The sequence below is a fragment of the Aethalodelphis obliquidens genome, unplaced genomic scaffold, assembly GCF_003676395.1.
Source record: "Aethalodelphis obliquidens isolate GAN/ISIS:26980383/991018 unplaced genomic scaffold, ASM367639v1 scaffold27, whole genome shotgun sequence".
In the NCBI taxonomy this organism is placed as follows: Eukaryota; Metazoa; Chordata; class Mammalia; order Artiodactyla; family Delphinidae; genus Aethalodelphis; species Aethalodelphis obliquidens.
In genome coordinates, this window is record NW_020837971.1 from 23,268,223 (window position 1) to 23,412,401 (window position 144,179).

A 144,179-nucleotide genomic window follows, 5' to 3' on the forward strand; every position below is an offset into this window, starting at 1 on the left:
CCTTCACGTGAAGTGAATCCTTCCCACCGCAGAAACGCAGAGTATTCTAACACGTTCTGGCTATAAACACCCACGTAGGCAGACAGGTGGTTTTATGCATCTTTCTGAACTCAGGTATTAAAAGACCATCTTTCGGGCTGAGTGGTCCATTCCATCTAAGGCTGTTGCCTCGTTCTTCCCGCCCAGCCTCTTCCTGGGGCTCAAGGCCCACTTCCATTCCCAGTGGCTGGACCTTGCATCCATCGCCCAGTTGCGTCCCATAAATCCGTAGGTAGTCAGCAGCCGACGTCGGGACAGAGAGGCAGCCCTCTCGGGCTGGACCAGCCCTCACTCCCGTGACCCTCGCCCTGTGGTCCAGAGTCGGCCTCAACACTCAGACTCGGCCAGCCCGTCCCTCTGCGCGCGACTCTTCTGCGGCTCCACAACTTTCCACAGGTCGCCTATGCTTTCCGGGTTGCCTGCGCGACGGCGGGGTCCTGACAGCGGGCGACTTCTGCCCCCCGGGCCTCCACTACCCGTCCAGCCCCGCCCCCGCCCTGCCGGAAGTGGTGGCCCTTTTTCCGGCCCCCCTTCCGGTCCGCTGGCTGGCGGGTGGGCGCGAGCTGCCTAACGACCTTCCACGCTGAGTGTCGGCCGGCGGCGGCAGCGGCGGCGGCGGAGGCGGCGGGTGGATGGAGGCCTCGGCCCCCTGCCGAGCGCGGCGGGGCTGGCGGCGGTCCCGGGCCGCGGGCTTCCCGCTCTCCCGGGCCGCGGTGGTCCTGGTGTTCTCCGCGCTGGTGCTGCGGGCGCCCCCGTCAGGTGAGGCGGCGGAGGGCGGCTCCGGACCGCGGCTCCCGGAGGTTTCTGTGTGTCACGTGCGTCCGCTGATGGGAAAGCCTGTATCACTGGTCCCGCTCTTGAATTTAATAGGAGAACTGGGCACATTGATGTCGTATAGACGGGCGAGGTCATTCAAACACCCACAGCTCAAGGCTTGAGATTAAATTGGCTGTTAACAAGCCCCTTATCAGCCCCCGGGTCCTTTGCCAGCTTTCCACGACGTACGGGTCTCAGGATTTCAGTGTATTTTGAAATGAGTAGACATCCCGCCGCTTTCTCATTTCCCGTGGTCCTGGAGCTCCATCTATTGGTTTTAGCTATAAAGTACAGGAAAGACTGGAAACTTAACAGTTTTGATATTCTGCTGCCGCCGTTTTTTTCCTCCTTTTGATTCAGAGATCCGAAATACTTTCTCATGTTTTAAAAATAGAGTTAAGATACCGAAGGGAGTGCTTAATTCAACGGTCATCATTTAACTAGAAAGGTTTTGGCTGCGTTATTTTGCGTTCAAGTTTTAGACTTTTTAGAAATAAAGTTATTTTGCGTTCAAGTTTTAGACTTTTTAGAAATAAAGTATCTCCCAGAATTGAATCATACAAAGCTCAAAAGAGGCTTGTTTAAAATACAATTTGTGCAGAAAAGGGGCAATGAAAAAAGAAGCCCTCCAAGAATATGAATGAGGAAGGGCTGCGGAGGTAGACAGGGGATAGGAGGAGAATGGAAAGAAATGGAGTGAAGAGACATTACAAAATATGCCAAAGTCCAAAGGTCATTCTAGTTGAAGTAGAGACTAGCTGATAGTTGTTAATTACCCCGTAGGAGAAGGATGCTTCTTGACCATGGCCCATGATCTTATGCTAGGTACGACTCTGTGTGTGTGTGTGTGTGTGTGTGTGTGTGTGTGTGTGTGTGTGTGTGTTGTCTTTTGATCCAAGAACAAGATCAGGCCTAAGGATATAAGAAGTAGACTAAGAACGCAGTATCTTAATATGTAAGGTATGAATAGTGAAGCAACATTTATGTAGCGTTTTATAGTTTATACGATAGTCCATTCAGTTCCTACAAAAACTCTAAATCTGGAATTTAGTCTCTTTTTGCAGATGAGAAAACTGAAGCTCCTGGAGTTTTAATTGACTTTCTTAAGACTCGTTAGTGGAAGTTGGGATTTAAATCCAGGTCATCTGACTTTGAATAGCATACTCTTCTTGGTTCTGTACCTCCTCTCTGTTAACAACAAAGAAGATTTGGGTCTGAGCTTTATTGCATTTTTTGTGCTGCTCCTGCCACTTGTCTGTGCACACTCATGTGTCCATCAACATTCACTTGTTCAACGAGGACTGAACAACATCAGAATATATCATATTTAACAATTATTATTTAATATTTGCTAGGTGCAAGGTATAGTGCTTGACAGATTATTTTTTTCTTGATTAAATCTTTTTTTTGCTTGCTGGTTTTTGCAGAGTCAAAGGATGGCTTACAAAGAGCTCCCCAGTCTGGCCCTAACTTCCTCTTCTGCTTCCCATCCCTGTGTCCTCCAGGTTTAAGGAACATACCTTTTTCTTCCAGTTTTATTGAAGTATAAGTGACATACAGCACTGTATAGTTATAAGGTGTACAACATAAGGATTTGATGTACATACATCATGAAGTGATTATCACAATAAGTTGAGGGAATGTCCATCATCTTATATGGGTAGAAAATTAAAGAAATAGAAAAAAAATTTTTTCCTGTGTTGAGAGCTCTTAGGATTAACTCTTAACAATTCATATGTAACATACAGCAGTGTTAATTATATTAATCATATGTTTATCATAATAATTTATATTATCATATAGTTTATTACATGCCAAGTATGTACTTATCTTAATACTAGAAATTTGTACGTTTTGACTGCCACCTACTGAATGGGAGAAGATATTTGCAAAGAATATATCCTATAAGGGTTAATATCCAAAATATACAAACAACTCAACATCAAAAAACAACAGTCTAGTTAAAAAATGGGCAGAGGATCTGAATAGACCTTTTTCCAAGGGAAGACATACATATGGCCAATAGGCACGTGAAAAAGATGCTCAACATCACTAATCATCAGGGAAATGCAAGTCTGAACCACAATGAGATACCATTCTCACACCTGTTAGAATAGCTATTATCAAAAAGGCAACAAATAACAAGTGCTGCATAGGCTGTGGGGAAAAGGGAAGCCTCCTGCACTGTTGGTGGGAATGTAAATTGATGCAGCCACCATGGAGAACAGTATGGAGGGTCCTCAAAAAATTAAAAATAGAGCTACCATATGATCCAACAATATCACTCCTAGGATTTATCTGAAGAAAACAAAAACACTAATTAGAAAAGATATTTGCATCCCTGTGTTCATTGTAGCACTATTTACAGTAGCCAAGATATGGGAGCAACCTAAGTGCCCATCAATAGATGAATGGATAATGAAGATAATAGGTACATACAGTGGACTCCTACTCAGCCATAAAAAAACGATGAAATCTTGTCATTTGTGACAACATGGATGGACCTAGAGGGTACTATGATAAGTGAAATAAGAGAAGGACAAGTGCCGCATGATTTCACTTATATGTAGAATCTAAAAAAACAAATGAACGAACATATCAAAACATAAACAGAGTTATAGATAGAGAACAAGCAGGTGTTTGCCAAAGGGGACAGAAGAAGTAGGTGAGGGAGATTAAGCGGTACAAACTTCCAGGTGCAAAATAAATGAGTCACAAGTTTGAAATGTACAGTGTGGGGAATATAGTCAATAGCAATGTAATGTCTTTGTATGATGACTTATCATAACTAGACTAACCGTGGTGATCATTTCAAAATGTATAGAAACATCAAAGCACTATGTTGTATAACAGGAACTAACAAAGTGTTGTGGGACAATTATATTTCAAAAACAAACTCATGGCAAAAGAGATCAGATTTGTGGTTACCAGAGGTGGGATTGAGGGGAATTGGATGAAGGCAGTCAAAAGATATCGATTCTCGATAAGTTGACATAAACACTGATCCTACTATTGAGCTTATAGTCAAATAAGGAAAATTATGTCTGTGCATGAAGAACTGTAATACAATGTAGAGTGAGTGTTGCTGATGATGTACTAAAGAGGTAAGAAATGAGGACAAACAGAAGGTTTGAGGGAGGAGGGACTTGTGATTTGGGTCTTGAAGGGTGGGGATTTGGACTTATTGAGAGTATTCTAAGTGGATGTAGAAAAAGCTGAAGGTGAGACATAATAGGGAAAGCGGTGGGTATGTTAATTTCATTGGAGCATATGAAGGGAATAGAGCTGGAACAGAGATACCAGATATCAGAGGATATTGATTTATGGCTCCCCTTCAACAAACATCAAATACACTGCGGTAGTATCCTATTTGAATGTCTTGAAATTTGTAATGAGCCAGATTGTTGATTAATTCTGTTCTTTTTGTTTTTGATAGTGGGATATTTGGCTCAATTACCAAGAGGTATTCACTTGACCCAAGATTCAATGAAAATAGTGGGATCACCAAATTTTCCAGGTATTAATAAATAGATTTTCAGCAATTGTAAGAAAGTAATTGGCAGTTGTTTAAATTTTATCAATCTTTTGCAAAAGGCTAGTGTTCCCCAGTTATCCTAGTTTCCTATCGCCCTTTTCCTCTATGGAAATGGATTAAAGTTGTTTCCACAGAGTTAGATTCATATAGTTTAATTCTGTTTGCTGTAACTTCTTAAGTATGCAAAAAATAATTATTTCTAAAAGCTATCTAATTAAAGTTGTCTACAGTGTTTTTGCTTGTTATTGTATAATAATTAAACATAATATTAAATGTATGCAGTTCTTTTTTTTTAAAGCACTTTTTAAAAACATTAATTAATTAATTTTTGGCTCCATTGCTGCACGTCTTCGTTGCTGCACGTGGGCTTTCTCTAGTTGGGGTGAGAAGGGGCTACTCTTTGTTGTGGTGCATGGGCTTCTCATTATGATGGCTTCCCTTGTGGAGCACGGGCTCTAGGCACACGGGCTTCAGTAGTTGTGGCACGCGGGCTCAGTAGTTGTGGCTTGTGGGCTCTAGAGCGCAGGCTCAGTAGTTGTGGTGCACAGACATAGTTGCTCCGTGGCATGTGGGATCTTCCTGGACCAGGGATCGAACCCGTGTCCCCTGCATTGGCAGGCGGACTCCCAACCACTACGCCACCAGGGAAGTCCCCATATGCAGTTCTTATGCTAAAACATTTTTTAAATGGGATCTGTATATCATAAAGATTTTGGGTTAATAAGATTTTGCAGTAGTAACATGAGGCATAGCATCTACAACTTTTTATATATATATATATATTTTTAATTGCGGTAAATTCACATGCTTTAAAATTCCTCCTGTAAAGTATACATTCGAGTAGTTTTTAGTATATTGACCAGGTTCTGAAACCATCAGCGCTGTGTAATTCCATAACATTTTCATCACTCTAAAAGGAAACACCGTACCCATTAAGCAGTCACACTCCAGCCCCTGGAAACCACTAATCTACTTTCTGTCTCCATAAATTTGTCCGTTCCGGACATTTCATATAAGTGGAATCATACACTATGTGGTGTTTTGTGTGTGGCTTCTTTCACTTTGTATGATGTTTTCAAGGTTCATTTATGTTACAGAATGTATCATTCATTTTTATGGCTGAATAATACTCCATTGAATGGATATACTACAATTGTGTATCCATTAATTGATGGATATTTAGGAAGTTTCCACTTTTTAGCTATTTTGAAAAGTGCTGTTATGAACATTTCTGGACAAGCTTCTGTGTGAACATATGTTTTCAGTATACCTAGGAGTAAAATTGCTGGGATATATGGTAACTCTATGTTTAACATTTTGAGGAACTGCCAAACAATTTTTCAAAGAACCTGAACTATTGTACTTTGACACCAGAAATTTATGAGGATTCAAATTTCCCAACATCCATATTAACATTTATTATTGTCCATCTTTTAAAATTTTAGCCATCCTAGTGTATGTGAAGTGGATTCTCATTGTGCTTTTTATTTGCATTTCCCTAATGACTAGTGATGTGGAACCTCTTTTCATATGTTTATTGACCATTTGGATGTCTTCTTTACAGAAATGCCTGTTCAAGTCCTTTACCCAATTTTTAATTTGGCTGTCTTTTATATTACTGAGATGGAAGAGTTTTTTTTTTTTTAATATGTTCTGGATACTAGACCCTTATCAGATGTTGGATTTGCAAATATTTTCATCTATTCTGTGGATTGTGTTTTCATTTCTTGATAGTGTTCTTTAAAGCACACATTTTAAACTTTGATATGGTCTGATTTCTGTTTTTTCTTTTGTACTGGTGCTTTAGGATTCATATATCAGAAGTGATTGCTTAATCAGCAGCCACAAAGTGTTACTCCTACATTTTCTTGAAAGAATTTCATAGTTTTAGTGCTTATATTTAGATCTTTGATCCATTTTGAATTAATTTTTGCATATGGTATACAGTAGGGATCAAAATTCATTCTTTTGCATGTGGATATCCCCTTGTTCCAGCATCATTTGTTTAAGAAACTTTTCCTTCTCTATTGAATGTCTTGGTGCTCTTGTTGAAGAGCAGTTTGCCATAGATGAATGAGTTTTTTTTATGGACTCTAAATTCTATTCCTTTGATATATATGTCTTTCCTTACGCTAGTACCACACTGTCTTGATTGCTGTTGCTTTATAATAAGTTTTGAAATTATCAAGTGTGAGTACTTCAAGTTTGCTCTTTTTCAAGATTGTTTTGGCTATGCTAGGTCCTTTGAAATTTTGTTTTATTCTAGAATCAGCTTTGGCAATTTTTGGAATAAAAGCCCATTGGGATTTTTATAGGGATTGCATTGAATCTGTTGATCAATCTTGGAAGTATTACCACCTTAACACTCTACAGTCTTGCAGTTCATAAACATGGAGTGTCTTTTCATTTATTTAGGTGTTCTTTATTTTCCTTCAATGATGCTTTACAGTTTTCAGTGTATGAGTCTTCTTGTACTACTTTTGTTAAATGTATCCCTAAATATTTTATTCTTTTTGATGCTACTGTAAATAGAATGTTTTTATCAATTTAATGTTTGGATTGCTCATTGCTACTGTATAGAAATACAACTGAGATTTGCAAATGGGTATTGTATCCTGTCATCTTGCCGAATCATTTATAGCTCTAATTTTTTTTTTTTTTTTTTTTTTTTTTTTTTTGTGGTACGCGGGCCTCTCACCACTGTGGCCTCTCCCGCTGTGAGCTCTAATTTTTTAAATGGGGGATAGGGGGAATTATTCCTTAAAATTTCCTGTATATAGTATCATGTCATCTGCAAATGGAGGTAGTTTTATTTCTTCTTTTACAATCTGCCTATTTTTCCTTGCTAGTTGCTCCAGGTAGAACCTCCAGTTCAATATTGATGTTAACAGATATCTTTGTTTTGTTCCTGACCTTGGGGGCCTGGGAAAGATTTCAGTTTTTGCTATTAAGTATGTTAGCTGTGAATTTTTGTAGATGCCCTTTATAAGATTAAGAGAGTTCCTTCTGTTCCAAGTTTGTTGAGTGCTTTTATTGTGAAAGGGTATTGGATTTTGTCAAATGATTTTTCTGCATATATTGAGAGGATCAGTGGGTTTTGTCCATTATTCTATTGATATGATAAGATATTACATTGATTGATTTTTGTATTTTGAACTAGCCTTGCATTTCTGGAATGAATCTGAGTTGATTATGATGTGTAATCCTTTTTCATGTTGCTGGATTTGGTTGCTAGTATTTTGAAGATTATCATGTACATATTCATAAGGAAAAGTGGTCTGTAGATTTCTCGTGTTGTCTTTGATTTTGGTTTTAGGGCAATAGTGGCTTCATAAAATGAGTTGGAGTGTGTTCCCTCCTTTTCTGTTTTTTTGGAAGTTTGTGAAGTATTGTTAATTCTACTTGTTTGGTAGTATTCACAAGTGAATTCAACTGGTGCTGGGCTTTTCCTTGTGGGAAGTTTTTTTTATTATTCAATCACTTTACTTGTTTTAGGTCTATTCAAACTTTCTATTTCATTATGGTTTCTGATGAGAAGTAAGCTAATTTTATTGAGGACCATATTATGTAATGAGTTGCTTCTGTCTTGCTGCTTTCAAGATTCTTTGTTTCTGGGTTTTCACAGTTGATTATGATGTGGCTAAGGTGTGGATCTCTTTGAATGTATCCTAGTTTGAGTTCATTGGGCTTGTTTGATGTGTGGATTTATGTTTTTCATCAACTTTGGGAAGTTTTTGCTATTATTTCTTCAAATATTCTTTCTGGCTCTTTCTCTCCACTCTTCCATGGGAGTTTTATGCATATACTGGCATGCCTGATGGTTTCCCAAAGGTCTCTGAGTACTGTTGATTTATCTTCACATATCTTTCTATTTTTCTTTTTCTCAGATTGGATAAATCCCCCATTGATGTAACGTAAAGTTTGCTGATTCTTTCTTCTGTCTGTTGAGATCTGCTATTGATTCTTAACTGTGAATTTTCATTTGTTATTGTACTTTTTAATCTGGAATTTCTCTTTGGATCTTTTTTTATAATTTCTATCCCTTTATTGATAGTTTCTATTTGGAGAGACATCGTTTTCATACTTTTTTAGTCCTTTAGGCATGATGTTCTTTGATCATATTTAAAATAACTGATTTGAAGTCTTTGTCCAGTAACTCCAAAATTTGACTTTCCTCAGGGACAGTTTCTATTGGTTGCTTTTTTTGCTGCCTATGACTATACTTTCTTGGGTTTTTGCATGACTCATATTTTTGGTTGAAAACTGGACTTTGTAGGGAATTATGTAGTACTCTGGAAATCAGATTCTTCCCCCTTTCTAGGTATTTATGTAGTTGCTTTTTGTTGTACAGGCATACTCAGAGATATTGCAGGTTCAGTTACAGGCCATCACAATAAAGTGAGTATCACAATAAAGTAAGGCACATGAATTTTTTTGGTTTCCCAGCGCCTATAAAAGTTATGTTTACATTGTACTGCAGTCTATTAAGTGTGCAATAGCATTTGGTTAAAAACCAATATATGTACCTCAATTAAAAAATACTTTATTGCTAAAAATGCTAACCATCATCTGAAACTCAGGATTGCTACAAACCATTGATGGTAAAAATTGCAAAATCTGTGAGGTACAGTAAAGCAAAGTACAGTAGAATGAGGTATTCCTGTAGCATTTGTTTAGTGACTTTTCTGAACTAATTCTCTTTAAATTCTGTATTCCTTGTCATGTGTGGCCACTGAAGTCTTTGCTTAGTTAGCTTAGGTAGGCTAATGGTTCAACAGAGATTTCATTAAACACCTGAATCAGTTAGTCTCCTAATATTTTCTGAGAATCCTTGTGAGCTTGTCGTGGCTTACCTTAAACATTTAGCCAGACGGTTGACAGCTCCACCATATCCTTCACTTTCTGCTGTACAGAGGCTCAATTTCAGCCAGAGGTGAGAACTTTAAGGCCTCTCATTCTTTACTGAGCATGCCCAGTCTTGGCCACGTGGCCTACTCTGTGCATGCACATGCCCTTCTGTTTTCCTAGGAACGTGTCTGAAGTTTTCAAAGCTCCCATTGACATGTCATTACCCAGCTTTTCCTCTTAAGCTTTTGGTTAAGCTGATGTTTACTCCCACTGCTTCAGGCATTTACAAAGTTAAGTGGCAAGCTCTAGTTGTTTTTGACAAAGACTCTTGGGGAAAAGGCTTTTTACAGTGGGTGTGCTCCAAGCTAGGTCATGTAAAGATAGCTTTGTGCATGGTGTCTTCCAGAACACTGCCAGAAAGGTGAAATAATGACAATTCTCTGGGAAGGAGGCACTGAAGTCCACCTAACCCCATCTGCCCCTCTAGTGGCTACCAGGCTGCTGGTTCTAATGGGAATACAGCAACTTAAAGTGCTACAGGCTCACTGTTTTTACCAGGTGTATTTGCTAGGGGTACGATAAAAAATTACCACAGACCTGGCAGCTTAAACAACAGAAATGTGTTGTCTCACAGTTTTGGAGGATAGAAGTCCAATCATGGAGGCTTGGGTGCGTCCTTCTGAGGGCAGTAGGGCAAGGACCTGTTCCAGTTCTCCTTCCTCGGCTTGGAGATGGCCATCTTCTCCCTATATCTCTTCACATTGTTTTCCTCTGTGTTTGTCTGTGTGTCCAAATTTCCCCTTTTTATAAGGACACCAGTCATATTGGATTTAGGCCTACCCTGATGCCCTCATTTTAACTTGGTTACTTCTATAAAAACTCTATCTCCAAATAAGTTCACTTTCTGGGGAACTGGGAATTAGGACTTAAACATATGACTTTAGGGAGAAACATAATTCAGGCCATGACACCGAGATTCAGTTGTTTTTCCTGAGTACATTTTTCCTGGGTGCTGTAAGTCTTTGATTAATTAATTTCCAGAGTTCTTAAAATGTTGATTCAAATAATATGCCATTTTCTTATTACCTTTATGAAGGGGATGATTTTTGGAGTTCTTTACTCTGCCATTTACACTGATATCACAACTTTTATCACAGCTTTTGTTTTAAAACTACAGCTTTTAAACCTAAATTATAAAACAGTCATATACAACTAACTTCCCTTTTTATTGGATGTGCTTAAATTTATCCTTAAAATGAATTAACATTTCAGTTAAAGAAAACAACTGAATCTCAGTGTGATGGACTGAATCATCCTTCTCGCTAAAATCATATGTTTGAGTCCTAATCCTCAATTCCCCAGAAAGTGAACTTATTTGGAGACAGCATCTTTATAGAAGTAATCAAGCAGTAAGTCGTGCTGAGGAATGGCATGTTAATACAATAAGCATTCATTAAAAGTAGAAAAAAGAAGAAACGTTTAAATTGAGGTGAGTAGGAAATAAAATAAGAGGAGAAATTAATGAAAGAGACCAGAGAAGAATAATAGATTGAATGGAACCAAAAGCTGTCTTTGGAGCAATTAGTAGACAGAGTTTTGGTAATTGTTTCACAAGAGAATAATGAAAGTACAAAAATATTATGAATAAATTAAGATATGGTGAGATTTAAAAATCAGAATTTAGTATTCTGAATAATTTTATATAATAAACTTACAGTGAATAACTCTACTAAAATATAAGTTTCTAAAACAGACTTGATTAAATTACTTAGTAAACTAATAATTAAATTCTCCAGATTGTTAATCAGAAATTTGTTTTGCTACTTCCTCCCTTGCCAAAAAATAAGTACCAGGCTATATAGTTTCCAAGGACAAAAACACTTTACACATTCTTTCAGAGAAAATTTATAGAAGGAAATCTGCCTAATTCATTTTATGTGGCTATTATAATCTTAGATGCCTAACTTAATAGTGCTAAACACTAAATAACAAATTTGTACTGAAATTGGAAAAAGATAATGTAAGAAAATTATATACAGTTACATTTATGAATATAAGTGCAAGTGTCCCGTGAAAACAAATTACCAAGAATTGAGGGGAAGTTTCTTAACCTAAGTAAGGGTAGCTATCTAAAAGCTACATTCAGTAAACATGATGTTGTATGGTTAAAGTTTAGAGACAGTTTCTTTAAAGTTAAGGAGAATTTTGATTCTCATAGAAACAATTTTTATTTTACTGGAACACAAAAATCTTAGTATATGGTTGATTAGTGAAGTGTTGCCATGGGATTACTGAGGAGTTTCTAGAAGCTTTTCTAAAAGCTTTCTTGTGAGTAAATGCAAAACAATTGAATCTTTACTGTGATCCTTTTGTATCTCGTAGAGAATACTATTTTTGCTTGTTTAATGAGCAGTGCTCTAAATTTTAAAGCAAAGTGGGAAAAATGCTTAATAATTAAAATCAATCAAAGCACATATTTGTGAATTTTTTAATCACATTACAATTTTAAAATTCAGTACACTGTGTTACATCATTGTGAGTAATGTATTGTTCCATAATCTAAACAAATTTATCTTGTCAGTTTCTTTCAGGTTTGGTGTCTTTGCAAAACAGATGAAGTATAGATATAGAATTATCTTAATACTTTGTAATTAAAATAATTTTATGACAACAGAGTAAGTTGGTATATAAACTCTGAATAAAAAGACTAATGCATAATGCTGAGATTAAGATACACTCGCACACGCAAATAAATTAAGTGTATGTTTTTGAAAGTTAGTTATATGGAATGCAATGAAATTTAGTTCTTACCAAGCAATAGCAATAATCCAAAGAAAACTTCTGAAAACATGTAACCCACACTACAAAAATGTAAGCCATTATAGATCGTGAACGAACATAAAATATTATTGGAACATTTTAATATTTATTTTCAGTGAAAGTATATGTTATGCTCCATCAAAAGAGTCCACACATGTTATGTGTAACCCAACAACTGCGGAATTCTGAACTCATAGACCCATCATTCCAGTGGCATGGGCCGAAAGGAAGAATCATTTCAGGTGGGCTTCTGTTTCAGTTGTTATAATTAAAAATATGTATGAAATGTACTCAGAGCAAAAAGAATATTTGTATCTCATATACGTTCATGTATTAGCTCACTTCTTTTTCTTGCAATTTCTTTTTGGAGTTAGAATCTAACAATGTAGATGGCATGACTGTTTTTTCCAGATCTTAATTTGAGATAGAGACACACTGGATGATTAAACTGGAGAATTCTCTAAGCATACATATTTCAAAAAATTTTCCTTTTTTATTGTAAAATTCATAAAATCATTTTGGTTACCTCAGTTAGACTTTTATTAGCAAAGTATGTATGAAGAAGCAAATATGATTCTGGCTTTTGTTAAAAATACAAATGAGCACTTTGAGCTCTAGGTTTAAAATTCTGGTTTTGTTCGTTTTATACAGCCCCACATAGGGACAACTTGAGACTTTATTAGTAGTTACGATTTTATATTTTTTATCTTATATTTCACTCTGATTAAAATCCTGACCAGACAGTATGGATTATATTTGAATTTAACCTAAATATTAATACCGATTTTGAAAAACTGACTAAATTTAACATTCAGTATTTTAGTATGAAAAACATGCTCTTAAATATACTGCATGGTTTGGTGGTAGCTGTGTAATAATATGTTACTGATGCTGTGCTTACAAAAGAGGAAGTTTAGTACTCGGGTACTCATCCAGAGGAGACAATGGACTTGAGATACATCTGAATAGTAGCCTTACAGTTTTCAGATTTTTGAGAAAACAAGGTCTTATTCTCATGAAGGTACATTTTACCACATAGAGATTACTATTGGTATGATTGATTTGGTCAACATTTTCTCCATTCAACTTCTTATTTTGTTATTTTGAAATGCCCATCTTACTTGTATTCTGATATCTCATTTGCTAAAAGCTGATTTGTTTTTGCAGTGTAGTTTAAAAAATATCAATTAGCTTAGCTGTTTTTGTTTTCAGCCTTGCTGAAAATTCAGATAATGAATTTTCATCCTAAATATCTGTTCAAGGAAGTACCTTTTGCATACCTTCTGTGGAAGTTTTTCTTTATTGCTCTATTCACCATGTTTTCTTTCTCTCTCTTTTCCTTCCCTCCCTCCCTTCCTCCCTCCTTCCCTCCGTTCCTTCCTTCCTTCTTCTCCTTTTTTTCCCTTATTGGTGTTTTGAGACAGTGCTTGTGGGTGAAAGCCTACAGGTTTATTTTGTAGACCTGGATGGAGGAAAGCAGTATATTCATACAAAGACTTGCTGAAGAAACATTCATAAGAAATATTTATTTTTTAATATGTTTTAATTCATATTTTATATAGTTGAACAATCTAGGTTGTACATTGCCATAATATTTATGTTGATTCTGAAATAGCTCAAGGTTTAAAGAGTTACTTCACTCTTTAGGTTAGGTGGTGTGTCTCCAAAGTGAATTACTCGGCTCTAGGTGAGTGACTACCTGGTGGCTGCCATTGTGCCCAGCTTTGCAGGAGGTACGCAGAGCAGCGTGACCTCTGCCTGGCTGCAGTACTAGAGTGTAGGAGGGGGTCAGCAGAGGTCAGGGACAGAGGTCCTGAGAGGCTAGGCAGTTAATATAAATCAGCGAAGGGGGCCAGGAGTAAAGGTATCCAATATTGAAAATAAAATCAATCTTTATTTTTGTTGCTTTCTAATAGCAAATAATATAACACAAGCATGTATATTAAATATATTTTACATTTGTTATTAAAACTCTGTGAGTTCAAAAATAGAAGCATTTAAGTATTGATTTGTTGTGTTGTAATTTGTTACTCCTTTGATTTGAAAATTGAGATGTGAAACATGCTCTTCTCTGAGATGCCAGGCCAGGTCTTGCAGCTTGTATTGCAAAGTATACTATGTAAGTGAATTTTGAATCCTTTAACTAGAAGTGACATTTTATATTACTCACTTTCATAATGGAAAACAGATGTTCAAAAACGTAGCTGTTTCCAGGTAAGGATAAAATCATATAGATGCAATGGCTTTGCATTTATAAAGACTATTCTCAGAAAATCCTGGTATTCTGACATCATGATTACAGTTGTGTTTTCAGTGCAGTGTCACGTCATAGTTCGCTGTCTGCCAGCTTTAAAGCTCAGTACTATCACTGTAATTGCAGAGAGACGTGGAAAGTGTCTAATTTTATTAAAGCTTGTAAAACAGAGAAGCTTTTTGGACTCTAGGTTAAACTACACTGTACTTTTTTAATCTTTTTATGGATATTCCAAAGATAGTTCCGCTACAGTTGAACCAAAGAAACATGTAGTTATGTACTTGCGCCTCCCTTTGGAGAGAAGCATCCAGGTTGTTTAGATGGTAGTACAGTGTAGAGGCCAAGTCTTAGACTTGCTAGGCTCTCTTCCTCTCACCCCCACTGCCACCCTCTTCTGTCTCTCTTCCAACATTTTTGGTTTACAAAGGTAAAGCATTTATTGCAGCAAGCCCTGTATCTCTTACTTCAACCCTAATACCATTCTGATGAATTAGCTCTTTTTGGTGTGTGGACTTTCCCATTTTTTTAAATGTTCACACAAACCTGTATAACTGCACACACACACACACACACACACACACACACACACACATACACACACACACACACACGTTTAGCTTTACCCTGTAACTGCATCCTTACTATGTTTTTTAAAAAATGAGATCATAGATTATATCTTACTCTACCTTAATATTTTTATTATGAAGCATCTGATAAATACAAATCCGTATAACAGATATGTAAGTTATGAAGCGTAATAAAACAGACATCCTTGAGCTTGCTATAGAAGCCAAGATATACCATTATCATGACTGTTGAACCTTCTAATGTTGAAAAATCCCATTCTTCTGTCCCCAACCCCCCCTTAGGTAAACATTATCCTGAACTTTTACAATATTATTCCTTAGCTTTTCTTTATGCATTTACTACGTGTATGAATACACATGCACAAATACATACATATATCTATGTATGTGTGTATTCATACACGTAGTAAATGCACATATTTAAATATATATAAATATAGATATACATGTGTGGATATATTCTGCAAGCATATTTTTACTTTAGTGTTTTTATTCCGAATTTTATAAAAATAATCAACACGTATACTTTTATCATGTAGCAGATTCTGTTCTAAGCAATTTACATATACTAATCATTTAAGTTTCACAATAGCTCTTTGCAGTAAGTACAGTCATTTTCTCCCTTTTATATGTGGACAGAGGCATTGAGAGAACAAGGTACTTACCTGAAGTCAAGTGCCTTTGAAGTCTGGCTTCAGAGTTCACAGATTATAATCTAAATGAGGTAGGACTAGGATTTTCCCTTCTCACCATTTTATGACTTTTTGTAGTTTATGTCTTTTAAGGAATTTGTCCAACTTAGATTTTTTTCAACTTGTCAAATTTATGTGCATAGTTTATGATATTTTCTTGTTATCTTTTTGATATATGCAGGATCTCTATGATATGCCCTCATTCACTCCTGGTATTGGATGTGTCTTTTCTCTTTCATTTAACAATTTTATCAGTCATTTCAAGGGACCAGCTTTTGAGTTATTTTTCTCTGGTATTTTTCTGTTTTCAGTTTCATTGATTTCTGACTTTATTATTTCCTTTCTGTTTGCTTTGGGTAAAGTTTGCTTATCTATTTCTTTTGCTGGTTGTAGAATTCTGGATTGGCAATTTTTTTCTTTCAACATTCCAAAGATGGCATTCTGTATTCTTTTTGCTTGCATAGTTTCTTGTGAGAAGGCTGCTATAAAATAGTCCTTATCCCTCTGTAGGCAGTGTGCCATATTTTTCTGATTAATTTCAAGATTTTTTCTTTCCGTTTCACTTTCAGTGATTTGAATACTAAATGCATTTTTTTTCTTGGTTATTTGTATTATTCTGCTTGGTGTTCTATAAGCTTCTTGGATCTGTAGTTTTGGTTTGTCATTAAGTTTTGAAAATTGTCGGCCATTATATCATCCAGTATTTCTTCTGCTTCATCCTATCTCTCTGCTCCTTCTGAGATTTCTGTCACCCTTATGTAACTGTTTGAAATTGTTCCATAGCTCTTGGATTCATTCTTCTTGGTGTTGTTTTGCTTTTGTTGTTGTTGTTGCTTTTTCTCTTTGGGTAAATTTCTTTTGATCTGTCTTCAAGTCATTGGTTCTTTTCTTAGCTGTGTCAAGCCTCTTTATGAGCTCATTGAAGGAAGACTTCATCTGTGTTACTGTGTTCTTTTTTTATTTTTTGGTTTGGTTTTAGTTCTAACATTTCCATTTGATTATTTCTTATGGTTTCAGACTCTGCTGAAATCACCTATCTGATCTTGCATGCTTTCTACATTTTCCATTAAATTATTTAATACATTATTCATAGTTATTTTAAACTAACTGTCTGATACTTCTGACATCTGTGTCATTGCCTGGTATTTTGGAAATGTGCCATTTCTTACCCTTCTGTATGCTTCTTAATTTTTTAAGAACATCTTGAATAAGATAGTAAATATTGAGATAATTATTTTTATATTTGAGATGAACACTTTTTAAAATATTATTAAGCCTTTAATATTGGGAGTTTGTGTTAAACTAGTCAGGAATTGTCTGGCTTTGATATTGGTTATTGCTGTGTTACTGAAAACTTATTTTTCTCCATTGTCTCATCTTTGGCTTTGGTTTCTCCTTTTTTGCTTTCTCTAGAGAGAATCTTTCTTGTAGCTCTCCTAGCTTGATTTCACTGCATTTTTGCTAGACTCTTATTAGTGATGGGCAGTTGGGAGAGAGGGGCAGTCTCTAGTGTTCTGATTCAGCAGGTGTGGTGTCACTGGATCTTGTGGGTGTGGCCTTTAGAAGTGCTTCAGCCTGTCTGCCGGCTTTAGTGTTGGCCTAGTACTTCTTGCTGACTTCCTCAAGAGTGAGGTTTTTTTTCTTCCTGTTTCCTTCCCTAGTGGTAACATGTTTCCACAGTGCCCTCAGTGACCATTTTTGTTTCTTCTCCCTTGTAGGTTAAAGCATTGCTCCTCACCAGGAGGTAGGGGAAATGGGCAAGGGTGGAGTTTTGGCAGGGCTGCCGACCCCCTCCTCTAGCCAGTACCCTGCACCGGCCCCCTCCTCTAGCCAGTGCCCTGTGGGAATCTTGCTCAGGGTTCCCCTGATCTTCCTTTGAACACCCAAAGATTTTCATGAAGGTGAGAAGCCTGTAAGAGGGTGCAACTGCCTCTGCACTCCCCCTGCCCCCATCTGTGGTCCTCAGAGGCTTCACATGCTCACACTGGACAGCACTTGGCTTTTAGCAATTTATTGAAAACTTTTAGCCAGATGTTCTTAGACCATTGAAGCAAATGCTTAGGTCTAGGTTCTACCTGCAGGCCCTGTTCATTCCTGGTTTTCAGGGTTACTGATTGCCCTACCTGCCTCATTTGTTTGATGGGTTCAAGAAAATTTGTTAGTTGATAGTTTGTCTTTTTCCTTATTGTTGTATGATGTTGTTGCTCTTATAGTCACTCTCCATATCTGAGCAGAAACCAAAAGTATAAACCTGTTTTTAAAAATTAGTTGTAATGAAATGGTGCTTAAATTTTGCCATATAATTTTAGAGCTCTGAGGCATGTGCTTCTAGAAATCTAATCCAACTCTGAATTTTTAGATGATCAAGCTGAATTCTAGAGGAAGAAGTCCTGACTTCAGTTTAATTATTTATTGACTGTCTGCTGTTGTATGAGTTCTTATATAGTATATAGTGATATGCCTTGGCATCCTGAAATTCCCATTTAAACTTAGTTTTGTAAAAGTCTGTTTGTTAAGTGGTATTTGTTAAGTGGGTTCTTCTCTTGGCTATGCAATCATCTGGGTATCTTTTCAAAGTGTGCTACTTTTAAATTTTTTAAAATAAGAAGGTAGCCAGAGAGTGTTTTCTTACAAATTGTATGATACTAGATTTTCTGGCTGTCATAATATTTAACATTGTAGTAGGCATTCAAATATATATTAATACACTTATTAATGCTTCTGGTTTGGGAAATTTTATTTCAAATTTTTGCCAGGGAATGCATGGCTTCATTGCTGACATGATATTCTAAAATTTCTTTACAATTTGTGGGCACCTTTTATCATATTACTATGATGTATCTGTTTGTGTCTGCTGAAATATATGTATAGCAAACACTTGAAAACCTCTTAATCTGTTCTAAAAGAGAGACAACATGTTATGATAAATATGTACTCTTTCATCAAAAGATATTCATGAAGATATAGGCAGTACAATAGAAATGTATTCTAAATTTATATCACATTTTTTAGCTTCATCCAAGATATAGAAATGGGAGTTCTCAAGGCATAATGCTCTATGTAATCCCTTGAGGGTGGGTATATCCATCTATTCATTTCTCCTTCAGTATCCGAAACAGGGCTTTGCATGTGCTAGAAACTCAACACATTTTTAGTGAAAAAATGAATAATGAAAATTTCTTCACTAAGAACATTCATCTTTTGTCTTATTTTGAAGCAATAAATTTCTTCAAAATAAATTTCAACTTGACAGTTATAGGCAATAAATTATTTTCTTAAAATAGAAAAAGATGAGTATTTATTAAGGTAATATTTTCAATTCTAATGAATAGTTTATTAAATTATTGAGTGAGTTTTAATATCTAATAATTTTTTCTAGTGCAAACCCGTGATTATGAACTTTGAGAGTAACCATTTTTAATTGCTTAATGACTTATAGCTTTTTCAAGTACTTTAACATTCCTTGTATTTGTTATTCAAAAATGATTCTATGAGATATATTATCATATATTATGATTCTTTGTTGTGCAAATGAAGGAGCTAGACTTCAGAAAGATTAAGTGATTATCCCCAGTTACACAGTTTATGAGAAAGAAAGGCACACCTAAAAGCCAAGTCCTAACCCTCTAAATCAGACTTCTTTCCCATTACACAACATGGCTGTCTCCCAGTGTGGTACTTAAGTGATGCTGAAGTGACAAGGGAACTTACGTCCACGTTCTGACTCCCAGCACTGCAGTTCTGATTGTGCGACTTCAGGTGTCAAGTGATCCAGTCTCCTGTTTTCTTTCTTCTGCAACCCTCACGGTTGTAATCCAAATTTTGCCAAGTACCTTGTGTAATGACAGCAAATCCCTAGGTGTTCGTGATTATATTGAGTTAGCCTTTGTTCTGGACACACTGTTTTTATCCCTTTCATATACATTTTTTATGCTTAATGAGAGCATAACTCATCAATAAAGTATTTATATGCATATATACAAATATAATTACTTGATAGTATGTATAAGTATATGCTATATTATATGTATATGAGTACTGATCATGCCATCTCAGTGCGACAAGCAGATGAGGAGCACATCATGTACGTGTGATTGTTAGTCTCTTACCACTTAGGCAGCCACTCACTTGATGAACTCTGGTTAGTGAAATTCTGACACTAAGTTCATCCTGGCACCCACTGTCAAGAACCACCAGACACAATGACTTTGTCCCCGACTCCTTGAGTGATTCTGTAGGTAAATTTGGATGGTTTTTCTCTGTTAAGAAACTATTTCGTTATTTTATCTCAATCTCATGTAATTTAAGCTACTGATCACTGTATCTTATTCCTCTATTAGGAAACAGCACTGCACAAGTGACCTCCACAGGAAGCCTTGTATTCCAGAACTTCAAGGAGAGCATGAGTGGGGTTTACACGTGTTTTCTGGAGTATAAACCTACTGTGGAAGAAGTCGTTAAAAATCTCCAACTGAAATATGTTGTATATGGTAAGAAGGGATTTTGGTTGTATTTTAACATTTCTTAATGTTTACAAATATTTACATACTTTAACAGGTTTGTTTTAAAGGGATTTTGTTGTGTTTAGTCTCTCTTAATTAAAGAAAAATGTCTGCCTGCCTATATTTTGTGAAGTGCTTTGTAAGGGGTTCGTGGTAAGGGAAGATCATTTTTCTTCAGGGGAATATTGACATGTACAGATCAGTTTAAGACAGTGCATAAAAACAGGGTGGTATGGAAATCGTGTTTTCAGAGAATGAGCATGATATTGTACTCCGTACTGCCTTTAAATTCCGAGTATCCTCTTGATGGTGCACTGCCATCCCCGTGAACAGGAACATGAATTGCCACTGTATTAAAACCCCTGTCCAAAGGTAGCTTGATCTGTTGAGGTCTGAGACTGGAGAGGTGAGTTGGTCATGGAGTGGCCAGGAGAACAGCCTGAGTGAAAGTTCCGTCTCACGGCTGGGACCCACGCATGGAGACAGAGTCAGGGTCCTCCAGGCTGTCCGTGTCTCACCTCCAGAGCTTCTGAATATGTTACCCTACAGTAGCAGGTTTTGCAGGTGTAATTAAGATCTTGAGAAGGGTAGACTCTCCTGAATTACTAGCGTGGGCCCAGTGCAGTCACAGGGGTCCTAAAGAGGAAGGCAGGACAGCCCCAAAGGCAGAAAAAGGAGATGTGGCAGTGAAAGGAGAGGGTGGGGTAGGTGCCACAAGCCAAGGAGGTGGCAGGTCTCTGGAGCCTGGTACTTCCAGAGCGAATGTACCTTGATTCCAGCCTTGCAAGACTCACTTTGGACGTCTGATCTCCACAACTGTGAGATAATACATTTGTGTTATTTTAAGCCACGAGGTTTGTGGCTTAAGAAGTTAATATACCATTGGAAGCAATAGGAAGCTCATGCAGCATTGTTTTCACAGCTGGGATGTAGAACAAATGGCAGAATTATTAATGATTCCCTGATCATTTTTATACACTAAAAAACGATGTTCCATCTATCCAAAGAAAGACATAATTTTCATGAGAAATTATATTAACTTTGTTAGGCAAATAATTTGTTTAAACTTTGTAATCAGTCACGCTTCATTTTTGTTACATAGTTTTTCTTGTAAAATATGATATGTGTTATTTAGTATAGTTTATATAGTTTATAACAAATATACTTTGAAATCTCTCATAAGGGTATATTCACATAAGCTAACAAGTGTAACAGTGCCTAAAATGAATGCTGGTTTATAGTAATGAAAATGATAGCTAATATTTACCAAGCATTTATGCTGTGTTTTTACGTGTAATTATAATAATAACAGCAAAACACATATATTGCTTATTTTCACAAGGCTTTTTTTTTTTTTTTTTTTTTTTGGCGGTACGCGGGCCTCTCACCGTTGTGGCCCCTCCTGCTGCGGAGCACAGGCTCTGGACACGCAGGCTCAGCGGCCATGGCTTACGGGCCCAGCCGCTCCACGGCATGTGGGATCCTCCCAGACCGGGACATGAACCTGCATCCCCTGTACGGGCAGGCGGACTCCCAACCGCTGCACCACCAGGGAAGCCCTGCAAGGCTTTTGTTTTGAAGTGCTTTATTTATATTCAACTTATTTAATTCTCACAACAAACCCGTACAGTAGGTACTGCAATTTTCGTTAGACTGTGGGACTCAGATTTCAATCTAGGGATTCTCGTTCTAGAGTTTGTATTTTTATCTCTCTTGATATCCTACGGTGCCCCACTGTTATACCAGTGGCAGCAGGATGACACATCATTTAATAAACTGATTTTGGAGACCTGCTATTTTTGTGCTTAAAAAAATCATTTAAGTCATTCTGTTTCACTCTAAGGATCCACTTTAGTCTTTCCAATGCCACATGGTATTCCAGATTTTGCTTGCACATTCCTCAGTTGATGATCGTTTCGTGTGTTTCAGATTTTCCCTGCCTCAAACAGCAGTGCATGGAACCTTGAAATAAGTCCTTCAGTCTCTTCCTCCCTGAGTCCCTCTGTGCGTCTCTGTGTATGAGTCCGTCACTTATCGATCTGTGTGTAAACACACACACTAGTATTCTTGTATTATAGATGTTAAATTGTTAGTATTTTGCTGAGGTGATTCTGTAAGGTAATATCTTCTACAGGGTTTTCACAGTGTTACTTTGATAATTCTGCTAGTTGCCCTGCAAAGAGTGTACAGTTTGTATCCCCGCCACAGTACACGAGAATCTCATTACCTAAAATGCCCTTAGTATACTGTATCTTGAATTGTTGCCCATGTAATAGTCTAATAATGGTATTTCATGGCTTTAATGTTTATTTTTTGGTCATTGATGAGGTTTTTTGAGTTTTGCTATTTGCATGGGCTGTGAACAAAAGTTTTGCTTTTGTTGCTTTTACTTTTGGTGTTGGATTAAAAAAATTATCTCTAAGACAGTAAGTCAAAGAGCTTACTGCCTGTGTTTTCTGCTAGAAGTTTTATGGTTTCGGGTCTTACATTCAAGTCTTTAATCAATTTTGAGTTGATTTTTGTGCATGGTGTAAGACAGTGGTTACATTCTTTTGAATGTGACTGGCCAGTTTTCCCAACACCATTTACTGAAAAGACTGTCTATTCCCCATTGTATATTTTTGGCTCCTTTGTTGTAAATTAATTGACCATTTCTGTATGGGTTTATTTCTGGGCTCTCTGTCTGTTACATTGATCTGTGTGTCTGGTTGTATGCCAATACCACATTGTGTTAATTACTGTAGCTTTGTAATATAGCTTGAAATCGGGGAGCATGATGCCTCCAGCTTTGTTCTTTTTTCTCAAGATTGCTTTGGCTATTTGTGGTCTTTTGTGGTTCCATACAAATTTCTGAGAGTTTTATTTCTGTGAAAAATGCCATTGGAATTTTGATAGTGATTGCGTTGGAGCTGTAGATTGCTTTGTTTAGTATTTAATATTTTAACCATATTAATTCTTCCAATCCATGAGCACAGAATATCTTTCCACTTATTTCTTTCTTCTTCAATTTCTTTTCTTGATGTCTTATAGTTTTCAGTATTTTTACAGAGCCAGAGTTTTCAATTCAATGAAGTCTGATTTATCAAATTTGCTAATTAGTCATGCTTTTGTTGTCAAGTCTAAGAATTCTTTGCCTAGCCATAGGCAAAGGTTTTCTCCTTTTTTGTGATAGTTTTGCTTAACATGATGCAGTTTCAGTTAATTTTTGTGTAAGGTGTGAGGTTTAATAATTTTCATTAGGATATCCAATTGCTCCAGCATGATTTCTTGAAGTGTTTTTGTACCTTTGTCAACAGTAAGTTGAGAATATTTGTGTGGGTCTGTTTCTGGGTTTTCTAATTTCTTCCATTGATCTATGGGGTTTGTTCCTCTGCCAGTGCCACTGTGTGGATCACTGTAACTATAGAAACCCTCAGTACCAGGTAGTGTGATTCCTTCCACTATTCTTTATCAAAATGTTTTTCTTTTTTAGGGCCCACCCCTTTCCTTATATATTTTAGAATAATCCTATACGTATCTACAGTGTATCTGCTGGAATTTTGATGGGAATTGCATTCAATCTGTAGATAAATTTGGGGGATGTTTGCGATCTCTCTGTTTTTTTCTTTTTGACCATGCCGTGAGGCATGTGAGATCTTAGTTCCCTGACCAGGGATCGAACCTGTGCCCCCTGCAGTGGAAGTGCTAACCACTGGACTGCCAGGGAATTCCCTCTTTCGTCTCTATATACATGCTTTCTTAAGTGTATACCTAAGTATGTTATTTTGGGCTTTTTTGGCACAATTGTAAATGATGTTAGATTTCAAATTTTGGATTCCACAGGTTTATTGCTAATATATAGAAAAACGATCTATAAAAAATAAGAAAAAAACCACTTTCTTTGCTCATCCATAAGAAGCAACTCCCCATTTATTCAAGTTTTATCATGAGATTGCAGCAATTCAGTACGAAATATGATACAAAGACACAAAGTGAGCAAATGCTGCAGAAAAAATGGCACTGATAGACTTGCTTAACACAGGGTTGCCACAAACCTTCAATTTGTAAAAAATGCAATATCTGCTAAGCACAATAATGTGGAGCACAACAAAACGAGACATACTGTAAACAAAAAGTGGTTTATTATTTGTGTCTTGATCTAGAATTTTAAAAAAATGTTTGTAGATTCTTTGTGAGACTGTCATGTCATATGCACATAGGGACAGTTTTGTTTCTTTCTTTTCAATCGTATGCCTCTTATTTTTCTTTTTTTATTGGGGACACTAGGGCTTCTGGTACTCTGTTGAATAAGAATGGTGAGAGCAGATATCCTTGCCTTCTTTGTAATATTAGGGGGACTCATCAAGTCTTTTACTATTAAATGTGGTGTTAGATTGGATTTTACATAGATGCCTTTTATTAGGTTGAGGAAGTTTCCTTCCATTCCAAGTTTGTTGATTTTTAATTTTTTATTGTGAAAGGATGTTGGATTTTGTCAGGTGTTTCTCCTGCATTAATTGAGATAATTATGTATTTTTTATTTTCTGTTTTATTGTTATGGTATATTGCATTCATTGATTTTCAAGTGTTGAACCAAGCTTGGTTCCTGGGATAAAATCCCACTTGGTCATGATGTATAATGCTTTCAATATACTGACAGATTCATTTTGCTGGAATGTTGTTGAGAATTTTTGTATCTATATTCATATGAGATATTGGTCTGTAGTTCTGTTTTCTTGTGATATCATTTTTACCTGGGTTTGCTTTCATGATAATACTGAGTATGACTTGGGAATTTTTTCTTTCTCTTCTGACTTTGGAAGAGTTCATTAAGAATTGTTAATATTTCTTTAAATGTTTGGTAGAATTCATGAGTGAAAACATCTGAGCTTGGGTTTTTCTTCCTGGGTAGTTGTTTTTTTCTGATTACTAATTTAATCTCTTTGCTTGGTATAGCTCTATTCATATAGTTTATTTTTTCTTGAGTCAGTTTCAGTAGTGTATGTCTTTTAGAGATTTTTCTATTTCATCTAAGTTATCTAATTTATTGGCATACAGGTTTTTATAGTATCCCTTTGTAATTCTTTTTATTTCTGTAAGGTCAATAATACTGCCTCCTTTTTTATTGATGATTTGTTAATTTGAGTCCTCTCTTTTTTTCTTGGTCACTCTAGCTAAAGATTTATAAATTTTGTTGATATCTTCAAATAACTATGTTTTTGTGTCATTGATTCTATTGTTTTTCTATTTTCTATGTCATTTATCTCTGCTTTAATTTTTATTATTTCTTTCCCTCTGCTTGATTTAAGGTTAGTTTTCTCTTTCTTCCCTAGTGTCATAAGGTAAAAGTTTCAATTATTGATTAGAGATCATATTATATTTTATATATATATAATTTTGTATATATAATTTCCCACAATGTACTGCTTTAGCTGCATTCCATAGGTTATGGTTTTTTTTTCAATTTATATGAAGTTTTTCTTCTAACTTCTCTTTTGATTCTTCTTTGACACATTGGTTACTTAGAATTATGTTGTTTAATTTCCACACATTTGTGAGTTTTTCAAATTTTTCTGTTACTCTAATTTTATTACATTGTGATCAGAGAAAATACTTTGTATTATTTCAGTCCTTTAAAATTTATTGTGATTTGTGGCTTAAAATAATCTCCATCCTTGAGAATGTGCCAGAGCACTTGAGAATGTATATTCTGCTGCTGCCAGGTGGAGAGGTATGTAGATGTCTTTTAGGTATATTTGGTTTCAGCATTATTCAAGTATTCTGTTTCCTTGTTGATCTTCTGCCTAGTTGTTTCATTCATTATTGGAAGTCTCCAAGCAATATTTTGAATTGTTTTTATCATTATTTAATGATATAATCATCATATAATCAAAATAGTTATTTCTTTTATCATTTCTGTCAGTTTTTACTTCATTTTGGTGCTTTGTTCTTAGGTGTGTGTATGTTTATAATTGTTCTCTCTTCCTGATAGGTTGTCTTTTTTTATTATAAAAAAATGTTACCCTTTAGCTATAGTAGCATTTTTTGTTTGTTTTAAAGTTTACTTTGCCTGATAATTGAATAGCCATTCCTATTTTCTTGTGATTGCTGTATACAGGATGTATTATTTTGCACCCCATCGCTTTCAGTCTATTTGTATCTTTGCATGTAAAATGTGTCTCATGTAGACACTAAATAGTTCATTGCTTTTTAAATCCAGTTTCATAGTCTCTGCCTTTTGATTAGATAATTTAATCCATTCACATTTAATATTATTATTTATATAAGTGGATATACGCTATCATTTTATTTTATGTTTCCCTGTCTCGTGTGTTCTTCTATTTCTCATTGTCTTGTGAATTAAGTGAATATTTTCTAATGTAGCATTTTAATTACTTTAATGATTTTTTACTATATATTTTTGGGTCATTTCCTTATTGATTGCTCTAGAAGTTACCACATATATCTTTTTTTTTTTTTTTTTTTGCGGTACGCAAGCCTCTCACTGTTGTGGCCTCTCCCGTTGCAGAGCACAGGCTCCGGGCGCGCAGGCTCAGTGGCCATGGCTCACGGGCCCAGCCGCTCCGCGGCATGTGGGATCTTCCCGGACCGGGGCATGAACCCGTGTCCCCCGCATCGGCAAGCGGACTCTCAACCACTGCGCCACCAGGGAAGCCCAACCACATATATCTTAACCTATCAGAATCAGCTTGACATCTTTACAAACTTAATTCTGGTGAGATAGAGAAACCTTAGTCTTATGTAGATCTATTCCTTTTCCATGCTTTTTGTGGTATTAATATTATACATATTACACCTGTAAATGTTACAAAACTAACAATACATTTTATAATTATTATTTTGTGTAACTTTATGTATTTTAGAGAAGCTGAAATTAGGAGAGCAAGTGTATATTTATAGATTTTGTTACATTAGCCTTCTTGTTTATCATTTTTTATTTTCTTTAATTGTTTGCTTTTTTTCAAGTTTCCATCTGTAGTTATTTCCTTAGTCTAGTACAGCTTTGCTCCCACCCACCTCCATTGTGCTCCTATTGGAAAATATATATTTATGTTTGGTCCCAGTGATACATCATATACAAATTCTTTTATACAATTGCTTTTTAAATCAGTAAAGAGGAAAGAAAGTCGAAGAAATATGCACTTATTCTGTCTATATAATTACATGATTTACTGGAGAGCTTTGTTTTTTGTGTGTGGATTCAGATTATTGACCGAGGTTATGTTCTTTCAGTCTTGTTAAAAAACAAAATTCAAGAAAATTTGAAGATCTAATTAGCTTTATTAGGTAATTCATGAATCGGGGAGCATCCCATCTAGCAACTAGAAGGTGGCTCTGAGGGGTTGTATGCTATTAGCAAAAGAAAAGAAAGGATTATTTTTAGACTAGGCCCTCTTTTCTTGAGGGTGTGGGGAAGGGAGTGGCAGGGGTTTTGGTTTTATCATGCAGGTTGCTTCTTCTTCCTCTGGGGACTGGAGGAGGCCTGTGTGATAGATTACTTTACTGTTAGACTAGAAAATTCCAGACTGGTTGATTAGGATTGCATTTGTGGGAGAGGTTGAAACTGCCATTAGATTAGATATTAAGTGTAGTTTTAGTATCTTGGGGTTTAGCACATGTGACACAATTTTGGGCCTGTGGTTTTCTTTTTAACAGTCTGAAAAACTTTTAGCTGATTCTTTATTCTGTCAGGTCAGATCTACTGTTGAGCTTCTTATTGTGTTTTTCCTTTCAGTGTTTTTCCTTTTTACCTACAGAATTTCCACTTGATTCTTTTTTTTATAATTTTTTATAGATAGTTTCTATTTGATGTGACATTATTAAAATACCTCCCTTCATTAATCATGATTTTCTTTTGTTATTTTAACACATTTATATGAATGCTTTGAAGTCTTTAGTTTTTAATATTTATCTTTAAAAGTGACCACATCTGGTCACTCTTAAACAGGCAATTTCTGCTTCCTAGTTTTTTCCAGTGTATAGGTCATACTTTCCTGTTTCGTTGCATGTCTCATTAATTTGTTTGGAAACTGGACTTTTTAGATAATGTATTGTAGCAACTCTGGGTCCTGGTCCATTTCCTTCCCCCACCCTCCAGATTTGTCATAATTTTATCCTGTTGATTTGTTTAGCAGCTGGCTAGATTATTTCAGTGAGGTTCACTCCCGCTGCCACCATAGTGTGAGGCCTCCAAGGTCTGTCCTAGGAAGGTGCACTTTGGGTGTACCCATAGAGGTTTCGTGTATCTGTTGTTTTCAACCATGCCCTGAGGCATAAATTCCTCTAAAACCGATCCAGTTCAGTTTGGGTTCCCCAGGTCTGTTTGAGATTTGTTCTGACCTCAGGATAGCTCCTTCCAGCTGACACCTCCTGTGTTGCTGTCTGACAAACTAGGCTGCCTACAGTTTCGCCTTCTCCCAGTTGTCTTTCCCCATATTGCCAGTGTTTTTGAAAGTGCCCTGAGGTTTGAGCTTCCCCACAGTTTATCACAAGGACGTCAGTTCCTTTGAGAAGAGATTCTGAGCTCTCTGTTCTACAGCCTGCTGCTCATCCCCGGCAGATTCTCTGAGCCACTGCTCTGGAGCTGGGGCTGGGGACGGTGGTGTGCTTCTCTGTGCGTGACACACTGCTTTAGGAACTTAGCATCTGTTGGAGGGGGTAGCAGCAGCAGCCCCGGGTCTCCACAGCATGTTTCTCCTGTGTGGACACTTCACATGACGAGCTGGACAAGGCTGATGGGCTCCCATTGTTTTCAGAATTGCTGCTGCCAGGTTAGAGCCTCCATCTCACAAAGTGGGGAGGTGGAAGGAGGGAGCCTTCACCTCTCAGCTGTACTCACCCACAACTTCCCTTTAGCACCAGGTAGCTCTGGTCTGCATGAGAAAGGCTGACCTCCTGTCCCTTCTTGGGGAGAGGGAGCCTTGTGCCCTTGTCTGCCCCAGTCTGGAATGGAGTTGCCATCTAGCTTGGATTTCGTTGACTCCTTTATGATCTCTAAAAACCTTTCCTCTTAACTATTTATTTCTGGAATATCAATTAAACATATTTGTTAGGGCTCCTTAATTTATCATCCATATCTTTTCACTTGTCTTTCATATATACAGATCTTTAAATGTGTTTAAGGTACCATTGTCCAATTTATCAAACCTGTCTTCAGCAGTGTGAAGTCTGCAAGTTTAGCTAGTCTATTCACTTTCTGTTTTAACTTTGGTGCCATTTTTCTATTTCAATGACTATACTTTCCATCCCCAGTATTTCCAATTGGATCTTTCTCTTTAAAATCTCCACTTGTTCTTTAGTCATATGTACCGGTTTTTGTTCTATAATTTCCTATTCTTAATTTATTACTTTCTTTAATATTTTGAGATATATATTTCTTACTTTTATTTTTTAATTTTCATAATGTGTATGAAAACTTGTTCGTACCCATATCCCTCACAAAAATAGGTGTTATTGCTCTTTTATTTGTATAGGGGTATAAAATGTTATGCCACCGTTGTGATTGCATTTTCCTTAGTACTAGCATCTCTGAGCATCTTTTTCTGTGCTTATTATTCCTTTTGAGATTTTCTATTCATATTTTTTACCTGTTTTACTAAGTTATTGTGTTCTTGCCAACTTCTAGTAAGTTCAAATACTCTAACTCTGAGTATAGATCAGTAGTTTTCAAATAGTAATCTATGGACTCCTTGGAGTCCCTGAGTCCCTTTCAAGGGGTCAGCAAGGTGAAAACTGTTTTTGTAATTATACAATGATATTATTTACTGTTTTAACTGTGTTGAGATTTACAGTTGAAGTGGGTAAGCTACTGTGGAACAGTCATCCACAATTACGCAAAAAAGCTGTTAAAATGTTTCTTTCTAACCAACTACATATCTCTATGAGGCAATAAACCAACACACCATATGTCATTGAATGAACAAGTAAGTATAAGACTCCAGCTGACTTCTATTAAGCAGACCTTAAAGAGCTTTTCAAAATATAAAACAATACTACTGTTCTCACTGATTCTCTTTGAAAAGTGTTATTGTACCTAAAAGTGTTTTTTTTATGTTACTGCCTGATGAGTTTCTGTCATTTTAAAATGAATTATTAAACATTTAAAAAGGTTTTCAGTTTGAATTTTTTGTATCATAAATATTGGTAGATATATCCTACATAAAAGTTCTTTGGTGGTCCTTAGTGATTTTTAAGAATGTAAAGAGATCCGGAGACCAAAACTTTTGAGAACTCCTGTAGATGTTTATGTCATTTTTTTTATCATTCCCATTTTTCTAGAGCCGTATATGTCTTTTTTCTTTTAAAGCTTCTGATTTTCATATGAGGATTTTATTTTTTAAACTGTTGCAGGGATTCCCTGCAAGGACTTGCTGGACTCAGCAGAGTTGTACTCAAGGCTAAGATGAGGGACACACAGTAGGAATGGCAGGGGGAAAGTCACGGCCAGAGCCAGGTGAAATCCACGTACAGGACTGCTGTGCTATCCTTCCTGTGTGAGGTTGCATTGAGCCCCCTCCTTTCCTTAGTGGTAAAAATCCAGTAAGCCCTGTGCCGACTCAGCACCCAGGCGCTGATTGGGAGCTAGTCATGAAGGCTCCCTCTGCCTGACAACGACAGAAGTCCCAAACTCCCAGAGGTGCAGGGTTCAGTTCCTCAGGTGGGGAAACAGTTTTATCACATGGGGAGCAATGCCTGTCCGTTTAGGGAAATACTTACCAGCCAAGGGCCAATCCTGTAGGCAGCCTCCAGCCTGCTGTGTTCTCTTTTATACAACTTGTTAATAACTCATTTACAAGCGGATCCTGAGTTGCTGTGTGTGTAAATGTGTACTTCTCCCAGAGATAAGAAGCTGTCTTCAGAAAAGGACACTTTTGATAGAGTTTTTGAGGGCATTTTGAAGATATTGTGGCTTATATTGAGATTTCTTTCTATCAAATGTAATAGCATGATACATGCCGGATTTCTGGAAGGAAAAAGGAGTTCTTTTTTAGCCCATGAACCAGAGGAGTGCTTGCTCTGTCTGCAGTCCTTGCTGGGAGCCTTGCTGCAGCTTCCAGGGTCCATCTGATAAGGTTCACTCTTCTACATGGTTCTTGTATGTATCACATCACACAGCTTTGATGTGATAAATCATGATATAATCAATATAAATCAGTCATTTATCATATGGGAATATATGTATCAGTAAATGCATGATATTGATAGGTTTTTAAGATTTATGTCTCAATGTGACATTGTTTTTCAGTTTTCTTATTCACAGTTTCATGGACCTTTTTGGTGTGGTGACACAAACCTTTCTTCAGCTTACAGAGTGTTTTCCCTGTTTGTCCCCTGATTAACTTCTCCTTTGTCTGCTCTGTTCTCTCCTGGAACTCCTTCACTTTGACATAGGATATCTGGGATCTCTCTTCCTTTTCTCTTCTTTTGCTCTTGTCATTTTGTTTCTAATTTTGATCTATGCTATGTGAGAATTTCATTACTTCATCTCCAAACATATTTTTAACCTTGTTTTCATTTATTACTTCAATTAATTTTTAAATTTTCAGTATTTGTATTTAAAAATTTTTTCCAGGATGCTTTTCGTATTTAGCATCACTTCTCTTCTACAGTAGCTTTATAATAGTTTTATGGATATATTTTCTATCCTTACTAGTTAGAATTTTAAAAACTTATTTCTGAATGCTTCCTACATTAATTTTCTTTTATGTTATTTTCCCTTGCTTTTTCATTTTCATGCTTTTCTTTTTTTTATTATTTATTTATTTTTTGGCTGTGTTGGGTCTTCGTTTCTGTGCGAGGGCTTTCTCTAGTTGCGGCAAGCGGGGGCCACTCTTCATCACGGTGTGCGGGCCTTTCACTGTCACGGGCTCTCTTGTTGTGGGGCACAGGATCCAGATGCGCAGGCTCAGTAGTTGTGGCTCACGGGCCTAGTTGCTCTGCGGCATGTGGGATCTTCCCAGACCAGAACTCGAACCCGTGTCCCTTGCACTGGCAGGCAGATTCTCAACCACTGTGCCACCAGGGAAGCCCCTTCATGCTTTTCTTTAGTGATTTTGGAACTCCCCAGATTTGGTTAGGAGAATCTGTGGTTTTCATTCATGTTTGTAAATGAATTAGAAGCTGTCTGGTCTCAACCTAGAATACAAAGGCTTATAGTAGCTTGGTCTGTGCACTCAATTTTGGCTTAAATGAGCAGGTAGGAAAGTGAACAGTGGTGGCTATCACTTTAGTGAGAGTGGAGAGTGTCTCCTCAGCAGGCCCCTTGATTAACAAAAGTAGCAACAGAGCTCCCTGTCTCAGAAGGTAAACTTTTCTGATTTCTAGTACCGTGGATTTATCATTTTTATATTTCTTGTATCATTTCAGTGAGATTTTGAAACGGATAGAAAAAAAAACCCCTATTCTCAGTTTTAGGTGTTGCAATTGAACTCAATAAAGCTTATAGATAAGTTAGAAACATACTTTTTTTTTTTGCCTATTGTTGGCAATTATATGACACCCTTTTCTTCTAAGATGAATATTTATTTATTTATTTATTTATTTATTTATTTACATCTTTATTGGAGTATAATTGCTTTACAATGTGGTGTGTTAGTTTCTGCTTTATAACAAAGCGAATCAGTTATACATATACATATGTTCCCATATCTCTTCCCTCTTGTGTCTCCCTCCCTCCCACCCTCCCTATCCCACCCCTCCAGGTGGTCACAAAGCACGGAGCTGATCTCCCTGTGCCATGCGGCTGCTTCCCACTAGCTATCTACCTTATGTTTGGTAGTGTATATATGTCCATGCCGCTCTCTCGCTTTGTCAAAGCTTACCCTTCCCCCTCCCCATATCCTCAAGTCCATTCTCTAGTAGGTCTGTGTCTTTATTCCTGTCTTACCCCTAGGTTCTTCATGACATTTTTTTTTAATTCCATATATATGTGTTAGCATACGGTATTTGTCTTTCTCTTTCTGACTTACTTCACTCTGTATGATATACTCTGGGTCTATCCACCTCATTACAAATAGCTCAATTTTGTTTCTTTTTATGGCTGAGTAATATTCCATTGTATATATGTGCCACATCTTCTTTATCCGTGCATCCGATGATGGACACTTAGGTTGTTTCCATCTCCGGGCTATTGTAAATAGAGCTGCAATGAACATTTTGGTACATGACTCTTTTTGAATTATGGTTTTCTCAGAGTATATGCCCAGTAGTGGGATTTCAGGGTCCTATGGTAGTTCTGTTTGTAGTTTTTTAAGGAACCTCCATACTGTTCTCCATAGTGGCTGTACCAATTCACATTCCCACCAGCAGTGCAAGAGTGTTCCCTTTTCTCCACACCTTCTCCAGCATTTATTGTTTCTAGATTTTTTGATGATGGCCATTCTGACTGGTGTGAGATGACATCTCATTGTAGTTTTGATTTGAATTTCTCTAATGATTAATGATGTTGAGCATTCTTTCATGTGTTTGTTGGCAATCTGTATATCTTCTTTGGAGAAATGTCTGTTTAGGTCTTCGGCCCATTTTTGGATTGCGTTGTTTGTTTTTTTGTTATTGAGCTGCAAGAGCTGCTTATAAATTTTGGAGATTAATCCTTTGTCAGTTGCTTCATTTGAAAATATTTTCTCCCTTTCTGAGGGTTGTCTTTTGGTCTTATTTATGGTTTCCTTTGCTGTGCAAAAGCTTTGAAGTTTCATTAGGTCCCATTTGTTTATTTTTGTTTTTATTTCCATTTCTCTAGGAGGTGGGTCAAAAAGGATCTTGCTGTTATTTATGTCGTAGAGTGTTCTGCCTATGTTTTCCTCTAAGAGTTTGATAGTTTCTGGTCTTACATTTAGGTCTGTAATCCATTTTGAGCTTATTTTTATGTATGGTGTTAGGGAGTGATCTAATCTCATACTTTTACATGTACCTGTCCAGTTTTCCCAGCACCACTTATTGAAGAGGCTGTCCTTTCTCCACTGTACGTTCCTGCCTCCTTTATCAAACGTAAGGTGACCATATGTGCATGGGTTTATCTCTGGGCTTTCTGTCCTGTTCCATTGATCTATCTTTCTGTTTTTGTGCCAGTACTATACTGTCTTGATTACTGTAGCTTTGTAGTATAGTCTGAAGTCAGGGAGCCTGATTCCTCCAGCTCCGTTTTTTGTTCTCAAGATTGCTTTGGATATTCTGGGTCTTTTGTGTTTCCATACAAATTGTGAAATTTTTTGTTCTAGTTCCGTGAAAAATGCCAGTGGTAGTTTGATAGGGATTGCATTGAATCTGTAGATTGCTTTGGGTAGTATAGTCATTTTCACAATGTTGATTATTCCAATCCAAGAACATGGTATATCTCTCTATCTATTTGTATCATCTTTAATTTCTTTCATCAGTGTCTTATAGTTTTCTGCATACAGGTCTTTTGTCTCCTTAAGTAGGTTTATTCCTAGATATTTTATTGTTTTTGTTGCAGTGGTAAATGGGAGTGTTTTCTTGATTTCACGTTCAGATTTTTCATCATCATTGTATAGGAATGCCAGATATTTCTGTGCATTAATTTTGTATCCTGCTACTTTACCAGATACATTGATTAGCTCTAGTAGTTTTCTGGTAGCATCTTTAGGATTCTCTATGTATAGTACCATGCCTTCTGCAAACAGTGACAGCTTTACTTCTTCTTTTCTGATTTGGATTCCTTTTATTTCCTTTCTTCTCTGATTGCTGTGGCTAAAACTTCCAAAACTATGTTGAATAATAGTGGTGAGAGTGGGCAACCTTGTGTTGTTCCCGATCTTAGTGGAAATGCTTTCAGTTTTTCACCATGAGGACGATGGTGGCTGTGGGTTTGTCATATATGGCCTTTATTATGTTGAGGAAAGTTCCCTCTGTGCCTACTTTCTGCAGGGTTTTTGTCATAAATGGGTGTTGAATTTTGTCGAAAGCTTTCTCTGCATCTATTGAGATGATCATATGGCTTTTCTTCTTCAATTTGTTAATATGGTGTATAACATTGATTAATTTGTGTATATTGAAGAATCCTTGCATTTCTGGAATAAAACCCACTTGATCATGGTGTATGATCCTTTTAGTGTGCTGTTGGATTCTGTTTGCTAGTATTTTGTTGAAGATTTTTGCATCTATGTTCATCAGTGATATTAGCCTGTAGTTTTCTTTCTTTGTGACATCCTTGTCTGGTTTTGGTATCAAAGTGATGGTGGCCTCGTAGAATGAGTTTGGGAGTATTCCTCCCTCTGCTATATTTGGGAAGAGTTTGAGAAGGATAGGTGTTAGCTCTTCTGTAAATGTTTGATAGAATTCGCCTGTGAAGCCATCTTGTCCTGGGCTTCTGTTTGTTGGAAGATTTTTAATCACAGTCTCAATTTCAGTGCTTGTGATTGGTCTGTTCATATTTTCTATTTCTTCCTGATTCAGTCTTGGCAGGTTGTGCATTTCTAAGAATTTGTCCATTTCTTCCAGGTTGTCCATTTTATTGGCATAGAGTTGCTTGTAGTAATCTCTGATGATCTTTTGTATCTCTGCAGTGTCAGTTGTTACTTCTCCTTTTTCATTTCTAATTCTATTGGTTTGAGTCTTCTCCCTTTTTTTCTTGATGAGTCTGGCTAATGGTTTATCAATTCTGTTTATCTTCTCAAAGAACCAGCTTTTAGTTTTATTGATCTTTGCTATCGTTTCCTTCATTTCCTTTTCATTTATTTCTGATCTGATTTTTATGATTTCTTTCCTTCTGCTAACGTTGGATATTTTTTGTTCTTCTTTCTCTAATTGCTTTAGGTGCAAGGTTAGGTTGTTTATTCGAGTTGTGTCCTGTTTCTTAAGGTAGGATTGTAGTGCTCTAAACTTCCCTCTTAGAACTGCTTTTGCTGCATCCCATAGGTTTTGGCTCGTCGTGTCTCCATTGTCATTTGTTTGTACGTATTTTTTGATTTCCTCTTTGATTTCTTCAGTGATCACTTCGTTATTAAGTAGTGTATTGTTTAGCCTCTATGTGTTTGTATTTTTTACAGACCTTTTCCTGTAATTGATATATAGTCTCATAGCATTGTGGTCGGAAAAGATACTTGATACAATTTCATTTTTCTGAAATTTACCAAGGCTTGATTTGTGACCCGAGATATTATCTATCCTGGAGAATGTTCCACGAACACTTGAGAAAAATGTGTATTCTGTTGTTTTTGGATGGAATGTCCTATAAATATCACTTAAGTCCATCCTGTTTAATGTATTATTTAAAGCTTGTGTTTCCTTATTTATTTTCATTTTGGATGATCTGTCCATTGGTGAAAGTAGGGTGTAAAAGTCCCCTACTATGAATGTGTTACTGTCAATTACCCCTTTTATGGCTGTTATTATTTGCCTTATGTATTGAGGTGCTCCTATGTTGGGCGCCTAAATATTTACAATTGTTACATCTTCTTGGATTGATCCCTTGAACATTATGTAGTGTCCTTTGTCTCTTCTAATAGTCTTTATTTTAAAGTCTATTTTGTCTGATATGAGAATTGCTACTCCAGCTTTCTTTTGGTTTCCATTTGCATGGAATATCTTTTTCCATCCCCTTACTTTCAGTCTGTATGTGTTTCTAAGTCTGAAGTAGGTCTCTTGTAGACAGCATATATATGGGTCTTGTTTATGTATCCATTCAGCCAATTTGTGTCTTTTGGTGGGAGCATTTTGTCCATTTACATTTTAGGTAATTATCGAGATGTATGTTCCTATTCCTGTTTTCTTAATTGTTTTGGGTTCGTCATTGTAGGTCGTTTCCTTCTCTTGTGTTTCTTGCCTAGAGAAGTTCCTTTAGCATTTGTTGTAAAGCTGGTTTGGTGGTGCTGCACTCTCTTAGCTTTTGCTTGTCTGTAAAGGTTGTAATTTCTCCATCAGTCTGAATGAGATCCTAGCTGGGTAGAGTCATCTTGTTTGCAGGTTTTTCTCCTTCACTTTAAATATGTCCTGCCAGTCCCTTCTGGCTTGCAGAGTTTCTGCTGAAAGATCAGCTGTTAAACTTATGGGGATTCCCTTGTGTGTTATTTGTTGTTTTTCCTTTGCTTCTATTAATATGTTTTCTTTGTATTTAATTTTTGACAGTTTGATTAATATGTGTCCTGGCGTATTTCTCCTTGGATTTATCTTGTATGGGTCTCTCTGTGCTTCCTGGACTTGATTAACTATTTCCTTTCCCATATTAGGGAAGTTTTCAGCTGTAGTCTCTTCAAATATTTTCTCAGTCCCTTTCTTTTTCTCTTCTTCTTCTGGAACCCCTATAATTCGAATGTTGGTGCATTTAATGTTGTCCCAGAAGTCTCTGAGACTGTCCTCAGTTCTTTTCATTCTTTTTTCTTTATTCTGCTCTGCAGTAGTTATTTCCACTATTTTATCTTCCAGGTCACTTACCCGTTCTTCTGCCTCAGTTATTCTGCTATTGATCCCATCTACAGTATTTTTCATTTCATTTATTGTGTTACTCATCGTTGTTTGTTTCATCTTTAGTTCTTCTAGGTCTTTGTTAAATGTTTCTTGCATTTTGTCTATTCTATTTCCAAGATTTTGGATCATCTTTACTATCATTATTCTGAATTCTTCTTCAGGTAGACTGCCTATTTCCTCTTCATTTGTTAGGTCTGGTGGGTTTTTATCTTGCTCCTTCATCTGCTGTGTGTTTTTTTGTCTCTCATTTTGCTTATCTTACTGTGTTTGGGTTCTCCTTTTTGCAGGCTGCAGGTTCGTAGTTCCCGTTGTTTTTGGTGTCTTTCCCCAGTGGCTAAGGTTGGTTCAGTGGGTTATATAGGCTTCCTGGTGGAGGGGAGTAGTGCCTGTGTTCTGGTGGATGAGGCTGGATCTTGTCTTTCTGCTTGGCAGGTCCACGTCTGGTGGTGTGTTTTGGGGTGTCTGTGGACTTATTATGATTTTAGGCAGCCTCTCTGCTAATGGATGGCGTTGTTTTCCTGTCTTGCCAGTTGTTTTGCATAGGGTGTCCAGCACTGTAGCTTGCTGGTCGTTGAGTGAAGCTGGGTGCTGTGTTGAGATGGAGATCTCTGGGAGATTTTTGCCATTTTATATTATGTGGAGCTGGGAGGTCTCTTGTGGACCAGTGTCCTGAAGTTGGCTCTCCCACCTCAGAGGCACAGCACTGACTCCGCAACACCAAGCGCCTTTCATCCACATAGCTCAGAATAAAAGGGAGAAAAAGTAGAAAGAAAGAATTAGTAGAAGTCGTAAGAAAGAAAGAAAGAAAGAAAGAAAGGAGGGAGGGAGGAAGGAAGGAAAGAGGGAAGGGAGGAAAGAAAGAAAGAAGATAGAGTAAAATAAAATAAAGTAAGATAAAATATAATAAAGTTATTAAAACAAAAAATAATTATTAAGAAAAAAAAAAAAAACGGGCAGATAGAACCCTAGGACAAATGGTGGAAGCAAAGCTATACAGACAAAATCTCACACAGAAGCATACACATACAGTCACAAAAAGAGGAAAACGGGAAAAAATCATAAATGTTGCTCTCACAGTGCACCTCCTCAATTTGGGATGATTCGTTGTCTATTCAGGTATTGCACAGATGCAGGTACATCCAGTTGATTGTGGAGCTTTAATCCACTGCTTCTGAGGCTGCTGGGAGAGATTTCCCTTTCTCTTCTTTGTTTGCACAGCTCCTGGGGTTCAGCTTTGGATTTGGCCCCGCCTCTGTGTGTAGGTCGCTGGAGGGCATCTATTCTTCACTCAGACAGGATGGGGTTAAAGGAGCCGCTGATTCGGGGGCTCAGGCTCACTCAGGCCGGGGGGGAGGGAGGGGCACGGAGTGTGGGACGAGCCTGTGGCGTCAGAGGCCGGCGTGACGTTGCACCAGCCTGAAGCATGCTGTACATTCTCCCCGGGAAGTTGTCCCTGGATTCCGGGACCCTGGTAGTGGCGGGGTGCACAGTCTCCCTGGAAGGGAGGTGTGGCTAGTGACCTGTGCTCACACACAGGCTTCTTGGTGGCAGCAGCAGCAGCCTTACTGTCTCACGCCCGTCTCTGTGGTCCGCGCTTTTAGCCGCGGCTCGCGCGCGTCTCTAGAACTCCTTTAAGCAGCGCTCTTAATCCTCTCTCCTTGCGCACCAGGAAACAAAGAGGGAAGAAAAGTCTCTTGCCTCTTCGGCAGGTCCAGACTTTCCCCCGGATTCCCTCCCGGCCAGCCGTGGCGCACTAACCCCCTGCAGGCTGTGTTCACGCCACCAACCCCAGTCCTCTCCCTGCGCTCAGACTGAAGCCCCAGCCTCTGCTCCCAGCCCCGCCCGCCCCGGCGGTGAGCAGAGAAGCCTCTCGGGCTGGTGAGTGCCAGTCAGCACCGATCCTCTGTGCTGGAATCTCTCCACTTTGCCCTCCACACCCCTGTGGCTGCGCTCTCCCCCGCGGCTGCGAAGCTTTCCCCCTCCGCCACCCGCAGTCTCCACCCACGAAGGGGCTTCCTAGTGTGTGGAAACCTTTCCTCCTTCACAGCTCCCTCCCACTGGTGCGGGTTCCATCCCTATTCTTTTGTCTCTGTTTTTTCTTTTTTCTTTTGCCCTACCCAGGTACGCAGGGAGTTTCTTGCCTTTTGGGAGGTCTGAGGCCTTCTGCCAGCGTTCAGTAGGTGTTCTGCAGGAGTTGTTCCACGTGTAGGTGTATTTCTGGTGTATCTGTGGGGAGAAAGGTGATCTCTGCATCTTACTCTTCTGCCATCTTCCCCTCGTCCCCTAAGATGAATATTTAAACTTAGGGAAGTCTCATACCTGAGTTTGAGGCAGCATGACATGGTGGTTAAGGGCACAGACTCTGGGCTAGGCTCCTCAGCTAGAGTCTCAGTTTTGACAGCACAGGCATTAGGCATGTGACATAGTATCCCTCAATACATGCTGGATGTGAAGATTATACCAATCTTTAATAATCTTAGGAGATTTAAATGAGTTTCTATTTTTAAAGTGCCTATAACAGCATTTGTCACTTAGTAGCTGCTAGATAAGTGCTTGTTAAATTAAAAAAATATTTATATATGGCTGTATATAGAAACATATACAGTTCACCTTTGAACAACATGGGTTTGAACTGTGTGGGTCCATTATACATGGATGTTTTCAGTAGCAAATACTGCAGTACCACATGATCCACATCCACACATTGCAGAACCCTGGATTCAGAGGAATATGGGTGAGGAGGGCTGACTATAAATTATACATGTATTTTCAACTGGGAGTGTGGTTGGTGTTCCTAACCCTAACCCCGCGTTGTTCAAGGGTCAAATGTATTCCAAATAATGATTTCTCTTGAATAGCTGAAATATATTTGAATTGCTTAAATAACCATTGCTATATTGTTCTCTGTTTAATTTTTTGCAGCTTATCGTGAGCCACATTATTATTACCAGTTCACAGCTCGATATCATGCAGCTCCCTGCAATACTATCTATAATGTTTCTTTTGAGAAGAAACTTCTTGAGATTTTAAGCAAATTGGTTCTTGACCTTTCATGTCAAGTTTTCTTACTGAAGTCTGAATGCCATCATGTTAAAATGCAAAGAGCTGGTTTGCAAAATGAATTGTTTTTTACATTTTCAGGTAAGTATATGCAATTCTTTAAAGAAAACAAAGTTAGACTGCAAAACTAATCTTAGAGACCTGAGTTACTAGTGGCATTTTTAGAATGTAAATGCTATAGATCTGAATGTTTCATATTCTTTACTTTCACTTCTTAGATCTTATAGCCCCCAAATACATTTCTGCTGATTCATGTACTTAATGAAAAGTTTGGGTTCCCAAATAACTTAAACATTGCTATGATAATTTACTATAGAATGGAATTTAGTATGAGGAATATCTATCATGATATTTAGCTACAAAGATTTAATTTGTAAAAGCATGTAATTATATAATAAGCTAGGTTAACAGTTTAGACCAGAGGGACTGTTCTAACAGCTTAGGTTGCTTTTCCTAACAATGCAGAGCAAAAGCCCAGTATATTCTGGAAAACCAAGAATTGGACTTAATATCTGAAGACTTTAGATTTATAAAGGGCCCGTTTATGAATGAGCATTTAGGAATACCCATGCATGTGTTCTTAATGGGTCCCAGTAGCAAGAGGACCCCCTCCACTTTTCATCTCAAATGGTATGTTGCTGTTTCCTTTCTTTCTCCTTTACCCTCTGTCCTTGATTCCTCTACTGTCAGTGTTTGTTTACACTTACCTATTTCTCTGATATTCCCTCTCTCTTTCTTGGCCATCTAGGATTGAATGTTTAGATACAAGTGAGAGGTGCGAAGCTTTCAGAGAAAAGAATAAGAGGTGTTCAACCCCATTTTCACTATCTTTTATCTTCCTTACTTCTTTTCTCCAGAAAAAATTTTGAGAGTTGTTCTCCAGCCCCTGAGGCAAATTATGAAAGATAGTCTGAGTCTTTATTTAGCTCATCAAAGACCCACTGTTAGCATTCATGAGAGTTATGGGGTCTTTGTACCTGGTGTATTGAATAGGTGCTATTAATAGGCATTTAATAGTCTTGAGAAAAGCTGAAAGTGTACTTGAACCCATAAGAGGAAAGAGATGATTTTCAATAGAAATTAGTTCACTGTGGGCTTAATTTGCATTTCTCTAATGACTCATGATGTTGAGCATCTTTTCATGTGCTTATTGACCATTCATATATTTTATTGGAGAAAAGTCCATTCAAGTCCTTTGCCCAATTTTGATTTTTTTCCCTAGCTTTATTGATATATAATTGACATATAACAATATGTTAGTTCAAAGTGTACAACATAAGGATTTGATGTATCTATATATTGCAAAATGTTTACCATAATAAGGTTAAACACATAGATCTTCTCACATAGTTACAATTTATTTATTTCTGCAGTAAGAACTTTTAAAATCTACTCTTCTAGCAACTTTCAGATATATACAATACAGTATTATTAACTATATTAACCAAGCTCTGCGTTACATCCTGAATTTATTTGTACCCTTTGTCTTCCTTCATTCATTTCCCTCACCCCCAGTCCGTGCCCCTGGCAATCATCAATCTGTTCTCTTTTTCTGAGTTCAGTTTTTGTAGATTCCACATATAAGTAAGGTCATACAGTATTTGTCTTTCTCTGACTTGTTTCACTTAACAAAATGCCCTCAAGTTTTATCTGTGTTGTTACACATGGCAGAATCTCCTTCATTTTTATGGCTGAATAATATTCCTGTGTGTGTGTGTGTGTGTGTGTGTGTAGCATATTTTCTTTATCTGTTCATCTGTTGATGGATACTTAGGTTGTTTCTATGTCTTAGCTATGGTAAATGGTGCCGCATTGAATACGTGGGTACAGATATCTCTAAGAGATAGTGATTTCATTTCCTTCAGATGTATATCCAGAAGTGGAATTGCTGGATCATATGGTAGTTCTATTGTTTGTTTGTTTGTTTGTTTTTACCTTTTGAGGAACCTCCCTACTATTTTCCATAGTAGCTATACCAATTCATATTCCCACTAAAGGTGCATAAAGGTTACCTCTTTTCCACATCCTTGCTATCACTCATCTCTTGTCTTTTGGATAATCATCATTCTAACAGATGTGGGTGATATCTCATGGTTTTGATTTTCATTTTGTGATGATTTGTGACGTTGAGCACCTTTTCATTTACCTGTTGGCCATTTGAATACTTTCTAAGAAAAAAAAGTCTATTCAGGTCCTTTTCAATTTTTAATTGGGCTATTTGTTTTTTGTTTTTGAATTGTATGAGTTCCTTATATATTTAGGATATTATTGTCTTATCAAATTTATGTGGTTATCAAATATTTTATACCATTCTCTAGGTTGTCTTTTCAGTTTGTTGATTGTTTCTTTTGCTGTGAAGAAGCTTTTTTAGTTGTATGTAGTCCCATTTGTTTACTTTTGTTTTCATTGCTTGTGCTTTGGTGTCATAGTCATAAAGTCATTGCCAGCACCAGCTTTTCCCTGTGTTTTCTCCTAGGATTTTTATGGTTTAAGTTTTACATTTAAGTCTTTAATCCATTTTGAGTTAATTTTTGTGTGTGGCATGAGATAGGAGTCTAGTTTCATTCTTTTGCATGTGAATGTCCAGTTTTCCCAGTATCATTTATTGGAGAGACTGTCTGTTCTCAACTGAGTATTCTTGGCTTTCTTGTCAAATATAGTTGACCTTACATGCATAGGTTTATTTCCTGGATTTTCAGTTCTATTCCATAGGACTATGTGTTTGTTTTTATGCCAGTACCATATTGTTTTGACTACTATACCTTTGTAATATAATTTGAAATTAGAAGTGTGATACTTCCAGCTTCGTTTTTTCTTAGAACTGCATTGATAACTTATTCAGGGTCTTTTGTGATTCCATACAAATTTTAGGATTTTTTTTTTCTATTTCTGTAAAAAATACATTGGAATCTTAGTAAAGATTACGTTGAATCTGTAGGTTACTTTGGGTTTTATGGATATTTTAGCAATATTAATTTCATTCAATTCATGAACATGAGGCATCTCCATTTATTTGTGTCTTCTTCAGTTTCTTTCATCACTGTCTTGTAATTTTCAGTGTATAGACCTTTTACCTCCTTGTTTAAATTTACTCTTATGTATTTTTTTGGTTTTGATAGTACTGTAAATAAGATTGTTTCTTTATTTCTTTTCAGATAATTTGTTATTATATAGAAATTATACCAATTTTTGCATGTTGCTTTGTATCCTGAAACTTAACTAAATTCATTTATTAAGTCTAACAGTTTTTTGCTGAAATCCTTAGGATTTTCTCTATGTAAAATTACGTCATATGCAGACAGAGATAGTTTCACTTCTCCTTGTTTGATTCAGGTGTCCTTTATTTCTTTGTTTTGCCGGACTGCTCTGGCTAGGACTTCCAGTACTATGTTATATAGGTGTGGTGAGAGTGGGCATCCTTTCCTTGTTCCTGATCTTAGAGGAAAATCTTTCAGCCTTTCATATTGAGTATGATGTTAGCTGTGGACTTGTCATACATGGCCATTATTATATTAAGGTAGATTCATTCTGTACCTAATTTGTTGAGAGTTTTATTTTGAATGGAAGTTGAATTTTGTCAGATACATTTTTGCATACATTGAGATGACCATGTGGTTTTTATTTTTCATTCTATTAATGTGATAAATCACATTTGTTGATTTGCATATGTTGAACCGTCCTTGCATCTCAGAGATGAATCCCACTTACTCATGTTGTTTGTTAGTTTTAATGTGCTGTTCATTTTGGTTTGCCAGTATTTTGTTGAGGATTTTTCCATCTATATTCATCAGGAATATTGGCGTATAGTTTTCTTTTTGATTAGTGTCCTTATCTGGCTTTAGTATCAGGCCTTGTAAAATGGTTTGAGCATGTTACCTCCTCTTCAGTTTTTTTGAAGTTTGAAAAAGATTCACATTAGTTCTTTAAATATTTGGTAGAATTCATCAGTGAAGCCATCTGGTTCTGGGCTTTTTTGTGGGGCTGGGGGGAAATTTTTGGTTAATGATTCTATCTCCTTAGTCACTATTGATCTGTTCAAATTTTCTACTTCTTTATGATTCCAGTCTTGGTAGGTTGCATGTTTCTAGGAATTTATCAGTTTCTTCTCAGTTGTCCAATTTTTGGTGTATAGTTATTCATAGTAGTCTCTTTGGCTCCTTTGTATTTCTGGGTATCAGAGCAATGTCTCTTCTTTAATTTATAATTTCATGTATTTGGATCCTCTTTTTTTCTTATTATAGCTAAAGGTTGTCAGTTTTATCTTTTCAAAAAACCAAGTTTTGGTTTTGTTAACCATTTCTATTTTTTCCTATTTCATTTATTTCTGCTCTAATGTATTATTTCCTTTCTTCTGCTAATGTTGGGATTAGCATGATTTTCTTTTTCTTATTCCTTGAGGTATAATGTTACATTTTTTATTTGAGATCTCTTTGCTTGATGTGTACTCATTTTGCTTTTTTCTAAGAATTTTTAAGTTTACCACCTACATTTAGATCTCAGATTCATTTTGAGTTAATTTTTGTATATGCTGTGAAATATGGATCCAACCTCATACTTTTGAATGTGGATGTACGATTATCCCAACACCAATTTTGAAGAGACTGTTCTTTTCTCTTTGAATTGTCATGGTACTCTTGTTGAAACTTACTTAGCCACAGATATGTGAATTTATTTCTGGGCTGTTAATTCTATTTCATTGCTCTGTATGCCTATTCTTATGGTAGTCCACAACGTTTTGATCATAAGGTTTTGATAGTAGCTTTGTTTGTAGTAATATTTGAAATTGGGAAGTGGGAGTCCTTAAATTTTGTTCTCCCCTTTTCAACATTGTTTCGGCTATTTGAAGTCAGTTGCAATCCCATATGTTTTTTGCACCTGCTTTTTCATTCCTGTTGAACAAGGCCATTGGGGTTTGCATTGAATCTGTAATGTCTCTAATGTTACCTCCTGAACAATATTGTCTTCCAGCCCATGAACACAGGATAGCTCTCCCTTTATTTAGGACTTTGTCTTAGTCTGTTGGGCTGCTGTAACTAATACCATAGACTGGGTAGCTTATAAACAATGGAAATTTATTTCTCACATTTCTGGAAGCTGTAATTCTGAGGTCACAGTGCCACCATGTTTGGTGAGGGCCCTCTTAAGGGTTACAGACTTTTCATTATGTCCTCACATAGCAGAAGCAGCTAGGGGTTTCTCTGGAGCCTCTTTTGTAAGAGCACCAATCTCATTCATAAAGGCTCTATTCTCACGACCTAAGCACTTCCTAAAGACCCCACCTCCTAATACTACCACATTGGGCATTAGCATTTCAACATAAGAACTGGAGGGGGGGCATAAAATATTTAGAACACAGCAGACTTCTCTATCAGCAGTGCTTTATACTTTTCAGTGTGTAAGTCTTACACCTCTTGATAAAGTAATTACTACATATGTTATTGTTTTTGATGCTATTGTAAGTACAATAATTTTCTTTTTCACATTGTTCACCGCTAGTATGTAGAAATTCATTGATTTTTTTGTGTATCTTACATCTTGGTTTAATTAATTAAGAGTTATTTTATGGTGCTTGGAATTTTTAGTATTTTCTATATGGAAGATTATGTCACCTAAGGATAACAATAGTTTTACTTATTTCTTTCCAATTTGGATAACTTTTATCTCTTCTCTATCTATTTTGTGCCAAATTGCTCTTGCTAGAATGTCAATATATTGTTTAGTAGAAATGGCAAAAGTGGACATCCTTGAATTGTTCTTGATCCTAAGGGAAAAGTTTAAGTGTTTCACTATTGAATTTGATATTGGCTGTGTGGGTTTTTCATAAAAGCTCTTTATCAGGGTGAAGCAGTTACTTTCAATTCCTAGTTTATTGAGTGTGGTTTTTTTTTAATCATGAAAGGGTGTTAGCTTTTGTCAAATGTTTCTTTTGTATCAAATGAGATGATCATGTTTTTTTTTTTCCCTTCTATGAATGTTGTGCATTGTAATTTTTGATTTCCACATGGTGAACCATGCTTGCACCCCTGCAATATATCCCACTTGGTCAGGGTATATATATATATATATTTAGTATGCTGCTGGAATAATTTTGTACTTCTGTTATTGAGAGTATTTGCATTCAAATTGATATTAGCCCAGAGTTTTCTTTTCTTGTGATGTTATTGTCTGCCCTTGGTATCAGCATACTACTGGCTTCATGAAATGAGTTTTAAGAAGTGTCCCTTCCTCTTCTATTCTTTTGAAAGTGATGGAGAAAGATTTCTTTTAATAGTTAATGTTTGGTAGAGTTCACCACTGAAGCCATTGGGTCCAGGGTTTTCTTTACTGGAAAATCATTGATTACTGATTTGATCTCTTTGTTACATTACTGTTCATATTTTATGTTTCTTCTTGGGTCAGTTTAGATAATTTATATTTTCATCAATTTCATGTAAGTTATCTAATTTTTAGCATACTATTGTATATAATATTCTTATAATCCTTTTTATTTATGAAAGATAGATAGTAATGTCCTCTACTTTAATTTCTCTTTTATTCTTTGTCTAGATGTTTGTCTTTTGTCTAAAGTTAATATTGCTTTTCCAGCTTTCTTTTGATTTACATTAGTATGGTGTGATTTTCTCCACCCCTTTACTTTTAGTCTATCAGTATCTTTATGTTTAAAGTGGGTCTCTTGTAGATGAGATATAATTAGATCTTTAAAAAATTCATTCAGACAGTCTCTGTTTTTTAATTGGTGAATTTAAACCATTGACTTTAAAAATGATTATTGGTGGAGTTGGATTAACATTTACCATATTTGTTACTGTTCTGTTGCCCCTTTTCTTTGTTTCTTTTTCCTCTTCCACTTTTTTGCCTTCTCTGGTTTTAATCAAGCATTTATATGACTCAATTTGTTTCTATTAACATATCAATTATAATTTGTTTTTTACTTTAAGCGTTTGCCCTGTAGTTTGCAGTACACTTTTATGACTAATCCAAGTCTACTTTCAAATAATGCTGTACCATTTCATGGGTAGTACAAGTACTTTACAATAGAATTCCCAAATTTGCCCTCTCTTCCCTTATAAAACTGCAGTAATTTATTTTACTCATCCATAAGCTTTTGAACAAGCTATTGTCAGATCAGTTAAGAATAAGAAAAACAGATTTACTATTACCTTCTTTTATTCCTTCTCTAGTGCCCTTCCTTTATTTAGATCCAAGTTGTGGACACGTATTGTTTTCCTTCTTTATGAAGAACTTCTTTTAATGTTTCTTGTAAGTCTGGGTTTCTGGTGACAGATTCTCTCAATTTTTGTTTTTCTGAGAAAGTCTTTGTTTTTATTTCAGTTTTGAAGAATAATTTCACGGAATTCAGTATTTTAGTTTGGTGACTTTTTTTTTTTTCAACACTGTGTTTAAAATCATTCACACTGTTCTCTTGCTTGCATGGCTTCTGAGGAGAAGTCTGATTTAATTCATTTATTTTTAATTTTTTTCCATTTTCTTACTGTGGTAAAATACACATACATAAAATTAATCTTAACCATTTCAAGTATACAGTTACATGGCATTAAATACATTCATGTCTAACTGTTATCATCATTTACCTCCAAAACACTTTCATTGTGGGAAGCTGATATTCTGTTTCTACTAAACAATAAGTTGCTCTTTTCCCTACAGCTCCTAGCATCTACCCTTCTACTTTCTATCTCTGTGATTTTATCTAAATATCTCATATAAGGGGAATCATACAGTAGTTTTCTGTTTGTTTCTGGCTTATTTCACTTAGCAAAATGTCCTCAAGGTTAGTCCATGTTGTAACATATGGCAGGATTTTCTTCCTTTTTAAGAACTAATAATACTTCATTCTGTGTATATACAACATTTTGCTTCTCCGTGAATGCATTGATGGCCACTTGTGTTGTTTTCAGTACACTATTGTGAATAATGCTGCTTATAGGTGCATTCAGTTCTTTTGGGTATATACTCAAAGGTGGATTTGCTAGATCATAATAGTAATTCTGTTTTTATTTTTATTTTTTTTTGAGGAACTGCTACTATTTTTCCACAGTGGCTACAACATTTTACATTCCCACCAACAGTGTACAAGAGTTCCAATTCACCACATTCTCACCAGCACTAGTTATTTTCTTTTGTTTTCATAGTAACCATCCTAATGGGTGTTTGGTAGTGTCTCATTATAGTTTTGATTTGCATTTCCCTAAAAATTAGTTATGTTGAACATCGTTTCCTGAGCTTATTGGCCATTTCTACATCTTCTTTGGAGAAATTCCTTGTCAAATTCATTACCCATTTTTTAAAAAAATTTATTTATTTATTTGGCTGTGCTGGGTCTTAGTTGCAGCATGCTGGTTCTTAGTTGCAGCATGTGCAATCTAGTTCCCTGACCAGGGATCGAACCCAGGCCCCCTGCACTGGGAGCATGGAGTCTTAACCACTGGACCACCAGGGAAGTCCCTCATTGACCACTTTTGTTTTTTTGTTCATTTTTTAATCTGGTTGTTTGCTTTTTTTGGTATTGAGTTTTAGGAGTTCTCTACATATTCTGTATATCTATCCCTTATCAGATATGTGACTTGCAGATATTTTCTCACATTCTGTAGGTTGCGTTTTAACTCTATTGCTATTGTGTTTTGATGCACACTTTAAAAAATTTTTTTGATAAAGTCCACTTGTCTGTTTTTTTCTTTTGTTTCTTGTACCTTTGGTGACATATCCAAGAAATCATTGCCAAATCCAATGAAGCTTTTGCCATAAGTTTTCCTCTAAGAATTTTGTAGTTTTATTTTTTACATTTAGGTTTTTGATCCATCTTGAGCTAATTTGCATGTATGGTGTTAGGTAAGAATCGAAATTCATCCTTTTGCATGTGGATATCCAGTTTTCCCAGCACCATTTATTGAAAAGGCAGTGCTTTCCCCATCGAATAGTGTTGACACCATTGTCAAAAATCATTTGGCCATATATGTGAGGGCTTATTTCTGGGCTGTCTGTTATATTGATCAATATTTCTGTCTTTATGCCAGTAACACACTGTTTTGGTTACTGCAGCTTTGTAGTAAATTTTGAAATCAAGGATTGTGATTTTTAGCGTTATTCTTTTTTAAGACTTTATATAAAGTCCCTTGTGATTCCGCATAGATTTTAGTGTGGATTTTTCTGTTTTGCAGAAAATGTAGTTGGGATTTTAATGTTGATTGCATTGAGACTATAGATTGTTTTGTGTAGTGTTGACATTTTAATGATGTTACCTTTTCCAGTCTATGAACATTGCATGCATTTCTGTATGTCTTCTTTAATTTCTTTCAACAATGGTTAAGTTATAATTGTAAGTTAATTCCTGAGTATTGGTTAAGTTAATGGTTAATTAATTGGTTAATTCCTCAGTATTTTATTCTTTTTGATGCCTTTGTAAATGGAATTGTTCCCATAATTTTCTTTTCAGGCTTTTCATTGTAGTGTATAGAAATGTAGCTGATTTGTGCATTGACTTTGTATTGTGCAACTTTGCTGAGTTTATTTATTAGTTCTTAACAGTTTTATTTGTGGAATCTTACTGTCTGCATATGAGATCATAGCATCTCTGAACAGAAGTAATTTTCCTGCTTCTTTTCCAATTTGGACGCCTCTTATTTCGCTTTCCTGCCACAACGCACTGGCTACAACTTGCGTTACTGAGATGAAATGGCATAGTTGTATGTTGGCCCATCCCTGAATTCTGGCAATAAACCCCACTTGTGCATGGTGTATGGTCCTGTTAGTAAGCCCCTGAGTTTGGTTAGTATTTTGTTGAGTTTTTCATCAGTGTTGATTAGGGATATGGGACTGTAGTGTCTTATGGTGTCTTTGTCTGGCTTTTGTGTCTGGGTAACGCTGGCCTCAGAGGATGAGTTTAGAAGTGTTACCTCCTCTTCACCTTTTTGGAAGTGTTTGAAAGGATTGGTATTAATTCTTCTAACTGTTGTTAGAACTCACCACTGAAGTCATCCAGTCCTGGGTTATGACTGTTTTGTTTAAGACCTCTATTTCCTTACTTATCTTCTATCTGACTCTTCTATCCACTGTTGTGAGATATTGAAGTCTCCAAATGTTATTGTAGAAATGTATATTTCTCTTTTGAATGCTGTTAGTTTTTACTTCAAAAATTTTCATGGTCTGATATTAGGTATGTAAATGTTTATATTTGCATTACATATTCTTGCTGTGTTAAACCTTTTATTAGTATATATTGTCCTTATTTGTCTCTTATACCCTTTCTTGATTTTAAGTCTATTTTATCTCTTATGAGTATAACAGCTCTTGTTCTGTTTTGGTTACTATTTGCATGGAATATCTTTTTCCATCCTTTCATTTGCAATCTATTTTTGTTTTTGTATCTAAAGGGAGTCTCCTATAGACAGTACATAGTATGATTATGTTTTTTTTATTCATTCTCAAATCTCTCTCTTTTGACTTGAGAATTTAATCCACTTATTTATTTGTTTATTTTTGGCTGTGTTGGGACTTCATTGCTGCATGTGGGCTTTCTCTAGTTGTGGTGAGTGGGGGCTACTACTCATTGGGGTGTGTGGGCTTCTCACTGTGGTGGGCTCTCTTGCTGTGGAGCATGGGCTCTAGGCTTGCAGGCTTCAGTAGTTGGAGCATGCGGGCTCAGTAGTTGTGGCGCGTGGGCTCTAGGGAGCATGGGCTTCAGTAGTTGTGGCTCATGGGGTCTAGAGTGCAGGCTCAGTAGTTGTGGCACACGGGCTTAGTTGCTCTGTGGAATGTGGAATATTCCTGGTCCAGGGCTTGAACCCACGTCCCCTACTTTGGCAGGCGGATTCTTAACCACTGCGCCACCAGGGAAGTCCCCAATCCAATTACTTTTAAAATGATTATTGATAATGCAGAATTTACCTGTGTCATTTTGCTATTTGTTTTCTTTATGCTTTATAGCAGTTTTGTTCCTCATTTCCTTCATTATAGTCTTTTTTGTGTAGTTGACTTTTTTGTAGTTAAATGTTGAAATCTTTTTCATTTCCTTTTGTGTATATTCTATAGTTATTTTCTTTGTTGTTACCACAGGAATTGCATTTCACATTCCTAAGTTTATAACACTCTAATCTGAATTTATACCAACCTAACTTCTACACCATTTGAAACTCTCCTTTAACAGCTGTATCCCCACCTCTTTCAGTTGCTGATGACATAAACTTGCTACTTTATAAATTGTCTGCCCCAAAATATAAACTAATAATTATTTAAAATGAATTAGTCTCTTAATTTATATAGAAAACAAAGTGTGGAGTTACAAACCAAAGTTACAGTAATACTAGCCTTTAGACCAATTGTTTTTTTGTAAGTATATTAGGCTCTTAAGTCATATATAGAAAAATTGCTGTTACAATCCGATCTGACAGTAACAGCAGCTTCTGTCGTCCGTGTGCTTACCTTTGTTAAGGTCTTTATTTCTCTTCATGCAGCTTCACATTACCTCCTAGTATTCTTTCACTTTACCTGCAGAACTCCCTGAGCAGTTCTTGCTGGGCAGGTCAGGTGGTCACAAACTCCCTCAGCTCTTGTTTAGTTAGGAAAGTCTTCATTTCTCTCTCACTTTTGAAGGGCAATTTTGCAGGTTATAGGATTCTTTCCTTGCTCTTTGTTTTCTAGTACTTATCACCTTATCACAAAATATGTTTCTGTAATGATGACTGTTTATTGTTTTTATGTATTGTTGTTTATTCTCATTTGCTGCCTTAGAATATAATTTCCAGAGAGTCAGGGAGTTTGTAGATTTTGATCACTTATGTGTCTCAGACTCTTAGAATAACTCTTAGTATGTAATAGACTCTCGATAATTACTTATTGAATAAATAGGTACATCAATGCATGCATATATGACTATGTTCATCATTTTAGTTACCATGGCCACTACTGTAGTCCAACCTCATTCTCTTTTCAGTATTGTTATAATCATTTATCTCTTTGTAGAGATTAAGAATTGAGTTAGTCAAATGACTGACACTATGTTATATGGGTAGAGTTAAGTAGAATATTGAAAGAGTAAACACATTTATACATACATATACATATATATGGTATAAAAGGCAAAATAATTCCATTGTTAAAAATTGTATGATGTCAGTTGCCACATACTCTTAAGTTCACTGCAATAGGTTTTCCTGATTTATATAAGATAAATTTTTATGTTAGGTTTTTGGCTGAAAAGAGTGATTTAACATTTGGAAAATTGCTTAATTTTTTAGTGGAATAGAAATATTAGATACATGATCTATTTTATATTTCAAAAGCCAATTTAAATATTGTGATATAGTAGTTTAGACCCATGATAAAGTATAAAATATTTTCTCAGTTTCATCTCTAGACACTGAAAAAGGACGCAAACCATGTGCAGACCATAGTTGTGAATCTTCCAAAAGACTATCTAAGGTACGTTATGTGAGGTGAGAAAAAAGAGGAAGTGGTGAACATGCCCAGGGTGTGAGTAAGCATCTTAGCTATTTATAGAACACACCACCCCCACCCCCAACATACACACTTAGGGAATTCAACAATAAAAATAAAACTTCATCAAATAATAAATGACAAGGATTTAGTGGAGTTAATATTTTTATGAAATGCTTTGAAATTTAGCATTTTGTAACTGATTGTATTAGGAAATAGGATTTTCCCATTTATAGGGCCTTGTTTGCTATTGCAAATTAATTTATAACTAATAATCCTGAAGAATTCTCTCCATGTTACTGTTATTAATCCTAAGTAATAAATTTGATCTATACTGTTTATTAACTGTTTTCACATTGCTTTATACTCAGCATCTTGTATCTATGCTTAGGGTGAAAATTATGCTGTAACTTCCAGCAGCAATTTAATTTAGTTTTCTCTTTTACATTATGCTTAACATATTATTCATAATCAGTAAATTTATGGCAGATTTCCCTACTTCAGATTACTCTTCAGTGACCCTGAACATTTTGTTAAAAATAATATTTTAAAATATTTGGAATAAAATGTAATTTACATTTGATGGTTATGAAAATTTTCTGTTAAAATCATAAGTAATGCATATTTATAGGTCAGTGTCCATTACTTTTGCCTAGTGAAATTGACAGGGGGATGATTTCTTAATTTGTACTCACTAAGCCTCCTGAAATGTAGCTTAAATCATCTATTTATATATAACCAGATATTTCCATATAAAAAACTTCCATAGGGGTTACCTCTCATCCCAGGGATATATTTTTTCCTTTACTTTTGAAATAGGAGTTAAATTTTACGGCATTGAGAACAGAAGGCAATCTTATTTTCTAATTCTCTTTCTTAATCCCTGAGTACTATTTTAATTATTATTTAGTATACCCCACAAATTTTGTTAATATTTTGTTGAAATTTAAAATTTTCAAAACACTTTTTTTAATTTGTCTTGAGATATCTTCTTTGACCCATGTGTTAGAAGTGTGTTGTTTAATCTCCATTGATTTCTGTTTAATTACATTATGATCTGAGAGGAGACATTGTATAATTTCTGTTCTTGTTAATTTGTTAAAGTGTGTGCTGTGGTGGAGTATATTGTCTGTCACAGTGAATGTTACATTTGAACTTGAGGAGAGTGTGTATTCTCTTGATAGACGACAGTTATAACAGGTAATTCATGGTGGTGTTGAGTTCAACTATGTCCTTAGAATTCCTTCTTTTTTGTGGCTGTGTAAAATTCCACTATATGTATAGGCCACAGTTTTTTATATATCCTTTCAACCACAGATGGACTTTTAGGTTGCTTCTTTGTCTTGGCTACTGTGAATAGTGAACATGGGAGTGTAGATATCTCTTTGAGATCCTGATTTCAGTTACTTTGGATATATACCTAGAAATGGAATTGCTAGATCATATGGTAATTCTTTTTTTAATTTTTTGTGGACCTTCCATACTGTTTTCCATAGTGGCTGCATCAATTTACATTTATTCCAATAAAGTATAAGGATTCCCTTTTCTATATATCCTTACCAACACTTTATGTCTTTTGTTTTTCTGATAATTGTCATTCTGACATGTGTGATGTGATAGTGCATTGCAGTTTTTATTGCATCTCCCTGATGGTTAGTTCTGTTAAGAATCTTCTCATATACCTGCTGATTGTTTGTATGTCTTCTTTGGAGAAATGTCTCTTCAGTTCCTTTGCCTATTTTAAAATTCAGATCATATGATTATTATTATTATTATTTTGCTATTGAGTTTTATGTCTTCCTTATATATTTTGGAAATTAACCCTTTATCTGATACAAAGTTTACAAATACACTCCCATTTCATAGGTTGCCTTGTTATTTTCTTGTTCATTTCCTTTTCTGTTCAGAAACTTTTTAGTTTGAGGTAATCCCATTTGTCTGTTTTTGCCTTGTTGCCTGTGTGTTTTGGTATCATATCCAAGTTTTCATTGCTAAGGCCAGTGTCAAACTTTTTTTCTCTATATTTTCTTCCAGATATTTTACAGTTTCATGCCTTACATTTAAATATTTAATATATTTTGAATTGAGTTTTGTGTAAGTTAGAAGGGTCTGATTTCATTCTTTTCATCTGGAAAAATTGTTTGCCCAACACCATTTATTGAAGAGACTGTCCTTTCCCCATTGTGTATTCTTGGCTCTCTTGTGTAAGACCAGTTGACAGTATGTGTGTGGGTTTATTTCTGGATACTCCATTCTGTTTCGCTGGACAATATATCTGTTTTTATGCCAATACCGTATGGTTTTGATCAATATAGCTTTGTAATGTAATTTGAAATTAGGACATGTGATGACTCCAGCTTTGTTCATCTTGCTCAAAATTGCTTTGACTGGGATATTTTGTAGTTCCAGATGAATTCTAGGGGTTTTTTTCTTTATTTTCTGTTTCTGGAAAAAATGCCATTGGATTTGGAAGCAAATGTCAATCAATGTCTAAATCCCTCTAGGTATTCTGGACACTTTCACAATAGTCTTCCATCTTAATGTAGGGTATCTTTACATTTATTTATTTTAAAAAAATTTCTCTCATCAATGTTTTTTAGTTTTTAATGTACACATCTCTCATCTTCCTACTTAATTTTACTTTTAAGTATTTTATTCTTCTTGTACTCATGTAAATGAGATTATTTTCTTGATATCCTTTTTAGATAGTTTCTCGCTAGTGTGTAGAAATACAATGGTGTTTTTAATGTTGATTTTGTATCATGCAGCTTTACTGAATTTGCTTATTCTAAGAGTTTTTGTGGAATCTTTAGTGTTTTCTGCATATATGAATATTTCATCTGAAAACAGATGATTTTACTTATTTGTTTCAGATTTGGATGATTTTTATTTGTTTTTCTTTTCTAATCACTCTCTTTAGGACTTTCAGTACTATATTGAATAGAAGCAGCAAGACTGGGCATCCTTTCTTTGCCCAGGTCTTAGAGAAAAGGTTTTCAGTTTTTCACTTTTGAATGTGCTGCTAGCTGTGGAATTTTTCTATATGGACTTAATTATTATATTTTGGCAAGTTCCTAACATTCTGACTTTATTGAGAAGTTTCATTATGAATGGATGTGAAATCATACTTTTCTGCATCTATTGTGATAATCATATGATTTTTATTTTTCATTCTGTTAATGATTGATTTGTGTATGTTGAAACATCCTTGCATCCCAAAGATGCATCCCACTTGGTCATGGTGTATAATTCTTTTAATACGTTGTTGAATTTGGTTTGCTAGTGTTTAGTTGAGGATTCTTGTATGTATGTTAATCAGGTATATTATCTTATAAATTTTTTTTCTTTTGGTGTCTTTGTCTGGTTTTGGTATCAGAGTGGTACTGGCCTCACAAAATGAGTTTGGAAGTGTTCCCTATACTGTTGTTTTTGAATGAAGTTTAAGAAGTTCTGTTATTAATTCTTCTTTAAATATATGGTAGAATTCATCTATGTTGACATCTGGTCCTGGAGCTTTCCTTGCTAGAAGGTTTTTGATAACTGATTCAGTCTTCTTGTTTATTATTGGTCTGTTCATGTTTTCTGTCTTTTTCTTATTTCTGAATTCAGCCTCTATATTTTGTATGTTTATAGGAATTTGCCATATATTCTAACTTATTCAATTTGTTGGCATATAGTTTTTCATAATAGTTCTCTATTATGATTTATGAAAGAAAATAATCATCTTTTCTCTTTCTGTGGCATCAGTTGTAATTTCTCCTCTTTCATTTCTTATTTTATGTTTTCTGATTTTATTTAAGTCTTCTCTCTTTTTTTCTTTGTTAGTCTTGCTCATTGTTTGTCTTCTTAGTTTATCTTTAAAAAAAACAGCTCTTAGTTTCATCATTGTTCTCTTTTTGTGTTTTCTACTTCATTTATTTCTGCTGTAGTGTTTATTCCTTCTTCACCTAACTTTGGGTTTAATTTGTCTTTCTTTTTCTAGTTTCTTGAGGTGTAAAGTTGGGTGTTTATTTGATATTTTTCTTTTTTTCTAACGTAGGCTTTTATTGCTATAAATTTACCTCATAGTACTGCTTTTTTTGCATCTCATAAATTTTAGTATTTTGTGTCTTTGTTTACGTTTGTCTCATGATATTTTCTTGTCTTCTTTGACTCAGTAATCCCAGGATGTGTTGTTTAAATTCCACATATTTGTGAATTGTTTTATTTTCCTTCTGTTATTGATTTCTAGTTCCACTTCATTGTGGTTGGAGGATATACTTGGTGTGAGCTTAATATTTTTATATTCATAAAGACATGTTTTGTGACCCATCCTAGAGAATGTTTGTATACACTTGAGAAGAATCCATTTTCTTCTGCTGTTGCATGGAACATTCTGTGGATCTGTTAAGTTCATTTGGTCTGTTGTGTTGTTCAAGTCTGGTAGTTCCTTATTGATTTGCTGTCTGAATATTCTATCCATTATTCAAATTGGAGTATTGAAATCTCCTACTATTATTGTATTGATGTCTGTTCTTCCTTTCAGCTCTGTCAGTGTTTGCTTTATATACTTATATACCCTGATGTTGGGTGTATATATATGTTCTATCTTCCTGTTGAATTGATTCCTTAATCATATAATGACCTTTTTTGTTTCTTATTACAGTTTTGTATTATTTCAAGGTGATTTTTTTGGGTATATGTACATCCATCCTTGCTCTGTTTGGTTGTCATCTGCATGGGATCTTTTTCCATGTTTCACTTTCAGCTTATAAGTGTCCTTAAATCTACAGCTAATATCTTGTAGACAGCATATACTTGGATGATCTTGTTTTGTCCATTAAGCCATGTCATGTTTTTTACAGGGGAGTTTAATCTATTTACATTTAAAGTTATTATTGATAGGTAAGGGCCTACTATTGTCATTTTGTTAATTATTTTCTGTATGTTTGTAGTATCTTTGTAGTCCTTTCTTCCAATGTTGCTGTCATCCTTTGTTATTTGACTTTTTTGTGCATTGATACACTTTGATTCCTTTCTCTTCTTTAAAGATATTTTCTTTTTGGTTATCATGAAGCTTACATATAAATCTTATAACAGTCTACTTTAAGCTGATAACTTAGTTCATATGCAAGTCTGTATTGCATATGAATTGCGTATGAAAGTCTATACTTATACTCTCCTCTGCACAGTATGTTATTGATGTCGCAAGTTACATTTTTCATATTGTACATCTAATTACAGATTTTTATACTTATATTTTTGATACTTTTGTCTGTAACTTTTATACTGGTTTAAAATGTCATTTATGTATCACCCTTACAGTATTACATTAGTCTGTATTTGCTGTGAGATTTATACTTTTTAATGTTGCTGTTAAGTGTTCTTTCATTTCATTTCATTTGATGAACTCTCTAGCAATTCTTCTAAGGCAGTTCACTCACTTGGGCAGAGCACTGAGATACTGGGACTTCTAATGGTGTTGAACTCTTTCAGTTTTTTTTTTCTGGGAAACTCTTCATCTTTCCTTCATTTTCAAAGGACAGTTTGACAGATATAGTATTCCTGGTTCATAGTTTTGTTTGTTTGTTTCTTCACTTTGGATGTATCATTATGTACTCTCCTAGCCGGAAAGGTTTGTGCCAAGACATCCACTGATTTCTAATCACTGATAGTATTATTTGTGTGGGGGGGTACCCTTTATTTAGTATTATTTGTGTGTGGGGGTACCCTTTATTTGATGATGCTTTTCTCTAGCCACTTTCGTAGTTCTGTCTTTGTGAATATTGTCAAATTAATAACAATGTTTCTTGGTGTAGTTCCCTTTAGTACAACATATTTGGTATTCTTTAAGGTTTATGAATCTGTATGCCCATTCCCTCTGAAGATTGAGAAAGTTCTTTGGTATTATTTCTTTAAATAAGCTTTCTAGTCCTTTCTCTTTCTCTTCTTAAGGGATCTCCATAGTGCATGTATTGATTTAGGTAATGATATCAAATAAGCCTCATAGGATTTCTTCACTCTTTTTTTCTTTCTGTTTCTCTGACTGGACAATTTCAAATGATCTGTCTTTTAATTCATTGATTCTTTTCTATGCTTGATTGAGTCAACCTTTGAAGCTCTATTGAATTTTTAAGTCCAATCACTGTATTTTTCAAAATAGAATTTCTGTTTGGTTCTTTTTTATGGTTTGTATCTCTTTGTTGTACTTCTTGGATTTTGTGTGTATGTGTGTGTGTGTGTGTGTGTGTGTGTGTGTGTGCACACGCACGCACATGTGCACATTGTTTTCTTGATTTTGTCTGTGTTTTCTTGTAGTTTACTGAGTTTCTTTAAGATTATATTGAATTATTTTTAGGTGATTCATAGATCTTCCTAACTTTGGCCTTTGTAGCTGGTTATTGGAGCTTTTTTTGTTGTTGTTCTTTTATGGTGTCATGTTTTATTGATTCTTTGTGATATGCTGGAATTGGTGCCTGTGCTTTTAAAGAAAAGTTTCCTCTTGCAATCTTTATGGTCTGGCTTCAGGAGAGAATGACCTTTACCAGACTAGAGTTTCTAGGAGTCTCTCATACCTTTCTTATGGCTGCACCTCCTCAAGTCTTGCTTTTTCCTGGGGTGGATGTCTTAGAATTATTTCTTCTCTCAATCCTACAGAGCCATGTCAGGTTATGAGAGTCACATCAAGTGCTAAGAGCAAACCACTCCTTTTTCCTGAGGGCAGAGCCTGAAATGCCAAGGCTTTTTATGCATCTTCCATTTCTCTCCCTCCCTCCTAAAGGGGATGTCTTGGAGTTTGCTCCCTCTCTGTAGTCTGCAGAGTCATGCCAAATGCCCCAAGAGTCACCTTTCCCTTTTCCCCAGGGTAGTGCCCTTGATTCTGAGCCATGGGTTGCAAGCTCCATCTCTCTTCCTCTCTCCTGAAGGAACAGTCTCAGGGTTGTGCACCTTCACCAAAGTTTGCAGAGTTTAACTTGCTGCAGGCTTCTGTACCGCCTGCTTAGATCTGTGTGCCAGCTGTCAGGGCACACGTGCCAGGTGCCATGAGTTTCCACCCCTTTTCTTTGTTCTCAGCTTTCTCTAAATGATTCGGCCATGCTAATTTCCTCAGAGTTCTAGGTGCAGTAAGAGAAAAGTAGACCTCCAGAAGGAGTCCACATGGGAAGTGACCCCAAGCTTGGGAAAGCCAAACCTTCACGTTGCATTTTCCTTCCCCTGAGGGAGAAGTTGTGGTCTAGGGGGATCTCTCTGGGTGCTCAGTATTGGTGACCTGGGAAAGTGGTGATGCAGTCAAAGTGAAAGAGTTTCTCTTAGCATTTTCAGTGTGCTTGATCTTGGGTTTTGTGGCCCATGGGGGTGCTGGAACATTTCTACTATGTTCAGGAGTTCTTGAAAGTATTTTCATCCCTGAATCATTGTCAAATCAGTGTTTTTGTGCAGTGAAGACTGGAATCTCCTATTCTGCCGTGTGGCTGACAGCATTCCTTTTGGATATAGTTAACAATCCAGCTAACAAATCAAGTTAATAATCCCTGCCTCTTAATTAGAAAATTTAGGCCAATTACATTTAATTTAATTATCAAAGATTTGGATTTAAATCCACCATTTTTTTCTATTTGTCCCATCTCTTGTAACTTTTTCCTTTTATTCTTTCTTTTGGATGATTGTGCCTTTTAAAGAATGATACTGTTTTATAGTCTTGTTCATTGCTTTATTATTTTCAAATCATACTTCTACTTTATGTGGATGGGTTTTTATCATTCTATTATATATCATTTAACCTGGTTTTCTATTCTTCTGGTTTTGCTCCTTCCCTATCTTCTTTGGATTGATTAAACTTTTTTTAACTGACTTTTTTCTTGTTATATTTTTTTTCACTCTTCTTCTGGATTTGTTTCAAATTTTAACATATTCTTCATAGCAGAACCAAAACTTACTTAGTTTATAGTACCTTCCAAAAAAGTACAAAAGCCTTAAAGACCCTTAACTCTTATGACCTGTTTTTATCTTTCAAGGTTTTGTTTTCTAGTATTCTAGTATTTTTTTAAATTTTTCACTTATTATTAAGATTGTTTCAGAATGTCAGTGTCTGTTTAGATTTACCCACAGTTTTATCCATTTCTTTGCTTACAATTTCTTCTTGCCTCTTAGTCTTTCCTTATGTATTTTTCCGTCTTCCTATATTTATTGTTCCACTGAAATCTGAGGATTCATTACTTTGATCAGTTCTGGAAATTTTTTCTGCCAGAACACCTTTGAAAAGTACCTGTTGCCCCATTTGCTTCTCTTGAACTCCCATTTAGTATGTTTCAGGTTATCTCATGTATTTCTCCACCTCTCTCTTACTTTTTTTTCTTTTTTTAAATATGTTCTTCATTCTGAGTAATTTTTTTTTTTTTTTTTTTTTTGCGGTACACGGGCCTCTCACTGTTGTGGCCTCTCCCGCTGCAGAGCACAGGCTCTGGACGCACAAGCTCAGCAGCCATGGCTCACAGGTCTAGCCGATCAGTGGCATGTGGGATCTTCCCAGACCGGGGCATGAACCCACGTCCCCTGCGTCGGCAGGCGGACTCTCAACCACTGTGCCACCAGGGAAGCCCATTCTGAGTAATTTCTTCAATTATTTATTGCATTTAATTGTTCTGGCTCCAGCAGGGCCTAATCTGATGTTCAGTCTGTCCACTGAGTTTTTAATTTCACTACATTTTTTACTGCCTTCATTAATTGTAATTTAAGTAGGTAATTTTTCAAATATACTTTCTCTTTTATTGTGATATAAATTTCCTTTCCTGTGTTTTCATACCACTTTTATGTCTTCATGTGTCCTAAGGATACTTCATATCATTTTTTGCTATTTTAGGTCACTGGAGCTCCATTATCTGAATTTCTTGATGGTCTAATTTGGCAGTTTGTTGACCCCACCGTTGTTTCTTAGTTCATCCTCTGCTTCATAATTCTGGCTGATAAGACATGTTTGTCAGTCCTGTATCAGTAGATGTAGCCCCTTTGGCTTAGGTTGTGTGTGTTTTTCTGTAAAGTTACTATGTTTGCTTTTGCCTAATGTTCCATGGTTGTTCTCAATCAAAGCCAAATTTTTATGTTAATTTCTGACTTGGGGATCTTGTACCACACAGAAAATACAACAAAACCCCACACCCACTTTGAAAGCAAACCATCATGTAGGAATTCACTGAGGAGTTTTGCTTTCCCCCATCCCTCCACTCCATCACCCCCTCCTGCTGCCCCTCCCTACCCTATTGAGAGTCTTTCTTGTTATTTCCCTTTTGTAATTGAATTTCTTTTCCTGTTCCACTGTTTTACTTAGAGTCTTTCTTGGTTGTTTATTTTGTTTGTTTTTAACAGCTTTAAGCCTTTTTTCCTTAGCTCTTTTGTTTGTTAAATTATAACACTCTGGAATACTCAGATTGACATGAAATGAAATAGGGACTCAGCTAATATTAGGTTTTTAATTTTCGTTTTTAGCAACTTTTTCTCTTTCTTTCTGTCTTTCCCTGTCTTCCTTTTTTCCTTTCTACTTTTTTCTTCCTCTCTTATTGTTGAAATATAGGTACACAATATCTGCTGCGTTATGTTCAGTTAGGTGATTTTTAGCAGGGTGATTTTTCAGACTATCTAGTGCACCAAATGTTTGGAAATGTGAAATCTTTTTCTGTATTTTTAAATGTCATTTCTCTCCTCTCACTCCTATCTTATCTGCTTGCTTTTTTCAATTAGAAATATACTACTTTAAAGAAGTTTAATGTGACAGTTTAAATCTCTAATAATTTCAAAAGCTAAATTATAATTTATCTTTACTCTTTCTTCTAAAAATTCTGGTTTTCTAATACAGGTTTCATTTCTTGTGGAGCAACTACCATTTCAGTGACAATGCTGAGTGAAGAATCGATTCTTTTGTCTTTTGCTTCAGGACTGAAGTAGACTACATTGCAAAGTTAAATTTTTCTTTATTCTAAAGTTCTGGGATTCATTATTCTTCTTAGCAGTGGATTCCAACTTTCATAGAATTCAAACTATTATATAACTCTTTACTTTCTTCCTCTTCCCTTTGGCGCTGCTTTGAAATTGAGCTTTATCTCATAGTGCTCTGCCTGTTTTACTGATATGAGTGAGTGTACATCATCCATGCTGATGTTCCTACCACGAGAAGGACAACTTTGTGTTTTTGTTTTAAACTTTTTTGACAGTTCTTCATTGGGACATTTTCCTGTAAGATCTGGACACCCTACCTCTCATTTGCTCACTGAGCACTGAGATCACCAGTCTTTTCTATGCAAATTCACAATTCTTTCCATTTCATCCAAGATACTGTAAGCCTCTCCTTTTTTGTTTTTTGGGGTTTTGTTTTTTGCTTTTTAATTCCAGCCCCATTTGATGACTATAGTCATTTTCCAAAGAGATTCCCCAAATATAGCTGTTAACCAAAGTTTTCCAACAGACTCCATCTTAAAAGTGTATTGTCCATAACACCTGGTACATAATGAATTCTCCCCTCATGGATACTGGAGCTCCAATTCATCTCTGGTTGTGTATAATGTATGCCATTTTTTTGCCTATCCTAGGACTCTCATTGCTTACTGGACTAATGTAGAGCACATATTAAGCCTTTCTAGTTGCCTTTTTCAGTACCTAATGTGGCATGATCTGTTGAGCAGGTTATGGTATTTAAAGTAAGCTGTTCAGCTTCTCCACGCAGAAGTTTATATAGTTTACAAACTGCTTATTGTTGAAGTGGTAATGATTTCTTGTTCTAGTCTTGTAATCAATAACCAATAATTATAGAACATATTCCTTTCATATATGCTTAATAAGTCTATAAAATTTGGGGATGGGTGGGTGAAGGAAGGAGTAGCTTGGGCCAGGCAATCTGATGTTTATTCAGTTGTATTAATTCTTTGTGATTAAGGTGATTCAGGTGATTAATCTATGAAGAATTTCTATAATTATGATTTGTTCTTATGTCATCCAAATTTGTCCAAAAATTTTTACTTTAAAATCTTTAATCTTTACCCAATTCAGAGAATTCTTCAGTTTCACACTTTCTTTGGTACAAATAATTAACCCCATGTCAACCATCAACATACTCATTATTTAAAAAAAAAATTTAGTCAATGATTCAAATAATTTCTTGCCTTCTTTCCATTTTTATCAAATAAGAGATTTATCCTCATTCTCCTTCTTAGAAAGAAAACAAGAAAGAAGAATCTGATTTACATGATAATTTTTGTTCTTGTCAGGTTTTGCGAGGTATAGTTTCATTGTTTTGTTTTGTTTTTTTTCTTTTTCCTGCATAGGGTGTCAGGAAGCCAAGTGATTATGATCATGTCTCCTGATACTTTTATTTGTAGTCTTGCATTTAAATATAGTTAATTGGATACCAGATTTGTAGCTAATTAATTCATAAGCACTTCCTTAACCAAAATTGTAAATAGCAGCAAATTTGACAGAATTTATTAGAAGTACAAGAAAACCATTTAGACTGTAAAAATATAGTAATTCAGTAATAGAATGAGTTGAATGCAGTATATTGAAAAACACTTTTACAATTATTTATAGAAATTTTCATCAGAGGGATGTAATTTGTAAGGTACCTGGAGAAGTCAGTAGATTGAGATGCACCATTCGTGGTTATAGATGAGCACGATTTCATTTACCCCTGCTTCTGACTACATGAGAGGTGCAGGTGAGCATAGGAGAACGGAGCAGAACTAACTAGCTTGTAGAGGGTGTGAACTCATGACCATACCTCATGCTTTACCAGGTAAGGCTTACCAGCCACTGAAAAGTATAAGCCTCTTGTTACTTTTCGGAGTCAAGCCAGAATAATTACTACAAGTAAAAAGGTAATTAATTATAGGTCAGAATTATGCCTTAATTATTTTGTAAATTTGATTTTTGAAACAGAGCTATAAGTTCTAACATGTGCTGCATGCTATCTTTAAACCTAATTTTTCTTTATGTAAAGAGTGGAGCAGATGTCTCAGGATATGCTTCTTAAAGATTCTTAAAGTACATTTCTTTAAGAACATTTAATTGTTAGAGTACCCTTCTGAAAGTACATTTAATTTCAGAGAGCTGTCTTGTTTTGCTCTTATGCCCATCCATATATTATTAAAAACCAAAGGGACCAAAAAGTTTGGTTATATATTGAAATATTTTCTTTGTGTTGTATATGGAAGTACTTTTAGAAATATTTGAGGTTTATAGGTGATATCTTTTCAGTTTTACAGGTGTTATTTATATCCTATGAATTCAAGAAAAAATAAGGACCTTGAGAATTTGTTTCCCCTGCTTCTAAATACATAAGCATGCTTATTTGTTCTAAAATTACATTTATGTGATAATTTTTTCATACTTTATTTCTATTTTAGGCTAAAATTCTCATAGAGAGATTTTTTAATCAACAAGTGGAAGTTCTGGGCAGACGTGCAGAGCCGTTGCCTGAGATATACTACATTGAGGGTACTCTCCAAATGGTTTGGATTAATCGCTGCTTCCCAGGGTATGGAGTGAATACCCTGAAACACCCAAAATGTCCTGAGTGCTGTGGTATGTAATGAACTATGATTTTATGGTTTATATGTATGAAAATTCACTTGTCTTCATTATGCCTAAGTGAATGTCTATCACTTATTTTTACTATCATTTAGGTTTGAAATAGTGTGTTTGAAAAGACTATGTCAATCTGAAGATTTAAAAGAAAAAGGCCAACTTAATTCTGGCCTTGTTTTACTACTAGAGTAAAGAGGGGTTGGGGTGTTAGGCAGTTGTCTGGGAGGAAGCACAAATACTAGTTATGAGACACCTAGAGTTACTTAACAGCCAAAATATATTTCTTTTAGAATCAATTTTTGAAGAGTTTACATTTGTATAGTCTGGATTAGGTAACTTTTTCACTTTTTTTAAAAGTAAGTATATGAGTTGCTTTATTACCAGTTGTTCCTTCTGACCGTTGATCCTAGCACTAAAGGATCTGAGCATCTATCTGGCTTCCCCATCTTTGTGCTCATTATAGGACCGTCTATAGCGGCTGTTTAGGATGAGGACGTGGATTCACAGTCTCAGAATTTCCATCTGCAGCTGTGGAGTGAGCCAATTAACCTTCAGTCTTGAAAGACTTCCCAACATAAATATCACTACATTAGTGCCATTGTTTGAGTCTTCTCTGTTCTTCCCTCTTTTCTACTATCTTATGTTAGATTAAAAACCTTTTCATATGGTAGAACACTAAATATTATTTTTGCTTTGATTTAACTTGGTTAGATTTTGCTTTACTTTTTCATAATATTGGTTTTGTTTAAGGATATGAAATTTGACAAAATGTACTGAAAATTTATCTCAGGAAATACAATACAAATTTAACAAATAAATCACTTACAAATGCCAACCTTGTGACTGTTTTGATAATCTGTGATTACGCATATCACGCTAGAGCACAGAAAATGATGAAGAAAAGCCTGGTGATGCCAAACAGTGAAACCAAAACTTAGTAGTTTAGCTGTCTATTAAATGCATTTATATTGCCTGTCAATAAAGCCTTAAGACAAACTTAAAAATTTAAATAGTTGCATCTTATTAATTCTAAGAATTTTGAAATAAACATAGCTCTTTCAGTTGAAATGATAGGTTTCATCATAATGAAATTATTATGAATAATAATTTCATCATTGGAGTTTTTTTGCATGTATAAAAGTTCAGATAAACCCAATTTTCAGGTACTCTAATTTTACCATGTAATTATAACATTCAGCATTATTATATGCTGTACTATTTGATCAAGTTCATTAAGCAACTCTTTTACTCCTGACAACAAACACCATGGGAAGTATATAATGAAACTGTTGTATAAATCTCCAAAATATTTTCTGCCCCTGAAATACTGCTTTGCTCTCCCAAATATATGTCTTGGCCCACAGAGCTTAGAGATACAGGAGATGCATCCAGGAAACAATTAGAGAACAAGAGATCACCAAACTACAGGGAAGAGAACGGAAAGGAGATTATATAAAGCAAACTAAGTTAGAGATAGGATGAATCTCTATATAGGATTAATATAATTGAAAAAAAGGCTTTCTGAGTGATTTGAGACTTGAGATAAGACTTTGAAGATACAGGCTTAGCAAGTACCACCCAAGCAAGGGCATGACTGAGTGTCAGATTTCTGGGGGAATTTTGCTTGACTGGGACTAGAGGATTAGTATCAGAAGAGCTGTGGGGAATGACAGGCTTTGAAGGCAAAGTGGGAGAGTTCAAATTTAATGTGGCAATAAGAGTCATATCTTTGCGTAGAGGAGAGAAATAACATTTATTTTTTGAATTTTATGGGATCATTATCATTGCTCAGTACACTTATCAAGTAATGATTTGCTGTATCTCATTTTGTGTTGTTCTATGGTAAATAAATATTTTAATTTAGAATTACCTTTATGCTATTATCATCTCTGTTCGATTACTTAAGCGAGACTGAGCTCCTTTTTTGCACAGAACTCATTAAATATAATGTGACCTTCAGGTCCCCATCATATACAGTCATTTTTACAGAATTTTTACAGTGATTAATACAGTCTATATTACAGAAGGCTATTACTTTAAAAATTTTAAAGAGCACATACTACCCAAAAAACATTTATATCATTCTCCAAATTGGTAGGCACTATAAAATATAACAATAGTTATAAGACAAAATTAACATATTAAATGAACTTACCCATTCAAGTGTGAAATGGAATACTAGATAGAAGCACATAAAACATATGAGATACTTTGTAAAGTGACTTAACTTCCAAAATGAAAACACACCAAGTTTATGTTCAGCAAAGATTGAATAAGCATGTCTATTATGTGAGGGAAGTTTATTTACTTTCTCAGCAGTTGGTAAAGTAAACGGTGATGTTTTCTTGTTTTTTGGATATCTTTACTCATTTAATCTTTATGTCTAGATCACAGATAAAGATCGTTTGCTTATAAACCTAGAGACTTAACATTTCTACCTGTATTATTTTTCTCATTTCTAGTTAATTTAGCATTTTAAATTGATTTTCACTGAAAGTACTTCTTTACACATTATCATTCTTACTATATGCATCATTTTGTCAATCATTTTGATACTGAATAATGAAAAAGTTCTAATTTGTGAATTATAGATGCCTCATAATTTCATAAATTATATCATAAAGATACTACAACCAAAGACCAGCTAGAATATTATATTGTTTCTGATAGAATTTTTTAAAACACAGATTCTAAAATATGTTTTACTGTGTAATTTCTGTAGTTTCTATTATTTCTGTAAGACTATGTATTTTGCTTTCCTTTTTATTTTATTCCTATTTAAGCTCATCAAATGACATTCTTTTTTTGACATAATATCCCACTCCTCCTTCTTCTTCCTCTTTAAACTATGGCACTGTCTCAAAGTTACCTGAAGACCTTCTCAAAAATATATCCAAGGTGTGGGAGCCACACATTTACGTTTATAAGCATCCTAGGTGATTTGATGGACATGAAAGTTTGAGTCTCTTGAGTATTGGTGTTGATAAAGTGATACCTAGATAGGACGCCTTTCCTCCTAATGAGGCAGCAGACTGTTTTTCATTGACTGTTATGGATGAATGTATAGCTCACTAATAGTTTATGCAGCACTGTTGTTTTCTGTTGCTTTCTTTATAAGTAAGGTTTTCTGTTGCACATCCAAAGCTTTGGGGAGTCCCAGGAAACTTAAGCAAGGAGCTCTTTCATGATGATATAGTGTCTGTGTTAGTAGTTAGAAATAATTAGGTTATAGGTTAAACATCTTGAGATAATTTTATTAATAAAGTGTACTTTTGTAATTTAATTTTACAGTGAAAGTGAATTGTTCAGTAGATACAGTTGTTTTTAATAAGGTATTTTAGACTCTAAAAATTTATCCTGCTCAGACATGCAACCATGAACTCTTGTTTTAGTTTTACATCTAAGGACCAAAAAAATGTGCTGTCAACAAAGCAGACTTTAAGGCAAGAAGTCTTACTAGTTATACAGAGAGGCATTAAGTAATGATGAAAGGGTAAGTCTAACAAGAAAAGGTGAAAATAAAATATTTCTAAATCTGTGAGGATTTAACATAGGTCTGAAATACATAAAACAAAAATTGTCAGGTAACACTGGCATATAAAGCCATATAGAAAAAATTAAGATTGGACCCCGCTAAAAATTCACTTCCAGATGTATTACAGACATATATACATAAAGAACTGTAAATGTTTTAGAATATAACAAGAAAATATCGTGTCTTCAGTATCAGAAAAAGATTTCCAGAAAAACACACAAAAATCACTAACTTTAATAAAAAACATTTTTGTCTACATAAAACTTGAGTGCTTATGTTTATCAAAAGACACTGCAAAGAGAGAAAAGATAATCTACAGAATGGGAAAATTATTTATAATGGATATAACCAACAAAAGACTAGGATATATAAAGAACCCATAGAAAACATTTTTTAAAAAGACAAAACAATTTTGAAAAATGGGAAAAGATTTTAACAAGTAATTCACAAAAGAGTAATTCCAAATGGTCAATGGATCCATGAAAATATGTTCAACCTTTTTGTAATCAGGGAAATGTAAATTAAAAACAAAATGAGCTCCTACTATGCAACTATCAGGTGGGCAAAAAATAAATAGTCTCAATACACTAGGTGTTCAAAAAAATGTGGAGTCTCGGAGCAGCATACACTGCCTGAGTGAGTATAAATCTTGCCCCTTGGGCAGCAGTTTGGTATTATTGTAAACATGACGATGCACATACTCTATGATCTAGCATTTGACTCTCAGGGAAATTTCCTCTCAGCATATTTTCTCATAGTTCCAAACTAGAGACAACCTAAATGTCTATTCATAGTAAAATGTACAAATAAACAGTGATGTATTCATACAATGGAACGGCTATAATTGGTGAATGGGAATTACAACCACATGAATATATTTTATAAATATAACTTGTGGAAAAGAAGCTAAGGACAATGGAATCCATGTAATTTAGGCATAGCTAAACTCTGTTTTATAGAGATTTATTTGTGAATGCTAAAAGCTAAAACTATAGTGCAATCCAAGGAAATTATCACCATGACACAGAAGAAGACTAGTGCTGATTTGTGGATGGGAAGGAGTGTGAGTGGCTGGGACATAGGCAGAGTGTTAAAGGGTGGCAGATTTCTACGTTATGGCCTCAATTGTTTCTAGACAGGTTTTCTATGCAAACATTCATTATATTGTACATGGTGGCAGATTTCTACGGTATGGCCTCAATTGTTTCTAGACAGATTTTCTGTGCAAACATTCATTATATTGTACATTTATGTCTTATTTTTTCCATGTGTTAGATTTCATAATAAAAAGGTAAAAAATTAAAATTTTCCCTTAAAGCTTGAACACCATTGTTAACAACACTAAAGGCACGCTAAGGAAAAATAAGAAGTGCTTTCTTTCTCTAATACTTCAAATTTATAATTTGTGTATAGTATCACCTGATTTTTGTCTTCATAAATTTATAATTTTAACAGAGCTATCAATAAATGGTTCAGTGGGAATAATGAAATTATAATTTTTTTTCTGTTAACCATTAAGTTGTAAATATCATTCCATATTACTCTACTGTCTTCTTATTACTTTTGTTTGTTAAAAATGGCCAACTAATTGTAGGAATTATGTTTAAACATTTTGTTTATGTTGGAATTTAGATTATTTCCTATTTTTATTATTATAGTAAATGTTATTTACAAGAATACTTAACCAGCTTTTATTTTTGGAGTATTTCCTTGTATAAATTTACAGAAATGTGAGTACTAATCTTAAATAATGGGCATTTTGAATTTTCACATTTTTGGTGTGTTATTTTAACAGTTCAAAACGTTCATAGTATCTTAACCTCTCTCACAATGTATGTGTAACTACAGACTTTTTTTTTTTTTTTTGCGGTACGCGGGCCTCTCACTGTTGTGGCCTCTCCCGTTGTGGAGCACAGGCTCCGGAGGTGCAGGCTCAGCGGCCATGGCTCACGGGCTCAGCCGCTCCGCGGCATGTGGGATCCTCCCCGACCGGGGCACGAACCCGTGTCCCCTGCATCGGCAGGCGGACTCTCAACCACTGCGCCACCAGGGAAGCCCTACAGACATTTTTGAATGTCCTCTAATTGATTCTGAGCATGACTTCTCAAAAATTAAAAAGCAAAATTTTATAGCCGTGTAAAGACTGTATCTCTCACCCTGCTGTGTTCTGCTTAGACTGACATCTTTATCTGGGAGATTTCACAGGTCTGCCTGCCACACAGAGCTTGTTAACTGGACAGCCATCCATAGCACTTTATAACTGCTCATTCCCTTCTCTCTCCCCCACTGCCTTCCTACAGTTAAATTCTTGTTTAGATCTTTCACCCAAATTCATCTGCTTGTCTTCATCCCCACTGTAGTCATCTTAATTTGGATTCCATTTTCTTGTGCCTGGAATGATTAGTCTTTTCCTAACTGGTATCCCTTTACTTTTTCTCCTTTTCAGTCCATAGCTCACACTGTTTCCGATTATACTTGTAAATTCCAAGTGTAATCACCTCATTATTTTAAAACCTACAATAATAAAACCCTGGCTTCATAGGATAACTTATTATACGCTTTGTAAGCCAAATCTTCCTTATCTTGAGCAACTAACCCTTTATTGTAACACTGATGTCATTTTTTATATTTTATTCCTCCAGGAAATGTGTTAGAATTCAGCAACACATAGCATGGTTACTAAGTGTCTGGCACTGGGGATACATTGATGAGAGACATGAACAAGTTGCTTCTCTGGTGTTTATATTTTGTCTGGGCAAGCAGCTTATAAACAAACAGGTGAATAAAGTCATTGCATATGATGATAGGCACAATAACAAGCATTAAACAAGGTGATATGATGCACCCTAGTGTACCTGGCAGGATTTAAACAGTAAACAGGAGGTCTGCTCACTAGTATTTTGAATAGGATTGAATGAAAGTGCCACTGTCAGAGGCCTGGGTAGGGATAAGGGATGTTGAGGCCCTGGGACTACAGCATCTTGAAGCAGCTACCATCCATAGGCTTGAAGAATGATGAGGGAAGAATGAGACAGTGGCCTGTGAGAGCTGGGGAAGCAGGGCTGCCTGACACCAGCTGAGCTGTAGGCGCACAGTGAGGCAGCCACTCCATAAAACTGGCAGGAGGCAAGAGGAAGATAAATGTCCTGTCCTGCTGTCCTCTCATGGAGCCTTCCTGTGGCCAGACCCAAAGGAAGGGAACCTGGGTGATGGAGTCCATAGAGGTTAGCTCCAAGAGAGGGAGCAGGGCAGAGAAGGGTGGGTGATGGACCAGGTTTGGGGTTCAATTGGAGACTACCATGGAGAGTGTCTAGGGTGAAACTAGGGGATCCATCAGTTGGATTGTCAAGGATGACTTCACTCAGAAAGTGACTCCTGGGACTTCCCTGGTGGTCCAGTGGCTAAGGCCCCATGCTCCCAATGCAGGGGCCTGGGTTCGATCCCTGGCCAGGGAACTAGATCCCTCATGCCACGACTAGGATTTCACATGCTGCATCTACAGATCCTGCATGCCACAACCAAAAGATCCCTCATGCCGCAACTATAGATCCTGCATGCTGCAACTAAAAGATCCCACATGCCGCAATTAGGACCCGGCTCAGCCAAATATAAATGAATAAATAAATAAATAAATTTGTTTTAAAAAGTGACTCTTGAGTTGAGCCCTGCATGATAAATGGGAGAAGATTATACAGAGATTTGTGTACCGAGTTTTCCTAGCAGAGAGAAAACACATACAAAGGCATGACTAAGGATGACATGCTTCAGAGCTGATTACTGGCTGCAGCAGTAGAAAGTAGATTTAGTATATTTAAGACACAATCAAGAAAAAGTGTTTATGGAATGTAAAAGCAGGAGGAAAGGGAAGAATAGAGTGGTTCTTATGTTTAAACATGAGTAGGTGGTATATACTGAAATCCCAGTTGAATTGTTTTATATTATGTGAAGTTGTAGTCTGATTTTATTTCATGTAGAACGCCCAGTTTCTCAGTGTGATTTATTGAGAAGTTCATCCTTTATCCAGTGCTACACTTAAGTATCTCTAAAGGCAGATATGTTTCTGAATACTCTTGTTCCACTGATATGTTCGTCTATCCCCAGCAATCGCGCTACTGGGCATATACCTTGAGAAAATCATAATTCAAAACGTCACATGCACCCCAATGTTCATCGCAGCACTATTTACAATAGCCAGGTCATGGAAGCAACCTGAATGCCCATCAACAGATGAATGGATAAAGATGATGTGGTACATATATACAATGGAATATTACTCAGACATAACAGGAAATTAAATTGGGTCATTTGTAGAGATGTGGATGGACCTAGACTCTGTCATACAGAGTGAAGTAAGTCAGAAAGAGAAAAACAAATATCGTATATTAACGCATATATGTGGAATCTAGAAAAATGGTACAGATGAACCTATTTGCAGGGCAGGAATAGAAACACAGGTGTAGAGAACAGACGTGTGGACATGGGGGAAAGGAGAGGGTGGGATGAATTGGGAGATTAGGTTTGACATAAATACGCTACCATGTATAAAATACATGGCTAGTGGGAACCAGCTGTATAGTACAGGGAGTGCAGCTCAGTGCTCTGTGATGACCTAGGTGGGTGGGATGGAGGGTGGTGGGAGGGACGTCCAAGAGGGAGGGGATACATGTATACATATAGCTGATTCACTTCATTGTACTAACAATGAAGTAGAACAATGTACTATTACATTAGTTAGTACTACAAGTACTAACAATGTTAGTAGAAACTAACACAACAGTGTAAAACAGTTATACTCCAATTAAAAAAAAACAGTTATAACTTTTAATGAGTCTCAGTCTCTGATAAGGCATGTCCTTTTGTATTGGGTTGGCCAGAAAGTTCATTCGGGCTTGTCTGTAACATCTTACAGAAGAACCCAAGCGAACTTTTTTGGCAAACCCAATGTTATGAGATCCATTGCCTCTCCATTCAAACTTTTGGATCAGCTTGTCAAGTTCTATAAAAATGGCTGTTGGATTATGATCGCCACTTCACTGAATCTACAATGCTATTTGGGAGAATTGTCATCCTACCAGTACTGAGTCTTTCAATTCATGAACATGATGTGTGTGTGTGCGTGCGTGCGTGCGCGTGCACGCACATGTGCTTCTTCATTAAAATATATCCCATTAAGTCTTCATTTAAATGTATCCCAATTGTAATTGTTCTTATAGAGGTCTTACAAATATTTTACTTAGATTTATATCTAGGTAATTGATTGTTTTAAACGTCTTATTTTGATATAATGTTGGACTTCAGAAAAATAGTACAAAGTATTCCTCTTTAACTTTCACCAAACTTATTGCTATAGGCTGAATATTTGTACCCCCCGTAAATTCATATGCCAAAACCTAATCCCCAGTGTGGTGGTATTTGGTGGTGGGGACGTTGTGAGTTGATTTTTGTATATAATGTATGATAAGGCTCCAACTTTATTCATTTGCATGTGGATATTCAGTTTTCTAGCACCATTTGTTGAGATGACTATCCTTTACCCATGGAATAGTCTTAGCCTCCATGTTGGACATCAGTTGACCGTGTACATGAGGGTTTGTTTCTGGGACCTCTCTTCTGTTCCATTGGTCTGTATGTCTGTGTTTATGCTAATATCACACGGTTTTGATTACTGTAGCTTTGTAATCAGTTTTGAAATCAAAAAATGTGATTGCTCCAAATCTTTCTTTTTCAAGATTTTTCTGGTTATTCGTGGATCCTGGAGTTCCATGTGGATTTTAGGATGAGGTTTTCTATTTCTGAAAAGAAAAAAATACATTTGGGATCTTGATAGGGATTGCATTGAATTTGTAGATTGCTTTCGGTAGTATTTTTATCTTAATATTAAGTCTTCCATGAACACAGGATGTCTTTCCAAATTTACATTTCCTTTAATTTCTGTCAGCAATGTTTTGTAGTTTTCAGTGAATAGATCTTCTGCCTCCTTGGTTAAAGTTATTGCTAAACATTTTATTTGTTATGCTATAGCAAATGAATTGTTTTATTCTTTTCCATGTTGGATTATTCATTGCTAATTTATAGATATACAACTATTTTAGCATATTGGTTTCACATGGTGTGATTTTGCAGAATTTGTTTATTAGATTTAGTAGGGTTTTTAGAATGTTGAGGATTTTATGCATATAAGATCATGACATCTTTGAACAGAAATAATTTTATTCTTTTTCAATTGTATTCATTTATTTTTCTTACCAAATTACGCTGTCAAGAACTTCTGATAATGTTGAATATAAGTGGCAAATGTGCACATTCGTATTGTTCTTATCTTAAGGGGGAAACTTTCAGTCTTTCATCGTTGAATATGATGTTAGCTGTGAGTTCTTTGTATATGGCCTTTAACATGTTTAGAGAGTTTTCTTCCATACGTAGTTGATTATTGTTATTATAAAAGGGTATTGACATTGAAAAAATGTTTTTTCTATGTAAATTGAGATGAGCATATGTTTTTTCCCTCACATTTCATTCTGTTAATGTGGTATATTTTATTGATCAAGGTTTTGTATGTTGAATCATCCTTGCATTCTGGGAGTAAAACCCACTCGGTCACAGTTTACAATCCTCTAAATATGTTGCTAAATTTGATGTTCTTATATTTTGTTGAGGATTTTTGTATTAGTATTCATAAGGGATATTGGCCTAATTTTCTTGTAGTGTCTCATCTGGCTGGCTTTATAGGATGAGTTAGGAAGTGTCTACTCCTCTGACTTTCTGGATGAGTTTGAAAAAATAATTTGTTACTTTAAATTTTAGTAGAATTCACAAGTGAAGCCATCTGGTTCTGGGTTTTCTCTATGAGGAGGTTTTTGATTACTGATTTAATGTCTTACTAGTTTCACATTTATTCAGATTTTCTATTTCTTTATGTGTCATTTTGGTAGATTATGTGTTTCTAGAAATGTGTCCAGCAACTATACTCCCCCCAAAAAAAGAAAATCAAAGGAAAAATAAAAATCCTAACCCCCCCCCCAAAAAGAAATGTGTCCATTTCATTTAGGTTATACAACTTACTGGTGTACAGTTATTCATAGTATAGTTTTATATTGCTGTTTGTGTAAAATCAGTAGTAATGTCTCCGCTTTCACTAATATTGGTATTTTAGTATTTTAAGTCTTTTCTCTTTTATTCATTGCCAATGTAGCTAAAGTGGTTAATTTTCTTGATGTTTTCAACAAACCAGCTTTTGGTTTTGTTGATATTCTCTATTACTTTCCTATATACATATATATATATATATATATATTTTTTTTTTTTTTAACCTCAATTTTAATCTTTATTATTTCCATCATTCTGTTGGCTTTGTGGTCAGTTTGTCCCACTTTTCCTACTTCCTTAAGTGAAGTCAGTTTAATAATTTGAGATCTCCCTTTTTTGATCTAAGTATTTAGAGTTAGCACTTCTTTCGCTGCATCCCATAAGCTTTAGCATATTGTGTTATCATTTTCATTTGTCTCAAGTATCTGTTTCCCTTGTGTTTATCAATTGATTCATTAATTGTTCAATAGTATATTATTTGATTTCCAAATATTTGTGTACTTTCCAGTATTCCTTAATGTACTGGTTTCTAGCTTTATTATATTGTAATCATAAAAGACACTTTGTATTATTTCAATTTTCTTAAAGTTTATTGAGACTTTTTTTGTTACATATGAGCTGTCCTGAAGAATGTTCCCTGTGCACTTGATAAAAATGTGTATTTAGCTATTCTTGTGGAGGCTTCTCTGTATGTCTCTTAGGTCTAATAGGTTTATAGTGTTGTTTAAGCTCTCTATTTCCTTATTAATTTTTTTGCATGGTTATTATTAAAGGTGGGTTACTGAAGTCACTAATATTTTATAGCTCTCTATTTCCCTTCAGTTCTTTCAATGTTCGCTTTATATATTTTGAGACTCTGTTTCTAGGTGAGGTGCATATATGTTTATAATTGTTATCTCTTCTTGATGAACTGAATTGTCCATCATTAATATGTAATGTTCTCGTAACAATTTTTGTCCAAAAGTTAATTTTGTCTGACAGTAGTATGGCCACCCCAGCTTTCTTTTGATTAATCTTTCGATTAATCCTTGCATGTAAGATCTTTTTCTGTTCTTTCACTTTCAGCCTATTTGTGTTTTAGAACTAAATGGGTCTCTTGTAGTTAAAAGTTGCATCATGTTTTTTTTTCTTTTAATCCATTCTGCCAATATCTGTCTTTTGATTGGAGATGTTAATCCACTAACATTTAAAGTTATTACTTATAAGGAAAGACTTCTGTCATTTTTCTATCTGTTTTCTATATTTCTCACAGCTTTTTTGTTCCTTATTTCCTTCATTCCTGCATTCTTTTCTGTTTAGTTGATTTCTTATAATGACACTTTTTGATTCACTTCTCATTTCCTTTGTATATATAGTAAAGTTCTTTTCTCTGTGGCTACAGTGGCAATGAAATATAACATTCTATTATAACAATCTAATTATAATGGTTATCAACTTAATTGCATTCAGATATAAAAACTCTCCTCCTTTACAACTCTGCATCCCCCTTAAATTATTGATGTTCTAAATTATATCTTTAATATTGTATACCCAATAACATAATTTATAATTGTTTTTATGCATTTGTTTCTTAAATCCTGTAGAAAACAAAAATAGTGGTTAGAGCCTGAAACTACCATAATACTGATATTTATACTCAATATGTGTTACCTTTACTAGAAATCTTTATATGAAGATATAAAGTCAGATGAAGTCTGACTTTGAGTTACTGTCTAGCATCCTTTCATTTGTACCTTGAAGGGACTCCCTTTATCATTTCTTTTAGGACATATCTAGTGGTAATGAACCCCCTCATCTTTTCTTTATCTTGGAATGGCTTAATTTCTCCAAAATTTTTTGAAGGATATTATTGCTGGATATAAAATTCTCAGTTGACACTTTTTTTTTCCAGCACTTTAACATGTATCTTCCTACTCACTTCCGGCCTACAAGGTTTCTGTTGAGAAATTAGCTGATCGTCTTATGTAGGGCCTCATGTAAATGATGAATTACTTCTGTCTTGCTGCTTTCAATATTTTTCTATGCCTTTGTCTTCAACAGTTTGCTTGTAATGTATGTGCTGGTGTGGGTCTCTTTCAGTTTTTCCTACTTGGAACTTGTATTTTTGGATTTGTCGATTCATGTATTTCATCAAGTTTTTGGTCATTATTTATTTTTCTTTCTCTTCTTCTGGGATTCCCATAATGTACATACTGATGTCCCACAAGTCCCTTTGACACTAGTTACTTTTCTTCATCCATTTTTCTTTCTGCAAATTAGATTTTGTAATTTCAACTGTCCTATTTTCAAATTCACTGATTTTTTCTTGTGCAGCCTCAAACATGAAGTTCAACCCCTGTAGTTAATTTTATTTACTGTTGTTTCAGCTCCAACATTTCTCTTTCCTTTTTTATGATTTCTGTCTTTTATTGTTATTTTCATTTTCTTCATACACCATTTTCCTTATGTTCTTTGTTCTTTTTACATCTTTAGCTCTTTGAACATGTTTAACATAGTCATTTTAAAGTCTTTTTTTAAATAAGCCTGATGTCTGGGCTTCTTCAAGATTGGTTTCTGTCTTTCTCTTTCTGACTTACTTCACTCTGTATGACAGACTCTAGGTCCATCCACCTCACTACCAATAACTCACTTTCGTTTCTTTTTATGGCTGAGCAATATTCCATTGTATATGTCAATTTACTATGATCCTGTAATGGGCCATGTTTTTCTGAGCTTTTTTTAATTATTATTATTCTTTTAAGTTGAGCATTGGAATAATATAATGTGGTGACTCTAGAAATTATATTCTGCCCCTTCCCCAGAGTTTGCTGCTTTTGTTTGGTTTTTACTGAAGGTTTTAGTAGTCCCTTTGTTTTGAGACTTTTCTAAACTATTTTTGCAAAGTGTAAAACTATTTTACACTCAGTTGTGTGTAGTCACCAAAATCTCTGTCTTTGAACAAATCCTACTTCATTATTATATGCTGCTGGATTTAATTTGCTAATATTTTAAAGATCTGTATTATTATATTATGTATTTTGTTATAATTTCTTTCTCAGGTTTGGTATTATGAATGTGCCAGCCTTAAGAAAGCAAGTTGGGCAAGTGTTCTCTCTTCCTCTGTATTCTGGGGGGAAAAAAAAACAGTAATTAGTTTTTTTAAAAAATTAGGATTTACTTAAAATGTCATAGAATTCATCAATGAAAACATCTGGGCTGGGGCTTTATTTTTTGGAAGGAAACTTTTCCACAGTTGATGTGAATTTGGTCTAATTTTCTCATTTTTTGAAATAATTCTGTGCAGATATGTTTGTCTTTTTATATTCATTTTTAAGGTATTTGGGATGTCTTACAAAATTTGTAGTCCTTTTCTGCTAGTAGATTTATTTATTAATTTGTTTCAGTAATTGGAGAGGGATTCTGTGCCCTCCAGATTTTAGTTCTTTATTTCTTGCAGGATCTTAATTTTTTTCCCCTTTGCTAATTTTTCACTTCAGCATGCAACTGCCAAAGGACACTTTTCCCTGTTTTCTTTTTTTCCTCCTCAAAAAAAATTGTGAATATTTGGAGATTTTCAGGTATCATTTTGTATTGAGTTCTGATTTAATATGTTACTTATTAATTTAATTCATATATATAGTTATTTTATTGGAAACAATGTATATTCTGTAGTTGTTGAGTGTATTAGTTTATAAATATCAATTATGTCCAGGTAGTTAATAATTTAATAATTTAATAATTATAAAGGGAGAAATTGGAAGAAAGAAAGGGGTCACTGGTCCCAAGCAAGTTTGAAATTTAGAAGGGAAAATTCCAGTATATTTCTAGTCTTGAGAATAGTCCTCTATAGCTCAATCCTCTGCCCACTGGGCCCACAGAGGCACTACATTCTAGTCCATGGAAGTTCCATTATCCCCTCTTTCAGGCCTGTGGGTCTGACTTGGTCTACCACTGGACCCAGTACTTTTCCATGGGAGTCATTCCTTTTTTATTCAAGGGTAGTGCATGTTTGCAGATGATTAATTCTACCAGCCCATTTCTTGCTTGTAGAATTTCGGAAATCTAAAAACTGTCTTTAATTTGATCCTGTCTCTGTTCCCTTTAGTCCAAGTTAGCAGTGTTTCTGCTGTAAAACATTCTTAAAAACCTGGCAGTTCTCCTGTGTATGTCATGGGTATTCACATCGTTAGTCAAGAGTGACACCTCTTGTGGAGGCACAGAACTTTTCTGCAATTCCATATCTCAATTCCAGGTTTCTTCCAGGATGGTTGAGTGGACCTGTGAATCACATACGTAGTCTTGGTAGCAAAAGTTTATCCAGCCATAGCATTACTCTCTAGATCTTGCTTTTTAACAGTGGACTTCCTGATTTTAGCATTCTTTGAAATCTGGATAGGTTTCTAATTACCAGATGATGGTTCCTTTTTGCTTAGCAGTGCCATCATCAATTTATCTCTTTCCTCCTGCAGTTTACTATAAGCAGCAAGGCAAAGACAGAGTACACCTTTTATTTTGTTTTCTTTGTTGGGAAGTGTTTTTTGTCTTTTGGGTTTTTGTGTGTGTGTGTGTGTGCTAAAAATTCGATTTCTGTAATACATATGGCTATTCAGGTTTTTATTTTGAGGAGGAGTGGGTAATGTTTTGATAATTTGTGGCCGTCAAGATATAAACTTCTCCCTAGCCTTAGTGGCACCTCACAAATTTTGACATATTGTATTTTCATTTCCATTCACTTCATAATGTTTATTTCTCTTTGGATTTCTTCTTCAAGCAATTGGTTATTTAGAATTGTGGTGTTTAATTTCCAGATGTTATGGGAATTTTCAGAGATCTTTCTTTTTTTTTTTTTTTTTTGTGGTACGCGGGCCTCTCACTGTTGTGGCCTCTCCCGTTGCTCCAGACGCGCAGGCTCAGTGGCCATGGCTCACGGGCCCAGCCGCTCCACGGCATATGGGATCTTCCCGGACCGGGGCATGAACCCGTGTCCCCTGCATTGACAGGCAGACTCTCAACCACTGTGCCACCAGGGAAACCCTGAGATCTTTCTGTTATTGAAACCTAATTTAATTCAGTTGTAAGAGAGAATATGTGTGATTTGAATACTTTTTAATTTACTGAAACATTTTTTATGCTATATCCTTCTGGTTATATTCATGCCCCTACCATTATGAGATATTTTTTGTTCCTTGTAATAATCTTTCCTCGGACTTCTGTTTTGTCTAATATTAACACTGCCAATTACAGATTTCTTTTTATTAGTATTATCATGGTTTATCAGTCAGGGTTCCACCAGAGAAAAGAATCAGTAGGATGTATGTATACTGAGAGATTTATTGCAAGAAATTGGCTCATGTAATTATGATAGCTAACTAGATAATTCCAAAATTTATAGGGCAGGTCTTCAGGAAGGGTAGACAAAAAACTCTTGGCCGCAGTCTGAAGCTGAAGTCCACAGGCAGAATTTCTTATTCAAGGGACCCTCAGTTCTTGTCTTAGGCCGTTCAACTGATTAAATCAGTCCCACCAGATTATCCCCTTAAAGTCAGCTGATTGTAAATGTTAATCTTATCTACAAAATAACCTGCACAACAATGCCTAGATTAGTGTTTAATTGAATAACTAGTATTGCTTAGCCAAACTGACACATAAAACTGGCCAGTACAAATGCTATGCCTTTTGCTAGCCCCTTACTTTAAATTTATATCTTCATATTTAAGATGTATTTATTTAGGCAACATACAGTTTGATCTTGCATTTTAAGTCCAGTCTGACAATATCTGACAATATCTTTAAACCCAATTTTATGTAACTACTCACATTGTCAGGTTCAAGTGTATCATCTCACTGTTTTCTATTTCCCCAACTTATTTTTTGCTCCTTTTTTTCCATTTTTTCTACATTCAATTAAATTAATTGAATAGTGTTTGTGCTTCCATTTATCTGCCTTGTTGACCTATTAGGTAGAGCTCTGTGTGTTTTTATTCTAGTGGTAATTTTAGGCTTATGGCGTATATCATTAATTTATCACAGTCTACCTTTAATTAATATTATACCACTTCATATGAAGTATAAGCATCTTAAAATATTATACTTCCATTTCTTCTCTCCTGACCTTTGCGCTATTGTTGATATCCACCCAGTTAAGCTTACCTGTGTCACAGATCCCACACTACATTGTTCTGTTTATTAAACAGTTTATCTTTTATGGGGATGTAAATGATAAGAAAAAAATCACATGTATTTACCCATCTAATTATCCTTTCCATTAGTCTTCACTCTTGGTGTAGACCCAATTCCACCTGCAGTTCTCTTCGTATGGCCTGAAGGATTTTATTTAACATTTCTTCTGGTGTGAATTTGCTGTTGAAGAATATTTCATTTTCTTGGATTTGTGGACACTCAGTGCTCCTCAAATTTGGAAAATAGTTTTACTTATTTATTCAAATAATTTTTCTGTTAGTCTCATCTTCCCCACCAGGGATTCCAATTAAAAGCATATTAACCTGACTGACATTTTGCCACAGCTCTTTGTTGATCTCTTCATTAAAAATGTTTTCTGTGTGTTTTATTCTCTGTAGTTTCTATGGCTGTATCTTCAAGATTAGTCATGTTTCCTTCTACAATATCACATCAACCAGTAATCCTACCCAGAGTGTTTTTCGTCACACACAACATGGTTTTGACCTCTAGAAGATTGAATGAAATGTTTTTTTTTATATCTTCCTTATGTTATCTTAAGTTTTGAACATAGGGAATATTGTTACATTAATTGTTTTAATGTCCTTTTCCACTTATTCAGGGTAGTTTGCAATTAACTTTTTTTCTTATCATGAGTCATATTGTCTTGTTTCCCTCATGCCAAGTAATTTTTCACTGAATGCCAGATATTTGTGAATGTTCTGTTGTTTGGCATTGAATATTTTTGTATTTTTATATTTTTGCATTACTGAGTTTTTGGGTTTTTAAAAAAATTTTATTTACTTTTTTATACAGCAGGTTCTTATTAGTCATCCATTTTATACACATCAGCATATACATGTCAACCCCAATCTCCCAATTCATCACACCCCCACCCCCACCCCCCACTGCTTTCCCCGCTTGGTGTCCATACGTTTGTTCTCTACATCTGTGTCTCTATTTCTGCCCTGCAAACTGGTTCATCTGTACCCTTTTTCTGGGTTCCACATATATGCGTTAATATACGATATTTGTTCTTCTCTTTCTGACTTACTTCCCTCTGTATGACAGTCTCTGGATCCATCCATGTCTCTACAAATGACTCAACTTCATTCCTTTTTATGGCTGAGTAATATTCCATTGTATATATGTACCACATCTTCTTTATCCATTGTCTGTCGATGGGCATTTAGGTTGCTTCCATGATCTGGCTGTTGTAAACAGTGCTGCAATGAACATTGGTGTGCATGTGTCTTTTTGAATTATGGTTTTCTCTGGGTATATGCCCAGTAGTGGGATTGCTGGTTCATATGGTAATTCTATTTTTAGTTTTTTAAGGAACCTCCATACTTGTTCTCCATAGTGGCTGTATCAATTTACATTCCCACCAACAGTGCAAGAGGGTTCCCTTTCCTCCACACCCTCTCCAGCATTTGTTGCTTGTAGATTTTCTGATGATGCCCATTCTAACTGGTGTGAGGTGATACCTCATTATAGTTTTGATTTGCATTTCTCTAATAATTAGTGATGTTGAGCAGCTTTTCATATGCATCTTGGCCATCTCTATGTCTTCTTTGGAGAAATGTCTATTTAGGTCTTGTGCCCATTTTTGGATCGGGTAGTTTGTTTCTTTAATATTGAGCTGAATGAGCTGTTTATATATTTAGGAGATTAATCCTTTGCCCATTGATTCATTTGCAAATATTTTCTCCCATTTTGAGGGTTGTCTTTTCGTCTTGTTTATGGTTTCCTTTGCTGTGCAAAAGCTTTTAAGTTTCATTAGGTCCCATTTGTTTATTTTTGTTTTTATTTCCGTCACTCTAGGAGGTGGATCAAAAAAGATCTTGCTGTGGTTTATGTCAAAGAGTGTTCTTCCTATGTTTTCCTCTAAGAGTTTTATAGTGTCTGGTCTTACATTTAGGTATCTAATCCATTTTGAGTTTATTTTTGTGTATGCTGTTAAGGAGTGTTCTAATTTCATTCTTTTACATGTAGCTGTACAGTTTTCCCAGCACCACTTATTGAAGAGACTGTCTTTTCTCCATTGTATATCCTTGCCTCCTTTGTCATAGATTAGTTGACCATAGGTGCGTGGGTTTATCTCTGGGCTTTCTAAGTTTTGAACATAGGGAATATTGTTACATTAATTGTTTTAATGTCCTTTTCCACATATTCAGGGTAGATTGTAATTAACTTTTTTTCTTATCGTGAGTCATATTGTCTTGTCTCCCTCATGCCAAGTAATTTTTCACTGAATGCCAGATATTTGTGAATGTTCTGTTGTTTGGTGTTGAATATTTTTGTATTTTTATATGTTTGCATTATTGAGTTTTGTTCTTACACACACAGAAAAATTGTTTGGAAACAGTTTGGTTATTTCTGGTCTTACTTTTTTTTTTTTTGCGGTATGCGGGCCTCTCACTGTTGCAGCCTCTCCCATTGTGGAGCACAGGCTCTGGACGCACAGGCTCAGAGACCATGGCTTACGGACCCAGCTGCTCTGCTGCATGTGGGATCTTCCTGGACCGGGGCACGAACCCGCTTCCCCTGCATCGGCAGGCAGACTCTCAACCACTTCACCACCAGGGAAGCCCTGGTCTTACTTTTAATTTATTTGGCTGAACCAATGTTCAGTCTAGGCTAGTCATTCTCTGCTATTGAGGCAAGAATTTTCTGTTTACTCTGGCCATAAGCCTGTTATTCTTGAGTGTTTCCATACTAACTCATGGGATTATACACATTAACTGGCCCTGTGTGAGCACTGGGCACTGTTACATTACAGTATGGCAGTGGAATTTAAAAGCTCATGTCCTAAGACAACAATAGAAAGCCATGACCTAGCCTCAGAAGTCAGCGGGTGTCACTTCTGTCATACAAAGTTCCACTTAGGAAGAGAGGTGACCCGGATGGATTCTACTGCTCAACAAGGTTACAATTGTAAGAATGTGTAGAATGGGATAGATATATTGTTAGCCATCTCTGGGAAATACAGTCTGTCACAAGGTCCTTATATTCCCCTATTTATTTTAGAATCAGCTGGTCAGTTTTCATTTTCAGTAACCCTGATAGGATTATGTTTTGGGGAGAAGGTAGCTTCATATTCATAAATGTGTTATATCTGTGTGTCTGTTTTTCATCTTCATTGTGGTATAATTGACAAAGTTGTATGTATCTAAGATATACAACTTGATGTTTTGATATATGTATACATTGTGAAATAATCACCACAATTACGCTAATTCGCATATCCATCATGCTCCATACCTCACAGTTACATATATATATATATATATATATGTATGTATATATATATATGTAGTGTGTGTGTGTGTGTGTGTGTATGTGTATGTATGGTGAGATCATTTAAGATCTACCCTTTTACCACATTTCAAGTATGCAATGTAATATTGTTAATTAGAGTCATATTGCTCTACTTGGTTCTGCAGAATTTATTCATCCTGCATAACTAAAACTTTGTAATATCTCTGCATTTCTCCCTCTCACCAGCCCCTGGGAACCAGCATTCTACTTCCTGCCTCTGTGAATTTGACTATTTTAGATCATGCAGTATTTATGGGAAAATTTTTTTAATCAACTTTATTAAGATGTCATAAATACACTCATTTTTAAATGTGCACATTTTAATTGTACAATTCACCGAGTTTCGACAAGTGTATTCATCCATTTAACCAATACCCTATGAAGATATAGAAATTTCCATTCCCCAAATTGTCCCCTTATCCTACTTCACAATCACAACTACTTATTAAATTTACCACTGTTTATTTATACATTCAGTTTTTGACAGGCATTTGGGTTGTTTCTAGTTTTGGGGTATTGTGAATAGAGCTTGTATGAACATTTCTGTGTAAGTTTTTTGTGGACCTATGTTTTCATTTCTCTTGGGTAAATGCATAAGAGTTAAGTTTTAGGATAATATGGTAGAGTATTTTTAACTGTTAAGAAACTCCCAAACTTTTACAAAGTAGTTGTATGATTTTGCATGTCCACCAAGCAGTGTATGAGATTTCTGGTTGTTTCACATTCTTGCAGTCTTGATATTGTCCAACTTTTAAATTTTAATCAGTGTAGTGCTATTTTATTTGTGATATAATTTGTATTTACTTTATAGCTAATGATATCAAATATCTTCTCTTGTTCTCTGTGAGCATTCACATATGTTCTTTTGTAAACTGTTCACATCATTTCCTCTACCCTTTTTCTGGTTATTATTCTTCTAAATATTGACTTACAAGGTTTATTTATGTATTCTGGAAACAGGTCCATATATATTCGTTTTACTTTCTTAATGGTGTCTTTCAAATACAGAAGTTTTAATTTTGAGAAAACTAAGTTTCTTAATTTTTTTCTTAAGGAACCAAAGATATTGCGTCCATCCAAGAAATTTCTGCTTATCCCAAACTCATGAAGAATTTTTCCTATTTTCTTCTAGAAACATTGACCTTGTATTGTGTGGCCTTGATAAAACTTATAGTTCTAAGAATTTATTTTTTATTTTTAGGATTTTCTTCATACCTAATCATCTCATAGGAATAAAGACAATTTCACTGCTTTATTTCCCATTTCCATGCTCTTTATTTCTTTTTATTGCCCCTATTAGTCTGGCTAGAATGTTCAGAAAAGTGCTCACCGAAAGTGGTGAGAGTTGGCATTCTTTTCCTGTGCCAACTGTCAGGGCCCACGGGCTTTCCCCGTTAGCTGTGATGCTAGCTGGCGGCTTTTAAGAGATGCCATTAATCGGGTTGATGAAGGAAATTCCCTTCCATTCTCTATTTATTTTGATTTTTCATCATGAAAGAGATTGAATTTTGTCATGTCTTGTATACACCATTGAGATGATCATATGTTTTGTATCTTTTATCATGTTTTATGATGCATTGATCGATACATAGAAGTTAAACCAACTTTGTATAAACTGACCTCTAATATAAACTATATATTATCATCATTCATAATTTCTACATATCACCGAGGTTTATATGCTAACATTTAGTTAAAGATTCTTGTATCTATATCCATAAGGAACTTTGGTCTATAGTTTTCTTGTAAATATTTATAAAATTTTATTATTAGGGCACTTGCTGTTTTAAAAATGAATTGCAGTCGTTCCCTCTTCTTGCTTTTTCTGAATGGTTTATGTAAAATTTATATAATTTTTCCCTCAATACCTCATTGAAGCTATCTGTACCTTGAAGCTTGTTTAGTTTTGATTTTCAGGGAACGATGCATGTGTGTGTGTATGTGTGTGTCTGTCTTTGATTTATTATCGCTCTTTGGAAATAAAATTTTTCTTTATAATGTTATATTTCAAACATCTAGAAATATAGAAAATGATGTTATAAACAAGTATGTTCATATCACCCATTCGAAACAAATTTCATATTCTGTCACTTGCTTTGTATCCTAAGATTTAAAGTGATTTAAATAGGACACAGCTGAAGCTTCCTGTGAAGGCCTCAACAATCCATTGTCTTCCTCTTCTGCTCAGATATATTCATTATCAGAATTTGATATTTTTTACCCCAATCCCAAAGTTTATACTTTTAATTCTTATTGAGGCAATCAACAATGACATATAGTATTGGTTTGCATGATAATCAGTAAATGGCATCTTGCCTTAAATAACCTCTACAACTTGCTTTGTTTGGGCTCAACAATGACATACAATTAAGTACGCATGTTGAAATTATACAGTTTAATGACCTGGACACATATACATCCATGAAACTATCACCACAATCAAGAAGAGGATCTCTGCTGTAACCCTGAATTTTGCTTATGCGTTTTTGTAATCAGTCCTCCCTCAATATCCATTCCCAAGCAAATGCAGATATGCTCTGCATCACTATATATTTGCATGCATTTTAATAAGTTTTAATAAATGGAATCATGCAGTATAAAATCTTTGTCTGAATTCTTTCACTCGGCATAATTTTGAGGTTTGTCAGTATTATCTCATGTATTAATAGTTTGCTCCTCTTTATTGCTGAGTAGTAGTCCATTGTATGGATATACCACATTTTATTTATCCATTCACCTGACGATGGACATCTGGGTTGTTTCCAGTTTTAGGCCATTACAAATAAAGCTGCTATGAACATTCCTGTACAAGTCTTTGGGTGGACATGTGTTTTCAGTTCTTCTGGGAAAATACCTATGATTGCGATTGCTGGGTCATACGGTAAGTGTATGTTTAACTTTATAAAAACAAAAAGCCAAATTATTTTTAAAGTGGCTGTACAATTTTCATGTTCTACCAGCAAAGTTGTGGAGTTCCAATTGTTCTAAATACTTTCCGAAGCATAGTATGGTCACTCTTTTTTAATTTTAGCCATTCCAATGTGTGTATGTGAAGTGGTATCTCATTGTGGTTTTAATTTTAATTTTCCTTTTTAAAAGATATTTTCATCTTTCTATTGGATATTGGTATTCCTTTGCACAGTATCTGTTTAAATATCTTTCCCATTTTTTAAGTGGGTTGTTTGTCTCACTGAGTTGTAAGTTCTTAATTTAATATGGACAAAAAGTTTTTTTTCTTATATATGTGCTGTGAATATATTTTCCCAGACTGTGGCTTACATTTTTGTTTTCAAAGCAAAACGTTGAAGAAGTCCAATTTATTAATTTTTTTAATTCTGTGGTTCATGTGTTTTTGTGTTCTAATAAAAATTTTCCTACCCTGAGGTCACAAAGATTTTCTACTGTGCTTTTTGTTTAGTACTTTTGGGTTTGCATTTAAGTCTATGATAGATATTGAGTTAATATTTCTATTTGGTATGAGGTAAGGGTCAATAATCATTTTTTACAATACAGATAACCTGTCCTGGTGATACAGCACCATTTGTTGAAGACTTTTCTTTTGTCATTAAATTTTCCTTGGTACCTCTGTCAAAAGTTCAACTGACTATATATTCATGTGGGTTTAATTCTGCTCCATTCATCCTTATGTTTATCATTTCACCAATACTGAAGTGTCTTGATTAGTGAAGCTTTATTACCATATTACATTAAAAAATTGCTTTGCTTGCTCTGTGTTTTTGAATTACTACAGCATATTGATTTTTAAATATTAACCTGGATCCCATATATCTGTTTTATTCAGTGATTAGATGTCATAATTATTTTGTAGACCCTGTATTTTTTTACAAGAATAAACATATAATCTGCAAATAACAGTTTTACTTCTTCATCTGATATCTGTGCCATTTTTTCTTTTACTTTATTGCAGTGACTAGGTCCTCCTGTACGGTGTTGAATAGAAATAAAAACAGGCATTCTTATTATTATTTTTGTTTTACAAGCTCTAGCTGGAGGTTTATCAGTTTTATTAGTCTCTTCAAGGAGCCAGATTTTAGTTTATTGAATTTTTCATTTGATTTCTATTTCATTAATATCTGCTCTTTATTTATGTATTTTTTTATGCTTTCTTCCTCATCTGAAACTTAATGTGCTATTCTTTCTTTAGTTTCTTAAGGGAGCAGCATACTATCAATTCATTGATTTTATATCTTTTTCTTTTCTTACATAAGTATTTAAGGCTATACATTTTTCCCTACCATTGTTTTACCTTCATCCTACTAATTTTATTTATTTTTAAGTTTTCACTCAGTGCAAAATATTTTCTAATTTTCTTTGTAATTTTATTTGTCCCAGGGCTCATTTCATAGTATTCTGTTTAATTCCCATATAACTAATCACTTCCAGTGTATCTTTATATTGTTGATTTCCAACTAAATTTTTTCTGTTTAGAAAGCATGCTCTATATTACTTTGAATCTTTTAGTTGTTTTTAGAAGTGTTTTAAGGTTCAGGATATGGCGCATCTTGATGAATGTTCCATATCTTCTTGAATAATAAGTTTATTCTGGCATTTAAGTAGAAGTTGTCTTCTGTATTTCTGTTGTTCTAGTTTCCACTTGTTAACTCAATTTGTAAGAGTGAAATGTTGAAGCTCCCAGCTGATATTGTGGATTGCACTATTTCTCCTTTATTGTCTTCCAAGTATTTTGAAACTCAGTAATTATGTAAATAGGCATTTAGGATTGCTACTTTTCCTGATGACTTGACTCTCCATCATTATGTAATGATACACCTTTTTATTCCTGATAATATTCCTTGCATTGAAGTCTACTTTGTTAGATATTAATATAATCACTCCAGCTTTCTTATGCTTAGTGCTTATATCTTGTGCCAGAAAGAGATAGACCCTGTTAACATTTCTGCTTAGCCATTTAACACAGTTGTTGATAATGTCTTTTGATGCACAAAATTTTAAATTTTGATGAAGTCCAATTTATCCATTTTTTAACTTTGTTACCATATCTAATCATTTGTTGCCATACCAAAAGACATGAAGATTTAGCCCTATGTTTTCTTCTAGGAATTTTTAGCTCTTTATTTAAGTCATAGTTAATATTTGTATATAGCGTGAGGTAGAGATCCAACTTCGTTTTTCTGCTTGTGGAAATACAGTTTTCCCAGCACCATTTGTTGAAGAGTCTACTGTTTTCACATTGAATGAACTTGGCACCCTTATCAAGAAACAGTTGATAATAAATGAATAGGTTTATTTCTGTTCCATTGGTCTGTAGGTCTGTCTGTTTTGATTACTGGAGCTTTGTAGTATGTTTTGAAATTGGGAAGTATGAGTCCTCTGGCTTTGTTCTTCTTTTTCAAGATTGTGTTTTGGCAGTTCAGGGCCATTTGCAATTTACTATGAATTGAGGAATGGCTTTTCAATTTCTTTAAAAAAAAAAAAAGCTGTTGGAATTTTCATAGGGATTGCATTGAATATCTAGATTGTTTTGGGTAATGTTGACATCTTAATATTAAGTCTTCCTACCATGACCACAGAATGACTTTCTATTTATTTAGGTTTCCTGTAGTTTCTTTCAGCAATGTTTTGTAGTTTTTAGTATACAAGTATTTCATCTCCTTTTTTCTAGTTTGGTTTTATTTGATTATTCCCTTTATTATGTGTTTTCTTGCCTCTTTCTCATGCCTAGTAATCTTTTTGTAGATTCCAAACATTGTGATTTTACCTTATTTGGTACTGCATATTTTCGTATTCCTGTGAATTTTGTCTTGTTTTTTTCACATGCAGTTAATACATTATTGAAAACAATTTGATCATTTCATGTCTTGCTTTTCTAATCTGATTGGTGTTTCTGTTTCAGCATTCAGTCTAAAGCTAATCATTTTCCACTACTTTCCTAAGTGCTCCACCCAGTGCTTTTTGAATATGAATTTTCTTTTCTGGTTATTGGGAACAGACACTGTTCCTTAGCCTGAGTGATTGCCAAGCACCCTTTCCTCTAAAGTTATCAAAATTGATGGTCCTTTCCCCAGATTCAGGTAGCTTCCTCAGACACATATGCTGATTTCTGTTATATAATCAAGTGAGATGTTCTACTCATCTCCAGAGTTCTCTGTCTCCACAGTATCTCCTTTCTGGTTCACAGGAAGAACACTAGCTGCATTCAATGTCTTCTTGGACTTCAGCTTTGTCTCTTCAGTTCAGGGAAGAACTCAGCTCCACCACAGTTCCCTTTGCCATAATTTAGAAACTCACTGAAAGCAATAATCTACAACAGTTGTAGAGCTCATATATCAATATTTTGTTTCCTGTATGTCCCTTGGGATCACTGTCCCTTGTGGTTTGATGTCCAGTTTCTTGAAAACCATTTTCCATGTCTTTCTATGGTTATTATGTTTCGGTTGTTTCAGGCAAAATAGTAAATCATTTCCTTTATTCTATCTGTTCACTGTTCTCTTCAGGCTAAAGAACTTCTTTTAGCCTTACTTGTAGTGCAGGGTTATTGTCTACAATGTCTCTAAATTGTATTACCAAATGTCTTTTTTTACCTTTCATGTTTTTTAAATAAACTTTATTTTTTAGGCAGTTTTGGGTTCAAAGCAAATTTGAATGTAAGGTACAGAGATTTTCCATATGTCCCCTGGACCCCCTCATGCTTAACCTCCACCGCTCAACATCCCTCAGCAGAGTGATACATTTGTTGTAATTGGTGAATCTATAATGAATGAAATATCATTATCACCCAAAGTCCATGGTTTACATTAGGATTCACTCTTGGTGTTGTACATTCTGTGTTTTTTTGGACAAATGACATATGTTTACAATTATAGTATCATACAGTGTAGCTACACTACCCTAAAATTTCTCTGCTTTCCACCTATTCATTATTCTTTATCCCCAAGCCACTGATCTTTTTACTGTCTCCATAGTTTTGCCTTTTCCTGAATTTTATATTGTTGGAATCAGATTGGAATCAGATTGACTTCCTTCACTTAGTAGTATTTCTTTTTAGCACTGAATAATATTCCACTGCCTTCTAGCAGTTATTGCTCCTAGTGAGAAGTGAGCTGCTACTCGTACTTCTTCCCTCTCGCACCCTGCATTTAATGTGTCATCATTTTTACTCCATAGCATTTAGATTATCTTTACTGGGAGTTTATAGCAGTTTGACTATGTTGTGTGTAGGGGTGGAGGTTTTGTACATTTCATGTTGGTGTTTGCAGAGTTTTTTGGATTATTCATTTATGTCTTTTGTTAAATTCAAGGCTTTTGGGTCATATATGTCATTTATTGTTTTCTGCATTATTCTCTCTGTCCTCCCTTTTTGGTTATCAATTACACATATGTTGCACCAAGTTATATTGGCCCAGGGGTCACATGAAGCTCTACTCATTTTTTAATTAAGTTGAAATTCATATAACATAAAGCCATTTTAAAGTGGATAATTCAGTGACATTTAGTACATGGTGCTGTGCAACCACCACCTCTACCTAGTTCCCAAACATTTTAATCACCTCAAAAAGAAGCTCTGTGCTTATTAAGTGGTTACTCCCTATTTTCCTCTACCTTCAGCCCCTGACAACTACCTGTCTGCTTTCTGTCTCTATTCTGGATATTTCATACAAATGAAAAGATACAATATGTGTCATTTTTTCTCTGGCTTCTTTCACTTAGCCTAATGTTTCAAGATTTAACCACATTGTAGCATGTATCAGTATGTCATTCCTTTTTATGGTTGAATAATATTGCATTGTTTGTTTATACTTTATACACAGGCAATCCTGTGTTTACCTTTCTTGAGCAGTTTTCAAACTATTTAGCACAGTGCCTGCACAATTTTACAGTGCTACGAATAATATACAAGGGTAACTATCTCAACAACACTTGTTATTTTCCTTTTAAAAAAGTATTGCTATCCTTGTGTGTGAAGTAGGGTCTCAGTATTGACTTGCATTTCCCAAATGACTAATGATGTTGAGCATTTTTTCCTGTACTTGGTGGCCACTTGTATATTTTCAGAAAAATGTCTAGGCAAGTCTTATGTTCATTTTTTTTTTTCGGTACGCGGGCCTCTCACTGTTGTGGCCTCTCCTGTTGCGGAGCACAGGCTCCGGACGCGCAGGCTCAGCGGCCATGGCTCACGGGCCCAGCCGCTCCGCGGCATGTGGGATCTTCCTGGACCGGGGCACGAACCCGTGTCCCCTGCATCGGCAGGCGGACTCTCAACCACTGCGCCACCAGGGAAGCCCTGTTCATTTTTTAAATTGGGTTTTCTTTCTTTTTGTTGTTGAGTTCTAAGGGCTATTTACATATTCTTTATACTCGGACCTTAGCACGTGTATGATTTGCAAAGGTTTATCTATTCTCAGAGAGTTTTTTCACTTTTTAATAATGTCCATTTGTGCACAGAAGTTTTATATTTTTATGAAGTTCAGTTTATTTTCTTTTTTATTGATGATGCTTTTGGTGTCATTTCTAAAAAACCATTATGGAATCTAAAATTGTGAAAAATTTACCCCTTTCCTTTTTTTCAAAGAGGTCATTGATGATTTGAGGTAAGTTCTAGAAAACAGTGTGAGTTAGGGGTCCAAATATATTCTTGGCATGTGGCTATCTGGTTGTCACAGGACTTTTCACTGAAGAGACTGTTCTTTCCCCCTTGCGTGGTCTTGTCATCCTTGTTTGCCACTGATGTCTGTGGCTATTTCTGCACTCTCAGTTCTATTCCATTAGTGTACATTCTCTCTTTTTCTAGTACTACACTGTTTTGATTATGGTAGCTTTGTAGGGAGTTTTGAAATTTAGAAGTGTGAGTACTCTAGGTTTGTATTTTTCAAAACTATGTTGTATATTTTAGGCCCCTTGCTATTCCATGTGAATTTGAGGATCATCATTCCCTCTTTTCAAAACCAAACGTAAAATAGATAGCTAATGGGAAGCAGCCGCATAGCACAGGGAGATCAGCTTGGTGGTTTGTGACCACCTAGAGGGGTGGCATAGGGAGAGTGGGAGGGAGGGAGACACAAGAGGGAAGAGATATGGGAACATATGTATATGTATAACTGATTCACTTTGTTATAAAGCAGAAACTAACACACCATTGTAAAGCAATTATACTCCAATAAAGATGTTATTAAAAAAAAAACGAGCCTGAGGGATTTTGATACAGGATACATTGATCTATAGGTTCCTTTGGATTGTATTGTCATCTTCATAATATTGTCTTCCACTTCTCCAACATAGGATGTATTTCCATTTATGTAGGTCTTCTTTTATTTCTTACAGCAATGTTTTATAATTTTAATTTTACAAGTCTTCCACCTTCTTGCTTCAATTTACATCTAGATTTTTTGTGGATTAGCATGTAAACATAATTGCTTCTCTAATTTTCTTTTGGGACTTTTCACTGCTAGTGTATAGACATAACCACTTTTTGTGTGTTGATCTTGTATCCTGCAACTTTGCTGAATTCCTTTATTAGCTCTAGTACCATGTGTATACGTGTATTCACAGGTTTCTCTCTCTCTCTCCCTGTGTGTGTGTGTGTGTGTGTGTGTGTGTATACATACACACAATCATGTCATCTACAATTAGTTTACTTTTTCTTTTATAATTCAGATGCCTTTTATTCTTTTTCTTGCCTAATTGCTCTCTCTAGAACTTTCTTTAGGACATCCTTGCCTTGTTCTTGATCTTAGGGGGAAAACTTTCAATATTTCACTATTGAAGATGATGTTAGCTTTGGGTTTTTCATAAAAGCCCTTTATCAGATTGAAATTTTTTTCATTTTGTTCTGTTTGTTGAGTGTTTTTATGATGAAAATTTTGGATTCTGTCAAATTCTTTTTCTGCATCAATTGAGATGATCATGTAGGTTTTTTTCCCCCCTTCTATTTGTATAGTATATTACTTTGATTGGTTTTTATATATTTAGCCACCTTTGCAGTTCCTGGGATATATCCCACTTCATTATGGTGAATAATACTTTAATATAGTGCTGGAAGTTGCTTGTTAGTATTTTGTTAAGGATGTTTGCATCTGCATTCTAGAGATATTGACATTTATTTCCTTGTCTTAGTAATAACTCTATCTGGCTTTGATGTCAGGGCAATGCTCATATCACAGATTGATTAGTAAGTGTTTCCTCCTCTTCTGTTTTTGAAAGAGTTTGAGAAGAATTGGTTTAATTCTTCTTTAACTGTTTGGTAGTATTCACCAGTGAAGCCATCTCACCCTGAGATTTTCATTATTGGAGGTTTTCAGTTACTAGCTCAATATCTTTACTTGTTATAGATTTCTTCCAATTTTCTATTTCTTCTTCAGTCAGTTTTTGTAACACGTGGGTTTCCAGGTATTTTTCATTTTTTTTTTTCTAGCTTACCTAATTTGGTGGCATATAATTTTTCTTAAAATTGGCTTATCCTTTTTATTTCTGTAAGTTTGGTAGTGATGTTCCATCTTCCTTTCTGACTCTGAAAATTTCTCTCTTCTCTCTTATTCTCAATCTACCTAAAGGTTTGTCAGTCCTTTTAGTCTTTATAAAAATCAACTTCTGTTTTCCTTGCTTTTCTCTATTTTTAAAATTCTCTCTGTTATTAATATTCACTTTAATCTTTAAAAAATTTTTCTTCCTTCTGCTATCTGTAGATTTAGTTTGTTGTTTTCTCATCCCTTCAGGTATAAAGTTACATTATTGATTTAAGATCTTTCTTTTTTTTTCAATATAGGCATTTACTACTAATAAATGTTCCTCTGCTTTCACTTAATCTCATATGGTTTGGTGTGTTATGCTTTCATTCTAATACATCTCAATATGTTTTCCAGTTTCCCTTTTGATATATTCTTTATCTTCTTGGCCTTTTAAGAATGTGTTGTTTAATTTTCACATATTTGTGAACATTCCACTTTTCCTTATGTTACTGATTTCTTCAGTAGCTTCATTCTATTGTGATTTGTATGATATCATTCTTTTTAAATTTATGAAGAATTGTCTTGTGTCCTAAAATATTGTCTATCCTAGAAAATATTCCATGTGTACTTGATAAAAATGGGTATTCTGTTGGTATGAGTGAGGTGTTCTATATACATCTGTTAATTTAGTTGGTTTATAGTGTTATCAAGTCCTCTATTTCCTTATTGATCCTCTGTCTAGAAACTCTATCCATTATTGGAAGAGAGGTAATGAAATCTCCAAGTATTGCTGTAGAGCTATGTCTCCCTCTGTCCTGCCAGTGTTTGCTTTATATATTTTCTGTACCTGTTGTTTGGTATGTATATTTTTATAATTGTTATATCTTCTTTGTGATTTGATCCTTTTAGGAATATGTAACGTCCTTTTTCTATTATAACAGTTTTTGACTTAAAGTCTATTTAATCTGAATTAGTGCCAGCTCTTTTTTCATTACAGTTTCCATGGAATATCTTTTTCCACTTTTTCACTTTCAACCTAATTGTTTCATTTGGTCTAAAGTGAGTCTCTTCCAGATTGCATATAGTTGGATCATAAATATTCATTCTGCCAGTTTCTGTCTTCTGATTGTAGAATTTAATCCATTTACATTAAAAGTAATTACTGATAAGAATGGACTTATTTCTGCCATTTTACTATTTCCTATATGTTGATTGTTTTTTAGAGTTCTTTCAAAGTTAATTCTGAGAGTTTTTGCTTGATTATTTTCATGTTTCTTTAGTTGGGACTGGAGCTGCCAGTATCTTTGCTGATGTTACTCTATTCATTTTTTTTAAACTCTTATTTCTCTTGACTATGAGTTAGTTTTCTGTGTCTTTGAAAATCTAATAATTTTTATTATATGCTAAACTTTATTGGTAGTGCTATGTAGAGTCTTCTGGCTTATTTTTGCTCTGAAGAGTGTTTATTATTTAGTCTAATAATATGCTAGATTCAAAATCTAAACTGTCTCTCCCATTGTAGGCACCATCTTCTCAGTTTTTTCAGCTTTCCAACTCTTTCCGGTTTTGTTTTTTTTTTGCGTTAACGTGGGCCTCTCACTGCTGTGGCCTGTCCCGTTGTGGAGCACAGGCTCCGGACGCACAGGCTCAGCAGCCATGGCTCACGGGCCCAGCCGCTCCGCGGCATGTGGGATCTTCCCGGACCGGGGCACGAACCCATGTCCCCTGCATCGGCAGGCGGACTCTCAACCACTGCGCCACCAGGGAAGCCCTCTTTTTCTGGTTTTGAACTTTTTGCAATATCATTGACTAATGTGAAGGTCTCACATCAGCCAGTGATCTGCATGGAGTCTATATTAGATTTTAGAGTTCTTGCTTCTGTTTGTACCTATTTCCTGGAATTTCTCCCATTACTTTCTATATCTTCTGGTGGCCTAGAAGTGTGTCCTCTCAGTTTTTGTAACCAAGTAGACATAATTTTTGCTTCAGTTTTAGCCACCCATGCACCACATAGTGTGGTGAGTACCCACTGCTGAAATATATAATAATACTTTTACCCATTTGCCTGTCTTTGCTACCTCTTCAGGGCTGTCAAATAGTGTATGTTTCCTCTTTCCTGATGTTTTAAGTGTTTTCTGCAGATTGATTAATTCAATATAAGCTAGAATTAGAATTCTTGGCCACTTGATTTTTAGCATTGTGGACATTGTCTTTGGTGCATTATTTTTTGTTTAATATTGTATAAGTCTTATTGCTTATTTTCTCTATTTGTTTTCTCTTATAAAAGTCTTACCTACCTCACAACCAGGAAAAAATTCTCTAATAATTTATTTTATTAATTTCAAATTTTGTTTCTTTACTCTCAGGTCCATAAAATAAGGGTACATACTGTGTGTGTGTGTGTGTGTATATACATACACATATATATACTTATAATATATGGTGCATATATACACACACCTACATTTGTGTGTATATACACATATATGTACATACACACGAATATATGTCTTTTAAAGGGTCCTCTTTTTTGTTTTACTGTTTGTGGTAATTAATGTCTTGTTGTATAGAAAGGGTAAACCACCTTCTTTTTTCTCTTTAGAAGTTGTCCATTTTAAATTGATTTGTCAAGTTATATAAAATAAAATTATAGTTGAGGTTTTATTTATGAGTGCAGTGCAGGTATAGATTAATTTGATTAAAACTTACATTTTTACATTAGCAGCATAAAGTTGGATTTTTAAAAATCCAGTCTGAGAATATGTCCAATGATAGGCTATTTTAACGGATTCACAGTATTGCAAATTGTATCTGTGAGATTCATGCACATTTTTGTGGTTATAACACAATTTTAAAAAATTTTCTTTTCTATATAATATTCTATTTTATGAATATGTCAAGGAGTATATATCTGTTTTATTGTTGGTTGAAATTGCTTCCTACTTCTCAGTTTTTCTACTATGACAAACAATGGTGTTGTGAATATTTTTGTTTGTATATCCTAGGTCTTTTTTTTTTTTTTTTTTAACGGTACACGGGCCTCTCACTGCTGTAGCCTCTCCCGCCGCGGAGCACAGGCTCCGGGCCCACAGGCCCAGCGGCCATGGCCCACGGGCCCAGCCACTCCGTGGCACGTGGGATCCTCCCGGACCGGGGCACGAACCCGTGTCCCCTGCATCGGCAGGCGGACTCCCAACCACTGCGCCACCAGGGAAGCCCTATCCTAGGTCTTTAGCTAATATTGGATCATAAGATGAGCAATTCATTAAAATATGTCAGATTGGGTTAATACAAAAAATTTAGAAAACACTTTTACAACGCAATGTAGGACAGATCCTGTCTACATCTATGCCAGTTCTTGGCATAACCAAACTTTAAATATTTGCAATCTGATGATTATGTAATGCATCACATTTTTTATTATGGTAAAATATACATAAGATTTAACCTTTTAAGCATATTGAAAGGTACAAATTAGTGGCATTAAGCGCATTCACATTGTTGTGTAAGCGTCAATACCATCCATCTCCAGAACTTTTTCATCTTCCCAAACTGAAATTCTGTACATATTAAACGCTAGCTCCCCATTCTGCCCTCCTTTCAGTCACTGACAACCACTCTTCTTCTTTCTGTCCCTATAAATTTGACGACTACTCTAGGTACCTCATGTAAATGAGATCATGTGGCATTTGTCCTTTTGTGATTGGCTTATTTCACTTGGCATCTATGTTGTAATATGTGTCAGAATTTCCTTCCTTTTGCAAGCTAAATACTATTCTGTTGTGTATATGTGTGTATATGTATCACATTCCCACCTCCAACATGTGACCATCACACATTTTCATACCATTCCACAGTACTTTTTATAATTTCACATTCCCACATTAACATCACATTAGGTGGCCCAGCACGAATGTACCACATTTCCGTTGTCCACATGTGTATGCCACGTTTTCTTTATCTATTCGTCTGTCAATGGACATAGGGTTGCTTCCACCTCTTGGCTATTGTGGATAGTGCTGCACTGAACATGGGTGTGCAGATATCTCTTTGAGATCCTACTCTTAGTTCTTTTGGATAAATACTGTTTTAGGGTGGGCCGCCGTAACAAAATTCCATATACTGGATGGCTTAAACAAAATTTTTTTTCACAATTCTGGAGGCTGGAAGCCCAAGTTCAAGGTGCTGGTGATTCATTTCTGGTGAGTTCTCTCTTGGCTTGCAGATGGCATAATGGGCCACCTTCTCATTTTGTCCTCACATGGCCTTTCCTTGGTTCAAGTTTGCAGAAAAAGTTACGATTTTGATGTAGTCCAATTTAATTATTTGTCTTTTGTCCTCATGCTTTCAGTGTCATATAAAAAAATCATTGTAAAATCTAATGTCATAAAGCTTTTTCCTATGTTTTCTTCCAAGAATTTCATGGTTTTAGCTCTTATGTTTAGGTCTTTGATCCATTTTGAGTTAATTTTTGTATATATGGTGTAAGGTGCGTCCAACCTCATTCATTTTCAAGTGGATATCCAGTTTGGTCAAACATTTGTTGAAAAGACTGTCCTTTCCTCATTGAATGATCTTGGTATCCTTGTTAAAAATTATTTGGGAGTTTATTTCTATTTTTTTTGTCTGTAATTTTGTCTTTATGTCAGTACCAGACCACTGAAATTACAAAGCTTTGTAGTACTTAAATCAGCAAGTGTGAGATGTCCAACTTTGTTATTCTTTTACAAAATTGTTTTGGCTATTCTGAGTCCCTTGAGATTTCAAATGAGTTTTATGATGGATTTTTTTATCTCTGAAAATGCCACCACTGGGATTTTGATAGAGCTTTCATAGAATCTAGAGATTTCATAGATAGCGATTTCATGGATAGTTAGTAGTACTGACATCTTAACAATATTAAATATTAAATGAACATGGGACATCTTTCCATTTGTGTCTTTGATTCCTTTCAGCAATTTTTGGTAGTTTTCAGTACACAAGAATTTGCCTCCTTGGTTAAATTTTTCCTATTATTTTCTGTCCTTTTCTCGTTGATTTACATGAATTGTGTGTGTTTTCTGAGTGGTAGTCCTCTGTTGGTCACATAAGCTGCAACTATTTCCTAGTTTTCTTGATTGACTATTGTTACTATTGTTACTTTAAGTTCTTAATTTTAATACCACATGTATCAATTATTTTCTATTATGGCTAGTCACTTCCCTTTTTAAGGAATTATTCCCTATCCAAAATTCATTAAGATATTTTCCTGTATTTACTTATTTCTTCATATGTCAATACTGATCAGTCACCAATGCTTCCTTCTCTTCTTATTGAAATAATCAAGTTTTAATCAGGCTGCTCTCATAACTGTAGCTGGGAGATGTTCTACTCACTGAGACTCAGACCTGGAAGAAAAGTTCACTAATTTTGTACTTTAAATAACATTTTAGCATTTTTCCTCAATTCCACTTAAAAGAGAACAAAATATTTCAGGATATATCCTAGGAGAGAGTGCTACAGATAAGGGCTCTGTGGTGTAACATGTACTATATTATGAAGGTTTTTTAAATTATAAGAATATTTATTAGAATATCATTATTTATTTAAACTTTAATTTAGATGATTTTATGCCAGTATCAGTTCTGTTTGTAACAGTCATGTATAAAGTCTGTGTGTAAAGACTGCATGCAGGTTTCTCTTCTCCATATGTAACGATTTGACACTTTCAATACATTCGCTAAATCTTTCCATATTTGTACATCAAGAAATATTAATATGTGTTTTGAGAGAAAGTGTACCACGATCACACACCTTTGAGAAATATTATGTCATTAGAATTTTACCACATACATTTTCACTTAGACACTCTTCTTATTACTGCAGCATAAATCTATTTAACTTTGTTTACCAATTTTTTTTCCATCTGGAACATTAATTCCCAAATAAAATGTCTGTTAAAACTTGAGGAGCTCTGTGGAACCTAGAATGGAAAATACTTCTTCTGAGTGATGGTTAAGATATTTCCCAATTTGAAAAAATATATTTTAAAAAGAATAAGAAATTAAATAATATAATATGACCCAGATTCAGTCAGTGGCATGTATTATTAAATCATGGTGCTAGAAAAAGAATCTTTTTTGATGGCCCATGATACCCATGCCTTAGATGTGCTGTTACTAACATCTTTGTGATCCCTTGGCTGACCACATCTGCAATAGGTTAGTCAGAGACCCCAACTCAGTTAGGGGCTGATGGCATCCCATGACCTTGATGCCCTCCTCACCCCCAGTGGAAGAGGTGAGTAGAGGCAGCAACCCCGCAATGCACAGGGTTAAGCATTTATTGAGTGCCCATCACATGCTGGGTGCCTTTTCATCTAAGTCATCTGGTTTCAGTCCTCACAGTAATGCTATGACTTGATTGTTACTGTACCTGTTTTACAAATAAGGAAACTAGAACTAAGAGAATTGACTACTTTGCCCAGGATCCCAAAGTTAATCAATGGCAGAGAATGTATTTGACCTTGGTTTCTTCCTGCCTTTCTTTACTTTCTATCACACAGAGGGAGCGGTGGTGACGTATTCATGGTATACATTGTCCTTATGTTAGGGGTGACCAAACTGAGTTACGTTTTAGGCTAAGTAATTTTTCCAGAATTACACCATTAGCCCAGGATAGAAATAGGATTTGAAATCAGAGGATTGTTAGAAATGATCTGCAAGTCCTTCCCATATTTGGGGCTATCTTTATACATCTAAATCGTGGTTACTGTGGACCCTCTGGTAGTCACATTTGGTTCTTGACCCCTTGTGGCTTCTTCTGTAACTTACAGGATGGCCCAGTCAGCCTTCTGATGTCAACATCGTGTGGTCAGTAAAACTATTTTAGGTCACAGTCTTGGTTTAAGCTGGATTAGAGTGAAAACTTAAAACTTTTCACTTACATGAGGCATTTAGAGGAGTCAAACTCATAGAAACAAATTGTGGAATGGTGGCTGCCAGGAGCTGGGAGAGGGGGAATGAGGAGATGTTTAGTGGGTATAGAGTTGCAGTTTCTCCCAGATGCAGAAGTTCTGGAGGTCAGTTGTACAATGATTTGCATACATTTAACACTACTGAACTGCACACTTAAAAATGGTTAAAATGGCAGATTTTATGCTATGTGCATTTTACCACAATTAGAAAGAAAAAAAAGAACCTTCTTTGAAAATTTATCCTCCATGTAAAGTTAATTTACGTGGCGTTAGGAAACTTTTACTTATTAACTTATTTTTTTATCCACAGTGATCTGCAGCCCTGGATCTTATAACTCCCATGATGGAATTCACTGCCTTCAGTGCAATAGCAGCTTGGTGTTTGGAGCAAAAGCATGTTTATAGGCCATTATTTTGAGCTCTTCGGTGGTTTGTTAAACACAAAAGTATATTTTTGAAATATTACTATATAATAAATCACTATTATGCCAAAATTAAATATATTAGATATTACCAATATATGGTGTCATCATTTTAATTGAAACACGGTATGTCCAAATGCCTTATATACAGTACATCCAGTAATCTTTATTCATTAGTGCCAGACCTACATATGACTCCAAAATATTTCTTGGATCACTGTTTTTAAAATAGTTTCAAATATACTATATTGGGTTAGCCCAAAAGATTTTTTTATGATTTTTCAAAAATAGCCCATTCTATCGTTATTATATGTTGACTAATCTCAGGCTACCATATTCTTCCACAATCATTTTAATTTCAGCTTGTTTCATTCCTTGATTTTAATTTTATGGGATTCTATTCCTTTCACTTTGACCTTTCATAGCTCAAAGTCACTGCAAGTCTTATTATTGCAATTTTTAGCCACTTTAGTTTAAGACCTAGTCCCAAACACACTATGAGTTTTTAATATACTTCAATATGGTGATCTTAAACTTTTCAGTTGAAAGTCCCTCAAATTACCTTTTTGACATTTGAGAATGGAGTAATCGTTGTATGTGCCTAAATTAACATTTGAGCTTTCACAATGTGGAGAGAGAAAGAGAAACTAAGCGGTTTCTTTCCCCAGCAGCACCTCTAGGGGTGAGAATCAAGCAGTCATTTTCACTTCCTTCACTATTACAGTGTTCTGTGACAGATACCACTGCTGCGACTGCCTAATACTTACTCTCTCACCCTGGGATGTTGTGTTTGAATATGAAAAACTACCAAAAATTTAAATATTAATTAATTACCAGGAAAATACATGAGTAAATCACAAAATTAGTAGCTTCTCAGTTTTCTAATTACTGTTTTAATTATATTCGTATCCACTTTACACTTTCTTGGAACGTTCCCTGTTTTTCTCTTCATATTTCCTTTGTGGAGACGTGAACATATGTAAATGCAAAATGCACACAGATTGGATCTGGGCACAGCTGTGCAGCACACTGGACAGGAGAGGCATGTACTTAAACCGAGGCTCTGCATGGCTTTTTTGTTTTTTTTTTGCGGTACGCAGGCCTCTCACTGTTGTGGCCTCTCCCGTTGCGGAGCACAGGCTCCGGACGTGCAGGCTCAGCGGCCATGGCTCACGGGCCCAGCCGCTCCGCGGCATGTGGGATCTTCCCAGACCGGGGCACAAACCCGTGTCCCCTGCATCGGCAGGCGGACTCTCAACCACTGCGCCACCAGGGAAGCCCCTGCATGGCTTTTTGAAAGTGTCCAATAAATACATTAGCTTCTCCGTCATCCTGTGGACAAACATTACTCTGGAATTCTCACACAAATAAGAGAGGGAAGGGAAATGACATTTCTTTGTTAGCCCTGTTGATCTTTCTTTAACAATCCCTTTAGACTTTCCTAATCATGACATAATTGTTTTCATATATTTTTGAGAGGTTATTCAAGAGCCGTCTTTCCACTATTAAGTCACGTATTTTTGCCGTTTTACTGTTTGGGTGAGTTATTGTTCCTCTTGTACATGCTTTCTGTAACTAGTAAAAGACCTATTAAGTCTCCATCTGTAAAAGTAGTGCAAGCTTCTAAAGTTTTCCAAATTTCTTAATTTAATAATGAGGTGAATTGGAGTACATATTCTTTCCTTTGTACTCCCTAAGTTTGGATTACTTTCTTCCTATTACTTAAAAGCCCAGAGGAATTTAATTTCTGATGCATCCTTCTGAGGCGTGACCAGTACTAGCCCCCTAGCTGGTCAGCTGGGAAGGCAGTGGCAGGGGTGACATGGTGATAACGGGCACTGGAGGTCAGAAGAGATGGGTGATCTGGAATGAGAAGAGACAAGTGACAGGAGAATGAGTGGAGCCAGTCACGGACTTTCAGCTTATGAAGGCAGACCAGAAATGAGGCCACACAAATTCCAGGGGGCAGAACAGGTCAGATTTAAAAGACCAGGCAAAAAGAACAGCTGGTAGAAATTTAAGCAGAGGATGAGCTAGGAGAAGAAAGACAAGTGTTAATTACTTCTTTTTCTTGGTTCTCGAAGTGAAATGTTCTTGGCTCTGTTTTACCACATATCACATTTATTTTAGTTGGTTTGTGTCTGTCTTCCACATTCAATTATACTAGTGTATTCCTAGTTTCCTAGTCATCTTCAAAGCACATAGTTATGTGCTTAATAATTTTTAAACTAATTAATAGATTATTAAAGTCCTGTGAGTATAAATAAGAACTAAGATAAAAGTTGCTTCTGTTATATTAATAGATAGGTTGTGGAATGTTGAAAGTAGTTTTAAGCAATTGGCAATATGTATGATATAAACTATAACTATAAACTAATCCCTAGGAGTGATTGTTGTCATGAGACAGTTACAGGTGTTCATTATTTTTGTTTATATCAAAATAATATCTTACATTTATATAATGCCTTAATTTTAACAAAACCTTTTTTTCTTAATTACACAATCTGGGATTTACATTGACCTGTGAACTTATGGGAAATATGGTTCCCATTTTGTATTTTATCAATTAGGTTTTTTTCTCATATTAGGTGTGTAATATGTATTCATTTGGCAATATGTAAAAAGAGTCTTAACAAGTTTGGTCCAGTAATATCACTTAAAGGACGCTATCCAAAGGAAGCAAATTAGAGATCAGGTGAAATATTCCATCCAAAGGTACTAATAATGAAAATGGAATTAACAGAAATTATCTGCAAGAATGAAATGGTTAAATAAATTATGCTGTTTCCATATGGTAGAATGTTATGTAGTATTGTTTAGAGTTTTAAAACAAATGAACCAAAATGTTAATAGTGGTCATGCTATGTGATAGGGTCCTATGGGAGGTTTTTTTGATACCCTCTGTTTTCCAAGTCTTCTACAGTGAAATGAATTACTTTGGAAAATCTTGGAAGCAGTAAACATACTTTGACAAATGACAAGAGTAGCCATTTGGGGAAGACATTGTTGCTCACTCTCCAGTATCAATTCGCCCCCCCCCCCTTCTTCCCAACAGAGCACCAAGTTTGTTTACTCCAGAGAACTATCCTTCTTCGCCAGTCAGCACATGACTTTTTTTGGCCGCCGCTTTGTTGAAACCGTGAGGTGAACACCCTGAGGATGAAGCCCGTGCTGAGGACCCCGAGTGGAGACATGGAAAGAGCTGGCACTTGATGATGCTGAATCACTACCCTTATGGTGTCTGAATCCCAGCCTGCCCTGGACTCCCCAGTTCTGTGAGATAGGAAGGTTCCTTTCATTAAAGCAAGTTAGGTGTTCTACAGCTAAAAGCATCCTAATTGGTAGAGAGTTCATTACAGGAAATAGGTAAAATGGAAGAAATTAGAAGTAGGGGGAAAATACCACTTACAGTTTCATAACCCAGATATCAGCAATGTTAACATTTTGGTAAATTTCCTACTTTTGTGTGATTTTTTATTCACGTTATATGTTTTATTCATATATATACAGTCAGTATTTCCCTTAATATATATTTTCCACACCATCTTATACACCTCACTAACATAATTTGAATGATTATTACATATGATACATTTCAGCAAAATTACTACAGTATGGTTAATCATTTCTAATTGTTGGACATTTCTACTGCTTCCAGACTTTTGCTGTTTTATGTAGCATTACAGTTAACATCTTCTTTCTTAATACTCTGTGGTATTTTTAAGTCTTCTCTCTGCCCAGAAGTAGAATTACTGGGTTTGGATATTTCTAATCCTTAGGACCATTTGCCAAATTTATTTCCTAAGAATTGTATCAATTTATAGTCCCACCAGTGATATATCAGAGTATACATTTCACTGCACCCTCTCTGAATTTTTTTTTTTTTGGGGTGTGGGCACACCACACAGCTTGTGGGATCTTAGTTCCCCTACCCCGGATTGAACCCAGGCCCAGCAGTGAAAGCACGGAGGCCTAACCACTGGACCACCATGGAATTCCCTGAATTCATTTTATAAATTATTTACCTTGACAGATGGAAATAGTTTCCCGTACTATACTTTCACTTTTCTGCGGCACTGGTGAGGTTGGGCTTTCCCCATATAATTATTCTGCTACTGGTGCTAACGAGTGTTGTTTACTGAGTGCTTATTATGTGAAAAGATTTGTTTGAAATCCTTTGCATATATTTTTGTGTTTTATTTACCCAATTCTGTGATTTATTATTATATTACTCTCATTTCGTATATGGGAAAACCAAGTCACAATAATTGTATGACTTCCCCAAGTTTACAAGCTGATTAGTGGTGAAGATGTGTGTCAGTTACAGAGAGCCCTGATGCAGTGGTTTCCGTTCTGTCTCTGAGTCCAGCAAAGGTCGGGTTAGAGCTGGTGCCATGTCTCCATAGGGCTGTCCTTACCTTGGGCCACTGGTCCTTTTTTGCTCCACCTTCCTTAATGTGGCTTTTGTCTTCACGTCTGTAGGTGGCTGTTGTGGATCTAGGCATTGGATTGACCTTCTATTCAGAAAAAAGATGAAGATGAAAGCCCTCTACAAGACTTTTACATCACATTGAAGGGGACAATGTCCCAAGGACACGTAAGTGGGAAATTGATATAGTCATCTTTGATTCTCATTAATAGAGAAGAGGGGTTAAAAGTGGACATGGACTTGGGATGGTGTTGAGTGGCTGGTGTCTTTATCTGACACAGAGCATCCCTTTAACGAGTCTGCATCGATACACACCCTTCACATTAACAAGCTCTGCATGTCACATGCTCGTTGTCTCTCCCTCCCCCATAATACAGGTTCAAACTCTCACCCAGTGAGTGCATTCAGGTTGAAGTTCAAAATCATGGGTGATGTGTGGAAGGTTGCATCAGGTCCAGGGTCCGTATGGTCTAGAGTTGATGTGCCTCCAAACTACCAATATAAAATGGGTGAGAAGGAAGAGAGTGACTAGTTTAAAATGCCCATTCAGAAAAGGGAGTAAAGAGAAACACATCCCAGTCACCATCCAGGTGGGCAAGATATAGTGAGATGTTCCTGCTGTCAAATATGGGTGAGTTCTTTGATTGGTCCCTGGTTCTGACCTCAGTGGTTATCTTCCTTCTCTATTCTATTCTACTTTCTGCAAGTCGGGGGCCCAGAACACTCATAAGCTATCGCTGCCCAGATTTGGGTATCCAAGGGCAGGACAGTTCTCTTATGTTAGGTTGTGTTGTGTCCTCATGGTTAAGCTTGGTGACAAAAGATGCACAGGTGCCCTCAAAGGCCCCAGCTGGCCCTCACTTCTCCTCTGCTGTGTGTCTGACTTGCTGCCAGCATTGACCAGCAGTGACCTCAGTTATGCCACCCACTGCCTGATGTCCAGAGGGTGAGCTTCCCCAGGGGTCTCAGTTTCCACAGATCTGTCCTTTTATAGATGTAAAGACAAGATGGACTCCACTGATGATGGCAACTCCTGGCATTCAGTGAGGAAACATCATTTAAATTATCACATCATCACTCAGGGCCACATGCCTATGGAAGACAAGGCCACAGATGAAATAGTACATTTTAATGAAGACAGTGAAGTATAAGGACCGAGATGAGTTGGTTGCTTCTAACTGCATTTGGTAAAAGAAAATGATGAGTTCAGGGCTTCAAAAAAACCCAGAAAGTTCCTATGACTGCCATGGAAGTAGCTCTCTTTTCCTGTGGCCACACAGATTTTTGATAAACAAACTTAAATTCGAATCCAATGGTGGATTGAATGATAAATCTACTTGAGCTCACCACCTAATACGTTTCCCATGATAGAGGCCAGGCACTGGTTGGGAAAGAATTGAGGTGAGGACATGTGAAGCCCAACATTCACTGGTCCCAGTGAAGCCAAACACATTAAGCCCAACATTCTACTGGGATTTGTTTGTCAGTAAGAGCAGCCCTTCCTCCCCTGAGGAGCCTAAACTTCCCCTTGCCTGAAGAGCCTATAATGGTCATCCTAAAACAGTTGTCTTGTTTCCTCCCCAGAACTATCATTTTTCATTGCTTCTGAACCTAGACCTTAACTTGAATCCTGGCAGTCCCAGGGTGTTTGATTAGCAAGTGTTACCTACTACACGTATCAGAAGAATTGTAGTAGCCAGTTTACAGCAGAAGCTTACTGGGGAGATGCATAGGCGACGTTGGAGACACCTTACCGGGACCCCCCGGTGAGTTATGTCTGGTATAATCCTCTTCCCTCGAATGCATGTGGAACATGTGACTTGATTTTAGACGACAGAAGATGTCAAAGATGGGAGAGTCACTGAATTCCTTTTTGCTGGATCTGGGGCAAGAGATCCTTCCACTGGCACAGAAACAGCTGCCATGTCGTGAGAGGACCTGTAAGAGGATCAAGTGGCAAGGACCTGCAGTGGGCTCAGAGAGCTGAGGGCAGTCCCTGGCTGTCAGCTGGCAGGAAAGCAGTGCCTTAATTCTAAGACTGCAAGGAATTGGATTCTGCCAACAACCATGTGAGCTGAGATTAGGACACCCTCCTCCAGAAAGGAGCCCAGCCCAGCCAGCACCTGCCTACAGCTCTGTCCCGGGCAGAGGACCTAGCTAAGCCATACCCCAGAAACTGGGATGAGAATGGGTGTTGTCCTCATCCATGAATATATGGTGATGTGTTACACAGCAATAGAAAGTGCATAACCGATGCATAGGAAATAGGTCCTCAGTGTACTCAGCCAGAGTGGAAGGAATGCCGTGTTGGGTGGGGCTGAACGTATTGAGACGGTGTCATTGCCAGAGAGCCTGGATTCAGTGTACTAGTTGGAGCAGCTGGGAATCGCACTAACAGTTTGCTCATCTGATTGACTGGACTCTGAACCCAGCGGTGGGTAGCTTACACGGAATAAAGTTGACAGCCTGGAATTACTTGCTGTGCCGAGTAAGGCGTCTGAAGGCTTAGGGAGGCTGGAATGCTGGAGTGGACGTTTTATGTGAGATTTCCATGCAGACTCCCCTGTTTCTGGCCCCTGATGGGTCTAGAGGCCTCTCCCTTCCAGGGCTCAGAGGAGTTCTTCGTGAAGAGCGTGCTGGCATCTTGAGGTCTCTGTACTGGCAGTGCTTTGTGGTCCAGTGACGGGAGTTGAGATGGACCTGGTGAATCACATGGGCTGATGGCATCCAGGAGACGTGCCATGCAGAGGCCAGAGGTGGTGGGCGTCAGGGCTGAGGCAGCGATCAGAACGACCGGATCCACGGGGGTCTTGGCACATTGCTCATGGTGTCCCCAGACTGAAGGAGGCGGAGGGCAGTTCTGTCTGTGAGATTCAAATTCAGGTTGGTTTATCAGAGCTCCAGGCCTGTTTCAAAGAAGCCTGACTAAGCCATGGCAGTTGAGAATTGTGACTTCTTAGCTAATTTCCAGAACTGAGTCAATTCACAGACTCAGAGGTATGTGTACCTTGGGGCAGAGGCAGCCCACAGGGGCTCTCTTGAGGAAGGACCCGCCACACAACCCAAGATTTATGCTGCACATCTTTCCAGCCTTCCCAGAAGGGACCCACAGCCGTTTGCTAGGGTAGCTGCATAATAGAGAATGAAACATACCAGCTATTTTGGAGATTACTCGACTCTGGCTCTCAACTGATGTTACTCCCAGGAACTCACGATACCACCGTGCTCAGGGTGGGGACCAGTGAAGGAGTGTGGGATCAGGTCTGTCTCACGATGGGCTGGATGGGCTCCCTGGTCCACTGATTGACTCTTCTGAGTTCCAGCACACATAGTCGGAATAGCAGCTCGATGAATTCCTCTTGTTGGTTCCATGAACTATGGAGTTATTGGAACTGGAAAGACCTAGTGGAGCCCCTAGAACTGTCCCCACCTATGAAAATAATAAACCAAAAGCAACATTGCATTTCTGGAGGGATTTAGGAGATTAATGCCATTTTCAAAGACTAGAAGGATGAAGCATAGTGATTCCTCTCCCATCACCATGCACGCATCTCTCTGGCCTGGGCAGAAGATGGTGGACCTTGGAGAATGACCGTCCAACTCCATCAGGTGGGATTGCAGTTGCAACTCCCTTTACAGTTGTTGTTTATTTACTAGAATAAATTAAAACAGTCCCTGATACGTGGTCCACAGCTGCTGATCTGGTGAATGCTCTCATCTTTGTACTTTTAGGTAAAGTCCACCAGAAGCAGTTTGTTTTCAGCTGGCCAGCCAATAATAACACTTTTACTGTCCTACTGCAAGGCTGTGTCAAATTACAACTCTGTCATCATCTTGTCTGCAGATACTTGACCTTTCCATTCCACAGTGCACCAGGCTGACCCACTGTGTTAAAGGCACCGTGCTCACTGCAGTGCTAAACAGGAATTACCAAATTCTTCACACAACTTTGTGAGACACAGACGTGTCAGAAGGTTGGATGCAAGCCCCACAAGATTTCAGGATCCTGCCACCTTGGTGACATTTCTAGGGGTCTTGTGATCTGGCCCATGTTGATTTCCTTCCATGACTGTAGAAGAATTTCTTCATCTGGCTTCTTCCAGCAAGAAAGAGGTGCAAAGCCGAACGGGGGAATTCTCTTGATTTTGGAGTCAGTATTTATTTCTACTGATCTGTTTCTCCTGCTAATTTACTAAGTACCCTGGCAAGCTGCCAGTTTTGAATGAGACTCAGAGCAAGAGATGGCTCTGCAGCTGTTGCAGGCCACTGCCCAAGCTGCGCCCGCCACCAGCCATGGGAGTGCTGGACGGGTGTGCGTGAGAAGGGCTCGGGCGGGTCCTGAAGGCCTGGGGAAGTTGACTGTACATGATATATTGGAAGCATCCAAAAGTGGACAGTTACAGCCACGCTCACAGGTAGTCCCGTAAGAGCAGTGAAGGGAAATCTTCTCAAGAGATGGAACTTCGAGCAGTGCCCTTGTTTTTCCACTTGGTCAGAAATGAGAGTTGACAAGAAGCATGGAGCTGCATGGATTTTTAAGCAATAAGCAAAAGTTTAGTGGGACAAGATTGGAAATTTGTTGACAAGGAGGAAATGTTTGTGACTACATCTCTCAGAATAAGCACAGAGCATGGAGGAATGCACACTAAAGGGAAACTCAGCTGAGAGAGCCTTGACCATCCAATACACGAGATGACCATTCTGTGGACAGTGGTCCGCCTCTCCTTGCCATGAACCAAGTGGCCATGGTGACAAAGATGGAGGCTCTGCCTTATATCAAGACACAACCTGGCTGCAGCCTCTTCTGAGTGCCTGATCTTCCAACAGGAGAGTCCAACAAGGAGCCCCCATTACGGCAGCATTTACCAGGGAGACAGCCAACCCCCTGGATGGCAGGTCCAGCAGCATGGGACCAAGGCCGTCCTGAAAGGGGCCGTGCTTTGTTCACACTGGAACTGGGTGCAGCTTTGCTTTCCTGTATTTCTGCCAAAACCACCACCTGCAGATTTAGCAAATGCCGTTGTTGCTGTGATTGTGGTCCTCACAGCATTGCTACTGAACAGGGAACTTACTTTACAAAAGTGAAGCATGACAGTAGACTTGTGCTCTTACAGTTTACTAGTTTCACCCTGCTCCCCATTACCTTGAAACATCTGTAGTGACAGGATGGTGGGTTGGTCTGGTGAAGACTCTTCTGGTGCCGCCTGAAGGGATCACCTGGAGGCTCAGGTAATGTCCTCCCGGGTGTGACTTATGCTTTGAATCACCAGCTAATAGCAATGGCCACACTCTCCTCATTGATTTTACTCCTGTAGAATTACAGTGATTATCTGGAGAAGGGCATGGTGGGAGAGCTGTCCCTACCTGTACGACAGTAGTATCTGGTAGTGTCACTTCTGTAGTTAAGACCCTCGTGGGTCTCCGAATCGTGTGTGTGTTGGGGAGTAGGTGACAGGAATGGCTTCTCACGATTACGCCACAGACCAACTAGCAAACATTAGCTTCTGGTCTCTGCAGTTGTGGACTCTGCTAGTTTAGAGGCAGTATTTACCAAGGGAGGAATGCATCTATGAAGCTGTGAGCTGGAACTTGCATCTCACACTCTTGAATCAATGCGTAAGAGGGAGCTGACTGTAAGGTCAGAGTGATTGACTCTAGTGTTCCAGAGGAGACTGGGTTTCCCCAGCACTGTGGAGACAGGCAGGAAGGCTGGGGTCCTCCATGCTGAGTCTGAGCACCCCGGTGTCCCGTGGCAGAGTGAACCGAAGACCACAATGCCCAGGATAGATGGGCTGGTGATGGCACAGGATGCGGGTGTAACAGCTGTGACAACGCGCCTTCCCCACCTTCTGCCATAAGGGGTGACTGACCTACGGACCCACGGCCACGCTCTGGATCCCCTGCTGTTTGCCCTGGCCCCGCGCTTCCTTCAGGCTGTGTCCCCCAGTGACTGAGCTCCATGGAGCGCAGAGCTCGGGCCCGTTATCTGCATACATGGGGCTTCCTGATGGGCGACTGTGGCCTGAGGGCTGCCCATCACCCAGCCTGCCCTGTCTTGGACCCACGCTGCAGCCTCCAGCTCCACCCAAGGCCTCCCCTGCTTCCTCCTTGCCTCCCAGGGGTCCAACCTACATCTTACCCCAGGCTCTCTCAGCCTCTTCTCTCTTTCTCCCCTTTTTCTCTCACACACATTTTCCCAAATAAATCTCTTACACATCTAATCTTATTTTTGTGACTGTTTCTCAGGAGATCCTAACTAACCCAAGGAACGCCAGGAGCCAGGAGTAGTCGGAGAACACAGGCAGTAAGGTGGGGCTCAGGGACAGTGGGCAGAGAGGGTGCTCACCTGTGTGCCGTGTGCTTGCAGGTGTGAAGATTTGAAAGATGAGGGGACAGTGGTGCCACAAGGTCAACTGTGTTGGCAGAATACTGTTAAGTCACATGGATGCTTTGAAAAGGAATAATGAGAAACAGATGATTGAAGACTATGGGTCAAACCAGAGGGCCCCTTTGTAGCTACAGAAGGACCCCATTCATTGCACTGGCAGCAAGCAGGAGGTTGGAGGGTGAGGGTGTTTGGTCAGAGGAACTGGAATATGAAATGGACTGTGCAAGGGTTCACTGAGCAGGACACTTTTTTTGGGTTCCCCTGGCAAAGACCCTAGGTTATGCGCAAACTTACTGCTGGGGGGGCGTGCTCTTAGAGGCCTGGGGAAAGTGATGGGCCACACTGAGCAGCGTGGAAGTGCTGGGGCAGCCCCGGGAAAGTGATGGAGCAAAGAATGCAGACGTAGGGATGCAGGAACCGATAACTGACATGAGGCTGAGAACCCCAACAGAGCACTGTGTTCCACAAGGGGGCTCAAGGGCACACCATTCACAGGGCCATCAGGGACGTGAGGGTCTGAGCGGTACCAGCATCACTAAGCACTTCATTGGTGGGTCTCCTCTGCAGGCCAGGACTAAAGGGAGGAGAGAGAGACAGAGTAATGCAGTAATAAAGCCTGAGGGAATGCCTAGCTCTAGGCACAAGTGATCACGGACCCAGAACCGCCCACTGGGCACTGAATCTGGGCTGACCTGGCAGCAGTCCATTGTTGCCTGGAAGTGGTCCATTGAGGACTGAGTCCAGACAGGACCAGCGAGCCCAAGTACACTGCGAGAGCTGGCGTCCCAGCCCCCATCTTATCCACAACCACTGCACCAGGGCCCTTCCCCATGCTCACATCAGTTCAACCAACTCAAGGATGAGGAAGATCCCAAGCTTGATTTATGGGTGCACTGGCTCCGTCAGTGAGTGCAAGCCAGAATTTATGAGCGGCTGCCCATTTCAGAGGTTGCGGAAAGACTGGAGAGGGGACATTCTATACCTGCTCCTGGTTGGTGGTCCACAGGCTGGCTGCAGCCAGGGGCCTAGAAGGAAAAAGCCTGGAAGATTGGATACAAAAATGTCTGGAGCAGGGACCTGTGGACGGACAGAGGGGCATAGGCACAAGTATGAGGACGTTGAATCTCATGTTAACATCCAGCAGGAAGCTTGTACCCTGGAAGAGGCCCTGAACAAGCAAGTGGGTAAAATGTCCCAGCCAGGTGACACTTGCCAGCTTTCATCACATGAACACATGGACAGAATGGCCAGGGTAATGAGGTGAGCTACGTGTGCTCCCGATGGCACGGACCCCTGCTTTCCCAGACTCTTCCAGTTCACGCCACCTCTGAGTCCCTGGTGTGGCCCCCCTCCTCAAGGACACCAGCAACTGGGTAGCAACTTGATGACATTCATCTTCCAATGGTCCATCCTTTCAGGAATGTATACCCACCCACTGCGTAGTCAGCACCACTGCCCAGGGTGCCACTCCCAGCCTGGCCCCAGCCATGGAATCCTTCACAGAAGAGTAGCCAACCAAGGGTGGGACCACTCCATAGCATAGACGGTTCAGGAGTGGATCCCCACCACCCAGCAGGGGAGCAGCAGTGCCACCTGCTTCTGCAGGAGGAGGGCGAGTGGGAGGCCAGCTCCCCTTCAGTCTGCTGAAACCAGGGGTGGGGTACACTTTTCTGCTGGTGTGTGCCCAGGGTAGGGTAGGAATGGGCAGAGAAGTCTTCTGTTGTCTGGTCATCCTTTCCCATCCTTTGGCCTTGCTTGGAGCACTTTTGTCTGTGCTATTGGCGGGTGTGACAGGGAACTCTCTGCAGAGGTCTTCCCCAAATCCCACAGAACTCAGGCAGCCCCCTGCTTCTTTGCAACTTCCAGAGTCTTCTTTTGTTTCTTTTGAGTGATGTCCGGGGTTTTTAGTAGAAAGAGGGAGAATCTTCGAGGAAGGGAACTACTGTATTTTGGCAGAACCAGACGTCTCCTGAAGTATAATTTGATTATCTTAATATTTTCCAAGTCTCAAGTGACTTTGCTTCTTCCATTCCTGACATTTGTTATTTGTACCTTTTCTTTCTTTTTGTTCTTGGTCAGTCCATCAGATTTATAATTTTCACTGTGACATCTCATTTGTCCACTGGGATATTTGGAATTCTATTAATTTGCAACATATGGAGGCTTTTTACTTAGCTCTTCTTACTGATTTATAGTTTAATTGAACTGTTGTCAGGAATTACAATCTGGATGATGTCCATTCTTTACAATGTATTGAGACTTCCTTTATGGCTCAGCATAAAGTCATTGTTTATAAATTTTCCACATGTGCTTATAAAAAAATATGTATTCTGTAATTTTTTTAGGAAGAATTATGTACATGTCCACTAGGTCAACTTTGTTAATTAAGTTATTCAGGTTGGTAAAATGTCTCTGAGTATTTTGTCTCCTATTCATTTTACCAGTTACATATAAAAATACTACCCTATAAATTATAGTATATATTCTTATCAAGATCTAATGTTTATTTTTTTACTATTTTATATCCTTATAGTTTTAAGACATAAAACATAAAGATATTTTCAATCAAACGAAAACTGAAAAAAATCACCACCAGTAGAAATTCACTAAAAGAGATACCAAAAAGTATTCTTCGGGCAGAAGAAATATGATTTTCAATGAAAATGAAAGAAGGAATAAAAACCAATAAAATAGCAGATACAGGGATATAGCTATACAGGGATATAGCTAAATGAATAATGCCTATCAGAAAAATAATAGTCAAGACTTGTCAGATATAAAACATGTAGAATTAAAATATTTTAAATAATGGATATACATAAGGAAGAGGTAAATGGAGTTAAATTGTACTATGGCTTTGCCTGTAAAGTGATAAAAGCATCAATAAATATTACATCTTAATAAGGCAACTACTTATGTATACTACAGTCTGTAGGGTACCGTTTCTGTATATGAAATTCTAAGTTGGCATTTATTTTCCTTCAGCACATTGATGATATTCAGCTGGTTTCAGAATTCTATGGTTTCTTTTGATACCAAAAGAAGAATTATACATTCTGTCCATCTTCTTTTGTTGCTTTTGGCAGGAAGATTTTTCTAAATTATCCAATCTGCCAATTCAGGAATGTGAAGTTCTTAGCTTTAAAAAGAAGATTTTTGGTTTTTATTTATTTTTAAAGAAGTCTTCCTCCATGCTACAGTGGAGGAAACTCTAGTGAAAGTTTGCACTTAAGGTATTTACTTACTGTTAGACCCTATTTCTAGTTACATAGTTTAATGAGCTTTGCATTTAATTATATATATATATATATTCTGGCTCACTGGGTCTTTGTTGCTGTGCATGGGCTTTCTCTAGTTACAGTGAGTGGGGGCTACTCTCCATTGCAGTGTGGGCTTCTCATTGCGGTGGCTTCTCTTGTTATAGAGCACGGGCTCTAGGCGCGTGGGCTTCAGTAGTTGTGACACACGGGCTCAGTAGTTGTGGCTCAAGGGCCCTAGAGTGCAGGCTCAGTAGTTGTGGCACACGGGCTTAGTTGCTCTGCAGCATGTGGGATCTTCCTGGACCAGGGCTCGAACCCGTGTCCCCTGCATCGGCAGGCAGGTTCTTAACCACTGCGCCACCAGGGAAGTTCCACATTTAATTTTAGAAGCAACACAATGAAAATGTATGTCATCACAGTCTGTACCGTGAGACAAGTTTATATTATAGATACTACTTCAGTGTAATGTCCATCCTTTATTTTAATAAGAAGTGAAAGTCATAGTATATATTGAAATAAGCCTCAAGGATTATATTTAAATAATTCAAAATATTTATAGCATTTTGAGTATTTTAATGACACATATTATTCTTGTTTAATTTACTTTAAAAGACTGAACTATTTCAAAAGTATTCCTTTAAATGTAACTCTGTGTGGAAGTGCAAAACCCAGCTTAAAAATTAGATTACTTTAAGAATCAGCTCGACACACATGCCCATGAAACAATACATACACATTGGACCTAATCATATAAATTCAACATCACATATAATTAAAGTATTATAAAACATTTTCCTGGCAGATATCATATATAAATAGGATAAAATCTAAGATATTATATGTTTTAAATTTAAACATTTGAGAGGCATAGAATAGGGAAAAAATGAGTCCTAAATTAAGACATTCACTTTTACTTAATTAGAATCTTCAAAAAAAGTTTTATTATAAAATATTGACTATATTCCCTGTGCTGTACATTAATTACATCCCTGTGACTGATTAGTTTCATAACTGGTAGTTTGTATCTCTTAATCCCCTTCACCTATCCTGCCCCTCTCCCCAACCCTCTCCCCTCTGGTACCCACAAGGTTGCTCTCTGTGAGTCTGTTTCTGTTTTATTTGTTCATTTGTTTTGGTATTTAAATTCCAAATATAATTGAAAACATACTGTATTTGTCTTTCTCTGACTTATTTCACTGAGCATAATACCCTCTAGGTCCATCCATGCTGTTGCAAATGTCAAAATTTCATTCTTTCTTATGTCTGAGTTATATATATATATATATATATATATATATATATATATATTTCTCATCTTCTTTATGTATTCATCTGTCCATATCTTGGCTATTGTAAATAATTCAATGAACATGAGGGTGCATATATTTTTTAAATTTAGTGTTTTCATCTTCTTTGGATCAATACCCAGGAGTGGGATTGCTGAATCATATAGTAGTTCTATTTTTAGTTTTTTGAGGAAACACCATACTGTTTTCCCTGGTGGCTGAACCAATTGGCATTCCTACCAACAGCACACGAGGGTTCCCTTTTTTCCACATCATCACCAACACTGAATCGTTGTCTTTTTCATAATAGCCATTCTGACAGGTGTAAGGTGATATCTCACCGTGCTTTTGATTTGCGTTTCCCTGACAGTTAGTGATGCCGAGCATCTTTTCATGTGACTGTTGGTCTTCTGTATGTCTTCTTTGGAAAAATGTCTATTCAGGTCTTCTGCCCATTTTTTTAATCAGATTTTTTGTTTCTTTGTTTGATATGGAGTTGTATAAGTTCTTTATATATTTTGGATATTAACCCCTTACTGGACATATTCTTTCCAAGTATTTTCTCCAAAATGTCTTAATTTCAATAGTCTCATATTTCCAATGTGTTAAGCAGTGAACACTTTTATATGGACCTTGTGCCATATAAATATATAAATATGATCTATTCTAGTCTGTGTTTTTTACAAATATTAACTCATTTAATTATCTTAAGGGTTGGTACTACAGTCTCTATTTTACTGATGAGCGGGGTGAGAGTTGGAGGTAGGTAGCATGGACTTGGTCAACATTCAGTAAGTGGTGGGTCTGGGGTTAGAACCAGCCTCCAGTGGCCAAAGTCTTAATTGCTAAGTTACATAAAGCAAAGAGATTGCAAACATCTATTAAGGATAAATGTTCAAAGGCTGCTCTGGCCTTTGTTTCTGGTGATTTTGATTCTGTGGATGTGGAATAAGGCCTAGGCCAGGGATAGGACCCACTTGCCTATGCCTGTTCACTCCTACCATCCTCTGCTGGTCCCAGATCCATCCCTCCAACTAGCATGTTCTAGCCCTTGTTCCTAAAAGCATCATGGGCATTCCCTTTAGATCAATTTCCTCGTCTCTTTTTCCCCAACAGGAATTCCCCAAGTATCTTCAACACTGAGCATGATATTCTCTATCTGTCAGATAAGCAGGAAAAATGGTGGTTGGAGAATTCTTCATTGTTACACTTGGTAGATAAAGTCAATGTTGTCTGATAAACTTGCACAGGACATGAACACTTACAGGCAGACTCGCTTTCACTAAAGGACTTTAAAAATACGTCATCACTCTCAGTCTATAGGGAAACTGTGTGTAATTCATAAATGTAGTAAATACAATCCCTGCAACAGTCTGTTAAAAATGAGAACGGGAACCTATGGTTTTATATTCATCTGGTACCTTGTAAATCATCACACATATTTGTAAATGATGCCATTTAAAATAATTTGATTTTGTTTTTGTTTTTCATTTTCAAATACTGGGTCTGTGGAATCAGTATCTAAAATTATTTTTTAAAATTAATTCAAATAAGTAGTAAATAACACAATTAAATACATATATGTATATATGCATGCTTATACTTAAAGCTATGAGCAAACAGTAATAGACTTTATGAATTTACAGAGACAAATTAGAATGACAGAGTCCTGAGTAGCATCTCTCTCAGTCTGCTCCACACACCTTTTACAACTTCCATCTGTCTTTCTTTGATGTCGGACATCAACTTTTGATTCTTACTTCAGTGTCACTATTTGTAAGATCTGTATTTTTTATGGTATTGATCCAAAAGAAATGCCTACCCAGTGATGCATTGCTTCTTTTGTCTTTTGCTTGTTTTGTTTCAATCTGATCCTACTTATATTTACATTTATACTTCAGATCTCGGTGAATTCAGAGGGTAAATGTTTAACCATGTGTTTAGATGCACGCATGTATGGGAAGAAGCTTCCAGCTGGAAAATACAGATAGTTCTGAGGAATATATTGAGGGAAATTATCTCTCCCAAAGACTACTTTTTAAAATGTATTTTCTTTATTTTTTTAAGAAAGGGATTCATTATATACTGTAATTTTTGAGCCTTTAAATCATATTCCTCAATATTTTAAAGGTTTCTAACACACTTTAAAATCTATATTAGTCTAAATTTCAACCTTTCCATTTTGGTTCAGACCCAAATTAATCATTCCCTTTACGTTCCCCCCTTATTAGTATATAACATTATCTGTCCTTTCAAGGGTAGGTATGTTGTTTATTGTACTAAAAAAGCCCATTATGTTTCTTTTAAAGGCACTTATTTTTTTTAATTGAAGTATAGTTGATTTACAATGTTGTGTTAATTACTGCTGTACAGCAAAGTGATTCAGTTATACATATATATATATATATATATATATATATATATATATACATTCTTTTTTAATATTATTTTCCATTATGGTTCATAAGATGATATTGAATAGAGTTCCTTGTGCTATACAGTAGGACCTTGTTGTTTATCCATCCTGTATATAACAGCTTACATCTGCTCACCCCAGCCTCCCACTCCATGCCTCCCCTAACCCCTTCCCCCTTGGCCACCACCAGTCTGTTCTCTAAAGACATTTAGTTTTTACATAAATAGAGGACAAATTTTGATTCTTACTTCAGTGTCGCTATTTGTAAGATCTACATTTCTGTGGTATTGATTTACCATAATCCAAACCTACAAAAAGATCAGTAGGAAATCATATTTTATATGAAGCTCCTTTATTGCACTGATGCCTATTTTTAAGTAGGAATGCTTTCTTCTAGAGAAAACAGGGAGGGTGGGAGCTGCTGGACTGACCTGGCCAGGGTCTGCCGACTGCTGCCCAGAGGGACCTTCTCACCCCCTCAACCACTCCCACTGCCACTGGAATTGTTTGCACTGGGGACAGTCTTTGGTTTTGTTTTGAGAAATAGCATGTGCTTTGAAATCACAGATTTAATATCATGTTGGGTTGGCAAAAAAGTGCCTTCAGTTTTTAGGTAAAAATAAAAGACACATTTTTCATTTTCACCAAGAACTTTATTGAACAGCATATTTACCTCTTTGTTCCACTACCTTCTGCTGTTTTTCAGCCAACTTCATAATTCCATCTTCCCAAAACTTTTTACCTTTTTGAGCAAAGAACTGTTCCAGGTGCCTTTTACAGTCTTCCAAGGAATTGAAATTTTTTCCATTAAGAGAATTTTATAAAGACCAAAATCAATGGAAATCCAAAGGTGCCATGTCTGAATACAGCGGGTGAATGAGAACTTCCCAGCCAAGCTGCAACAGTTTTTGCCTGATCATCAAAGAAACATGCAGTCTTGCGTTATCCTGAGGGAAGAGTATGCGTTTTCTGTTGACTAATTCCGGACACTTCGTCGAGTGCCACTTTCAGTTGGTCTAATTGGGAGCAGTACTTGTTGGAATTAATTGTTTGGTTTTCTGGAAGGAGCTCATAATAGAGGATTCCTTTCCAGTCCCACCATACACAACATCACCTTCTTTGGATGAAGAGCCAGCCTTTGGTGTGGTTGGTGGTGGTTCATTTTGCTTGCCCCACGATCTCTTCCGTTCCACATTATTGTACAGTATCCACTTTTCATCGCCCATCACAATTTGTTTTAAAAATGGAACATTTTCATTACATTTAAGTAGAGAATTATAAGCCGAAATACAGTCAAGATGGTTGTTTTCGCTTAACTTATGTGGAACCCAAACATCAAAGTGATTAACATAACCAAGCTGGTGCAAATGACTTTCAGTTCTTGATTTGGATATTCTGAGTATGTCGGCCATCTCCCGCGTAGTATAACGTTGATTGTTCTCCATGTCTCGATTTGATCGCTATCAACTTCAACTGGTCTACCCCACCCCACCGTGGAGCATCATCCAGCAAGAGATCTCTGGCACGAAACCTTGCAAACCCCTTTTCACACATTCGATCAGTCACAGCAGCTTCTCCATACACTGCACAAATCTTTCTTTGCATTTCAGTTGCATTTTTACCTTTCTTGAAATAATGGAGCATAATATGCTGAAACTGTTGCTTTTTATCTTCCATCTTCAATATTAAAATGGCCACACAAAAATTCGCCAATTTTGCTGTCTTTTTTAAAATGCACGCTGATATGATAGCTGTCACATACAGTCTAACAAAATTGTTTCGAATGAAGTTAAAGACAACTAAGCACTAGTAGAGCCATTTTATGGAAATAAAAGAACGAACCTTTTGGCCCACCCAATATAATGTGTGAAGATTATATTTATAATTAATTTATGTGAGTTAAACTGAAGTTTACGAGAATTAAATGAAAAAACATGCAGAGTATAACTAACCCAAGAAGACACTCAATACCTTTTCAAAGTCATTGGTTCCATACAATCTTAACCTATAATTCAATCTCTACTGTATATCAGGAGGTAGCAAGATTTTTTATTTTAAATTATAAATGATGATACTGATACAAGTTAATGACTTTATGCAAAAGTTCAAAGTGGAATTTAATGTCATCCCTGTTTTTACTGACTTAAGGACTCTGTAGGTGTCCTAGACCAAGAGTTCCATTGGCCCAAAGGCCATACATTTCTTGGTCATCCAGGCCTAAACCATACTTGACCTATAGGATACACTCAAGAAATATCTGTAACATGATATCACTGGTTGAAGGAGGTCAGCTGATACTCCTCCGGAAGAATACTTGATGCAGGTGGTACCACCCATTCCAGCCCTGACTGTGCCCCATGCAGGGAAATGGGACCAGACAGACATGGCCTTGGCTCTGTCACTGAAACTCAGACACGTCATCTACCACGTCTTAATTTCCACATTGAGACAGCAACGTTGACAAAAGGAGGAAATCAGATGAGAGAATCTGAGATATCTATTATAGTACATGTCATATAATCGGCACACAGTAAATGGCAGCTTACTTCATTTAGTTTCAGGAAAGTGGGTCTTAATATTTGGTCATATTTTATAAATTTCAGTGTAAGGACCATACCTAAACAAAGACATAAAAACCACTACTGATGCTTGAATACTCTTTTAACAAGAGATCTAGATATAGTTTGGTTAGGAGTAAAAGTATACAACAAACATTTAGACTAGGGAGTCGTATTTTGTGAGGAATTACCTTTCAGTCTCACAACTGTCGAGATTGCCTTAGTAGAATTAGGGGAATCTGTGGCTGTTCGTTCCCTATATTTGTGTGGATTAGAGAGGAAGAGCATTTTGGAAATTCCTGTCGAATTTCTGAAGGCTCTGCTTTAAAGTCCTAGGCTCTGATATAAAGCATAGTCTGTTGTTGTTTTTTTTAACATCTCTATTGGAGTATAATTGCTTTACAATGTTGTGTTGTTAGTTTCTGCTGTATAACAAAGTGAATCAGCTATACCTATACATATATCTCCATATCTCCTCCCTCTTGCGTCTCCTTCCCCCCCTCCCTATCACACCCGTCTAGGTGGTCACAAAGCACTGAGCTGATCTCCCTGTGCTATGTGGCTGCTTCCCACTAGCTGTCTATTTTACATTTGGTAGTGTATATATGTCCATGCCACTCTCTCACTTTGTCCCAGATTACCCTTCCCCCTCCCCGTGTCCTCAAGTCCATTTTCTATATCTGCGTCTTTATTCCTGTCTGCCCCTAGGTTCTTCAGAACCTTTTTTTTTTGTTTTTTTGGATTCCATATATATGTGTTAGCATACAGTATTTGTTTTACTCTTTCTGACTTACTTCACTCTGTATGACAGACTCTAGGTCCATCCACCTCACTACAAATAACTCAGTTTCCTTTCTTTCTGTGGCTGAGCAATATTCCATTGTATATATGTGCCACATCTTCTTTATCCATTCATCTGTTGATAGACACTTAGGTTGCTTCCATGTCCTGGCTATTGTAAATAGTGCTCTAATGAACATTGTGGTACATGACTCTTATTGAGTTATGGTTTTTTCAGGGTATATGTCTAGTAGTGGGATTGCTGGGTCATATGATAGTTCTATTTTTAGTTTCATAAGGAACCTCTATACTGTTTTCCATAGTGGCTGTATCAATTTACATTCCCACCAACAGTACAAGAGGGTTCCTGTTTCTCCACACCCTCTCCAACATTTATTGTTTGTAGATTTTTTGATGAAGGCCATTCTGACCAGTGTGAGGTGATACATCATTGTAGATTTTTTTAAATTAATTAATTAATTTATTTATTGGCTGTGTTGAGTCCTCATTGCTGTGCGTGGGTTTTCTCTAGTTGCGGTGAGTAGGGGCTACTCTTTGTTGCAGTGTGCGGGCTTCTCATTGCAGTAGCTTCTCCTGTTACGGAGCGTGGGCTCTAAGAGTGCAGGCTTCAGTAGTTGCAGCATGCAGGCTCAGTAGTTGTGGCTCGCAAGCTCTAGAGCACAGCCTCAGTAGTCGTGGTGCATGGGCTTAGTTGCTCCGTGGCATGTGGGATCTTCCTGGACCAGGGCTCGAACCCGTGTCCCCTGCATTGGAAGGCAGATTCTTAACCACTGAGTCACCAGGGAAGTCCCCTCATTGTAGTTTTGATTTGCATTTCTCTAATGATTAGTGATGTTGAGCATCCTTTCATGTGTTTGTTGGCAACCTGTAGATCTTCTTTGAAGAAATGTCTATTTAGGTCTTCTGCCCATGTTTGGATTGTGTTGTTTGTTTTTTTGATACTGAGCTGCATGAGCTGCTTGTATATTTTGGAGATTAATACTTTGTCAATTGCTTCATTTGCAAATATTTTCTCCCATTCTGAGGGTTGTCTTTTCATCTTGTTTATGGTTTCTTTTGCTGTGCAAAAGCTTTTAAGTTTCATTAGGTCCCATTTGTTTATTTTTGTTTTTATTTCCATTGCTCTAGGAGGTGGGTCAAAAAGGATCTGGCTGTTATTTATGTCATACAGTGTTCTGCCTATGTTTTCCTCTAAGAGTTTTATAGCGTCTGACCTTACATTTAGGTCTTTAATCCATTTTGAGTTTATTTTTGTGTATGGTGTTAGGGAGTGTTCTAATTTCATTCTTTTACATGTAGCTGTCCAGTTTTCCCAGCACCACTTATTGAAGAGGCTATCTTTTCTCCTTTCTATAATCTTGCCTCCTTTATCAAAGATAAGGTGACCGTATGTGCATGGGTTTATCTCTGGGCTTTCTGTCCTGTTCCATTAATCTATATTTCTGTTTTTGTGCCAGTACCATAGTGTCTTGATTTCTGTAGCTTTGTAGTATAGTCTGAAGTCAGGGAGCCTGATTCCTCCAGCTCCGTTTTTCTTTCTCAAGATTGCTTTGGCTATTCGGGGTCTTTTGTGTTTCCATACAAATTGTGAAATTTTTTGTTCTAGTTCTGTGAAAAATGCCATTGGTAGTTTGATAGGGATTGCATTGAATCTATAGATTGCTTTGGGTAGTATAGTCATTTTCACAATGTTGATTCTTCCAATCAAAGAACATGGTATATCTCTCCATACGTTTGTATTATCTTTAATTTCTTTCATCAGTGTCTTAAAGTTTTCTGCATACAGGTCTTTTGTCTCCTTAGGTGGGTTTATTCCTAGGTATTTTATTCTTTTTTTTGCAGTGGTAAATGGGAGTGGTTCCTTAATTTCTCTTTCAGATTTTTCATCAGTGTATAGAAATGCAGGAAATATCTCTGCATTAATTTTGTATCCTGCTACTTTACCAAATTTATTGATTAGCTCTAGTAGTTTTCTGGTAGCCTCTTTAGGATTCTCTATGTATAGTATCATGTCATCTACAAACAGTGACAGTTTTACTTCTTTTCCAGTTTGGATTCCTTTTATTTATTTTTCTTCTCTAATTGCTGTGGCTAAAACTTCCAAAACTATGTTCAATAATAGTGTTGAGAGTGAGCAACCTTGTCTTGTTCCTGATCTTAGTGTAAATGGTTTCAGTTTTTCACCACTGAGAATGATGTTGGCTGTGGGTTTGTCATATATGGGCTTTATTATGTTAAGTTCCCTCTATGCCTACTTTCTGGAGAGTTTTTATCATAAATGTGTGTTGACTTTTGTCAACAGCTTTTTCTGCATCTATTGAGATTATCATCACAGTCTGGTTCTTAACTCAAGCCCGTCATTCAATGGAATGAAACTTGAACTCATTTCTGAACTTTCTGAGCTTACATTTACTTTTCTGCAAAAAAGGAGATAATGTTAACTACTGCCTGGGGAAACTGCATAACTCTTGGCTTAAATATGCATTTATTGATTGCCTACTAGTGGATTATTTCAAACTACAAAATAAGTAACTCTGTTATATATAGGGTGCTAATAATTTCATAGAAAGACATTACTTATTGGATACTTTTCACTCGTTTTCATTTTAATTGTAGGAAATACATGCTTCCAAAGGAAACAATCCCTGAAATCAAGTAGAAATAAACATAGAATTGTATTCATTTGATAATGTAAGTATAATAAATAAAGAAAATGGGAAAACCAATATTCCCATAAAGTATACTGAAAGGCAATAGGCCTGAAATTAATTACAGCAATTTTCAAAAATAGGAAATTAATCATTAAATGTTATTGAATATTAAATAAAATTGGGAAATGTTTGTATTTTTTGAAATGAATTTAAAACTTAGGTGTCAATATTTACAATTGTTTTTATTCATCAGACTGTGTCAGTAATGTACTAAAATGACTGCAGGTTTGATTTTTGATTTTTTAAAAATTTATTTATTTATTTATTCATTGGCTGTGTTGGGTCTTCATTGCTGCATGTGCGCTTTCTCTAGTTGCAGCGAGCAGGGGCTACTCTTTGGTGCAGTGTGCAGCCTTCTCATTGCAGTGGCTTCTCTTGTTGTAGAGCATGAGCTCTAGGCACATGGGCTTCAGTAGTTGTGGCATCCGGCTCAGTAGTTGTTGCTCGCGGGCTCTAGAGTACCGGCTCAGTAGTTGTGGTGCACAGGCTTAGTTGCTCCCTGGCATGTGGGATACTCCTGGACCAGGGCTCAAACCTGTGTCCCTTGCATTGTCAGTCAGATTCTTAACCACTGCTCCACCAGGGCAGCCCCTCCTTTGAATTATTTTTGATAATTCTGTGTCTCAGTAATGTGGCAGCCACTGGCTTTATATACTTCTCTGAACTTAACAGGTAGGCGTTAAACAGAATATAGTTCTTAGACCATAAAACGCCCATGTGCCAAGCAGTTGGGGCACATTTTCATTTACATTTTCTGAATGTTATTGAAACTCCGGTTGAGTGCTCTTGGCCAGCATGACTGTCCAGTGTCACTTAATGTTCAATGGAATTTATTACTTTTAAAATTAGGCATTTGTACTTAATTTCCACATTTCTGTGTTAGGTTAGAGCAGCAGGTTCTTCACAGTTTGACCATGGTGAAATATAGACAACCATCACTTTGTAACACTTTTCCAACAAGCCATGGAAACTTGTATTTCTGTACTGATAACTCAGTTCATTGATTTATTAATTCATCAGATACCTATTGAGGTGTTTAATTATGTTATGTAAAAAAATTAAAATATTCAGAAATACTCAAAATAGTAAAAGAAAGTCAAAGATAAGAGATTTATATTCCAAAAGTTAGAAATAATCAGTAAAGAAATACCAAAACTGTGAACTTGACTTGTTTTATCATCAGTAAGTACCAGTGTCTCCTCAGTATAAGAAATTACATTTAGCATCAGAAATTTTACACCAAAGCCATTTGTTTCCTGACTTGCATCATAAATGGCCAATGACTGTCTCATGGCTACTCACCCTAAACTCTGCAACACTGGGGACTGGGTAGGCCTCAGGTTCCTGGCCCTGGACCTTTGAGGTCTGCAAGTCAACTGAGACACCAAGAGAACACCGGGCAGGCAAATAGTAATGGGAGCTTTGAGTTGCTCTTCAAGAAACGTGTTGGCCTTAAACAAGGGCAGCAAATAACTAAATTTATATATTGACAACAACTCAATAAACCTTTAACATAAAGGTACTGGGTGATATTCTGGGGATGGAATGGTCCATAGCCTGAATTAAAGTGATTTTAGAGTAAAGAATAGAGCAAAAATAAAGTGAACTATAATGCAAAGTACGATATTTCAAAATCATGCTAAAATACACTATTCACAACAGCCAAGACATGGAAGCCATCTAAATGTCCATTGACAGAGGAATGGATGAAGAAGATGTGGTACATATATACAATGGAATACTACTCAGCCATAAAAAGGAATGAAATTGTGCCATTTGCAGCAACATGAATGGACCTGGAGATTATCATACTAAGTGAAGTAGGTCAGACAAAGAAAGACAAATATCATATGATATTGCTTATAGGTGGAGTCTAAAGTATGACACAAACAAACTTATCTATGAAACAGAATCAGACTCACGGACCTAGAGAAGAGATTTGTGCTTGCCAAGGGGGAGGAGGGGTGGGGGAGGGATGGATTGGAGTTTGGGATTAGCAGATACAAACTATTATATATAGGACAGATAAACAACAAGGTCCTACTGTATAGCAAAGGAACTGTATTCAGTATCCTGTGATAAACCATAATGGAAAGGAATATATTAGAAAAAGAACATATATATATATATATATATATATATATATATATATAAAAACTGAGTCACTTTGCTGTACAGCAGAAATTAACACAACATTGTAAATCAACTATACTTCAAAAAATAGAAAAAAATAAATCATGCTAAAATAAGATACCAAATGAATAGTATGGCGGGTATAAAATGACTGTCCAATTAGGACTAAAGAAGCTTCACAAGTAATGGCCTTTGAGTTTGATACTGAAAAGTGGCTCATCTCTCCCTGCGCTGAAAAGGCAGGGATGGGAGGTAGAGGCAGGTTCAGAGCCCAGTCTGAGGCAGCCCGATCCTAAGGTGCTGAGAGCCAGCAGGGCCGGGTCAGGGTGTGGACCAGGATCCACATGTAAAGATGCAAGTCTGCCATGCTGAGGAGTCTGGCTGTTCTGTGTGCAACTGGGAGCATTCAGTCAAAATGGAAATCTATGTTTAGGAAACTAAAATCGTAGACTGGGGAGGTTGCTTTGGAGTGAGGAGCATGGACCAGTTCTACTGTGGAACCATAAAGAGTGGCAGCTGGGATGTGAAAAGTACGAACCGTAAAAATGCATTTATTCTAGAATAAGTGAATTGCTCGTTCTAAACCAGATTATTCAGGAAAAATGACTGCATCAGCCATCGGAGTGATAGTAAGTGGGCAGGTCTAGCAAGAATATTATGTTGCAAATTATATTGGCCAGAGAAGCCATATGCTGTCACCAATGGTGCCCACTAACTGGGACGCCTGGAACTGTCCCCTGTGCCAATGGGATGACATCTAGGTCACCTTTGTTAATTTTTTATTAATTCTAAAAAGTCAGATGTGTCCTCCAATGCAACACAATAACATCTGACTTTTTAAAATTAATAAAAAGAAGACTTGCTCTCTTGCCTATTAAAGCAAATAGAGTGAGTTGTTAATATTTGCTAATTTGGCTTGTGTCTATACTTTTGTTTTTTCTATGTTTCAGTAATCTATGTTTAAAATAATCGATGCAGTTTTCAATAATGCTTGTTAGAAACTGTGTATTTTTCATGTTTCAACTAATGGACACATTAAGAAGTCCATTTCAATGCTTAAAATCAAAACAAAAACAAAATCGAAAACATCTGAATTCTCTGAAATTTTGGGGGCATTTTTTAACATTGTACACATACAACACTTACATTGGGGGAGTGAAGAGAAGAGTTTATTAAAGTTATGCATGATGCCACAAATTTTAAATTGTTTAAGAATTCATCTCTTTATGTTTTATTGCACACAGGAGATGAAGACATTGAAGGTGTGAAAAGATTGAAAAGAAACTAATCAAATGTTAGTTTCAAGGCATATAAATTCCTTGAGGTCAAGCATACACTCAGGTCTCCATCTGTACTGCAGACTCTGGCACGTGGGGAAGGGTGCAGCTAACATTTGTTGTGTGCAGTAGTGAAATACGAGCTTCTGTGAAATGTGCAAGTACTGACGGATCCATCCAACAAGGAAAGAGCCTATGGCTGAAAGAATGAATCTAATCTGAAAATCTAAAACATCAGATTAGAAAATTCCAGAGTCACTATTGCTTATACAAGTAGCTTCAGGTTTTCACATATTGATATAGGTTGAAACATTTTAAATAAATGCATGTAATACATTGGTAAGCATGGTTTCCTTTTTTTCACTTGAATAAACCATTCAACAACATTTATGAGGTACTCATGGAGTAGGCCTATTTGAATTTTAAGAATTATGGCTCTCCAATCACTTCTGCACTAGAATTTTGAGGCTCCCTTTTCAGTACTATGTCAAAACCGTATTTTGAAATCAATAACTTGGACCCATACTTTCCTCTGTTAGAGCAGTTTTCATCATTAGGAATCTCAGCAAAATGTTCTATGGAAAGAGAGGAGGAAACCAAAATTTCCCCTGATATACTTTATGGATGTGAAAGTCTAATATCAACAGCATGAAATAAAGAACCTGAGAATCACGTTTCTCTTGGACAACAATGCAAATAGTATCATTCTACATGAAGCCTATGCAGTGTTGTTAATCCATGTTCTGCCCTGTGTTTGGTTATGTGTCATCCTTATGTGGAAAGAGGAGGGGCAGGGGTTACTTTACTGTAATAATGGCCCTGGGGCTCCAGCCTGGAGCATGCCTGGGACAAGGGTGGGTCACGCGAGTTTAGACAATTTCACAGGATGGTGTCAGGTTCACGCTCTCTGTGCAACAAAATACCAGGTTTCCTGGAATTCTCACCACGTTTGAGGAGCCATCGCCATGATTTCCAAGCTCACTGCCCACCTGGGAGGAGTGACATCACCAAGGGGAGCAGGGAGACTCTGGGCCCCCTTGATGGGGTCTGTCTAGTTGCAGCATGTCTGCTGGGGTGAGAAGAGGCTGCTTGTGTGCTGAGACATCCCTGCTGACCCACCTCCCCAGGAGGCTGGGGCCATTTGTTGACAAAATCATACCTTGATATAACCTTGGCTCATCAAAATCTTCCCTTGGATGATGGAGAGATGGCTGATTTCTAGTAGCCTTTAATACAAAAAGTAAGTTCTGGAAAGCTGATCACACCTGAGAGCGTCTACATGGTACTTCCCCTGAGGATTTGCATGGAAAGCTGTGTGCAGAGCCCATTTGGCCCAAAGTGTTCTTGATAAGATAAAAATTAAATATAAGCATATGTAAATTTCTTGAGGATTCAGTTAGTGGTGGCTTTGCAGTTATAAGGTCCACAATGGGTCAACTTTTTAGTGATGACAAAAGTATCCATTTTTCTTGGGTACTATTCAAACGTTAATGACTAAATGATTTCTTCTGTATGGAATGAAGCCTCTTTGACCACCCTTTGCCGACCTCTAGTTCAGCTCCCACCACGATGCACAGTGATTGATTTCTTGTTTGTGTTGCACCAGAGGCCAAAAGTCCATGAAGGCAGGAAACCATGATTTATTCCTTTATTTGTGGTCACAATAATTTGTACTTAGATGCTTAATTCAAAATTTTGGAATCAGTAAATGTGTGGGGGAAAAGCTTTAAAGGCATTAAATAGTGACCATAGTTCTGCTTTTTCTCCCTAAACCTATTAAAACTCTGGTTACCTTTTTCATCAATGTGTCAGGTGTTGATGTGATTGATAAAGGCAGAAATATTCTATAACATGCACTGATCAGATCAGCGGGATTAGCAGTGGCTTCTTTTATCCAAACGAAGAGAAGTGGAATTGGTTTGGAGTGACATGTAACTCCAGGAATGTTGCCCATGACCTTCGGCGCTGTTGTTTTAATGTATTCAACAGAACTGCTTTCTCATTGGGCTCTTGCACAGTGACTAATACAGGGCTCTCATTCAGGATTGGACTATGCCTGCCATGTAGGAGACAGGATCGTCCCCAGGAGAACCACAAGTCCATGGGCTAGAGAGGTGGGATGTCCATGCCACATGTAGATTACAGGTATAGACTTTTCCAGGGGTTCAGCTTCCCTTACCTCTCCTCCAGAGAAACAGGGGTTCCCCATTTGACTGTGTGCTTCCGCGTGAGGTACCAGTGATGCAAATTATCCAGCCTATCGTGTTCCTCAGTTTGGGGCGTGATGTAAAGTCACGTTTAGAAGAGAAAGTCAAGTAAGTGAAAATGAAATATCTGCGTGCATCCGTCAGTGGCCCACAACGTGGGAGCTTTGAATGAACAGAAAAAGCGTGTATCAGTTATCTTTGTACCTGCATCTCCCAAATGACTGAGAATGGAGATACTAAAAGCAGTACGTTACAAGGAGGAAATATTATATTTGTGTGAATTCGACTGGATCTTCTAAGGATCGACACTATATATCTCTCTGTAATGAAACAGAATTTGGAGAGGAGCTCAGGGAAAATCAGTTCCCTTATCTTATGATCCATTACTGGGTGCACTATTCCAAGATTCGTAGGAGAATCAGCGACCACAAATAATCTCACGTGATGGAATCAGAAATGCAGAAGAAATGCAGGTACGCGGCGAGGACAGTTGACAACACAGCATTTTTAATCTGTATCTATAGAAAACATTTATAGAAGCTCTCTAATAGAGGGATTATAGAAATACATTTCATATATAATAGTGTACTTTAGTGTACTTACTGTGAAAATAGCACATTTATTTAGAAGTGGACTTTTTTGCCCAAAGTTCTTGTCGATGTTTGGAAATATGTCCATTTCCTTCTCCTGCAGTTGTTGTGACCAAGAAAAGATAAAGTACCAACAGTTTTCCACAATTCCTCATCAAAAGTCTGCTCCTTTCGGTCGATATTTCCCAGAGGCATCCAGAACGTTCAGGTAGATCGGGAAAGGATCCTAGAGAACATCTGTGGTCCGTGCGGCCAGCCCTACATCTGCCGGCACTCGTGCCTGGTGCACATGGCCTGCCTCTCAATCCTCCAGGTGCCCTCCTCGTAGGTGCAGTGGCAGACGGTGCACTCGTCCGTCTTCACTTCCCTCCCAGCGGGGATGACAGCGGTCTCGGCAAAGCAGTTTGGGCCTGGAAAGAAGAAACAGGTTGCACTTAATTAGGAGAGTTAGCTTTACCCTGCATGTTTTATCCACTCCCTTTCAGGAAGGACAGTGAAAAAGTTACCATTTCAGGACTATGAAGTGTTCCCAGTTTTTTCCTGAAATGAAAGCCATGTTATTTAAAATGATACAAATGAACTTACTTACAAATCAGAAACAGACTCACAGACTTAGAGAATGAACTTAGGTTAGCAGAGGGGGAAGGGATATTCCGGGGGTTTGGAATCAGTGGACATGTACACGCTGCTATATTTAAAATGGATAACCAACAAGGACCTACTGTATAGCACAGGGAACTCTGCTCAATGGTATGTGGCAGCCTGGATGGGAGGGGAGTTTGGAGAATGGATACATGCATATGTATGGCTGAGTCACTTTGCTGTGCACCTGAAACTATCACAACATTGATTTTTATTTGTTTTATTTTTTTAATCACAACATTGTTAACTGGCTATACTCAAACATAAAATTAAAAGTTTAAAAAAATTTTTAAAATAAAATTTTTATGAATGACAATCCTGTGTTTTTCACCGACTGTGATTTTCAATTTGGGGGCCTTCTACATGGGCTGGATCTGCAATCGTTTGATTCAATTAATTCCAAGTAATCATAGAAAAACTTGATTAACGGGGACGTTCAGAGAACCAGGCTTATCAGGAGAGAGAGCGGAAACAAGCAAATTGCTTGAAGTGACATAAATCCAGTGTTACCACCACACCTTTTAGAGCAGGTTTCAAAGGTCAGCTTACAGAACAACCACTGGACGGCTCTAGAAACACCGGTTAGTGGTCCCACCCCCTAGCACTTTTGACTCAGGTTTGGGCTGTGAGCAGGGAATCTGCTTGGATAACAAGTGCCCCGGTGATGCTGGTGCTGGCCTGGGGCCACGCTTTGAGAGGCACTGTCTCAGCATGAACCAGGGGTACATGGTCCACAGTCTGCCTTGAGAACTGAAGACCCCTCAATTCTTGATCAACATACCTACCAGCTTCTCCACCAACAAAGGTGCCATGTGTGCATCTTACTCCATGTAAAATCCAGGACACGAAGCAATGGTTATCAGGGAGATTTCGAGTGTGAGTTGTTTCGGTTGAAACAAATGGTTTCTGTGCTACAGTTCATACCACTCAGTCATATGGGAACAACTGCTCAGCCTCCAAACCTTTCTCTGCAACGGAGACATCGGTCCTTACCTCAGCCTTGAACACAGGCTCTCAGGCTCATCCTCCCTTCCTTTGCTTCTGCAGCCTTTGATAATGTGCTCACATCAAAGCACGCCCAATGACACTGTATCAAGTCATCAAAGACATGAAAAATGTTCATCTGCAGAATTTTAAAAAATGAATGAATCCGCCAAAACTCTAGGATAAAAACTGGCTCTTTTGTAATTATAGTCAGAATAACTCTAAGCAGAGTAACTCATGCTTCAGTGGCTTTGTCTTCTGTCAGCCAAGCGGCAAGGATCAGGGCTCCAGAAGGTGGCCCTGGAGACCTCACCCCCGGGCACCGCCCCTTCTCCCGCCAGGAGCTCCGCTTTCCTCGGGCCCCTCCACTCAGACCCGCCCTAGGTTCCTCTCCTGACCCCGCTTGTCTCCCCAGGACCTCGAAGCATTAACAGTCATCCAGCTGAGGAGGAGCCCAAACACAGATCAACCCGGTTTTCTCCGTTGAGCACTGCTCCTGGTTTCCCAGAGGGCAGCGGTCTCTGCAGGTTGCTGACACTTCACACTCACACGCCTGGAACCACTGCCTCTTCGGTCCCAAAGTCACTCCTGCATCAGCTTTGGTGAATCAGGATACTTGAACTCCAGACCCTCCCCACCTGTAGGCCAACAGGAGGTCCCTGATCTCCAAACCCCCCACCCAGCCCACCTCCCGTTCCTCGGCCTTGGACTGTGTCCTCGGCTCTGTGAGGTCAGAGGCCAAAGGGCCACAGCAGCAGCTCCAGGTGGGACCCACCCTGTGAGCACTGGTCCCACTCGGCTCCTGGGATGCCCTGACTTTGACATTTGACACCAGGTCTCTTTGCTTTTTTCTTTTTGTCTCTTTTTCAGAGTTTGATTTGAGGGTCCAATCGCCTTCTAATTTGCCCTAATATCTATCAGTGTGCTTTGCACATAGAGGGTACTCCATAATTGCCCAGAAAACCTGTACCTTTAGATGCAGATATTCACGCAGAGTTACCCGTCTCCTCTCAGAAAAATCTGGATTCAAAGTCTGGTACCACTACTTACTAGTTATGAGATCTTGGACTAAGGGATTTCATTGTTCTGAGCCTTCATGGCCTCATCTGCAGAATGGGAATGCCATACATACATCACCGGGGTCCTGAGGATTAAACTAGAATAGATAGTACACTTCTGCCCTCAGGTTATTCAACAGTTCCTATCCCTCTTGCCTGAATTAATCTATGTCATTGTCGTAGTCACTTCTAATGAGTTTTTATTAGTATTAACTTATGTCTATTTTCTATATCACTGTAAGACTTTGGATCTTTCTTTTTCAATGATTTGCAACCACTGCAGTCTTTGTTCTTTTTTATATTCAAATTGTCCCAATTCGGCTTTGAGTGGCCCCAGCTTTAGGCCACTCCCGTGTCCTTCAGACGCACTCCCTCAGCTGCTACCAGCCTCCGCCCCATCTGTGCCAGCAACGCATCTTCAGCTCACTTTGCCCACATCTGAAAGCAGCCTTTTCTCCGAGGGGCCCAGATTCCTTTGGTGGAGAGCAATACTGAGGATCCGAGGCCTGACTATTGCAAGTGCTCATCATTACTGGGGAGTCCCTGCATCCAGCCCCGCTCAGTGGGCACAGGTGGGGACACACACACACACGCACAGGTTTTAAATTGTGAGTTGACATTATTAGGATTCATAACTCTTTCTTCTTAGATTTTACATGTGTACCTCTTTTCTCTTACAATGAAACACTTCAAATTGAACATATTTATTTATGTAATTGATCCTATTAACTCTTTGCTTTACTTAGATTTTAAATTATGTCCCTCGTCTTCCACTGAGACTCTTGTTTATTCAAATCACTAGCATATTCACCTATTTTCTCTCTCTCAGTTATGTAAAAGAGTTTAAAATGACACCGTAAGTGCTGTTCCTAACTAACAGTAAGATGTTCTTAGTTCTCAGAGCCGGTGCCCTTTGTTCAGAAGTCACCCAGCCCTTCTCTCCACGTGGCCGTGTGAACAGCGGCGTACAGCGTGAGCCTCGTTTGCCTCACTGCGCTCTCCCACCCAGCCACTGCGATGACCAGCTTCACTAGCTCTACTGTATCCCCTAGCGTAACTTTCTTTAAAAGAATAAGCAAATTATTATTGATCCGTCTTTCTTTCATAAAAGGTAGCATACTCCTAACTCTACGTACTTGGCTGTTTTCACTTAAAAATATGTCCCAGGGGGTCACTCCACATCCGTACACAGGGCTCGTGTGAGGCAGTGCCCCTGTGTCCCCATCACAAGCAAGGTCAGTGGGCATTTGGAAACCGGCCTCCCAACCCCACCGCCCCCGCCGTGTATACGAAATGCTTAAATGCTGAGAGCATTTATTATCATTTGCTTCAGGCTAGGAAGAGATACGGTAAAGTGAGGCTCACAAGAAAGTGCTGGTAGTGTATTAGTAAAATGTGTATTCACGAAGAAGAGCAAAATCCAACAAAAACACCAAGTGTTCAAAAAGGTAATTTAAACACCTACTCCTAGAGGTAGAAAGCGACAATGTACACTTGGTCTCATATAAGAAAGTGTTTGTTTCATAAGCTTTCAAAATACTTATATATAAAGTCATCTCCTTATTACTGCTTAATGAATAGTGAGAAGAAACCCTGATTCTGGGTCTTCACTGAGTCTCAACTTTGGATTAAACTCAGGTCGAAGGTTCTACAAGCATCTGGACTGTCAGGTATTTGTCTCCCAGGCCTGTGATTAAAACAGAGCAATTATTCCTGGTAAAAGATTTGACTATGACATAATTTGTAAATTCTTGACCATTGTTGCATCTGGATTATGTTATAACCCCTTTCCTAACCCCTCATAGGTTTGGACACCACGTGGGGACACTTTTGTCTGACGTGGCAAGACTGACAGGAGGGGAGAGGGAACTGTGTTCCAAATTCGTGTGTTTTGTTCAAAAGTCACTTAACTCTTTTCTCTGTGTGGTCGTATCAGTAACACAGAGTTAGGTGGTACAAGTGTCAACCCTTGAAGAATTTATAAAATAAGCTTTCTTCATAGGTATATAACTGAATCACTGTGCTGTACATCTGAAACTAACACAACACTGTAAATCAACTATACTGCAATTTAAAAAAGAAAACTAAGCTTTCTTCATGTAAAATGATTTTAGTCTGAGTAGAGGGTTATTCACATGACTTTTAGAATTATATGCACTGTTGCTGTTTCTTCCTGCTTCAAATATTATGATATAGTTCAACAGAGTTACTGCTCCTGTACTTTGTAAATTCTTTTTGAATCAAAACTACATAAAAGTGTTTGGTAAATTATGAACATTTCACTAAAATATAATTTCTACAACCTATTGATATTTCTATAACGGATTCCAATTACTGAAAATTTCTAAATCTTCCATCTTAAAAGCAATGTTCCTATAAATTAACCAAATTATGAGACTCTTGTACCCAACTCCCTCTGAATATGTGTGTGTACACACACACACACACACACACACACACACACATACATTATTTTCCTATGAACCATATTACTTTAAAAATTTTTTATTTTGAAGTTATAGATTCCAGTCAAACCAGGAAGTTGGTACTACAGGGAGAACCCATGTGCTTTTCACTCAGTTTCCCAAGTTACATCTTACATCTTATAACTATAGCACGAAACCAGTGGGAGGAGCTGACAGGTACAGTGGGTACAGTGGGTGTGTGCACACCTGTGTCATTTTGTCATATGCGTAGTTTTGTGTGACCATCAACAGACCAAGATCCAGAACCGCTCCATCACCACCAAGATCACCCTCATGCCTCCGTTTAGAGTCACTATTATCACCCTCCCCACCCGCTCAACCTTAACTCTGGAAATCACTGTCCTTTTCATATCTATAGTTTTGTCATTAAAAGAATGTTATATATGTGGAATGGAACAGTAAGTGACTTCTGAGGTTGGCTTTTTATACTCAGCATAATACCCTTGAGACCTTGCCAAGTTGTCGAAAGCACCAATGGCTCATTCCTTTTACAGAGAAGATGTTTCCATGCTATGGATGGACCCCACTTTATCCATGCACCTACTGACGAACATTTTGGATTTTCTCCCAGTTTTTTGGCTATCAAGGATAAAGCTGCTATAAAAATTCACGTATGTGTTTTGTGTGAACATAATCTTCATTCTTCTGAGATGAGAGCCCAGGAGTGCAATCACTGGAGCCTACAGCAGTTGTAGGTTCAGTTTTATGAGAAACTACCAAACTGTTTACCAGAGTAACTATGAAATTTACATTCCAATCAGCAATCAGTTTATTTGCATTCTCAATCATAATTATTTTAAAATTCTGGTTTGATAATTCCAACATGTCCTATCTGACTCTGGTTCTGGTCTCTTCAAACTGTTTGTTTGTTTGTTTTTTGCCGCCTAGTGTACCTCGTTAATTTCGTTTTGAATGGTCACCCATGATGCACTGGGGAAGAGGAACTACTCTAAAAAGAACTTTAGTAACCCTGACAGCAAGGTGGAGGGAGGGTTCTCAGTCCCATAATTAGGTCTTAACCTTTTCGTATTTGCTTCTGAACTGTGAGCTTCACAAGTGTTTCATAGCCCCCCACCTTCCCCCTTGGTTGTACAGATGGCTCCGGGGGCTGGAGTTGGGTATTTCCCTTCCCCCACTTCAACTGCGCTTGGATAAAACCTCAACAGGTTAGGCTCTGGTCAAGTTTCTCCTGAGATCAGAACTTTTTTAAAAGAACAGAAGGTTCTGAAATATTTCAGAAAGGATACGTACCCCCTTCTTCTGTCAAAAGATGTCAAAGTTCACGTAACTGTGAGGACCCTCTATGTCTGGGGCCCCCGGGGGTTTTGACTCTCAGAAATCCTCCACGTACAGGTTAGGTTTTCCTGCCCCGGCGCTGATTCGCATGGAGGTCTCTGCTCTGGTGAGTTTGATTCTCTACATCTGTCTCTACGTCTCTCCAAATTTTAGGGAGATTCAGTTTGCTTTGTGACCTTACTTCTCTGATGGATCTAAGAAGTGTTACCGATTTTTCCATTTGTTGAGCTTTTTACTTGTTTTTAGGATGGAGAGGTGACTGGAAACCCTACTGATGGACTTTTGAGCCAACTTTGCAGTCCTGGAAAAAAAAATCCCTTGTGGTCATAACGTAAAATTCTTGTTATATATTGATGTATTTGATTTGCTAATAAAAATGTTAAGAAATGCTGTTTATTTATTGAAGATATTGGTTTGTACTTTTTAAAATATTGTCTTTCATTTAGTTTTGGTATCAGGATGATACTGACTTCATAGAATGGGTTGGGAATTATTTCTTCCTCTTCTCTTGTTGGAAGATTTTATAGAAGTGATATTAGTTCTTTAAATGTCTGGTACTTTTCTCCAATGGAAACATCAGGACCTGGAGTTTTGAGGGGACTTTTAAAATTATGAATTCAATTTCCTTAGTAGCTTTCATACAGGTTATCTGTCTCATGTTGGGTAAGTTGAGGCAGCTCATATTTTTCAAGGAGTTGGTTCATATCCTCTAAATTGTTAAATTTATGTGTGTAGAACTGTTAGTGTTCTTTTATTATCCTTTTAATTTCTGTGGGATCTGTAATGACATCTCCTGTTTTATTCTTAATATTAGTAATTTGCATCTTCTCTATTTTTTTTCCCTGTGTTGTATTAAGGGTTTATCAGTTTTGTTGATCTTTAAAAAAAAACAGCTTTTTATTTCATTAATTTTCACAACTGACTTTCTGTTTGCAGTTTTATTGACTTGTTTCGTTTTTATCAATACTATTTTATTCTTTCTATTACTTTCAGTTTGTTTGCTTTTCTTTTTCTTTTTTTAATAAATTTATTTATTTAATTTTGGCTGCCTTGGTCTTTGTTGCTGCGCGCGGGCTTTCTCTAGTTGCGGCGAGCGGGGGCTACTCTTGGTTGCAGTTCACGTGCTTCTCATTGCGGTGGTTTCTCTTGTTGTGGAGCACAGGCTCTAGGTGCGTGGGCTTCAGTAGCTGCAGCGTGTGGTCTCAGTAGTTGTGGCGTGCGTGCTCTAGAGCACAGGCTCGGTAGCTGTGGCACACAGGCTTAGTTGCTCCGCAGCATGTGGGATCTTCCCGGACCAGGGCTTGAACCCCTGTCCCCTGCACTGGTAGGCGGATTCTTAACCACTGTGTCACCAGGGAAGTCCCTGATGTTCTTTTTCTAGTTTCTTGAGTTGGTGATTTACATTATTGATTTGAGAATTTTCCTCTTTTCTAATGTAAGCATTTAGTTCCATAAATTTCTCTTTCAGTTCTACTTTAGCTGTGGTCTCATAAGTTTTGATGTGTGGCAGTTGTATTTTCATTTTCATGGAACACTTACTTTAAATTTATAGACTTGGGGGCTTCCCTGGTGGCGCAGTGGTTGAGAATCTGCTTGCTAATGCAGGGGACACGGGTTCGAGCCCTGGTCTGGGAGGATCCCACATGCCACAGAGCAACTAGGACTGTGAAGCACAACTACTGAGCCTGCGCATCTGGAGCCTGTGCTCCGCAACAAGAGAGGCCACGATAGTGAGAGGCCCGTGCACTGCAATGAAGAGTGGCCCCCGCTTGCCACAACTAGAGAAAGCCCTCGCACAGAAACGAAGACCCAACACAGCAAAAATAAATTCATTAATTAATAAAACTCCTACCCCCAACATCTTAAAAAAAAATTATAGACTTGAAGTCCAAGAACCACTAAGAAACTTGAAAAAAAAAACCACATATGATAACTTGATGAGCTAAAATATAAATTACTGAAGAGAATCCTGATGTACAAAAGCAGTCTGGTCACTATAATTATTCAGTGGCAAATAAAGCAATATTTATATATATGACTTCATTAGTAAGTAGGGGAACAGAGAGAAGCAGTTTTTAATCTTAATTAATCTAATTATAATATCTGATATTTATATGGTACTTTAAAAAATATGATGCATGCAGAAGAACTTTATAAATGGAAATGAGACTTAGAAGGAATAAACATTAGTCCAAGTCACACGGCTCATAACTAATTACTGATACCTTAAATTCTATTGCTGGCCTGGCTGTTACTCAAGGACGCTCAGACTAAAAATGGCTAATTTCAAAACGAACACAGCATAGAATGCCTTTTGGCCTGAGGAACAGTTGTTCAAGCAGGCAGTGGATGGGCGTTGGCTACCTTGAACTTTTCTGTGCTGCTCTGACTTCAGAGCAAGGAGTCCCTACCTGTCGTTCACATCACCTGCACAGTGACTGACTCGCAGTGTCAGAATAGCTTGTATCAGGCCCAGCCCAGGACCCGAGGTGCTGCTGGGGGACTCAACACCAAGGAGGTCTCTCATCCCCTTAGGAGCCCCACATCCAGTCTCCCGAAATGCAGAGTCTGTGTCAAGCCCCCAGTTTTGCCCTAGTTACCAGTGTGAGTGAAGAAATGTCGCTGCCGTAGCAGTACACAAAGGATGTAGCAGCCATCAAGCCATCACGTTACAGCGGCCCTGACGGTGAGCCCTGAGGGAACTCAGGATGGAAGCAGGATGCCCTCAATCCAGCTGTCAGCCACTGCAGCCCACCCCAGCGGTGCACCCTGAGGGGATCCAGGATGGAGAAAAGCAGCGTGCTGGTCCCAGGTAGCTGAGGTGCAGAACAAAGGGATGATTTCAGCGAGCCCAGACCCTTGCACCTTCCCATGCATAGAAAAGCGCTAAATTCCTTAACTTGAGATGCCTGGTTTTCTTTAATTAACAGTAATCTTTTGATGTTCCCACTACCTGGTCTTTGTTGCAAAAACCCCTCTATATCCTGACTCCCCCTTACCTCTTTGGAGCAGTCCCTCAGAGCCACCCGAGAGGCTGCGTCCCGGGCTTAAGTTCTCAGTGCTGTCCTCCAAATAAAACATAACTCTCAACTTTTAGGTTGTGCTTTTCTTCAGTTGACACCAGCACAATCCAGCCCACGATGTCATGTGTCCACTGACCTGACAATAACTTGGGCTGAGGCTCACAAGTTCCAAACCCAGCCTGAACCTGCGGGGACGTCTGGAATTAAGCGTCCCTCCTGGGTGCCCCTGTGTCTCCGGCAGAGCTGCCTGTCACAGTGCCACCCTCAGGGGCCCTCAGGGTCTCCCCGCCAGGGAGGAGGGAGGGTCATCACAGCGTCCAGTGCTGCACGCAGCACAGAGCTGGAACTCAGGGCATGTGCCACTGAGTTACAGTTTTAGAATTAAATAATGAATTGACACAATGAAAATAAAACTGCCACGGCTACACAGAAGGGTAAATTGCCAACACGCTTTAGATTTTTACACGGAATGGTGAGCCACAAGGAGACAGGGCATTAATGAAGAAAGGCCTAAGTGGGTGCCTGGGGGCACCTCCTCCTCCCCCATCAGGGGCTAAGCACTGAGGAAGAGCCCAGCACAGCAGGACGGCAGGGCAGCGAGGGAGACCCAGGCAGCCAGGAGCCCAGCATTCGTCTTCTAGATCAGTGATACCCGCTTCTGCTCTGCCTCGTCTTTTTAGCAAACCGTCTACTGAATTCTTAATTTGTTATTGCATTTTTCAGTTTCAACTTTTTCGGTATAACCCAGTTCTCAGTGGAATTCTCCAGCTTTTCTTCTGTCTTCTTGTGCATGTTAATCTGTTACTTTAAAAACCTTCTGAGATAGTCACCATATCTTGATAAGCTGTGAGCCTCTCATTTCCTAGTTTGCTTTTCTCTTGGTTTGGGGTCATTTGGTATTTCTTGGCTTGCCTGGAAATTTTGAATTAAACAACAGATACTGTGAAAGCGACATCGTACAGGCCCTGGATAGAGCCTTCTGGCTGACAGAGTACAGGAGGGCTACAGTGATCTGGCCGCGAACGGATTTGAGGCTTTGTTCGGGTTGGTCTTTCCCAGCCCCCCCTCACCCCTAGGGCACGGCCTTTCTTGAAGTCTTGGTTGAAAACTCCTGCTGTTTGCTGGGGCCCCTCCACACGCTCTCTTGAGCACTGTGGTCCTG

The 144,179-nt window shown here is 37.2% G+C and overlaps 2 protein-coding genes across 2 annotated transcripts in view; one reads left to right on the forward strand and one right to left on the reverse strand.

Annotated features, from left to right (window-relative positions):
* Positions 1-665: 665 nt before the first annotated feature.
* On the forward strand, positions 666-103,567 carry ZPBP (zona pellucida binding protein). Its single transcript, XM_027124143.1, has 8 exons — positions 666-798; positions 4,292-4,372; positions 12,175-12,300; positions 19,932-20,081; positions 40,437-40,655; positions 52,933-53,009; positions 65,393-65,570; positions 103,361-103,567. The coding sequence occupies exons 1-8, from the start codon at positions 672-674 to the stop codon at positions 103,453-103,455; spliced, it is 1,053 nt and encodes a 350-aa protein (XP_026979944.1). The 5' UTR covers positions 666-671; the 3' UTR covers positions 103,456-103,567.
* A 29,856-nt stretch (positions 103,568-133,423) lies between these two features.
* Positions 133,424-144,179, reverse strand: part of VWC2 (von Willebrand factor C domain containing 2) — a 115,398-nt gene continuing 104,642 nt past the window's right edge. Inside the window, exon 4 of the mRNA XM_027124144.1 lies at positions 133,424-133,938. Within this exon, the coding sequence (XP_026979945.1) occupies positions 133,787-133,938 (152 nt within the window). The 3' untranslated portion in view covers positions 133,424-133,786. The remainder of the gene's footprint in view (positions 133,939-144,179) is intronic.

What these genes read in the sequence shown, in the direction of transcription:
- ZPBP (XM_027124143.1), top strand. Translation starts at nt 672, where the DNA reads ATGGAGGCCTCGGCCCCCTGCCGAGCGCGGCGGGGCTGGCGGCGGTCC. An exon ending in ACTGAAATATGTTGTATATG is followed by an intron (nt 20,082 to 40,436) that starts GTAAGAAGGGAT and finishes AATTTTTTGCAG; the next exon opens with CTTATCGTGAGCCACATTAT. An exon ending in CTTCCAAAAGACTATCTAAG is followed by an intron (nt 53,010 to 65,392) that starts GTACGTTATGTG and finishes TTTCTATTTTAG; the next exon opens with GCTAAAATTCTCATAGAGAG.